The sequence below is a fragment of the Carcharodon carcharias genome, chromosome 21, assembly GCF_017639515.1.
Source record: "Carcharodon carcharias isolate sCarCar2 chromosome 21, sCarCar2.pri, whole genome shotgun sequence".
In the NCBI taxonomy this organism is placed as follows: Eukaryota; Metazoa; Chordata; class Chondrichthyes; order Lamniformes; family Lamnidae; genus Carcharodon; species Carcharodon carcharias.
The window spans coordinates 85173767-85317945 of record NC_054487.1 but is presented as its reverse complement, the minus strand read 5'-3'; the positions used below and the strand labels follow the sequence as shown (position 1 = coordinate 85317945).

General features: G+C 43.3%; 3 protein-coding genes across 5 annotated transcripts in view; 2 read left to right on the top strand and 1 right to left on the bottom strand.

The window, feature by feature from the left end:
- Window positions 1-45510, top strand: part of tm7sf3 (transmembrane 7 superfamily member 3) — a 58104-nt gene extending 12594 nt beyond the window's left edge. For 2 of the 3 annotated variants that reach the window (XM_041216055.1, XM_041216054.1), the window contains 11 exons: window positions 9988-10142; window positions 16841-16988; window positions 23551-23671; window positions 26946-27114; window positions 28518-28695; window positions 31957-32043; window positions 32826-32906; window positions 37644-37796; window positions 38025-38122; window positions 39246-39408; window positions 43953-45510. In XM_041216055.1, coding sequence (XP_041071989.1) covers window positions 9988-10142; window positions 16841-16988; window positions 23551-23671; window positions 26946-27114; window positions 28518-28695; window positions 31957-32043; window positions 32826-32906; window positions 37644-37796; window positions 38025-38122; window positions 39246-39408; window positions 43953-44215 — 1616 coding nt within the window. In that variant the 3' untranslated portion in view covers window positions 44216-45510. The remainder of the gene's footprint in view (window positions 1-9987; window positions 10143-16840; window positions 16989-23550; window positions 23672-26945; window positions 27115-28517; window positions 28696-31956; window positions 32044-32825; window positions 32907-37643; window positions 37797-38024; window positions 38123-39245; window positions 39409-43952) is intronic. The other variant, XM_041216056.1, reaches the window with a different exon arrangement.
- A 2052-nt stretch (window positions 45511-47562) lies between these two features.
- On the bottom strand, window positions 47563-62744 carry fgfr1op2 (FGFR1 oncogene partner 2). Its single transcript, XM_041215404.1, has 6 exons — window positions 62610-62744; window positions 58166-58302; window positions 53398-53515; window positions 50331-50473; window positions 48626-48739; window positions 47563-48042 (listed from the first exon to the last, which is right to left on the bottom strand). Exons 2-6 carry the CDS (start codon window positions 58298-58300, stop codon window positions 47908-47910), a joined length of 645 nt encoding a protein of 214 aa, XP_041071338.1. The 5' UTR covers window positions 58301-58302; window positions 62610-62744; the 3' UTR covers window positions 47563-47907.
- Window positions 62745-78066: 15322 nt separating this feature from the next.
- slc17a8 (solute carrier family 17 member 8) lies at window positions 78067-142770 on the top strand. The gene is made up of 12 exons (XM_041216133.1): window positions 78067-78167; window positions 88643-88898; window positions 91247-91365; window positions 103974-104088; window positions 108817-108904; window positions 119779-119865; window positions 120933-121075; window positions 122928-123077; window positions 129695-129827; window positions 135958-136068; window positions 140843-140970; window positions 142232-142770. The coding sequence occupies exons 1-12, from the start codon at window positions 78067-78069 to the stop codon at window positions 142583-142585; spliced, it is 1785 nt and encodes a 594-aa protein (XP_041072067.1). The 3' UTR covers window positions 142586-142770.
- The last annotated feature ends 1409 nt before the right edge of the window (window positions 142771-144179 follow it).

Here is a 144179-nt window from a genome sequence, read left to right as displayed (position 1 = left end):
AAAACGTCAGTCAGTTTTTCTGTGGTTTAGAAATGGCATAGAGCTAATTAACCAAATACTATGGCCTGGAAACTGGGCTAGCCATCAATCAACAGGATGTGCCACAGCAAGTTTATTGATGTGGGATAAAGAGATGGGAAAGTTTAACAACCTGGCAACATCTGCAAATGCTAGCTCACTTCCCCTATAGAAGAGTCAGAAATGCTCAAATTGGTGTTTGTAATTGCTAGCTGCATTATTTACTGACCCTCACCTCCTAGACTATTCAGAGGGGGGAAAAAAGTAGGTCTTGTATGCTAACTCTCAACAGGAGCCTTTTGAATATCTAGTTCACATTGGTGTATTCAACATTTTAGCTTTGCTTGTGTGTATGATGCATGGATAATACTCAGGCTACGAGCAACAAGATTTCTTTATGCTTTGAAAGATCAAACTAGCCGTTGGTTAAATAGATGGCCTTAACAGAGGTCTTAACACCTTCTCTTACAGAGGTGCCCGTGCAAGCTATAAAGCCATCTCCATGCCCTAATAAGAGGGTGATTTGCATTATTGCACAGGCTTCTCTCTCTCTCTCTCTCTCTCTCTCCCTCTCTCTGGGTGTTTTAGTATATTTACAGTAATTTTACTTTTTAAAGTCACTCAGCTTTGTAATAATCTGACTCCTGGGTTGAATGATTTCCTGAAGGAACCATTTGGGATTTGTTTACAAAATGTAACCAATTATGAAATAGATTTTGATTTTAAAGTTTTTAATGAACTTTTTATGTGCTTCCTCCTCCCTGTACTACTATCCTTGGGTAGCATATGGGAGTGTGGGCAGAGCCTCAAGGCAGATATGCATTTCTATAGCATCTTTCATGACCATTGAATTTCTCGAAGTGCTTTACAGCCACTGAAGTCCAGTAATGTTGACGAAAAAGCGTGTAAAGGTTTCTCCCACTTCCTTTATTTACATTGGGCAGAAGCTATTCCAGATCCTGCAATTCACACTGCCTCTGCTTGCACCTTTTTTCTGTCTTTTTCACTTGTCTCATTATCACTCCCTTTAGCACTGCAGTATGAAACCTATTGTTTTAATCTGTGCTGCCCTCCACACTTTCACAGATGCTTTCATACTCTCTCCACCTCCTCCTTTCACACAATGAAAACCTATTTCATTTCTAACATCTCCCACTTCTGATGAAAAGATCATCGACCGGAAATGTTGACTCTCTCCACAGTAACAGATGCTGTTGGATCCGATGTGTATTTCCTGTTTCTTATTTCAAAATTCCAGAATCAGGAGTGCATTCCTTTCTTTTGAACCTGTTTTGGGTGTTGGTGGATGGATTAATGCTGGCCACAATACTAGGGGAGACTTCCCCATCCTTCATAATTTTTAAAATTCATTCACGGGATGTGGGTGTCGCTGGCTGGGCCCAGCATTTAATGCCCATTCCTAGTTGCCCTTGAGAAGCTGGTGGTGAGCTGCCTTCTTGAGCCGCTGCAGCCCATGTGGTGTAGGTACACCCACAGTGTTGTTAGGGAGGGAGTTCCAGGGTTTTGACCCAGTGATGGTGAAGGAATGGGTGATATACTTCCAAGTCAGGATGGTGAGGAAATATATCACTGTCCCTTCACTGTCACGGTTACGCGATCAAAATGAGGGGACCAGCTGCAGAGGACGCTTTGTGACCTTAGTTTGAGATCCACCCTCTTTAATTGGACTGGCTTTCAATAGAATCTTTATCTTTGCTAAATTAGATCAGAAGCTGTATAATTTTGTCTGCAATTGGATTTGTTACGCTATGGATTTAATGAATATTTCGAACAACATTGCTTTTATTCAAGCTTGAGTAGAGTGTGTGGATGTTGGCGTGCTATCTCAATATTCTCTGCATTGGAAATTGAAACTCTGCATGAGAAAGTTAAAGCTTGTTTCAGCGGCTAGGAATTTTACACAAGCTAGTGCTCAAAGTCAAGTTAAGAGCCAGGTTTGAGATCTGTGCTTCACTTGTGATTGTTTCAAAAGTTGTTCCATATTATATCTGCAAGAACTTCGATTTATATAGAGCCTTTAACATAAAACTTCCCAAGATGCTTCACAGGAGCAAACCAAATATAATAATAAAGTATTGGGCCAGATGAACAAAAGCTTAGTCAGATATATTTTAAGTGTCTTAAAGGAGGAAAGTGAGGTGTAGGGATGGTATTTCAGAGCTTAGGGCTTGGCAACCGAAGGCATGGCTGTCAATGGTGGAGTGATTAAAATTGGGAATGCACAAGAGGTGCAATCAAGTTGTCTCTGTCTGTGAAAGTGTTCACTTTCTCGTGCTGGGTAGTGATTCATGCCGACTAATGTTGCACAGTTAACATGTTGGATCAATCATTTTGCAATTTGCCACGAGTTTGAAAAAGCTAGATAAGGTTGAACTTGTACCCCTTTTACAACAAGGGCTGAAGTTAGTTTGGACCACTTCAAGGAGATGGTTCTGACATAACCGAGTAATCCATAATCTGATTTGCTTCGGGGAGGTGAAAGGCTTAAGGTCCACCGTTCTGAAGGAGAAATTGTGCTGTCTTGCTCTGCCCTACACTTTAGAAGTGATTCGTGTGAGACTATTTTAAAAATCACTTCCATCTCCACTTCAGATACTCCTCCTCCTGTTTTACCACAGGTTCCAAAGCAAAAAGGAATGTCACCTTAAATATCTGCCCTCTAATTGACACCTCAGCTGGGGGAAACAGGTCTTTCCTATCTAGGCCCCTGATGGTTTTGTATACCTCAATTAGGTCGCCTCTTAGCCATCTCTGTTCTAAGGTAAACAACCACAGCCTATCCGGTCTCTCCTCAGCTGCAATTTTCAAGCCCTGGCAACATTCTTGTAAATCTCCTTTTTGTAATCTCTGATCGAGTGATTTCTCCGTTTCTCTACGTTGATGGTATCTAATATTTTCAGAAATTTTGAAATTTGCTCATGCATCTTTACTCTCTCTCTCTCCTCTCCTCCTAGTACCAGCCTGCTGAGGCTTTTTATAAAATTGATACAGTTCTAAAATTTCCAAGAATGAGATTAATCTCCTTGGTATTTTCATCCTTTCATGGGCATTGCTTGGCAAGGCCTGTTACCCATCCCTAATTGCCCTTGAGCTGAATGGCTTGCTGGGCCAGTTCAGAGGGTGGTTAAGAGTTAACCACATTGCTGTGGGCCTGGAGTCACATGTAGGCCAGACCAAAGAAAACTTATGATTTAGATGCCATTCAGCCCATCATGTCTCTGCTATTTTTAAAAAAAGTGGGGGGAAATCTAGCTGCTCGTTTTAATCCCACTGTCCTGCACCTGGTCTGTAGCCTTGCAGGTTACAGCGCTTCAGATGCAGATCCAGGTACCTCTTTTTGAATGAGTTGAGCGTTTCAGCCTCAACTACCAACTTAGGCAGTGAATTCCAGGTACCCATTAACCTCCGGGTGGTTTTTCCTCATGTCCCCTTTAATCCTTCTATCAACCACCTTAAACCTATACCCCCTGGAAATTGACCCCTCAGCTAGGGGAAAGAGATCTTCCCTGTCTACCCTAACTCAGCCCCTCATAATTTTGTACACCTCAATTGGGTTATCCCTCAGCCTCCTCTTCTGTTCTAAGGAAAGCAACCCTACCCTATCCAATATTTTGTCATAGCTACAATTTTCAAGCCCTGGCAGCATTCTTGTAAACCACCTCTGCACACACTGTAAAGCAATTATTCCCTTCTTGTAATGTGACCAGAACTGTGTACACAATTCCAGCTGTGGCCTAACCAGTGTTTTGTACAGTTTCAGAACTTCATTCCTGCTTTTTTATTTGATACTTCATCGTATGAAATGCTTGCTTTTATTACTTTACCACCTTGTCTACCTGCCTTGCCACCTTCAGGAACCTGTGGACATGCACTCCAAGGTCTCACTACTTGAATTACTCTCAATATCCTCCCATTTAATGAGTATTCCTTGCTTTGTTTGCCTGCCCCCCTCTTTTCTGGATTGAATTACATCAGTCAATTTCCCAGCCATTTGACTAATCCATTGATATCATTCTGGAGACAAATTCTCTTCACCAGCAGCTACGTGGTTAATTTTTGTCATCTGCAAATTTCCCATTCATGCCTCTCACATTTAAATCCAAATCATTAATATTTAAAACAAAAAGCAAGGGCCCTAACACTCAGCCCTGTGGAACACCACTGGAAACTGTTTTCCATTCGTAAAAACATCCATCGATCATTTCCCTTTCTTTCCTGTCACTGAGTCAATTTTGAATCCAACTTGCCACTTTCCCCTGTATCCCACTAGATCTCACTTTCCTGACCAGTCTGCCATGTGATATCTTGTCAAATGCCTTACTAAAATCCATGTAGACAAAATCCATTACACTACCCTCATCAATCCTCCTTGTTACTTCCTCAAAAAAATTCCATTAAGTTAGTTGGACACTATCTTCCCCTAATAAAACAATGCTGACTACACCCGATCAATCTGTGCCTTTCTAAGTGATGGTTTATCCAATCTCTCAGAATTGTTTACAATTACTTGCCCATCACTGAAGTCAGATTCACCTATCATTTTCTGGCCTAGCCCTTGTGTCCTTTTTTTTTCTTCAAATAATGGTACAACGTTCGCAGACCTCCCAACCTCTGGTCCCTTGCTTGAGGAAGGAACAAGGAGGATTGATGAGGGTAGTGCAGTGGATGTTGTCTACATGGATTTTGTAAGGCACTTGACAAGGTACCACATGGCAGACTGATCAGGAAAGTGAGATCTAGCAGGATACAGGGGAAGGTGGCGAGTTGGATTCAAAATTGCCTCAGCAACAGGAAAGAAGGGGAAATGGTCGATGGACTCACTGGGGATCATGTGCTGTAATATCAATCCCCACAGTTCCCTGAGCTGTGACAAAGGTGAAAAAGTTTGATCAAACCTCCAAATTGCCCCAATTCTACCTAACTGTTTAATTTAGTTAACAGAATATGAGCACCAGGTTTGTAAACATATATATAAGTAAAATAACTGTTTATTGAACAAACTGTAACCAGTGGCAAAAGAGAGAAATTTGAACTGCTAATTTCTAACTCTATAACCTAAACTCTACCCCCTTTATAAATCCCTATACACACATGACAAAAACATGGATTTTAAGGGTGGGATAAAACAGTTCAATAGCACCAATTCTGGAGTACATGATTCAATGGGTCGCTTTTGATTGTCTTCCAAATTCCTTTCAGTTTTTGTTGATGACACGTGGTGGTCTTCCAGCACTTTCAGTATTTAGTGCACTGGTTGAGCACTTGCCTTTCAATGTCTCTAACAGTGATTTTCCCCTTTTTCTCTTGACAGGGGTTTTCAGAGAGAGCAGGTTAACGAGGAGAAAAAGCCAACTGGCTGCTATTGTGGAATTATTGGAATCTTACAGGGGAGATTGGGTTTTTTTCCTTTTTGGGCTAGGAGCTATTCAGCTGCACTGCTCTTCACGTAAACCCTGGTCACCTGGAGCCAATTACAATGTTGTTGTCAGGCAGCTCCCTTGGTCCAGGACTCCTTTCTGGCAGCATCCTGGTTTTCATGGCACGCACTGTTCCAGGACTGCAACATTGTGTATGTCTCTCATCCTGTTCTAGTGGACATGTCTTTCAAACTGTAGCCATTGTAATTTTGAAATCCAGATTCCAACAGAAATAAATATGTTCCTTATTAGCGAGGATTGGAAAATGATAGTGCATCTGCTATTTCCTCCCTGGTTTCTTTTAACAGCCTGTGAGGTGAGAGTGACTGCCCTTGACATCAAGGCAGCATTAGACTGAGTGTGGCATCAAGGAGCCCTAGCAAAACTGGAGTCAGTGGGAATTGTGGTGGGTTTAGGCAGGGGGCATGGGGGGGCAGTGGAATTCTCCACTGGTTGGAGTTACATTTAGCACAAAGGAAGAAGGTTGTGGTTGTTGGAGGTCAATCATCTCAGCTCCAGGACATCACTGCAGGGGTTCCTCAGGGTAGTGTCCTTGGCCTCACCATCTTCAGCTGCTTCATCAATGGCCTTCCTTCCATCATAATGTCAGAAGTGGAGATGTTTGCTGATGATTGCAGTGTTCACGACTCCCCAGATATGGAAGCAGTCCATGTCCAAATACAGCAAGACCCCTAGACAATATCCAGGCTTGGGCTGACAAGTGGCAAGTAACATGCCTGGCACTTGTGTGGCATGAAATGACTACCTCCAACAAGAGAGAATCTAACCATTTCCCCCTTGATGTTCAATGGCATTACCATCACTGAATCCCCCACTATCAACATCCTGGGGGTTACCATTGACCAGAAACTAAACTGGACGAGCCATATAAATACTGTGGCTACAAGAGCAGGTCAGAGGCTGGTATCCTCTGGCAAGTAACTCACTTCCTGACTCCCCAAAGCCTATCCACCATCTACAAGGCACAAGTCAGGAGTGTGATGGAATACTCTCCACTTGCCTGGATGAGTGCAGCTCCAACAACACTAGAAGCTTGACACCATCCAGGACAAAGCAGCCTGCTTGATTAGCACCCCTCCCACAAACATTCAATCCCCCCACTACTGCCCAACAGTGGCAGCAGTGTGTACCATCTACAAAATGCACTGCAGCAACTCACCAAGGCTCCTTAGGGCAGTACCTTCCAAACCCATGAGTACTACCATCTAGAAGGACAAGGGCAGCAGATAGATGGGAGCACCATTGCTGGAAATTCCCCTCCAAGCCATGCACCATCGTGACTTGAAAATACATTGGCTGTTCCTTCACTGTTGCTGGGTCAAAATCCTGGAACTCTGTCCCTAACAGCACTGTGGGTGTACCTACACCATATGGATGGCAGCGGTTCAAGGAGGCAGCTCACCACCACCACCACCTCGATGGTAATTGGGATGAGCAATAAATTCTGGCCTAGCCAACACTGCTCACATCCTGTAAATAAATTTTAAAAATCCATCCAGTCCTAGTGACTTATCCACCTTCAAGGCTGCTAGTCCTCCCAGTACTTCCTCTCTCTCTCTCTCTGCTTATTGTACCTAATATTTCTCACTCCTCTTTACCTAGAATGTCTGCATCATCCCTCTCCTTAGTGAAGGCAGAGACAAAGTACTCATTGAGAACCCCGCCCACATCTTCTGCATCAGCCCACAAATTACCATGTACATCTCTGATAGGCCCTACCCTTTCCTTAGTTATTCTCTTGGCTCTCAATGTATTAGTAAAGCTTTGGGCTATTTGATTTTACTTGCCAATAGTGGTTTTTTTTTTTTTTTGTATCCTCTTTGCTTTCCCAATTTCCTTTTTTTTACTTCACCTCCTAGGCCTTCTGTAGTAACTTATGACTGTCATGCTGCTTTATCTTGGCCTGTATGCTTCTGGATAACCAGGGAGTTCTAGATTTGGCAGTACCACTCTTTTTTGCTTTGTGGGGACATGTCTACACTGTGCCTGTAGAATTTTGTCTTTGGCTCCCACTGATTTGACACTGTTTTGCCTTCTAATAGCGGTATCCAGTCCACTTTCGCCAGTTCACCTCTCAGCTTTGCAAAATTTGTCTTCCCCAACTTAGGACTTTCACTCCTGTTCTTTGTCCTTCTCCATAATGATGATAAACCTTATTATTATGGTCATTATCTCCAAAATGGTTCTCCCTCCTCTCTCTTCCCACCTCCCCCCCCCCCCCCCACCCCCAGCCAAACACCTGCTGCTGCTACTTCCACTTGTCCAGATTCATTTCCTAAGACTAAATCTAGAATTGCATCCCTGAATTCATGCTGGCTGAAAAAGGTCTCTTGAATGCAGTTCAAGAACTTTGCACCCTCTGTGCCCTTCACACTGTTCGTATCCCAATTGATATTCAGGTAGTTGAAGTCCCCAACTATTGTTGCTCTATTGTTTTCGCACTTAGAAATTTGCCTATATGTTTGGCCTTCCACTATTTTAAGATCTATAGTACATCCCTAGTAATGTGGCTGCCCCTTTTTTATTTCTAAGTTCAACCCATGTGGCCTAATTTGATGCTTGATTTAGGATATCACCCCCCCCCCCCCCCCCCCCCCACAGCTGTAACTGATTCTTTAACCAATAATGCTGTGCCCCCACCTTTTTTACCGTCTCCCTACCCTGCCTGAAAACTTTATCCAGGAATGTTGTGCTGCCATTTTTTTGTCCCTCAAACCATTATAGTGACAATATCATGCTGCCATGTATCTGTGTGCCCTCAGCTCATCGGCTTTATTTACTATTCTCCTTGCATTTACATATACACCTTTTTAACACTGCCAAATTCCTGTGCTGTACACCTTTTTTAACCCGTGCTGCTTTTGTCTTTCAGTCACTCTCTAATTCCCCATCTCTCGTTCCTTGCTCTGAATTTGCCCTCAGGTTCCCAGCCCCATGCCCATCTAGGTTAAAAACCCCCCGACAGCACCAGCAAATCTCCCTGTGAGGATATTCATCCCAGTCCTGTTCAGGTGTAGACTGCCTGTCTTTTACAGAACCCACCTTCCCAAGAACCCGTCCAATACCTCAGCAATCTCAGCTCTCGCTCCTACACTAGCTTTCCAGCCATGTGCTTATTTGCTCAGTTCTCCTATTTCTATACTTTCTAGCATGTGGGATTGGGAGTAATCCTGAGATTACTGCTTTAGAGGTCCTAAAGTTAATGGTAGTAGATTTCCTTCCTTTTAAAAAGATGTAAGTGAATCAGATGGGTCATGACAATTGATAATTTCATGGCAGCATTGCTGAGACAGCTTTCAATCCAAGACTTGAGTTTAAATTCCGCCAGTTGCCATGGTGGGATTTGAACCTGTATCCCAAGAGAATTAGCCTGGGTCCCCGGATTACCAGTCCAGTGACATTACCACTGCAAGGAGAAAAAGCAAGGATAACTTTTGGATATTTTGCTAATGGAAATAGTGGAGCTGGTGGAAAAGAGGTACTTGTCCTTTCTGAAATCATCCACTGAGTGTCTGCCTTTCTGATTGGCCAAGGGAAGGTAGTGCAGCACAACGATTGGAGTGTTGGGTGACCAATGAGATTGTGGAGGCAGAGCAATTAAAGGGAGGAGATTGTGATGAAGCATCAAGAATATGTCCAACCAGAGTTGGCGACCCTAACCCCTTCGCTCAAATTGAAGACTTTGACTTTCTTTTGCTTTTCACAAACGTCTTCAAGTAGGTATGTGGTTAGTTGAGGTCATTAAACAAATGACAAGGCATCCTTTTATAAATCTCCAGAAAAGGATAGTCACCATGCAGAAGGAAACTTGAGGGGCTTGGGGGTGGGCAGGAAAGAAATGGAGGCTGACATATCAATAAACAAGTGAGGCATTTTTGGGGGAGGAGAAAGATGCTTGCATTTATGCCCTGCCTTTTACACCCTCAGGCCATCCCAAAGTGCTTTGCAGTGAATGAAGTATTTTTGAAGTGCAGCCCATCTTGTAATGTCAGAAACATGGCAGCCAATTAATGCACAGCAAGCTCCCACAAACCACAATGTGATGACCAGATGATCTGATCTAATCTAATGTTGGTTAAGGGATAAATGTTGACTAGACTATAACTTATTGAGCTTGATCAGTTGAAGTACAGGATCACCATTTGAGACTCTGCTGCAGTACTGGGGTAGTGCTGCACTGTTGCTAATCTCATTTGTATAAAATGTTAAACATGGTTCTGTCTGCCCTCTCCGAATGGAGTTAAAATATCCAATAGCACTTTTGCAGGAGTTCTCCCTGGTCTCCCAGCCAATATTTATCCCTCCACCAACTGATAAAACAGATTCTGGTTAATTCCTGCTTGATTGTTTGTTATACTTATTACATTACTATGACTTCAGTTGAAAAGGATGTCACTGTTTGTAAAGCAATGACGTGTCATGAGGTGGTGTAAGATGCTATATGAACAGTTCCTGGGTTTCTGTCTGTAGTCCAAGTGGTGTAGTTACATGTAATTCTCCCCCTGTGCAGATCGAATTGAATTTAAACTTGGACAATTTCAAGAAATAGTATTAGTCAAGAACAAGACATTTGATGCCTTTTTATGGAACATTCCGGAGGACATAGCATTCATCATCATTCAAGTGCACACCAAATATGTTAATACACTTCTATTTTTTTATAAGGTATGTGATTTGGTTTTAAATGTGTACTGAATTCAACTTCCCATTGCTTTCAAACTTGTTCTGTATCTTGGTTAGGTAGTTCAATATGTTTTAATTGCCACCTCTTTCTATAACCAGCCCCCTGCCCCTCAACACTGCTGTGTTTATAATGCTGTTATAGTGTGTTGGTTGTGATTGGCTAAGGAATAGGTTCAGAGCATAGTCTCTACAATAACTAACTGTTTTATTGTTGAACATGACCTCCTTGTACATCTGTAAATTTTCAGTTTAAGCCATGTGTTCTCCATGCAGACAACTACTCCTAGTTATGTGACTCGTCTTTTCATCATGTGGGTGGTACTGTTTCTCCAGTCCCACATGAATCCTTTTCAGTCCTGAACACCCTAATAGTCTTTATCCAAATATATTGACATTTATATTTATACACTACCCCCTTCCCCTTCTCCCCACACCAGCCCCCTCAGTCTCTAACTTCTCAGTTTAAAATGGTCTGGAGGTTTTAATGACTTTCCCTGATTGTGTTCTTTTGAATCTTGGAGGATTGGTTGTCTCACCTGTTGATGTCCTTGTTTTGATTTACTGCAGCTTCGACTGAAGAACAGTTATCTGGTGTATTGTTGGCTTGAGTTCCAACAATTGGTTAACCCAAATGTATGATAGGTTTTCTTATTGGATCTAGACTTTCTCTTCATTTCCTTGCTGTTGTACTTTACTCCATCTATAGGTTCCCCCTCGTGGTACGATGTTGTGGCTTTATACCTGTTTTATGATGACTGTTCCCAGTCTTTTTCATTTGAGTTGACGCTGGTTCCCTTTAACTGTTTTGTCTGCTGACTTCTCTTTTCTACCCCCCCCCCCCCCCACCTTTTTTGGAATGAGGACTCCTTGTAACCACTGGTTCTTGAAGTTTTGGGAATCCTGGATTGTGGTCTCCTGAAGTAATTGTAGGCAAGACTGGAAACTGAGGGCCTTTTGATGTCTTGCTTTTTCTCCAATTGCAATAATCTTGATGTGGTAGGAAGATCACTATTTTCGTGGTGATTCATAACATGGAAAGGGTGGATATTACCTAATTTGGTTCTCCTTGTAGCTTGAAGCTCATTTTCTCTGCATCCTGGGCCACCAGTTCTAGTGGATGGGTAGATGTAGATGCACTTACTAAGAGGTCAACATTGACAGATGAGTGTGGCATTATACCCAGCATCTCCCATCATCTGGGTGTCTCCTTCAGTGAGTGGTTACTTTCTATCCCCTTGGAATGTTTTTGGAAAGGAGTTGGGTTATCTGCCTCAGCAAAAGCACTGCAATCCCAGTAAAGGTCATCCATTTGAGGATGTTGATTCTGTTCCTTGACACCTTCACCCTCTTGAGGTTGAGAGCAACACTGGCATCTCTGCCTGATTGCGAATCACATAGCGTCTCCTGTATATTTGCTCTCTCATTGGAGTGATTCTTGAAGCTTGCCTATAACTGGTGGTCTGATCTCTCCCGGGCTATATAATGTTTCAGTTGTCTGCAGCCAGATGTTTGCTAGCTGTGATTCTTTATTGGGCTATCACACTTGCTCCTGTGCCCAATTTAAAATTAAGTGATATGCCCATTGACACATGCCTGCATTTCAGGAGGTATATCTGGGATCTTTAACTTTTGCCTAGGAAGCATTGTTGCTCCTTGTGGTGAGACTCCTCTATGTCATTGAGGGTTTTGTGTACGGAGATTCACTTGTGATCCTCTGTCTAGAGGCTTTTGATCCAAGATGTCCAACCCTCTTACAATGGAAGCATTCTGCAGAATCTGCAGGACACTGTTTGTGCCTGAGGGGCTTTTTGGCGTCGCTGCGCTGTCATGGTTTACTGCGTCTTGAGTTTTGATTCCATATGGCCTTTTTGCCCTGGGATGTCTTTTGCATTTTGTTATTTAGGAGCTGTGCTGTCAGTGGAAGTGTTTTGTACTCTGGTTTGTCTGTACCTTTTTTTGATGTGGCTCTATAACACTGATGGACTTCATTGTATCAACAGAGTTAAATCTTTGGATTAAACCAGGTCAGAAAGGGTGTAGTCAGTTATCCCAACAATGATGCAATCCCACATCACCTCAGACTTGAGATCACCACATTGACAAACTTCAGCCAGTCAATGCAGGTCATTGATGAATGTATTGATTCACCAGGTTTCTGGGCCATTTTATTAAATGTTGCTTCTCTCAATATTTTTTTTACTCTGTAGGTTAAAATAATCAATTTTATGATGTCTTAAAATTTGTCTGATTTATTTAAAGCCTTGCTACCCCATCAGCAATTGCACCAACTGAGTGCAATAAAGTATTAATTTGCTCAGCTTCTATTTTATTGTTTTAAGCCTGATGCAATTCTGTATCTTAATCTCTCCCTCCATAGTGTCCAATTCTGTGCCTGGCCTGGCCCTTCCATATGCCCAAAGTCAGATTAAATTTAGAAGCTATTTTCTGTTTTCGGCTGAGGCTTGCTTTAATTGTATATAACTCCTGCAGCAGTGAGGTTTTCTAGTGCCGGTTGGAGTTTTACTGATGCATCATGTGGTTACTGAGCCATTTCTTTGAGAAGTTCAAAAATAGTTGATTTATTTAGGGCCGTTAACTACTTTTGCCTTTTGGGGAAATTGATTTTTTAGTGGCTGATTTTTAACTTTTTTCCTCTCGATTCAACCACATGTTACAGCACCAAATCCAGGCTTGGGCTGTGGTGTGTTTTTAAGTTTTAAAATTACCCCTTTTTTCCCCCCCCCCCCCTCCCCCCGAGTCTGAATTGAAAGTTTTTAAACATTATTTGAAGGATTAATCACCCTTCCTTGATCGTCCCCCAGGTTCTCTTGACTCTGCTGCTGGATTAGGTTTTTTTTTTTGATGGGCCTCCACGTGCTAAGGTGGAATTCTTGGGAAGCTGAATAGTTGATTTTCTTCTCTGCCTTTCAACTTCCACATCTGCAATGGAGTTCTTCTTCAACATCCCACCCAACCCTGCAACTGTGTTACTAGAGTCTTCAGTTTGGCTTTTTTTTTCCAAGTCGGACTATAAACCTACTTGACATTTTGACCTTCGGGAGATGTCGTGGGCCTTTGCTGCTGCCATGCTTGTGGTTGGTTAAGGAATAGGTTGAGACATACATGTTTGAACAATAACTGTGTATTGTAGAATATAACTATTTACAGATGTACAAGACCAGTATGTCATCTCTGATCCAAGCCACGAGCTTTCTCCATCCAGACTACCACCCATCTTGTGACTGCTGTTACGGACTGTGATGGGAGGAGTACGGAATTAATTCTAGCCCCACTTCTCTACAGGCTGTAGTAATAGGTTAAATGTTTAATTTTCCCCCCCCCCCCCAACACTGGCCAGTTGTTTACTTTTTTTATGCTGGGAATAACAGTATCAGCTGCCTTTCAGTAAACAAAAAAATTGATTTTATTGGAAAACAAGCTACTTATTAAAAACAAGTTAAACTGGTTAACATACAAGCTGTAGTTTAGAAGTGTAACGATTTGTGGAAGTTACACTTCTAAACTACAGTTTAAACTAGTTAACGTAGAACTTTTTTTAATAAGTAGTTTGTTTACTGAAAGAAAGCTGGTTAGCCTTTGATAGTCTTTGAACCAATATGCACTCTGAAACACAAACAGGACAAAACAAACACAGTCCCCTGCAGAGGCTGGAGTATGGGAATGCTTTTTAAAACGGATAAAGTTTGAAGAGCTCTCAGCTTTGTTGATCTAACAGAATTCTGATCTGTAAGTTCCTTCAGACAGATTTTTTTGGTGAAACTGACCTTGGTGACTCTCCCTTGCTCATCACAACCTTTGAACTCTCAACCTTTGAACTCTCAAAGTTATCCTGATGAGATGTTTCTGAGGAAAGTTTAACACAAATGTGGGGCAGGGAGAAGGAAGAAGTCTTTTCTTGCAGCCTGCTTCTGAGGCAGACCCATGCACAGAGTTTTAAAGACTAAAATGTTCAAAGAATACTTCTCTCAGTCCAGGTGTTTTTAACCAATCAAGTCTTTTTAGCCTGGCAATTATGGGTGGGCAATAAATGATGGCCTAGCCAGTGATGCCCACATCCCATAAACGGGGGGAGAGAGGGGATAAAAAAGCAGGTTTTTTTTTTAACTTAGATATACAAAGTATTTCTTCCCTCTCCGGGTGTTCCTCCCCTAATGTCTATCTTGACTCGTGGTTTCTTAAAGAATGGCATATTCACAGCCCAAATTAATATAAAACTTTCAAAAATAACTCGGGAGGAAGAATGTCAAATTCAATGTCCTTCAAATTTTCCCAAAAATAGGTTCTTCACGCCCTCCTTCACAAGATTTTTTTCAGTTCATTTTACAGGGTGTGGGCATTGCTGGCTATACCAGCATTTATTGCCCATCCCTAATTGCCCTTTAAGAAGGTGGTGATGAGCTGCCTTCTTGAACCGCTGCAGTCCATGTGGTGTAGGTACATCCACAGTGCTGTTAGGGAGAGAGTTCCAGGATTTGACCCAGTGACAGTGAAGGAATGGTGATATATATCCAAGTCAGGATGGTGTGTGACTTGGAGGGGAACTTCCAGATGGTGGTGTTCCCAGCTATCTGCTGCCCTTGTCCTTCTAGATGGTAGCAGTTGTGGGTTTGGAAGGTTCTGCCTGAGGAACCTTGATGAATTCCTGCAGTGCATCCTGTTGATGGTGCACACAGCAATGGTAATGCCCTTGAATGTCAAGGTATGATGGTTAGATTCTCTCTCGTTGGAGATGGTCATTACCTGGCACTTGTGGCGTGAATGTTAGTTGCCACTTGTCGGCCCAAACCAGGATATTGTCCAGGTCTTGCTGCATTTGGACATGGACTGCTTCAGTATCTGAGGAGTTGCGAATGGAGCTGAACATTTTGCAATCATAAGCAAACATCCCCACTTCTGACCTTTTATGATGGAGAGAAGGCCATTGAAGTAGTTGAAGATGGTTGGGCCGAGGACACTACCCTGAGGAACTCCTGCAGTGATGTCCTGGAGCTGAGATGACTGACCTCCAACAAACACAACCATCTTCCTTTGTGCTAGGAATGAGTCCAACCAGCGGAAAGTTTTCCTCCTGATTCCCATTGACTCCAGTTTTGCTCGGGCCCCTTGATGCCACACTCAAGCAATACTGTTTCTCCAGTTCTATATTAACCCTTTTAACCCTGAACACCTTCAATGTTACATATACAAAGCTCTGTCTGAATCCAGTCCCATTCATTTTTTTTTTTTTTCACCCCCTCCCTGTACTTGGTAAATCTACACTGGCTTCTGATCCAGCAACACTTAAATCTTTTTTTTTAAAAAAAAAGGTCTTGACCTTGTTTTCAAATTCCCATCAGCCCCGGAGAAGCACTGAATTGTCAGTTGGAACATGTTGCATCAGTTGGCAATTGTTTGAAACCTGTAAATGTCAGCTGGTGTTGAGATGTTCAATCTGCCAGCTCTGCTTCTGTATCTCTGACACTATCGGGTGTTGAGTCACACCATTTGTGTCAGCCATGTAGTAACTTTAAAAACCTGACTTTCCCACAAGCAGGAATAAAAACCACAAATGTGCATTTCTATCGTGCTTTTCATAACCCCTGACACCCCAAAGCTTTTTATAGCTAATGTAGTTTTATTTGAAGTATAGTCATTTGTAACGTGGGTAGTACGAATCACTAATTAGTTGTCTTGTGCAGAACATTTAACTTCGGTAAAGGCAAAAATATTTTGACTCCTCCACCTTCTTGATCAGTGACTGATTTGCTAATCTTGAACACGTTCATTCTGTATCTACTATTTTAAGACTTGCAAAGTTCTTTTTAACACCAGTTTGGTTCATGGCTGTTCTTGTGTCCAGCCAAGCCATGTTAATTTGATTGAAAGCTTAATTTTAAGGCAGAACAACTTTGCATGTGTGAAGCAGAAATTTTCTTGAATCAAATTGCACACTTTTTTTTTAAAAAAAAAAAAGCTTTTGGTATTGTTTAAGGAAATAAATGAAGTGTGGATTTGTGCTTGAAGCTCTTGAACTCCGTCAGATGTGTGTTGGCAGGACTAAAGTAGTTGACAAAAACAGAATTACCTGGAAAAACTCAGCAGGTCTATTTTTGTTTTGGATTTCCAGCATCTGCAGTTTTTTGTTTTTATATCTAAAGCAGTTGACTTTTGGCCTCCCTGAGATTGCTGTTCAATTAATTTTATCAACCAGGTTTTCTGATTGCTACTTTTTTTTAAAGTCAATTTAAATGGTATTAATTGTATTTAATGGTCTTTAACTAATTGGTCTTAAAAAGTTAAAATGCTGGAAATACTCAGGTTTGGCAGCATCTCGGGAAAGAGAAACCATTATTGTTTCGGGCTGGTGACCTTTCCTCGGTTCTGATGGAAGGTCATTGATTTGAAATGTTAACTGTTTCTCTCTCCTCAGATGCTGCCAAATCTGAATATTTCTGGCATTTTGTTTTTTTTCTGCATTATTTTGGTATTAACACACTGTTGGAAAATTGCTGTCAAACAATTTGGAGGAAGTATTTTCTTTACAATCTTAGGATAAAAGAATATGAACATTGGTCCTCCTCCTGTGGAGCCAGAAGTTTGGATAATTTCTTGTTCATCCGTTGAGGTTTTATGTTTTCCCTACTCCCAGTTATTGAAACTTTTAATTTCCATGTTTTCAGATTCCCACAGGAAGAACGTCAATGATTGGTCAAGATCCGGGCTTGTTGCTAAGTCTAAAGCCAGAGGAAAATGCATCGATATGGCACCTACGATCGCTGACTGAAAATGTCTCTGCAACATCTGTCATCCTCCCATACAAAGCGAGAGGTTGGGCTGCCCCATTCTTCTGTAGAATGGTTTTTATATTTTAAGTGAGCCATGGATCCCTCCCATCCCCATCCCTGTTACTTTTTATATTCTTGGCATATGTTGGCTAATGAATTTTAATTCCCACAAATCATTCAGATTTTTTTTTACCTCTTTGTAAAGTTTACATTTTCTATGGAATAGGCCATTCGGCCCTTCGAGTCTGCTCTGCCATTCATTATGATCATGGCTGATCATCCAACTCCTGCTTTCTCCCCATATCCTTTGATCCCTTTCGCCCCAAGAGCTATATTTAACTCCTTCTTGAAAACATACAATGTTTTGGCCTCAACTACATTTTTGTGGTTCCATAGGCTTGCCACTCTCTGGGGGGGTGAAATTTCTCCTCATCTCAGTCCTAAATGGTCTACCCCATATCCTCAGACTGTGACCCCTGGTTCTGGACTCCCCCACCATCGGGAACATCCTTCCTGCATCTACCCTGTCTAGTCCGTTAGAATTTTACAGGTTTGAGATTCCACCACCACCACCCCCCCCTCATTCTTCTGAACTCCAGCGAATATAATCTTGACCGACTCAATCTCTCCTCATATGTCAGTCCTGCCATCCCAGAAATCAGTCTGGTAAACCTTTGCTGCACTCTCTCAGATAAGGAGACTAAAACTGCACACACTATTCCAGGTGTGATCTCACCAAGGCCCTGTATAATTGCAGCAAGACATCCCTGCTCCTGTACCCGAATCCTCTCGCTATGAAGGCCCACATACCATTTGCCTTCTTTACCGCCTGCTGCACCTGCATGCTTACCTTCAGCAACTGGTGTATGAGGACACCCAGGTCTCGTTGCACATTCCCCACTCTCAATTTATAGCCATTCAGACAATCTGCCTTCCTGTTTTTGCTACCAAGGTGGATAACCTCACATTTATCCACATTATACTGCATCTATATTTGCTGATGTCTGTTTCTAAAGCTCTGAAATGGAGCTGTGATTGAGTCATTCTGAGCATTCAGATTTAAAATTTAAAAATGGCACAATAAGTTATTGAACAGTTCTGAGAATAAGTGCAATTCTCTACATGACAATCATGCAGATCTTTGAAATAACTTGGCTTGAAAGTTGGCTGGCTTTAAAGAGACCAAGAAATTGGCACAATTTATAACATGCTTCCTGAACACATTCCACAGTAGATGTTAGTTAATGTAGAAAAAGGTCCCAAAGTGCTCTAAGTGTAACCATCCAAATAATAGGTGCTAAATAAGGGTGATGTTAGTGATGCCAAAAAGCTTGGCTAAAGCATTAAGTTTTCAGAAGGATTTCAACAAAGGAGGTGTGAATTTTAGGGAGAAATTTCCAAACCTGAAACCAGAGTTTGGAGGCATGGCCACCAATGGAAACAATGGGAATTGGGGGATAAACAAATGACCAGAGTTGGAGGAATGCAGAGTTCTTAAAGTAAATTGTAGGGCTTGAAGAGAAATGAGGGTGGTGAGAAGCTGTTAATTTAAACAAAATTAGAACTTTAAAAATGCCATTGAGTGATTGGGACCTAATATAGACATTGACCCAGTTAACTGGACTAGCCATATACTGTGGCTACAAAAATAGGTCAGAGGCTGAAAATGCTGTGGTGTGTAACTCACCTCCTGACTCAAAGCCAGTTCACAACTCCAAGGCACACATCAGGGATGTGAGGCAATACTCTCCACTTGCCTGGATGAGTGCAGCTCCATGATACTCAAGAAGCTTGACACCATCCAGGACAAAGCAGCCCGCTTGGTTGGCATCCTATCCACCTCCTTCAACATGCACTCCCTCTGCTGATGCACAGTAGCAGCAGTGTGTACCACATTCACTCCCTCTGCTGATGCACAGTAGCAGCAGTGTGTACCACATTCACTCCCTCTGCTGATGCACAGTAGCAGCAGTGTGTACCGCATTCACTCCCTCTGCTGATGCACAGTAGCAGCAGTGTGTACCACATTCACTCCCTCTGCTGATGCACAGTAGCAGCAGTGTGTACCACATTCACTCCCTCTGCTGATGCACAGTAGCAGCAGTGTGTACCACATTCACTCCCTCTGCTGATGCACAGTAGCAGCAGTGTGTACCACATTCACTCCCTCTGCTGATGCACAGTAGCAGCAGTGTGTACCACATTCACTCCCTCTGCTGATGCACAGTAGCAGCAGTGTGTACCACATTCACTCCCTCTGCTGATGCACAGTAGCAGCAGTGTGTACCACCTACAAGATGCACTGCAGCAACTCATCAAGCCTCCTGCAACATCATCTTTCAAACTCATGACCTCTATTACCTAGAAGGACAATGGTAACAGATGCATAGGAACACCGCCACCTGCATGTTTCCCTCCAAGCCACACATCACCCTGACTTGGAACTGTATTGCCATTCCTTCACTGTCGATGGGTCACCATCTTGGAACCCCCTTTGTAACAGCACTTGAGTGTATCTATGCATGGACTGCAGCTCACCACCTGAAGGGCAATTGGGGACAGGCAATAAATGCTGCCTAGCCAGTGATACCCACATCCCATGAAAAAATAAAAGACAACTGACCTTTGATTGAGCTAGTGAAGGATAAGAGGCTCACTATTAGAAAACTATTAGTCTGGAGGTGACCCCAGGTGCAGTATAAGATGACTGAGGCTGCTGGGCTGGAGACGGATTGGAAGTAAATGATGTTGGTGGTTTAAGAGGATGAGGTCAAGCTGAGCGTGGGTCAAACAGGCCAATGAAGTTACAAGCAGTGTGGCTTCATCTGAGATTGTGGCTGGGGTTTGGAGTTTGCAGTGCAGTCTAAAAGCCATGTCTTTAGTCTTCCTAGCTGACATTAAGGAAATTGGTGCTTAGTCCAGGTTGAATGTTGGACAGATGATTGAGATGGTGTGATGGAACTGGCCCTAAGCATTCATGTGGGAGCTGAGTCTCAGCCTGTGGATAATGTTGCAAGGGCCAGTGGTTGGTTGAAGGAGGGAGGGATGGAAAACAGATTCTGGGGAGGGAGTTGATATCTGTGTATGGTGAAGAGAAACCATTACCTGAGATGCTGGAAAAACCTTGCATTTAATAAAGCACCTTCCAGAATGCCAATATGTAGGCAACACAGTTTGTTTTGTAAATGGCAAGATCCTACAAACAATGCGATCTTTTTACGTGTTGAGGGGTAAATGATGGCCAAGAAACCACCATGAGCTCCATGTGCCTCTTTCAAATAGTTGTGGGATCTTGCATTCAGTGGAGCCTACATTCAGCCAAGAGCAAACAGGGTCTTGGTTTAACATCTCATCTGAAAGACATCTTTCCAAAGGTGCAGCACTCTCTCTGAATCAGCCTGGATTTGCTCAAGTGTCAAATGGGGCTTGATCCCTGAACCTTTTGACTGAGGGGAAGAGTACTACAAACTCTGGCTAGGATTGTTATTGGTGAGAGTGCAACCAAGTGAGCTTGGTCCCACTGAGTTTGACAATATTGTTTGACCATGTCAGAAGCTGCAGACTGATCTAAGAGGATGAGGAAGTGACCTTCACCATGATGAGTCTCAATGTCACTGATTTTGGGCCATATCTGTTTAGGCAGGGCAGGATAGAAATGGTGAGAAGGAGGAGCACCGATATTAGGTGGTTTGTGCAGACCAGAGTTGGGCTGAATTTTTGAGGGGGTGGATGTTGGTTTTAGCAAGGGGTCAGTATTTGAGGGAAAGTGTAGTAATCTGATGTGTAATATATCTTTTTAAGACAAATGTTGTAATGTAAGATCTTGATACCCAATAGCAGAGTAACGTGGGCTACCTCGGGTTAGAGTCTGAAGAATGAAGACAGTTTTGAGTTGTGAGCACAAGTGTAGCTGCTAAGTTCGTTTTGTATATAAATAGTGCATTTCTTCTAAGAACAGTCTACTGACCTTCTCTGTCTTGGTACCAACTTGGTCACCTTGAAACAAGCGTACATCCAGGATTCTTTAACCCCCACAAACCAGGGCACTGGATCTGACAGAGAGAGTTTACATCAGCATGGGGCTTGAGGGAAATTGAATAATCAATCGTGTTTAAATGCTGTTAAGAGAGGTATTTCTCATGCTGAAGGAGATTGGAGGTAGGCTTGGGGCTGGAGCAGGTGGCAAATCTTGATGATTGGATTGATGGGGAAGGGGCAAGTGCAGCAGAGATACCCCAAGCTGCTTCCGAGCAAAACTTGGGTCAGCACTGTCCAAAGCTTGTACCAGTGATGTTGGGATGTATGTATACTGACACCCCACATGTTTCTTTACATCCTCCTTTGCATAGAGTTGTTATTACTTCCCCTCAAATGAGGGAAATATTTGGTCAATTCATCATACACCCAAAAATCTAGGTCTTTGACCAGTTTTAAACCGGATCAATAGCAACTATATCCCCTCAACAAAATTTGTAGTACTGCTTGTTTACTTTTACCTGTAGCTAGTCTATGTAGTAGATGTGCTGTTTTCCCAAGTGATTGCAGGAACAGGAGGAGGCCATTCAGCCCCATGAGCCTGTTCCACTCTCATTCAATGAGATAGTCTGATCTGACCTAACTCCATAAACTTGCCTTGTCCCATATTGCTAGATGCTTTTTGGCTAACAAAAATCTCTTGCTCTCTCACTTGCTCGCATTTCAATTGAACATGAAATTTGGCCCTTTCAGCCTACTCCACCATTCAATAACATTATGGCTGATCTGGTTGTGGTCTTGCTCCACTTTTCCTGTCTGTCTCCCCCACAACCCTTGACTCCCTTGCCGAACAAAAATCTGTCTAACACTGCCTTTAAATTCAAAGACCCAACCTCCACTACTTCCCGGGAAGACCATTCCACACAACAATGGCCCATTGGGAGGAAAGGTTTCTCCTCATCTCTGCCTCTGCGTCCCCTCGTTTTCAGTCTCGCCCATGAGGGGAAACATCCTTTCAGCATCCACCCTATCAAGACCCCTCAGGATCTTGTATGTTTCAATAAGATCACTTCCCATTCTTTAAACTCCAATGGGTATAGTCCTAACCTGTTTAGCATTTCTTCGTAAGATGACCCCTTCATCTGTGAACGTTCTCTGACCTTCTAAACTGATTGTATGGAGACCAAAACTCTGTACACTAATTCCAGATGTAATCTCAACAAGGCCCTGTACAGCTGTAGTAAAACTTCCCTACTTGTTTATGACATTCCTCTTACAATAAAAGAAATTTCTATTTGTCGTCTTAATCACTTGCTGTACCTGCTTACTAACTTTGTGATTCATGTACTAGGACACCCAGATCCCTCTACCACAGTTCTGCAATCTCTCTCCATTTTAAATAGTATGCTGCATTTTCTATTCATCCTACCAAAGTGGAATTCACATTTACCCATGTTATACTCCATCTGCCAAATGTTTTTCCACTCACTTAACCTGTCTAAATCCCTCTGCAGACTTTTTACCTCTTGATAACTCACTCCCTACCTATTTTGGTGTCATTGGCAAATTTGGCTACAATACATTCAGTCCCTTTTAAGTCATTGATATAGACTGTAAATAGCTGAGGGCCCAGCGCTGATTCCTGTGGCACTCCACTAGTTACAGCTTGCCAGTCTGAAAATGATTTGTTTATGCCAATGCTCTGCTTCCTGTTAGCCAGCCAATCCTTTATCCATGTTACTCCCTACACCATGTGCCCTTATTTTATGCAGTAAATGTGGAAGGGTGTTCCAAACTTTACTGCCAATTGGGTAAAAAGTGTTTCCTAATCTCATTCCTGTAAGGTCTGGCTTTAGACACCCTAGTTTGGAGAAATAGGGTCAATTATATTCCCCTGTTTGAATTGAGTTCTCATGCGTGTAGCTGCTGCAGAAATTTGACAGTTACAAAACCCAATCTACATTGTGTAAATTATTAAATTGCTTATTTGCTGATCTATTTAAACTGTTAAGTCTGACAAAATGTAACTGCTCCATGTCATGAATTGATGTAATCTTAATGCTAGATTTGCAATCTTATCAGGAGCCCTACATGTTTCAAGCCTCTGTTGGCAACCAGAATAGTCAATTTCAAACTGTAGATGCTGAAAATCTGAGGTAAAATGAACATGTCCAGGCTTTGCAACTTTTTTAAAAAAAAATTAACAGTATGGGGGACAATGTTCCCTGGTGCATTCGCCATGGCAATGCTTTGACCAATCGGCACCCTTTACTCATACAGTACAAATTGTTGCTCCCCCTCAAATTTGGCATTCTTGTCTGTCCTGATGATTGATTGTAAGACAAAGCTTCAACATGCCTCTTTCAGCAATACTCTAGTTCTGTGCTACCAAGCAACTATTTTTACCCTGGCTTCTGAGTCAAAATTGTGGATTCAAGTCTCACACGGCCGACTTGGGCCCACAATGCAGGCTCCTAAAACTTTACTAGGTTATTACTAACTGCCCCTACAATCTACTAGGTAAATCCAAGATTTCTCCCCACTGCCTGATGGTGCTATTGCGTATTTAAGACAGATATGTCAGGAAACAACTCTTCCTACACTAACTTTCTTACAACTCACTTTGGCAGATCCTGTACCAGGTGGATGCAGTCTGGAGTCTGACTTAAATGTTGATACGAACGTGTACTTGCAGTACAACCAGTATGAAGTCACAATAAGTTTTCATCCAGCTAATATTGGATATGCAAGGTACAGTTAGAGTAACTGCAGTGTTCTCCATTCTGTTTTGCTTATCTTTGATCTAATGTTGCGCTTTTGCAAATGAGGCTTGCAAGTACATATTGCCTTTCATGACTTTGACATCAAAAGCATTTCAATCAATCATGAACAGCAGCCAATTTGTGCACAGCAAGGCCCCACTATGGAAAAGTGATAATGACTAGTTACAAAAACAGAAAATGCTGGAAAAACTCAGCAGGTCTAACATCTGTGGAGAGAATAACAGTTAATGTTTCAAGTCCATATGACTTCTTCATAATGACTAGTTAATTTGGTGATGTTTGGTTACTATACTAATCATAATTCTTCAAAATTATGTGGCATCTTTTGCGTCCCACCTGAGAGCAAATGGGGTCTCTGTTTAACATCTCGTTTGAAAGATGGTACCTTTGACAGTATGGCACTTCCTGAGTACTGCACTGAAAGGTCACCCTAGTTTATATGTTGTACTCCAATCTCTGGGACTCGAAACCCACAATCTCCCTGTTAACCAGTGAGCTGTGGCTGACGCACTGTTTCTGGGTTCAAAATGTCTCTTTTATAATCTGATTAAAACAGAGCAAAATCTTTCCATTTGGTTTATAAAACTCCTCTCTGACCCCTTGAGCCTGCTAATGAAAAGGTTGTGATCTTGAATATTGCTGAAAAGGGAGACATGCTGTTGAATCTTTTCATCTTGGACTCACCAGGGCAAATGCGAAAATGCCAAATTTCAAACAATTTATTCTACAGGGGAAAACAGGTGCTGATTGGTTGTTAAGTCGACTCTGGCCAAGGTGTTGTTATGACAAAAGCAATGGGGGACTATAGGGACCCCAAGTTCCCGGGTAATTCAAAAAAAGGTGCAAGGCTTGAACATGTTCTTTTTGTTTGCAGAGAACAGGTCCCTGTGTATGAATTTGTCACTTCTAGCAAGTGTAAATGAGCCACATTACGAGCTCCGCTAATTATCTTAAATTGGCTGTTAGTGTACTCTGATTTGTTGAGCAAGTGCTGGCCAATCGCAAAATTGCATGTACCAGACATTTTGTTTTGGATTTTGCAAGCGCTGGCTGGTTTAGTTCGGTCTGTACTACGAACAGCCAAAGGAACATGCTGTTTGATTTGATCAGCCAATCATTGGGATATAACAGCCTATGTACCGGGCATCACACCGTCAACTGAAATTCATACACTCTGCTTCTCAGCTGTGTGGTAGGCAGGATGTCTTTTTGGACTGCTGACAAATACCACTCGTGCCGCCACTGTATAGCAGCAGCGTGAAACAACTTGCTTAACCTGTTCAGATTTGAGATACTTGCTATTCTAGGGTAATTTGATAGATTGGGCACTTTTCAGGTCTGAAAGTGGAGAGCTTTGGCCCATTTGCCATTTTGTTCGACGTGTCTCACACAATGATCGGGATAGCAGAATTTGAATAGTGGGTTAAGTGTTGTCCCTCCTGATGAGGGCAAGGTGTAAAGCTTCAGTGACATGTCTGTCTTTTTCATCAATTCTGTACTGCCAAGATACTCTGCTTCCAGAGTAGGAAACACCACCTGGACAGTGAGTGCAAATGAATACGTTGGTTTTTCTTTCTTCTGGAGGGATAGTCATCTTGATCTACAAACCAGGGGCTCCTAATTGTCAAGAATTTAAACTGATTTGAACACCAGGAAACAATTAGGGATTTTTAAAAAAAAATCTGAAACTTTCATAACTGACCTTAATTATCAGAGTAGATGTAGCATTTGTGTTTATATATTGATGGAAATTTAGGTGACAGCAGGATTGGATCTGGAATGATTCATCTCTTGGGAATGTGTTTTTTCACTTTATTTTTAATGCTCCAATAACCCTGAGGTGTGTCGTTTCTTTAAAAGTAAAAAGAAACGTAGCACTAATCTGTTTTTGTCTGTAGTCAGCACCCCTGGTGACTGTAGGTCAGTTTAAAGTCCTGCCTCTGATTTAAATTAGATTAGACTCTTGGCTTGTTTTAACTAAATCTTGGTGCTGGCTCCATTCCTCCTCCCTGCTACCCCCACCCCCCCAACCTGTGGTTATCGAGGGGTTAAGCTGGCTCTGATTTTAGCAGTGCTGGCTATCCTGGTCTGGAATTGCCGCTCACAAACTGCAAAGGGCTTGCTTGTGGTGATTTCTACAGTTGAATAGCCAGGTGAGGTTTGTACAAGGGGCAATGGATGTGTTGAGGTTGGTAGGGGTGGGCATGAGGCAGTGGAAGGTCTGTAATGAAAAGCAGCAGTGTTGAGAATTCACCCCATGAATCCCTTTTCTTTGTCTGCAGCAGTCATCTGTGGACCAGAAACTTGAGCACAAAATCCAAGCTGACAATGTGATACTTGGCATGGTTGTAGGTGCTGTTTTTTTGGTTGTTTTGGATTGGATGTTAAACCGAGGCTGAGTGCCCCCCCTGGGTGACACTGTTGAAGAGCAGGGTTCCCTAGGAAATATTTATTCCTCAACCAACTTTTTTTTTTTTTAAAAATAGTAATCTGGCCATTATCAAATGGCTAATGTGAGATCTTGCTGGATGCTATTGGCTGCTGTATTTCCCACCTTGACAATATCTTACACTTCGGCAGTTGACTACATTGCTTTGGGACTGAGGATGTGAAAAGTTCTATATAAATGCAAGCCTGTCTTAATCCAACCTTTTTTATTTGGGTTTACCCTTTGGCGAAATCCCATCTTGTGCTGACCCTGAACTTGAAGATGAAGGAAACTGCTTCATTCTCCTGATTTGAGGATGTCTTTGTTACTTGAACATAAACTGATCCTCTTCTACTGATTATTGGTGGAAACATACAAGCCAACTTGATGAATAACACACTGCCATGTAACTTTCACCACGGAATGTCACCAAAGTTACATACTGTCCGCAATAAACATTGTGTTAATTGCTATTGATTTTCACAAACTGGTTTCCCTCTTTTCAATTCCCAAATTGTTTATAGAGATGAAAGAAAGATATTGTGGTCAAATCCTGTTATTCCCAAATAACTGACTAATAGCTTAAATGAATACATTACCACATCAACAGACACCTGCTGTGAACTGTGTACAATCATATGCAATTTGTGGTAAAAATCTGGTAAATTATGGCTTGAATGTTGACTGGAATGTATCCTTATTTAGCCTGAAAGTGTGTTTCAGATTGGTGATCCCTTTTTAATGAGACAAAGTGGAAGCAGCTGTGTTTTTGTTTTCTTGTTCGAAGTAAAGGCAGGAAGTGTCTTTGTTATAGGGGAATGGTTCCACCATTGTGTGACTCTGCTGGTGAAGTGCCCAGATCACGACTTCAATACGATGTCTATCAGTATTTTCTACCAGAGACTGACATGACTGAAAAGATCCTCTTTGCCTCTCTTCAGAAGATGGCTGAGGTACAACATGTGGAAGCAAATGGAGTAAAGGTATGAAAGAGTAACATTTCCCGTCCCCTCCCTTTTTTTGTGGTGAATGAATTTTTTTATCATTCATGGCTGAAGATTGAGTGATTTCAAAAGAGTACTTGGATTATGACTGGCATAACATTTATCATTCTCTAGATGGAAAGTTCACAAATATTAAATATTGATTACTTATGAAGTTTGTGGTGCATGCTGTACAAGTTTCTCCCAGCAACTTTGTAACATACTGTAATTTAGTGTTGGATCACAATTTGGAATATTGCCAAAACTGCCAGTGTAGAATTTATAACAGGAACAACCCATTTAGCCCAACAGGTTCATACTGGTGCTGTGTGCTCCAAGGTTTTTTCCCCTAACCCTTGTTAAGATACCCTTCCATTCCTTTGCCATAATAACACCTCTGTTCCCCTAGCCCGCTCCTTATGGGTGAAGCTTCTCCTGAATTCCTGATTGGATTGATTATGGCCTCTAGTTTTTAGCCCTTAAGTGGGGAAAATCATCCGGATGTAGAGCAGCAATGATCCAACGTTTCTGAATTACAGCTAATATTGTGATGATCACCTGATTTGTCCGTGGACAGATTTGATTCTCCAGAGTTATTTGATATCAAACAAATATCTGTTCAATAAACATTACAAAGCTTGCCTCTGTCTACCTGAACGTTGTCTTCCAACCTCCAACCCAACACTCAACTTGGTGCCTATAATCTGATTAGTATGGAGCCACTCTTTCTCCAAATTAGAGGAATGGAGGCACCATTGTCAGGGCTGGCATCCTGTGTCCTGCTTGAATTCGGCAGTTCTTGGGGCTGGATGGGGGAAGAGGGAGGAAGATCAGTGTCATTTTGTTTCCTTTGGGCCTGGGGGAAGGGGTTGACAAGTCTATCCCAAGACACTTGATGCTCACATCACATTGGAGAAAGCTTTTCTCCAGGCTGCTTGCTCCTGCACAGGACATGAGAGAATGTCCAAATTTCTCCTACCCTGTCTCATGCCTCCTGACTCAAATCTGCCATCTTGCATCCACTTCATGACTTTTGAATGAAGATCTCTTGTAAAATTAACTCGTGACTTCCCTGGACCTAAAGTCAAACTGTCTGATTTGTTTTGATCCACAAGTATTCTGTTCCAGTGAAAATAATTAATTAGTTGTGGAATGGGAGTTAGACTCTCGACCTTGGGTGCTACCAGCCCAGTCAAGCTGGTTTGTGGACTTTAGAATAAATGAGTGACTCGGGTAGTTAAATTAAAACAAATGATAGAATATATATCACAAATTGAGCTAGAAGTCTGCTTTACTCAACAGTTGGAAGCTGTTGTATTATCTTCATGATAGGAAGTGAGCTTGCTTGTGGTTGAAACTGTGTACCATGACCTATTTTCACTGTTTATTTTCTGTTATTTCAGCTTTTTAGTCTGGGCGCACAAGATCAGGCTAGTGTAGCTGTATCCTCAATACCTGGCCAAGGGGTGATTTATAATATTATTGTTAAGGATCCAGAGATGAACACATCAGCAGCTTATACCCCTGCCCATACATATGGCTGCAGCTTCACAGACAAGCTGGACAATTGCTACACTCAGAGTAAGTATCAAATTGTTCACTTGGCCAATGGCTTGAAGAGCTTCCAACGTTTAATTGAATCTCTAGCTGGCTGTAACACCTATATTTTAGCTAAGAGAAGGAGATCTAGGTTCCTACTTTCCTGCCTTTCTTCACTTTTTCCCTTCTTGTCAGAGTCATTGGGGTGGGGTGGGGTGTGAACCTGCTTATATATAAGCTTTCAGGACCTTGATGACCCAATGCACTTTGCAGCCAATGACGTTCGTTCTTTTTTGAACTGTACGTGGCAGCCAATTATCTCTCTCAGCAGGTTCCAAAACTGCCTTCCTTTCCTCCTCTCTCCACCCTCCTCCCCCCGCCCTCCATTCTCCTCTCCCTTGCTGATACTGGTCTCCTTTGGAAGCTAGCTCCGCTTAGGGATCTCGACAGCTGTTTTGCCCCTACACTTCCTGTTAGGCAATTACTGGACATTTCAAATCTCCCAAACTTCAGGCAACATTTTCAGGCTAGCAAGTTCCCACATTTCAAGGCAAGCTCAGCTTCAATAAAACAAAGGATGAAGTTTACAAGATAATCTAAGTGGTGAATTTGATCATTGATGCTGGGAATTTGGTTTTGCACAATTTAATAACTGCATGAATTTTATTTACAAAATTAACACTTTTTTTATTCTCGTCCTAATTTCCAAAAGCATTCCATGTTCCGAAATCTTGAGTGCAGAAAGAGCCCCTATGGCCCTTTTTTTTGGTTCTGCCAGTGTCAATGCTTTATAGTAATTGACAATAGTGGCATGTTTGAGGAGCATGAGGCCATTCAGCCCTTTGAGCCTGTTCCGCCATTCAAACTCTGCACGTGCACAATGAAGGCAGTGATGCCATCAAAGCAGTGTTGGGGATTTTTGAAGTCATTTGTTCTCACTCTCCCTTCATCCCCGTTCCTCCCTTCTGCAGCTCTGGGGAAGGTTGGGAAGTCCATTCCAGGCCAGTTGCGTTAGTTGGCAGAAGAGCCCCTGGTGGAATAAGCGGGAAGATAATTGTTCTGTTATTTTTCTTTTGATAATGATGTGCAGGTTTAAGTGTTCAGCTTTGTTCTAACTGCCAGCACTGGTCTCTCTCGAGACCGAACCTGATTACGAAACTAAAGTAACTGTGCTGAATTGCACAGAAATGCTGTCCTTTTAAAGATTTGCCTGATGTGCTGTCCTGATGTGGTGTTATTTAGTGCTGAGATCTAGTGTTAGTTAAGTGAGCAGTATTCCAGAATCACAGAAGCTTAACAGCACAGAAGGAGGCCATTCAGCCCATCATGCCTGCACCAGCTCTCCAAATAAGCATTGACCTAGGGCCATTGCCCTGCCTTTTCCCCGTACCCTTGCACATTGGATGATTATTTGAATAGAAACAATGTCTCTTGAATGCTTCAATTGAACTTCCCTCCACCACACTTCCAGGCAGTGCATTCCAGACCCAGACCACTCACTATGATTTTTCTCACGTCACGCTGCTTTTGCAAATCACTTTAAACCTGTCCCCTCTTGTCCTTGATCCTTTTTATGAGTGGGAACAGCTCATAAGTCAGGAGTGTAATGGAATTTGTACCTTGTAGGTGGTGGACAGGCTTTGGGGAGTCAGGAGTCAAGTTAACACTCTGCAGAATTCCCAGCCTCTGGCTCTTGTAGCCGCAGTATTTATGACTGGTGAACACAATGTTGATGGTGGGGGGATTGTTCATGTTAATCTTTAGTAACTGAATACAAATTGCTTGGTGATATGAAGTCATTGGATACAAAATACCTTCTGGTGTGTGCCAACTGGGAGAAAGCATGGATGATCATCCTTGGAAATATTGACTCTCATTGATTGCAAATATATATTTGAGTTTAATTGCTATGTGCAGTTCTCTCTCGCTATGGCCTGTGGATAAGGATTTTGTTTGATTTTGGTTCAAATCAGTTGACTCATTTTCTAATACTCCTTGGTGCTGAATTCTTGTTTCAACTAGCAGAAAACTTGCCAAAAAATGTTGCTGCGTGTGGTAACAGTTCAAAGGTCCCTTCACCTTTGTAGCAGAGATCAGGTGACCAGATTATATTATTACACTTAAGACTAATGTTTTCCCGGCCCTGCTCCCTATTGTCCCACTGAGGGGCAGAACTTGTGCTGTAACTGATAAGGTTATGACATGGTTCCAATTGATTTTACACCTTATGTATGTGCAAATTTAAAATTTCTCTAATGCTAAAATGTGCCCAAGTTATAATTGAGAAATTACAGACCAAAAATGGCAAGGAGCTTGTGGGTATCTTATGTCACTTATTTTGTCATGGTCAGCATTGTGAAGTTGAAGATTCTCCTGGAAGTCCAGTATGAAATGAGCAGCCATTCAGTAGCAGCAACATGGCAGTGAGAGCTGTTAATTTAATTTAATTAGCACACATTTTCGCACCACATGTCAAACAATTGAGCTTGTAGCACAGAGAATGGTGTGGCAACTCCAAACTGGACAGTCTCTCATGAGACTGGGAGAAGCAGAAAGGGTTAGGGAGAAGCTCGACAAGAACAACTTGCATTTCGATAGTGCTTTTTAAACATACAATGTCCCCAGGCCCTTCACAATGTTATCAAACATTAGACAGTGAGCCACATGAGGATGTTGGGTCTTTTTTTTTTTTAAGGGTTGGGAGATTTGGGGAGGAACTTCCAGAACTTTGGCCCAGAGCAACTGAAGGCCCAGGTTCCAATGGTGGGACGAATTGGGGATGTATAAGAAGCTAGAATTGGAGATTGGATGAGTGTTGTAGGCTGTGGGGTGGGCAGGTGTTTAGGGTTGTGGGCTGGAGGGGGTTAAAGACTAAAGTTGAGAATTTTAAAATTGATATGCTGCCAGATCAGAAGCTTGGGTTGTGCAGCAAACATGAGGATGATGGGTAGACAAGACTTGGTGTGACTTGGGATGCAGGTAGCAGTTTTGGATGAGCTGCAATTTGTATAGGGTGGAAGATGGCAAATCAGCCAGCAGACCACCAGAATAGTCAGTCTAGAGATAAGGCATGAATGAGTTTTACCGTGAGATTGGCTCAACCTAATTCTGTTCACCATTGTTGATAACATCGTCCAGATTGGTTTGCTGATAGGTTTGTGACCAGGTGCCTCTAGATACGAGGCTGTAATGAATGGTTAGTGTTGAAATGTTGCTATGTGTAGTATTTAGCTTGTACTCGCTCACTGTGTGGGGAACTCTGCAATCATCCATCCTCATTGGCATTTTTCATTTTTTTTTTAGAACGAACTTCAACAAAAATATTTTTTGTTTCTGTCGGGCTCATTGGATTATTTGTTTGCTTCTTCGGGCATAGATACCTAAAAACAGGTAAGTTCTCGTTCTGTTGTGGAATGAGCTCCATCTTTTTACAGGAGTTGGGTTTTTCCCTGAAGGTTAACTTGTGCAGTACGGTTGCTTCAGGCAGTGATATGATGGTTAGAATAAACAATGCAAACATTTTCCTTTTCTGGAGGGAGTGGGTTAACTGGTCTAAACAGTGCCCTTCACTTCTGGTTTATTTTGTTCACAGTAACTGTTCAGTTTTGGACTCTGCACCTCAGGAAATATGTATTGGCTTTTGTGCAGATCCACCAGAATGGTACCAGGGTTAAGAGGGTTAAATTTTGAGAACAGTTGCACAGACTAGGCTGGTATTGTCTTGGGAGAAGACTTAATGCTAAATATTTGAAGGATTTGATAGGGTAGCTAAAGATAAACTACTTTCTCTGGTGGAAGGAGTCTAGAACAAGGGGCCAGAACCTTAAAGTTAGAAGCAGGCTGCTCGGGGGAATGTCAGGAAGTGTTTTGTAGAAAAGGGAGTGGAAATCCCCAAAAGTCTGTTCCTGGAGGGGAGGAACAGTTTATGGGGAGTCTAACCACCAGCCTAGCTTGGGCCAAATGGCTAGTTTCTCTCCAACAGATCGTCTATTTCTGTACCAAGTCTTAAGACACAGATTTGTAAACAGGTTAAATGCAGATTTATTTTTGGAGAATTTATAAGTCCCAGCTTTTCATCAGACGATATCGAGCAGAAAAGGCATTGCTTATAGCAAGTTGCAGTGGCTGTAGCCTTTAGGTCTCTGAGTGAAAACCTTTTTTGTATATTACAGAATTATTCTTCATGGGGTTCATTTTCCTGGGATTTCTGTCCTTCATTCTTCTTGTACGAATGCTTGTGCTGGATTATGATGGTAAGTGAATTAAGGAATGATATAAGCAGGCTCCTGTTTTGCCTGCAACACATGAAGTTTATACAAAAAACAGAATACATGGACAAAAGTGTTTTTGTAGATGGAAAGAGGGGAAATATGAACATGGTCCGTTTTTAAAGTGGGTTCAGGAACAGAAGTTTGTGTTTACACAAATCTTTGAAGGTGGTGGGGTAAGTTGAAAAGGGTGTTTTGTATTTTCTGGGGTGCATGAGATTCTTTGTTTTATTAATGGAGTTGAAAAGGAAGCTATGCTAAACCTTTTTCTCTTAGAAAAAGATTAGGGCTGGTTCTGCCTCAGCTGGGATATTGTGTTCAATTCTGGCCACTGCACTTTAGGAAGGATTTGGTAGGGTAGCTAAAGATAAACTACTTTCTCTGGTGGAAGAGTCTAGAACAAGGGGCCAGAACCTTAAAATTAGAAGCAGGCTGCTTGGGGGAAATCTGGAGAAGGATGTCAGGGCCTTGGAGAGGGTGCAGAGGAGATTTTCTAGAATGGTACCAGGGATGAGAGACTTCAGTTATGTGGGGAGACTGGAGAAGCTGGGATTGTTCCCCCTAGAAAAGAGAAGGTCAAGGAAAGGTTTAAGAGGTGCTCAAAATCATGAGGGCTTTTGATAAAATGAGAAAATGTTCCTGCTGGTAGCAGGGTTGGTAACCAGAGGTCAAGTGAAGAAATACTTGACAGATTACAATCTGCGTTTTTATATATATATAAAAAAAAGAGACAAGTCCAACCCGGCCAATTAACACCCCATCAATCTACTCTCGATCATCAGTAAAGCGATGGGAGGGGCTCATCAACAGTGCTATCAATCGGCACTTGCTTAGCAATAACCTGCTCACTGATGTCCAGTTTGGGTTCCACCAGGGCCACTCAGCTCCTGATCTCATTACAGCCTTGGTTCAAACATGGACAGAAGAGCTGAACTCCAGAGGTGAGGTGAGAGTGACTGCCCTTGATATCAAGGTTGCATTTGACAGAGTGTGACATCAAGGAGCCCTAGCAAAACCGGAGTCAGTGGGAATCGGGGGAAAATTGTACACTGGTTGGAGTCATACCTAACACAAAGGAAGATGGTGGTGGTTGTGTTTGGAGGTCAATCATCTCTGCTCCAGGACATCACTGCAGGAGTTCCTCAGGGTAATGTACTCGGCTCAATCATCTTCACTACTTTATCAATGATCTTCCTTCCACCATAAGGTCAGAAGTGGGGATGTTTGATTGCACAATGTTCATGACGACTCAGATACTGAAGCAGTCCATGTCCAAATGCAGCAAGACCTGGACATGCCACTTGTCACCCCAAGCCTGGATCAAGTAACATTCACGCCACACAAATGTCAGGTAATGACCATCTCCAATAAGAGAATCCAACCATTGTCTCTTGATGTTCAATGGCATTACCATCAGTGAATCTCCCACCGTCAACATCCAGGGGTGACCATTGACCAGAAACTGAACTGGACTAGCCATATATAAATACTGTGGCTACAAGAGCAGGTCAGAGGCTGGTATCCTCTGGCAAGTAACTCACTTCCTAACTCCCCAAAGCCTGTCCACCATCTACAAGGCACAAGTCAGGAGTGTGATGGAATACTCCCCACTTGCCCGGATGAGTGCAGCTCCTAAAACGCAAGAAGCTGGACACCATCCAGGACAAGGCAGTCCGCTTGATTGGCAGCACATCCACAAACATTCACTCCCTCCACCACTGACGCACAGTAGCAGCAGTGTGTACCATCTACAAGATGCACTGCAGGAATTCACCAAGGCTCCTTAGACAGCACCTTCCAAACCCACAACTACTACCATCTAGAAGGACAAGGGCAGCAGATAGATGGGAACACTACCACCTGGAAGATCCCTCCAAGTCAATCACCATTCTGATTTGGAAATATATCGCCGTTCCTTCACTGTGGCTGAGTCAAAAGCCTGGAACTCCCTCCCTAACAGCACTGTGGGTGTACCTACACCACATGGACTGCAACAGTTCAAGGAGGCAGCTCACCACCACCTTCTCATGGACAACTAGGGATGGGCAATAAATGCTGGCTCAGCCAGTGACACCCACATCCTGTGAATGAATAAAAAACTTGAAATGGTCATAAAAGGTGACTCAACAGTAATTTTCAAAGAGAATCTGATAAATGCTTGAAGGGGGGAAAAAATATAGGGCTATAGGAAAGAACAACAGAGTGGGATTAACAGATTGCTGTACCATTGAGCTAGCACAATAGGCTGAATGGCTGCTTCTGATCATTTCAATGGTCTGGAATCTAAAATGCACAAATTGGTTGAAAAGCATTTGACTTGAGAGGCATTAGTTCAGTTAATGTTGGTGCAAATCAAAATGAAACTTGGTGTCCTGTACTGTATACCAATTGTACACTTAAATAGGGAGCAGAACTTAGTGGTGTTAACCTGAGTTGGTCTGGGGTGAGTTGGTAGTTCTAGTTGAAGCTGATCTTAATTATTTCATGGCTGCTTTTTAATTTCTACACAGGATCTGACTACATTGCTGCCTTAGGCAGAATACCAACACTAATCAATAATCAAATATCTGAATAGTCTTTGTGGGGCACTAATTGCCTATCTGGATCCCTGTCTGAAGAATTATTATATTGCCAAATTGAAGGAACTTGTATTTATATTAAAACTTTTCCTCTTCCCTTCACATTGTAATTCAGTCAGAATGGTTACAGACAGGAGGAGGCTGTCTGGCCTGTCAGTGCCAACTTTCTGCAAGAGCAACTTGCCTTGTGCCTCCCCCTGTAGATAGGCTGAATTCTTGCAGCTGCTCAAGTCTGCTCGCCTATTTAATTGAATCATCACTGATCTTCATCTCGATCCCAAACAAAAACAGAAATACCTGGAAAAACTCAGCAGCAACCACACCTCCACTTCTCTCTCTCTCTCTCTCTCTCTCTCTCTCTCTCTCTCTCTGCGACCCCCCCCACCCCGCCCCAACACCTTAAACCAGCTTATATTTCAACTCTTTCTTGGACTCGAACTCAAGTTCTGTCGAAGGGTCATGAGGACTCGAAACGTCAACTCTTTTCTTCTCCGCCGATGCTGCCAGACCTGCTGAGTTTTTCCAGGTAATTCTGTTTTTATTTTGGATTTCCAGCATCCGCAGTTTTTTTGTTTTTATCAGGGGTGAAATATAAGCTGGTTTGAGAGGGGTGGGGGTGTTTTTGGGACAAAGCAGCCACTGATAGGAGATAACCAAAAGATGTCACAGACAAAAGAACAAAGACGTGTTGAAGGTGGTGATATTATCTAAAGGAATGTGCTAGTTAAGATTGGAGAGCAGGACAAGTAAGGTACAGATAGCTCTAGTTCTGCTGAAGGGTCATGAGGACTCGAAACGTCAACTGTGCTCTTCTCTGCTGATGCTGCCAGACCTGCTGAGTTTTTTTTCCAGGTATTTCTGTTTTTGTTTTGGATTTCTAGCATCCGCAGTGTTTTGTTTTTTTTTCATCTCTATCCCATTTACCTGCGTGTTTTTTTTAATATATAAAAGTACATTGGTGTGCAATAGAACACCTGTGATGTGTATTGCTTGGGTTGTCCTTTGATGCCTTGATCTGATCCACTTAAGTAAAGTGGAGCTCATCTGTTTCATTGTAGCCTTGCATGAAGTGAGAGAAAATTTGTGGAATTGTGCATCTCTTGCTGATAGAAGGGAAAGCCTTTCATTTAGTGCATCAGTCTGGAATTGATTTTGGATGAGTTCCTGAAGCTAAACTGAAGCCCTGCCAGGAAGATAGTCATGTTTATTAGAAATTATTTGTGCCTGTGTACCTACAAGCAGCAGATCTGAAGGCTCTGATGTATTAGGGTTGAAATGTTAAGCAGGTAAACAGGGGTAAAGGGAAAACTTCCATTTTTAAATAAACTGGACTAGATTTGCTTTCAAAGGAGGGGTGAAATGTGTCACCTAGCCAGGTAAAATTTAGAAAGTGTTTATTTTCCCACAGATTTTTATTAGAAAAAGTCCAAAGACATAGTGAAACAAAAAGAATTTACATTCAAAAGGGAAAATATGTATGAAGGAGGGTAAGTATGTGTGAAGGCTGTATGTAAGGGTAAGCATTTCTAGGACCTAACAAGTGTGAAAAGCCTTCACCTATGCCTCAAGCTGCTGACTACAAAGAACTGAAGTTAAGGAAACTCGCTTTGAATGGATTGTCAGGGCATCATTTCTTTGCCTGGGTTTTTAAAATCTGTTGTCTTGTTGCCTTAATGAAAGTCTACGGAGTTGGATTACGTATGGAATTTGGAAGTTTTACAGTAGTAATTCGTGGACATGCATGTGCTTAAAATCATTTCTTAATAAATGTTTCTTCTAGTTTTGTAAAAACCTATAAGACTTACTTCTGAATTCAAGGCACGCATCTCAATTTACACAAATTACAAAACAAGTTGCAGCAGTTGTTTTCAAGTTTCCCTTTTTGGGATTTGAACAAGTTGGCCTTTACCATCGGCTGTGCCATTATGAGCCCGACTTATTCCCTGCTCTCTTCGCCCCACCCCCACCCATTTCTCTTCATGTACACTCCCCTGCTCCCCTCTAATGCAACAAAGTCAATTGAATCTGATGCTATTCTAGAATTTAAATCCAAACGCTTTGTCTTGTTAACACTGCATAATTAAGTCTACATTTTAAGTTGATGCATAGTCTTCATTAAGAACCCTCTTTTTTGTTTCCTCAGTGGTTTTGTGTCTGGTAGCAGTCATGGGATGTGTCGGTGGGGGTTTACTGGTGCTCTGCTGGTGGCGATCTGGCTCTGTTGCATTCTGCATGATCATCGTTGGGTTGGTGCTGGGATTTTTGCTGTCATCTTTGATCTTCTTTACACCATTGGGTGAGTAACCAGTCTATGAAAGACTGATCTTTAAAATTAAAAAAAAACTTGATTGTAGGTAGTGTTGAGCCAGTTTGAAGAGTATTACTTAATTGGAAAAATCTTTTTTATTTCTACATTGAGGATTTCTTTATAAAAGTTTATCTTAATGCTGCAATTTCAGTTTTCATCTGTTAAAATAAATTCATGAATTTTGTGTTTATGGTTTGATAATTTTTTTTCTTTCAGGAAACATCAAAGCCTTCGATAATGATGCTGTCTTCTGGGTGTCCTTTACAAGTGTGATTTTACTTGTGTATTTGATATTCTTCAGCTGTCCAAGACCAGTGAGTTCCTCCAGTTATACTGGGCAGTGAATTTGATATCCTTGATGACTTAACATTGCCTAGGTTTTCTTTTGAAAGTAAACTTGCTAATTATAGCTAGAAAATCTAGGATGAAGAAACTTTCACCTTGAGTAGGACTAAAGTGGGAGAACCAAGAGAAGAAAGTGGTTTAAAATGTCTCCCCCCCCCACCCCCCACTCCTGATTACAGATCAAGTAAGATTAGTGTCCTCTCTGGTCTGCTGACCATGGGTGGTACCTTGATGAAGTAATTATTCTGAAATATTGAGTCTTAGCAATAGATATAGAACTTAAGAAATAGGAGTAGGCCATTCAGCCCCTCAAGTCTGTCCCGCCATTCAATAAGATCATGGCTGATCTGCCCCAGGCCTCGACTCCTCTTTTGTGCCAACTCCTCATAGCCCTCAACTCCCTGATATTTCAAAAATCTATCTACCTCATTAAATACTTTCAGTGATCCAGCTCCACAGCTCTGTGGTGTAGAGAATTCCAGATATTCACTATCCTCAGAATAAATTCCTTTGCATCTCCGTTTTAAGTGTCTCTATATTCAATGTCCCCTGTTTGAGATTCTCCTCCTAGTGGAAACATCTTCTCAACATCCACCCTGTCAAGCCCCCTCAGAATCTCTTACATTTCAGTAAGATCACCCCTCATTCTTCTTACCCTAATAGATAAAGGCCTAACCTGTTTAGCTGTTCTTGATAAGTCAACCCCTTCATCCCAGGAATCAGCCTAGTGAATCTCTTTTGAACTGCCTCCAATGCCAGTATATCCTTTCTTAAATATGGGGACCAAAACTGTACACAGTACTCCAGGTTGATTGCAATAGTTGACAAATCTATCCCTATCAACGTGTCTACAACAGACCTAGACATGAAGTGAGGGAAAAATCCCCAGTGGTGCAGAACTTTGGGAACCAAAGATCCAAAATCAACTGTTTCTCCTGAGCTACGTTACACTCACCAGCCAAGTCTCAAATTACTCTAGAATTCCATAAAGGAATCTCACTAGTACGCATTGCTACAGCACATTGGTGAAAATTGAGGTTTTAAATGCTTTGCATGTTTCGGTGTTTTATTTGTTTTTCTTTCCGTTTTTAGTTGAACATAACGACATGTGGATTTGTTGGTTCCTACGCAGTGATCCTAGCAGTTCATAACTTTGTGTACACCAGCCTTGCCTACATCACACTAAACATTGTCAAACGAGCAGTTAATGACCATTTCAACACTCTGTACACAAACGTACTTTTCCAGATGAATGGTAAGTGTGGAGATGCTGCTTTAAAGTCGTGTGTAACAAAACCTTTTTACCAGAAGGTCACATTCTGATGGAACATAAGAATTCCTAGCTTAAGAAATGAGGGTCCATATGGTGGGTCTACTGTCTTGGTAGTCTCATGATGACGGTTTGTCTGAATCCTGTAATTTCCTAAATTCAGTAAGTTCCATTTTACAAAATGTTTTAAACTTGGAGCAAAAAAAGTCACGAGGAGCGAGAGTGCGAGAAACTGTGGGTGCTGGGCCTCGAGTTGGGCCAGGTGGCAGAAGGCCTGGTTGAATCAATAAGCTTTGAGAAGGCTTTTAAAGGTGGGATAGGATAGTGGTAGTAGTGTTAAAGGGCTTCAAGAGTCGGGCTAAGGATGATCAAGGCTTGGCTATCAACAATAAAGGGGTGAGGGAAGGTAGTGCACAAGAGGTTCTTGGGCCAGCAATAGAATATGCTTCAGGTGTTAGTCTTGGTTCTGTGGGTAGCACTGAGTCAAATCACTTGTAGATTCAAGTCCCACTCTAGAGTCTTGAGCATATTGGTGCTTCAGCGCAGGACTGGGGGAGTGTGACGCTGCTGGGAGGTGCCATCTTTTAGATGAGGTATGAAATCGAGGCCCTGTCTGCTACATAGGTGGTCATGAGGCAGAGGGTTAAAAACTAGGCACATTCCCAGGAGCAGTTGAGTAGTAAAATCAAACCAAATTAGACTAATCATGAAAGGCAATTGAGTAAAGGGGAAGCAAGAAAGATCGGGGATGAAGACAAATAGGAAACATGAAGGCTGATAGTAAATTTGTTTAAAAATCCTGTTTTCAGTTGGGACAAACAGGTTGAGGTAGTGAATTAACTGAGTTAATGGGACTTGAGTAGGAGGAAGGTCCTGACAACATGCAGCCTTGGTTAGGGAGGAAATAGTTGCCAGGACAAGAGGCGGTTTGTGGCTCTGTCCATTGAACCCTTACCTCTGAGACAGAATGCTCCAGGTTGAAGTTCCACTCCAGGATGGCTTCTCAATGAAAGAACCCAGCCACTAGTGCAGGCGGGTCAGCATGTATCAGTGCCAGTCCCCAGCCTGGATAAATGAGGGTTGGCATTAGGAAGGGGCACCCATCTGTAAAAAAAAATCACCTGCCCAGCCCGAAAACATTGGTTGTTATGGACGAAGATGAGTGATCAGCCAGCATTATGGAGACCCCACGTAACACAAGAAAAGCCAAGAGGGGTGACAGGACTGTAACCTTACACACATCCTTGAAATTAGAAGGACTAGGAGGCTACCAATGGAATACCAACGTGCTCCATGGGCATTATTAAACAAAACGTGACACTGAGCCTCGGAGATATTAGAACAGGTGATGAATCTTGGTCAAAGTTGGGTTTTGAGTGTCTTGAAGGTGGTTAGGTGTAAAGGCTGGGAATGTAGGGGAGGAGTTCCAGAGCTTAGGAGTCCAGGCAGCTGAAGGCATAGACATCGATGGTGGAGTAATTAAAATCAGGGATGGTCAGAGGTCAGAATTAGGATATCTGAAGGCTGTAGGGCCTGGAGGAGATTAGACATAGGGGAGGGAATTGAAAACAGTTGAGAATTTAAAAATCCCACAAAGTATGTCTCCGAGCATTGGTGGGTGGGGTGGGTGATAGGAGAACAGGACTTGGTGTGAGTAAAGGCACGGGTAACAGTTTTGCATAGCCTCAAACTTCTGGAATAGTCAGATCTTAAAAGTAATGAAGGCATGGATAAGGGTTTAGTAGCAGATGGACTGATGTGGAAGTAATTTGGGTGACATTGTGGAGGTGGAAATGGGAGCTCTTGATGATGGCTCAGATATGTGGCTGGAAGTTCATCCCTGGGTCAAATAGCACACAGGTTGCAAACAGTCTGGTTCAGTCTCGGTTGACAAGGTGAGGGATGGAGTCAGTCAGTAGCTGGTGAGTGGGGTTTGAAAATGATGGCTTCAGTCTCCCAATGTTTAATTGAGGAAATTTCTGCTCACCTAGACTGACATCAGACGAGCAGTTTTGCTTGATTTAGAGACAGTGGAGGTGGTGGTGAGGTGGAGCTGGGTGTCGTTGGCATTCATATGAAGTGTGGCACTCTTCAGATGTTGCTAAAGGGAAGCATGTAGATGAGAAATAGAAGTGGGGGATGGGGAGCAAGGATAGATCCTTGGGATACTGGAAGTAACTGGGAGCAGGAAGCGAAGCCATTGTAAATGATATTCTAGCTATGATTTAGATGGATAAGAATGGAACTAGATGAGAGCAGCCCCAGCCAGCTGGACAGTGGTGGTGATGTGTTGGAGGATGGCATGGCCAACAATGTCAAAAGCTCCAAGTAGGTAGAGGAGGATTAGAAAGGAAAGTTAGGGGGAGGTGGTGGCGTAGTGGTATTGTCGCTGGACTAGTAATCCAGAGAGCCAGGGTAGTGCTCTGGGGACCCGGGTTTGAATCCCACCACGGCAGATGGTTGAATTTGAATTTAATAAAACTAAATGAAACCATTGCCAATTGTCATAAAAACCCATCTGATTCACTAATGGGAAGGAAATCTACTGTCCTTACCTGGTCTGCAATATGGCTGACTCTTGACTGCCCTCTGAAATGGCCTAATAAGCCACTCAGTTACATTAATCCACTTAAGTCTAAAAGCAATGGAACTGGATGGACAACCTGGCATTGAGCTTAGGCAGAGGCACCAGAAACAACAATGGCCTTCGCTGTCACTGGGTGAAAATCCTGGAACTCCCTCCCTAACAGCACTGTGGGTGTACCTGCACCACATGGACTGCAGCGGTTCAAGAAGGCAGCTCATCACCACCTTCTCAAGGGCAATTAGGGATGGGCAATAAATGCTGGCCCAGCCACCGACTATCCCCTGCCCCCCACATTCCATCGATGAATTTTTAAAAAAGTCATTTGTGACTTTTAAGAGCTGTTGTGGTACAGTGCAGGTGCTGAGACTTGGAAGGATTCAAAGGTGGGGTTCAATTTGAGAGGTGACAGAGGAGGAAAAAAAATTCTGTAATCATAGGCAACCTTTTATAAGGGGAGCCAGCTTAGTTTGCAAAACGTGAACCAGGTTTGAAGGCTTGATGTATAGCTTGTTTGACAAAGGATGTTTTACAGGAGACTTGCTGATGTGAAATTAGTATTGGTGTGGCATGAACAAAAAGATGGACATACAGCCCTTAATGTTTTTTTCAGGCTTAAAGGACAATGATTGTGGTACAGCATGATTGCAGTACAGTTATGGGACACTATCAACTTGCAGCTGATTTTAATTAAAGAAACTTAAGAACATTAATAGGAGCAGCAGGAGTAGACAACATGGCTCTTCAAACCAATTCTGCTTCCCTGCCCATTCTCCATATCCATTGAATCCCTGAGAGCTCATCAAAGTCTGTCCCAGCCTTGAATATACTCAACAGTGGAGCATCCACACACCCTGGAGTAGAGAATTCAAAAGATTCCCAATCCAATTGGATGAAGAAATTTCTCCTTATTCCAGTCCTAAAATGATTGGTCCCTTCTGAGACTGTGCCCCTGTCAGAATTTTATTTCAATGTGATCAACTCTCGTTCCTCTAAACTCCAGAGAATATAGGCCCAATTTACTCAGCATCTCACAATAATAGGTCAACCAACTCACCCCAGGAATCAATCTAGAGAACCTTCACTGTACCACCTCCAATGTAAGGATATCCCTAAATGTGGAGATTGAAACTGCACACTGTATTCCCAGATGTCATCTCGCCAAAGCCCTGTACAATTGCAGCAAAATGTCTTTAGAAAGATACAAGTGATGAGACTAGGTAGACAGATGAGATGAACATTAGAATGTTTTATTGGTACATAACTCTGTCCATCAAGTGTACCAGTAAAGTGTTAAAGTATTGAATATTTTTATTAAGAGGGAAGGAAGATGGGAAGAGACAAGTATCTTTAGATTTTTATAATGGGAGTAATCTATATAAAAGCAGGGGGTTAGTAAATTAAATTGGTTGGGTGGTCCAGTTTTGAGATCTGACTTCAGGAAGGATGTTAGAGCCAGGCAGAGAGAGCAGGAGAAATTAGATTTAATTAGCCTGTTTATTTTTTTTTGGCCGTCTAATATCCAGATCCTCTTGAGATATTAGATCATCCCACTGCAGTCGAACTGATTTCTAATTTCACTGAGCAGAGTGCCATCACTGGCTTTGAGTGCAGAATCATATCATGGATATACAGATTTAATGATTTACAGAATCATAGGTGAGATGAGAATTTATGTAGAGTTATGATCTGGTATGTGCTGTCTGAAAAGGTGGTGGTGGCAGATTCAATCCCTTTTTTTAAAGGGAATTGGATTTCTACTTGGAGATAAAAATTTGTAGGGCTATGAAGAAAGCAGAGGAGTGGAACTAATTGTTTAGCTCTTTCAAAGTGAGCACAGGCAGAATGGGCTGAGTGGCCTCTTTGCTGTAGATTGTGTACATTTTCATCATGACTTGCATGTTTCTCCTTGGTTTGTGTTGTAAATATCTCTTTTCTAATTCAGACTATATTTTAATATCTGTGTGGGTGGTCTTGCTGGTGAGTGGAATCGTGTTCCAGTTTCACCGTGAAAAGGACCAGCCCAGCTTTCCATCTAATCCATACCAAACCTGGAAACGCGAGAGGCAGCGTCGTCAAACTAACATCTTGGATCCCAGTCACCACATTCCTCCAATCAAGGATCGGATGAAGAGTGCGCTGACTGATGTCAAACAGCTCTTTGTGAAACAGCAGCCAGCAGGTGAACAGACCCCATTGCTCCTATAGACTGCAAACCAAAGCCACTGAGAGCATGGCTGTCTTTCCCCTTTTCTTAATATAGCCATAAATGAAGATTTTGTACTGATCTGCCAATTCACTTTTTGAATCGGGAATCCAAATGGTAGGCTTTCTTACAGTACTTTTGTTATAAGAAGTTTATTTTCAATCTTTAGTGCTGAAATCCATTGGATTGCTTCAAAGGATTAATTGGTCGTATCTTGTAACCTGATATTAGGCTGAACTGAGACTGGCTGTTTAATGGTCATGAAAACTGCACTGAATCTTATTGAGAACATTTTGAATTTCAGGTTCACGTTTGGAAACCAGTTATAATGGTGGTGTTATGAAACTTGTACTAGATGGTGTTCTCTTTTTTGGTTATTTGCACATTGGTGTGGTTTTTTTTAGTAGAGAAGTGTCTAGTATATCCTGGGGGAAAGTGAGGAAGTCAGTCCTTCTAAGGATTCACATTTGTCACTGTTCTAAGAACTAGTGATATCCAAACACTGAGCTGTTGGGTTTTTATGTAGTCAAATTCAAGACTTGCACAGTGCAATGCACATTTAAATACCTCATTGAATTCTCAAGCAAAATTTCTGATCTAGAAATTGAATATTGTTTACAACAAAACTGGTTTTCTGGAAAGCTTTGTTCCACTGTATTCACTTTGTCCTCGTAATAATTTCTGGGAGGCTATTACCATGTGACGTGTATTAAAAATTTGGTACTAGAGGCTTCATAAATGAGCTAATTTTGGCTAAATCAAAAATAATCATGCAATAGATTTCTTCAACTAAAGATTCTGGTGCCCACAGACCTGATGAGTGATCCACTGTAGCCTGTTATTTACTGTTATGAGGTGCTTGGATAAGTCAGAAACTAAATGGTTTCCCTTTCCTTCCCTCCAGTAGCTTGGCTTAACTTAACATGACCAAAGATTAATTGGATGGGGAAAGGGAAATAATTTTACAAATGATGCATTGTATTGTTGGATTTTATCTCCACTGAAATAATTTGAGAAGGTTTCTGTACTGAAAATGATTTGAATCCCAGCTCACAGCTGAAGATGTTAAAATAAAAGACATTCATTACATGCCCTCCTTGCAGTGAATCTGGGTTACAACTGAGCGTGACTGTGATACTGATCAGGGTGTATTCTAGAATTGGGAATGCACACATTGGTGTAGTGTGAATAACGCAAATAAAAATTATTTACAGACTGGAAAAAGTAACACTTGCAGCAATGGCTTGTATTTTGTACACATTTTATACTGTGGATATGATTAAAATATTTAATACAATTGTGGCTGAGTTTTAATGGTCTTGTCTTGTCTCCTTCACAAACAAGTAATTTACACTTAGCAACTTTCATAACTTCCTGACTGTAAAGCACTTTGGGACAATGGCTGCCAATTTGTGCATAGCAAGGTTCCAGACAGCTCCTTGAACCAACAGCTACTGTCTCCTAGATCCCTCCTGCCCACCTGAGGGCAGATAAGGTCCCTGCTTAAAGTCGTCCCCAAAGAATAAAACTTTACTGGGGTATTGTGTTGCTACTGTGGGGCTTTGCAGTCCTCTGCTTGTTTTTTGGATCAGGCTCATTAGCTGCCAAGTCTTTTTATGCAGGAGTTTGTGTTAAAGTATGGTCCAGGTGGTTCTTGTGCATCAAGCAGTTAATTTTTGAACAATTTTGGAATTCTTGGAAATGGTGCCTGGATCTTCATGGAGTGGAAAAGCTTTTGCTCTTTTTATTTTACTGTTCTCAGCACCAGTTTTTTGGGATTTTAATGTTTAATGGAGCCAAATACCTCTATGGTCTCTCCTCGTCTCAAACTTCCTAAAATTTCAGATGTCTGCACAACAGAGGTAAAGTTTTACGATGACTTGCACTTAAACAGCACTTGCCCCAAAGCACTTCATGGACAAGTGCTTTTGAAATGTAGTTACTTATGTGGGAAATGCAGCAACCAATTTGTGTAAAGTCCCCAAAAATGCTGGGTCAGAACATGAACTACCTTGATACTCAAAAAGGATCTTTAAGTCTGGGTGATGGGATCCTAGTTTAATACCTGAAAATTGATGATGCATGCCCTTAGTGAGACTTGAACCCACAACCTTCTGACTCCGCTCTGAGCTAGCACAGAGTTTGTGTAGAAGTGAATTCATGGACCATCACTAAATAGATTGGTATTCTTGGAGCACAATTGAGACCATGGTGTTCTGATCACTCTGCAACAGTGAGGACTCTTGACACAGCTGGAATTAAACCAAATCCAATTTGAATCTGGGGTAGAAGAATTAACTCTTTCATGGCTGTTTTCACTCTGCTTTCTCAGGCAGTTTCAAAACTTTAATACATCAAATCCTATAAGTAGTTAAAACATTTTTGGTCTTAAATCTAATTAAATTTAGAATTGCTTTAATTTCCTGTATTTTAAATTTTGAGATTATGAATATTGATTTGAGGGGCAGGGGTAAACAAAGGAAAATGAAGTTTCAGATACCATTCCACAGCTGCCAAAGAACTTGCATTTAAACATTTTGAACACCTAATCCCCACCTGTACGATGCTTATACTTTCTCCACTCAGTCTTCAATTCTCATAGTCTCCCCTGTGGAGGCCAAATATAGATTAGTCTGTTCCACTTGGGTAAAGATGATCACAGCCAGGGATGAAGGGTTCTGTCACAGTCTGCAAATCCTTCCATAATGTTTCCCAAGGGGTGTGTATATGAAGATACAAAATATTAGACTTCAACACCCCATGAATCTTTCTAACCCACTCTCTGGTCCAAAGGATGAGAAGCAAATGGTATAACACTTCAAGTTAGCCCTGTAGATTCTCAGCCTCCACTGATTGTGGTTCAGTTTTAGTACAGAGTGATACATTGACCAGGTGAAAGACAGATTTTAATATCTCTTTATTAAAACAAAAATATACACATCCACAGACATAGGGTTAACAACCCAATCCGAGTTACTGATCTCACATTGTGAATCAACATGGTTAAAAAATAGAACATGTTCCTAGTCAATGCTATAGAATATGTACTTCACTCTCCCACCCTGTGCTAAATGCTGGTTCACACATGCCCTGGTCATCTAAATTTCTAAAGAATAAATATTTATCCAATTCCAACTTTGATAGCTATATTTAATAGTTTGGCGCAATGTGTTCCTCCTCTCTTCTTTCTCTCTCTCTCTCTCTCTCTTCTCCCCCCCCCCCCCCCCCCCCCCGCCCCGATCAACATAAATTACACTTTATTTTTCTTTATATACACACACACGGGTTCATAGTTAAATAATTGCAAAGGGTAATCATGAACTAGTGATTGCTCTATTTTCCCTGAGGCCTGTTCTGGTGGCAGCAGCAATGGAGGTTGATTTTTTTTTTTTTTAAAAATCATACGCCAGCAGACAACCAGATAGGAATAAGGCCGGACCCTAAACTGAACATAGCACCGGCCGCATTAAACAAAAACATGTACAAACAGATTTTAAAAAATTAAAGTCAATCATGCAATGAAAAATAGTAAGCTACTCCTGTCAGTTTAATTAGCTTGTGTGAAACTCCTATTTAGCTGCAAAAATTGACATTAATTTGTACCCATTTGATGCACTGGCTCAGTCAGTTTGGACAGAACATTAACACGTGCTGACAGATTAATATGTGGAAGCTCAAGGATTTGAGCAGTCTTTCAGCTCTTTCGCATGCTGAGGTTGGCATTTGTCACTAAGCTGGATAATGATGTATTTTCTGCTAGGTCTTCCTTCAGATAGAGAAAAGATTCTTTGTTTATCTGCAGCACTTCTCTCAAGCCTTTATTTTCAAACTGCAAAGAAACAATTACAACTTTTATGTAACTGAGCAACCTTGGTAATGCCATCCAAACCAAGGGATGAATGAAAACAGGTCAACTGAAACTATAGCAGAGAATCTTTGTATGTTCCATAAGCTCCCTTGTACTTCGTGTCAAACATACATAGCAGAATGCTGATCTCCTTAGTTGGTCATATTAGCCTGAAAGACTGCACAAGAATTATTTAATTTCTGAAAACAGGCTGAATAAAAATTGGAAACCAGACTAGCAGAAATGAATCTCTGCAGCTGTAAGGATGCTGGCTGAGCCTGTTATTATTATGCATCCATTTGTAGAGAATAATCATGTCAATCTTTCAAATAGCTTAAACTACAAAAAGCACTAAATGCACAAGCTACAAAACCGCAAACAAACATGTCAAGTCTCTGATATAGTCTCCTAATGATTGGATAATTCATTTTTAATGTAGAGAATGACATTTAATTCAAATAAATGTAATAAGGGTAAAGCAGGATTTTGGTGAGGAAAAATGAGTTTTAAGCAACTTTCAATAACAAGGTGACCAATTATATTTTCATAATTGTATTCTACTCACTTCTAATTGGACAATTCTCTCTTGCTCCTTGAACAGGCGTTGCTCATCTATCTCAATCGCCTTTCTCATCACTGTGGCCATTTCATTGATTTTATCCACATGGACCTGGAGTTCCTGTAGGGAACATTACCAACAAAAATTCTGCATCTTCATTTACTTTGGATGATCAATTCACTCCTAACCAAGCACAGAATTCCAATGTAGTCCACCACGTCTTCTGCATGTTTACTATTCAGTGACACAGGATTTTGCAGTCAGTGAATGACATCAGCTGTTAGATTTTGATGAGCAACTGGAGGCTGTTGTCAGCCAAAAAAAGCAGAATGTTGCCCTGCAGAGGGGATGATGTATGAATAGGGCAACAACTGCATTCCCTTAGCCAAAGTGAAGAATTGTTAAATGAGCAGCATAGACTCTGATCCAAGAATTGTCAGTTACAATATTTCAATCAATGCCAGATCAGGTACAGAAAGCAAAATAACATATGGGAAGAAAGATGGGACAGAGATAAGAGACAAAAAGAAAAACATTTTTTTGTTCATCTCAAACAATTAATTGTTAAGTTAATTTTCACTGCCAGGGAGCTTGTTTGGCAGTTGTTGTTATTTCATGTCATTAAAGAAGCCCTAACCTTTTCTGGAGAGTTTAGCGGTTATCGACATGCAAGTACCGAATCTTAATATGTTTCATTGCCAAATCCCTCAGTTCAAAAGCAGTTATAATTTTCTGGATCTGCTTGTTTAAACCAGTACTTTTAAAGATCCATAATAGTGCAAATGTGCTCCAGACCCAAGGTAACCTGTGAGATTTCCTTTAATGAAGACCTCTAGCACAACAACAGGCTGCATCCTCTAACAAGCACCCAGAGTGCACCAGTGTGAATTTTCTATAACGTAAAAAAGGCAGCCCTGCTAAAATTAATTTATTATGGAACCTTTACAGTCACGAGCCCATCAGGCTGCAGTCAATGCCAAACTGCGAGAAGTATAAGTTATGCACTGGTCCTTTGCTAGGCTCAACAATGCCAACTTGCCTGTTTTGATGTGTATTTATTACTATCCTGTTTTTGCCAGTGGGCTGAATCAAATGGCACTGCAGTACATTAACAGAATCGAGTATTCAGTTGTAAAACAAATCTGACATATGACAAATAACAATTCCCCCAATAGCACTGCATTTTTAAAATGAGCATTTAAATGCCTCTTTTAAGGACCTAGCTGGCACCACATTATATCTCACACCTGAAATGATAGAATCTTATATCACAGGTGGTGGCCATTCGACCCATTGTGCCCATGCCAGATCTTTGACAGAGCGATCCAAATTAGTCTCGCTCCCTCTGCCCTTTTCCCAAAGCCCTGCAAATTTTTCCTTTCCAAATATTTTTCCAATTCCTTTTGTAAGTTATAATTGAATCTGCTTCAACTGTCCTTTCAGGCAGCACATTCCAGATATTCATAACTCCCTAAACAAAAAAGTGGTTGTCTAATTTATTAATTTATTTTCAAAATTGTAAAAAATTTAATCCTTGAATTGGATTAGAAGCTTTTTAGTACAAGATGTGATTATTCTATTTTGGTGTAATCCAAGAGTAGATTCCTCCTAGGTGAATTATGTTCATTATGCACGACAGCCGTGACACACAAAACTATAAAGCGTACTTGATACACAATAGATGAAAAAAAAGAGACATCCTACCACTAACCTTGGAATGCTGTTCCTTTAATTTTGTAATCATCAGAGGGTCATCTTTTTTGCTGGCCATCAGCAGACGGAACATCTGCTCCCTGTACTTACTCATGATGAGCTCCAACGCAGACTGATGCTCTTCTAGTGATGTCCGTAGTTCTAGGGATATGAAGAGATTCCAATGACAACACCCTGCCAATGTTTCCAGAAAATGCTTTGCACTATCCTATCAAAAGCATCTTGCTTTTACCAAGATTCTTGTAATACTAACACCAAGAGCAATGTTTACAAAGCAAATCCAAAGCCTGAACCAAACTGGACATGCAAGCATAAAGTGTGATGGCAGAGGTAGGCTTCTGAACGTGTAGCCACAAAGGACTTGCAGCAGTCTTAGTCCAGTGTTTTTCAACCAGGGATCCAGAGAACCCCTAAAAAGTTCCGTGCAATTTTTAGGTCATTTGAAAATTTTTCAAGATATATTGTTCTAACATTTCATGAAAAATAATCATTCATTCAATATTTTTGTTTAATAATTTATATGGTGGGAGGGGAGGAAGGAGACAGAGTTGGGGTTCCATAGAATTTCACAATATAGTATAGGATTCCATAAAAACTTTTGGCTTGGGCTATGTTATGAAAAAAGTACAGATTACAATTTTTATGCATTGTTTTATCCCCACCTTTTATCCTATTTGCGATTTTTTTCCCTCACCACCGTCCCACCCCCTCCCCACCTCACCCCCACAAGGGCCATCTGTCACTTGTTCATGTTGTTCTTTTCAGAGTGCTTACCCTTGTCCTGCTATTATCACATTCTGCTTTCTTACCTTAATGCCACTATCAGCACCTCCTTTGGCCCTTACCACTACCATTAACACCCCTAATCCTTTTGTTCATGACATCTTTGTCAATCTCTCCTCTGCCCTGCCTATCACTGGCCTTCTATCCAGCTTCACCTGCCCCACCCCCCCTTAAACAGTATAAATTTCATCACATTTTTATTTCTCTTCAGCTCTGAAGAAGTCATACGAACTCAAAACATTAACTGTGTTTTTCTTTCCACAGATGCTGTTAGGCCTGCTGAGTTTTTCCAGCAATTTCTGGTTTTGTTTCATATTTCAAGCATCTGCAGTATTTTGCTTTTATCTACAAATTATAAGGTTTATTTAAGGCAAGGGTTTCTAAGTGATTGAACATGAAGAGACTTGTATTTAGTAACTGCCTCATGAGGGCCCTCTGAAATGTTCCGGTGTTTCACAATGGATTGCTTCTGAAGTGCAAGGGCTATTGCGCCATGGCAAACGTGGTTGCCACTTTGTGCATAGCAGGATTCCAAAAAACTTATTGGCTGAGAGAGGAAACATTGGCTGCAACGGCAGGAGAACTCCCCACTCTCCTTCAAATAGATATGGGACCTTAAATGTCCAACTGAACCAGCAACATGGGATCTCAGTTTAACAACTTATTTGAAGGACAATACTTCCAGCAATACAGTATTCCATCAGTACTGCTCTAGGGTGCCAACCTATGTTACTAAGCTAGATTATTGGAATACACTGAAACATGTTATCGAATGACGAGAATAGAGTGTTCTAATGCACTACATTGATAAATTCTAACACTGTTCAGGTAAAATACTGTAAAGTAATTCGGCACCAACTGACTGGATTATCAGAATTGACAAATTGAAGGGAGGCTGACGTGAGTTACCAGCTGTCTGCTTTATGAATGATGAGCAAAAATCCAATAAAGCATTTCTGTGTAATTAATTTGCTATGGTTAGGAGTGTAAAGATTTCAACAGGAAAAAAAACAGAAAATTCTCTAAGAAGCGTACAATTCATCAATAGATAAACAGTCAAAAAATTAATTTAGTAAGCATGTACGGGTTTAGTGTCAGCCAAAGGTGGCTTTGGCTTCACATCACCTAAACCTGGATAGTATAAATTGACCATTAAGGCCCAAATAATTCCTTTACACTGTTACAACAGCCCTGGGCTCAAAGGGAAATCATTTCCAACAGACAATACAGTTGGAGTATAAACACTCCTCATTGATCCTTCATGTTCAATTATTTTTTGGCTATTGAATTCCCATTTTGGGGCAGCTCATTAATGATAAAATTCAGATAAAGAAATTTCAAACAGATCCTGTACAATGCAGATTACTCCAATCGTATTCGGAAATGGGTAGCAACCCACAATCCATAGGATTGGGAAATTTCTGCGAAGTCTGATTTCAGTTTAGTATTGCTATCAGCGAAACAATTAACAGGCTATCTGAATATCTGGGTGTACTAGCTTCAGTTATGAGGTTTTTCACATTAAGACTAAAGGAGGGATATCTTCAGGAGATGGCCATTCAACCTGTTCTATAACTTAATTTGATGCTGGCTTATCTCTACTTGAACTCTATTTATCTCTTTGATCCATATCTCTTCATGCGCTTACCCAACAAAAATCTCTCAATCACAGCCTGGAAAATTTCACTCGTTCCCCCAGCATCATGCCTTTCTTGAGAGGTTGAGGTGAGGGAAAGGGGAAGTGAGTCAGGGACAGGTGGGGAGAAAGAGTTCCAAATTTCCACTACCATTTGTCTAAAAAAAATGCTTCCTCATTTCACTCCTGAATGTTAATTGCATAAATTGAGGTTAAGTGTCTACAGGTGGGGGAAGCACTCATTAGATAATGATGTTTGCACATATAAAGAGACGCTTATTCACACTGGTGATGCGTTGTAGAGTTAGGAGCTATACAATTGTGATGTCTCACTTTGTGAATAAATCTAAAACTGAGTAAAGATTAACTTCTGGTCTCTGCCTTCACCAACTGGCTGTAAGAATTTTAACACTAAATAGTCTAGCTTTAATTTTAAGATTGCACCCCCTTGTTCTCCACTGATGAAATAAATTTCTTTCTGACTACAATAACAAACTGTTTCATCATTTTCAATACCTTGATTGTCAAGAGTTCTGATGCACAGAACTGAAATATATTCTATTAAATTGCCTCATAATGATGAATGGTTGGCACACTGAGTGGTGCCTCTCTATTAATTCTATTAATAGTCACAATGAAGATTCACCTTTATTTTCCTGTTGTAGGTCTCGGATTTGTCTGTTCTCCTGCTGGATTCCCATCACAAGGGTGGAGCGGGGTCGGTGCCTGGCCACTTCATTTAATTCCTGAATATCTTCCTGGTACTGATTAACAGAAGAGGAATAACAGTTCTCCTCAGACACAATAACAAAAAATATGCAAGAAACCCACAGTATTTTGTTCTGATTACTCTCCCCACTGACAAAAGAGCTGAGCTCCCGAGGTGAGGTGAGAGTGACTGCCCTTCACATCAAGGCAGCATTTGACCTAGTGTGGCATCAAGGAGCCCTAGCAAAACTGGAGTCAATGGGAATCAGGGGGAAAACTCTCTGGAGTCATACCTAGCACAAAGAAAGATGGTTGTGGTTGTTGGAGGTCAATCATCTCAGCTGCAGGACATCACTGCAGGAGTTCCTCAGGGTAGCATCCTAGGCCCAAACACCTTCAGCTGCTTCATCAATGACCTTCCTTCCATCTTAAGGTCAGAAGTGGGGATGTTCGCTGTTGATTGCATAATGTTCAGCACCACTCACGACTCCTCAGATACTGAAGCAGTCCATGTCCAAATGCAGCAAGACCTGGACAATATCCAGGCTTGGGCTGACAAGTGACAAGCAACGTTCAGGCCACACAAGTGTCAGGCAATGACCATCTTCAACAAGAGAGAATCCAACCATCACCCCATGATGTTCAATGGCACTACCATCACTGAATCCCCCACTATCAACATCCTGGGGAGTTACTATTGACCAGAAACTGAACTGGACTAGCCATATAAATACTGTGGCTACAAGAGCAGGTCAGAGGCTGGGAATCGTGTGATGAGTAACTCACCTCCTGACTCCCCAAGGCCTGTCTACCATCTACAAGGCACAAGTCAGGAGTGTGTTGGATAAGTGCAGCTCCCACAACACTCAAGAAGCTTGACACTGTCCAGAACAAAGCAGCCCGCTTGATTGGCACCATATCCACAAACATTCACTCCCTCCACCATCGATGCACAGTAGCAGCAGTGTGTACCATCTACAAGATGCATTGCAGCAATTCACCAAGGTTCCTTCAACAGCACCTTCCAAACCCACGACCACTACCAACTAGAAGGACATGGGCAGCAGATAGATGGGAACACCACCACCTGGAAGTTCCCCTCCAAGTCACTCACCACCCGGACTTGGAAATATATCGCCGTTCCTTTAATGTCGCTGGGTCCAATTCCTGGGACTCCCTCCCTAACAGCACTGTGGCTGTACCTACACCACATGGACTGCAGCGGTTCAAGGCGGCAGCTCACCACCACCTTCTCAAGGGCAATTAGGATGGGTAATAAATGCTGGCCCAGCCAGTGAAGCCCACATGCTGTGAATGAATGAAAAAACATTTCAGTAAATAAAAGTGTACGAAGTAATGACTCTAGCTCTATTCTGTACCATCCGGCTAGCTGAGTTCGAACAAATTGAAGGGATGATTTATTCCTGTCTATTCCAGGGAGACCAAGGTCATTTAGATTTTGGGAACGAACGGATATAGCGATAGTGCAGGTGAAATTCAAGGTAGACGACGTGCCATTATCTTACTGAATGGTGGAGCAGGCTCAATGGGCCGTATAGGCTACTCCTGCCCTTACTTCTTAAGTCCTTATTTCTTGCGGCAAGTTTTCGTAAACAGCAACATGCATTTATATTGAGCCTTTAACGTAATGAAACATCGCAAGGTGTTTCACAGGAGCTTTATAAAACACCGAGCCGAACAGAGATATTAGGTCAGAAGGCCAAAAACTTATCAACAAGTAGGTTTTGAGGAGTGTCTTAAAGGGGGAAAGTGAGGTAGAGAGGCAGATAGGTTTAGTGAGGGAATTCCAGAGCTTGTGGGGCCTAGGCCAGGCACAGCCGCCAATGGTGGAGCAATTATATTTGAGAATACGCAAGAGCCCGGAATTAGAGGAGCGCAGATATCTCAAAGCTGGAGAAGATCAGAGATAGGAAGCAGCAATTCCCTAGAGAAATTTGAAAACAAGAATTTTAAAAATCAAGATATTGCTCGATCTGGAGCCAAAGTAAGTCAGTGAATACAGGGGTGATAGGGGAATGGGACTTGCTGCAAGTCAAGGCTTTTTGGATGACCAGAGGGTAGAATGTGGGAGACCAGGCAAGAGTGTGACAGAATAGTCGAGTCTGGAGTTAATGAAGGCTGAATGAGGATTTCAGCAGCAGATGAGCTGAGACAGGAATGAAGTTTTGGCAAGTTCTGGAGGTGGAAATAAGCAGTCTTAGTGATGGCACGAATGAGGTCGGAAGCTCACCTCAGGATCAAATGTGACATCAAGCTTGCGAACAGATTGGTTTCATCTCAGATTTTTGCCAAATAGAGGGAGGAAGTTGCTTACGAGAAAATTGAGTTTGGAGCAGGAACAAAAAAAGAGCTTCAGTCTTCCCAATATTTAAATAAAGATCAACTTATGATAACCACGTGCAAAATTGACATTGAGCTTACAGTATTGGTCCTAATACAAGTTAACAAGTCAGTCAACTCCTTTATTGACTTTGGGATCTTGCTATGTACAAAATGGCTGCAGCTTTTGCCAGCATAATAAAAGGGATTGGAATTGAAAATAAATCACAGGTTGGAAGTGCTCTGTTTATTTCTGAGAGACTAGATAACACTATGCAAGTTATTCATTCTCTTTTAACCTATTATCTCAATGCTCCCACGATCAGCATGTTAGAGACTTCTAGCCATGAGTATTTTATCTTGGTGTTGTGCTGCTCAAAATGCACTCTTGCTCAGAGTTTAACGTTTATACAGACTGAGTGTTTTTAAATGAGTGGGAACAGTTTGAACATCTGAAATGTTCACCACTGCTCTTTTCTAATATCCTAGCAACAACTTCCTAACTCGATCTGTCACTCTGAATGCAGTAATGACAGCAAATGGAGGCAGATTTGTAGAAGCAATTCCACGTTAAAAAACTGTTTTATATAACAAGACTCTATTCTAGGATTCCATAATAGGTCTCATCCAACTCACCAAATGCACTGAAGCAGTCAAGCAATTTCTAAAATGTTTATTATTTTAAAGGTGCAGCACACTCATACTGAATCAGAATAAACTCTTACAATTATTTGCAGAAAAGCATCGGTCAAGGAATACTCTTAAAAAGGTTACATTTCTCTGAGGTCCTTACGTTAAGTTGCTTGTGCTACTTATCCCTTCACTAACTTCCTTCATGAATAAATATTTATCAAACCAGGCGTGGTAAGTAAATTAGGAAAGTGAGGTTTTTTTTAAAGAAAGCTGACTCCAAATTAGCTTCATGAAACACAGAGACTAACAGTGCCAGTTTAGAACTAAAATACCTAAGCCTTAAAACTTCCATCAACTCACACTCTGTCACCCACAAGACATGGGAGCAGAAGTAGACCATTTGGCCCATCGAGTCTGCTCCGCCATTCAATGAGATCACGGTTGATCTGATAATCTTCAATTCCACTTCCCTACCTTTCCCCATAGCCCTTGATTCCCTTACTGATTAAAAATCTGTCCATCTCAGCCTTGAACGTACTTAACCTAGCCTTTATAGCCCTTTGCAGTAAAGAATTCCACAGATTCACTATCCTCAGAGAAGAAATTCCTCCTCGTCTGTCTTAAATGGGTGACTCCTTACTCTGAGATTATGCCCTCTGGTCCTAGATTCTCCCACAAGGGGAAACCACCTCTCGGCATCTACCTTGTCAAGCCCCCTAAGAATCTTGTATGTTTCAAAAAGGTCACCTCTCATTCTTCTAAACTCCAATGACTACAGGCCCAACCTACTCAACCTCTCCTCATAAGAAAATCCCTCCATAACCTGGATCAGCCTAGTGAACCTTCTCTGGACTGCCTCCAATGCTGGTACACCTTTCATAGATAAGGAGCATTCCTAAAGCATATCATTGACAATGTACCAGACATAAGGTCATATTTTAATTAGAAGCCAAAGAGAGCAGGACACCACCAGATTGAGAAGAGCTAGAGTGTGGACAAGGTAAAGAATAAATGGGCTCTGATCAGCATGAGCTTTATAAGCGAGTTAAGTTGTAATTATAAATATTTTATCACATACAGAGTAAGAATGTAGTCACAGGCTAAGAATGAGTGCCAGAATTAGCAGACACAATCTCCATCCTCCTCACCACCAATAGGCTGTGGCTGCAGTACGTTATCTACAGGATGTACTACACAAATTCATCAAACTTACAGCAACAGCACCTCCTAGCCCTCATAAGCTCCAACAGAGACATACAGTAGCTGCAGTAATCAAGGGAGTATTAAGTTCCCCCAATCCACCCCCCCATCTCCACAAAGTTGTAGACCACTCCGACATAACATCGCCATTCCTTGATGACATTTGCAACAAAATTCTGGGGTTGTCCCTCCTAATCCCGGGGCACCATCATACAGGCTGCAGCGATTTCAGGCGGCCCAGTGCCACCACCTCAGTGTGACGGAGACGGCCAATAAATGGGGCCTCAGCCCATTTAGTAATTCAGAAACCAGAATTTGTGATCTACAAATCTGAACAATTTTCTAATCTGGATCAGCACGGTGAACAAATAACTTTAATAACAAGTTACTATTTTTACGTTATTAAGGTTTTGAAGGTGACACTTTTAATTTTGCCTTTTCAATTTAAAAAAAGTTAATTTCTTTTTAAAGGAAAAAAAGCTAAATTGGGAACTGAATCTGATTGCAGAGTGTAACTGCTGTACATCACGCACCTGCTTCATGGCCTCCACCCTTTTGTTAAGGGCAGTGGTCTGTTCAATGAGAGCCTCTGCTGCACTGTCATGTTCTTTCAGCCGTTCCACCAGCGCTTTTGCATCAGCCAGAACCTTTTCTATGGTACAACTCATTTCTGCAAAAAGAAAGATGGCTTTAATGGGTACACGGCTCAGTAAACGTGGCCAAAACACTGCAAGAACAACAAATTGCTTTGGAGTGCACAATTATAGAGTACAGAGAATCACAGAATCCTAACATCACAGAAGGAACCCACTCGGCCCATCGTGTCTGCACCGGCTCTCCAAATGAGCATGATGACCGAGTGCCATCGCCCTGCCTTTTCCCCCCTAACCCCTGCACATTGTTCCTATTCAAATAATCACCTAACGCCCTATTGAATGCCTCGATTGAACCTGCCTCCACCACACTACCAGGCAGCGCATTCCAGACCTGTGAAAAAGATTTTTCTCACATCACATTTGTTTCTTTTGCATATCACTAAATCTGTGCCCTTTCGTTCTTGATCCTTTTACAAGCAGGAACAGCTTCTCCTTACCTACTCTGTCCAGCCCCCTCGTGATTTTGAACATCTCTATCAAATCTCTTCTTAGCCTTCTTCTCTCCAAGGAGAACAGTTCCAACCTCTTCAATTTATCCTCATAGCTGAAGTTTCTCATCCTTGGAACCATTATTGTAAACCTTCTCTGCACTCTCTCCAATGTGTTCACATCCTTCCTATAATGTGGCGCCCAGAACTATACACGATATTCCAGCTGAGGTCTAAGAGTGTCATATAAATTCAGCATAATCTCCCTGCTCTACACCCCTGTTAATAAAGCCCAGGATACTATATGCTTTATCAGCTGCTCTCGCTACCTGTCCTGTCCCCTTCAATGATCTATGCATACATACATGCAAGTCTTTCTACTTGTGCACCCCCTTCAAAATTTCACCCTTTATTTTATATTGTCTGTCCATGTTCTTCCTACCAAAATGCCTCACCTCACACTTCTCCACATTGAACCTCATCTGCCACCTATCTGCCCACTCCATCAACTTGTCTATGTCCTCTTGAAGTTCCACATCATCCTCCTTGGAGTTCACAACACTCCCAAGCTTCATAATATCCACAAACTTTGAAATTGTCCCCTGCACACCAAGATCTAGATCATTAATACTTATCAGGAAAAGCAAGGGTCCCAATACTGACCCCATGGGGAACTCCACTACAAACCTTCTTCCAGCCCAAAAAATACCCATTGACCATTACTCTCTGCTTCCTATTTTTCAGCCCATTTTATATCCATGTTGCTACTGTCCTTTTATTCCATGAACAAAAACTTTTTCTCACAAGTCTGTTGTGTAGCACTATGTCAAATGCCTTTCAAAGGTCCATGTACACCACATCAACAGCATTACCCTCATCGACCTCTTGTGATACCTCTTCAAAAATCTCCAGCAAGTTAGTTAAACATGATTTTCCCTTCAGAAATCTATGCTGGCTCTTCCTTATTAACCTATATCTTTCCATATGACTACTAATTCTATCCTGAATAATTGTTTCTAGAATCTTGCCCGCCACTGACATTAAACTGACTGATCTGTAATTGCTGGGCACATCCTTACTACCTTTTTTGAAGAAAGGCATGATGTTTGCAATTCTCCAGTCCTCTGACACTTCCTGTGTCTAGGGAAGACTGAAAAATTATGGCCAGTGCCCCTGCAATTTCTCTCACTTCCTTCAATATTCTTGGATGGATCTCATCTGGTCCCAGTGCCTTGTCAACTTTATGTACCAGCAGTCTATTCAACACTGCATCCTTGTCAATTTTGAACCCTTCTAGTCAGAGTTTCCTCGTCTGTCACCATGGCCTGGGTAACATCTACCTCCTTGGTAAAAGAGTTAATTAAGCACACTTGCCTGTTGAACCTCTCTGAAAAAGCTCTCTAATTAGTCCCATTCTCTCCCCATGCCCCTGCAAGCGTTCCTTTCCAAGTATAAAGGCCACATTGGGATAAGTGTTGTGTAGGAAAACATGGGAATCAGCCTCATGCATGGCAAGATCCCAGAAACAGCAAATGGGTGAACTAGTCTGTTTTCAGTAGAAGTGGTTGAGTGTGAAATGTCAGTCAGAAAACAGGATCTTTAAAGACCACCATAATCATAAACAGGCAGGTGGGATCTTTGCTTATTTCAATGGAGAGTATCTCTGACGAAGCAGCACTCTCTCAGTACTGCACTGGAGCAGTAGGCTAAGTGTTTGAGTCTTGCAGTGGCACTTGAACCCACCTCAATTGTAGCAAGGGTCCCAAGAATTAGGCCCTGATAGCAGCAAAAACAGACAAGAACGTGATGAAAGAAAACCCCTCAACTGCTTCAGAGAATGATTTAACCAAAAGAAGTTTGAAAAAACTCAGGAAATTGCAAAAATCCTTGTGTTTTAATCACCGCAGCAATGACCCAATTAAACAGGGTTTTCATTTAGATGTTAAGGCAGCTGCGGTGTTGTCTCAGATCTGCACCAACAGTGGCCTACAGTCCACATCTAGTCACAAACCTGAAACATTAGCTGTTTCTCTCTCTACAGATGCTGCCTGACTCACTGAGGTTTTCCAGCATTTTCTGTTTTCTGGTGGTTGGGGGGGGGGGGGGGGGGGGAGGAGGAAAGAGAGAGTGGGAGTGGGGGTGGTGGTGGTGGGGAAGGAGAGAGTGGGGGTGGTAGAGGGGGGGGAGAGGAGAGAGTGGGGGTGGTAGAGGGGGGGGAGAGGAGAGAGTGGGGGTGGTGGTAGAGAGTGGGGGTGGTGGTGGTGGGGGGGGGGAGAGAGTAGGGGGGGGAGAGAGAGTGGGGGTTTTTGGGGGGGGGGGGAGTGGGAGAGAGGGGGTTTTTGGGGGGGTGGGGGAGTGGGAGAGAGGGGGTTTTTGGGGGGGTGGGGGAGTGGGAGAGAGGGGTGGTGGGGGGGGGGGAGTGGGAGAGGGGGGTGGTGGGTGGGGGAGTGGGAGAGAGGGGTGGTGGGTGGGGGAGTGGGAGAGAGGGGTGGTGGGGGTGGGGGAGTGGGAGAGAGGGGGTTTTGGGGGGGGGTGGGAGAGAGGGGGTTTTGGGGGGTGGGGGAGTGGGAGAGAGGGGTGGTGGGGGGGGGAGTGGGAGATGGGGGTGGTGGGGGGGGGGGGAGTGGGAGAGGGGGGGTTTTGGGGGGGGGGAGTGGGAGAGAGGGGGTTTTTGGGGGGGGGAGTGGGAGAGGGGGGTGGTGGGGGTGGGGGAGTGGGAGATGGGGGTGGTGGGGGGGGGAGTGGGAGATGGGGGTGGTGGGGGGGGGAGTGGGAGATGGGGGTGGTGGGGGGGGGAGTGGGAGATGGGGGTGGTGGGGGGGGGAGTGGGAGATGGGGGTTTTTTGGGGTGGGGGAGTGGGAGAGAGGGGTGGTGGGGGTGGGGGAGTGGGAGATGGGGGTTTTTTGGGGTGGGGGAGTGGGAGAGAGGGGGTTTTGGGGGGGTGGGGGAGTGGGAGATGGGGGTGGTGGTGGGGGGGGAGTGGGAGAGGGGAGGTTTTGGGGGGGTGGGGGAGTGGGAGAGGGGGGGTTTTGGGGGGGTGGGGGAGTGGGAGAGGGGGGGTTTTGGGGGGGTGGGGGAGTGGGAGAGAGGGGGTTTTGGGGGGGGTGGGGGAGTGGGAGAGGGGGGTGGTGGGGGGGGGAGTGGGAGAGAGGGGGTTTTGGGGGGGGGTGGGAGAGAGGGGGTTTTGGGGGGTGGGGGAGTGGGAGAGAGGGGTGGTGGGGGGGTGGGGGAGTGGGAGAGAGGGGTGGTGGGGGGGGGGGGAGTGGGAGAGGGGGGGTTTTGGGGGGTGGGGGAGTGGGAGATGGGGGTGGTGGGGGGGGGGAGTGGGAGAGAGGGGTGGTGGGTGGGGGAGTGGGAGAGAGGGGGTGGTGGGTGGGGGAGTGGGAGAGGGGGGTTTTTTGGGGTGGGGGTGGGAGAGAGGGGGGTTTTGGGGGGGTGGGGGAGTGGGAGAGGGGGGTGGTGGGGGGGGGGAGTGGGAGAGAGGGGTTTTGGGGGGTGGGAGAGAGGGGGGTTTTGGGGGGGTGGGGGAGTGGGAGAGGGGGTTTTGGGGGGTGGGAGAGAGGGGTGGTGGGGGGGGGGAGTGGGAGAGAGGGGGTTTTGGGGGGGGTGGGAGAGAGGGGGTTTTTTGGGGTGGGGGTGGGAGAGAGGGGGTTTTGGGGGGGTGGGGGAGTGGGAGATGGGGGTGGTGGGGGGGTGGTGGGGGGGGTGGATTTGGCCCCGCTCTGATTCCCTGCGCCACAGCCCTGGAGACCCCGTGTGGCGCCATCTACAGACGCAGCGCCATTTCCTTCCGGCTCCTCCCTCCCCCTGCACCCGGCGAGAGGTGTCCTGAGCCGGCCTCGCTCCCCCTCTCTGACCCGACCCCTGGAGCCCGCTCCGCTGCCGGCCTCACCTCATTTGGCAGCCGCTTCCATGAAGCTCCCGACAGTCGGCGCCCGGAACCGGAAACCCCGCCAGCCGCCTCTCCGGCTGGAGACGGCAATACGCCTGCGCAGGCCAGCCGCGCCGCGATCGCTGGGAACTGCAGTTCCTCACGCTGCGCGTGCGCGGGACTCAGGAGGCTTTGGCCTCCAGGTCACAGGTGGCGCTGTGGCCTGCTGAGTACGGGCAGTAACTTCAATAGGAGAAACAGAAACAGAATTACCTGGAAAAACTCAGCAGGTCCGGCAGCATCGGCGGAGAGAGAAAAGAGTTGACGTTTCGAGTCCTCATGACCCTTCAACAGAACTAGGTGAATCCAAGGAGCGGGGTGAAACATAAGCTGGTTTAAGGTGGTGGGGGGGGGGGGGGGGGGGGGTTGGGTGGGGGTGAGAAGTGGAGGGGGGGGGTTGTTAGAATAGGAGCAGATCATCAAAAGATGTCACAGACAACAGAACAAAAGAACACAGAGGTGTTGAAGGTGGTGATATTATCTAAACGAATGTGCTAATTAAGAATGGATGGCAGGGCACTCAAGGTATAGCTCTAGTGGGGGTGGGGAGAGCATAAAAGATTTAAAAATAATGGAAATAGGTGGGAAAAGAACAATCTATATAAGTTATTGGAAAAAAACAAAAGGATGGTGGGGAAGAAACAGAAAGGGGGGTGGGGATGGAGGAGGGAGCTCAAGATCTAAAGTTGTTGAATTCAATATTCAGGCCGGAAGGCTGTAAAGTCCCTAGTCGGAAGATGAGGTGCTGTTCCTCCAGTTTGCGTTGGGCTTCACTGGAACAATGCAGCAAGCCAAGGACAGACATGTGGGCAAGAGAGCAGGGTGGAGTGTTAAAATGGCAAGCGACAGGGAGGTTTGGGTCATTCTTGCGGACAGACCGCAGGTGTTCTGCAAAGCGGTCGCCCAGTTTACGTTTGGTCTCTCCAATGTAGAGGAGACCGCATTGGGAGCAACGAATGCAGTAGACTAAGTTGGGGGAAATGCAAGTGAAATGCTGCTTCACTTGAAAGGAGTGTTTGGGCCCTTGGATGGTGAGGAGAGAGGAAGTGAAGGGGCAGATGTTACATCTTTTGCGTGGGCATGGGGAGGTGCCATAGGTGGGGGTTGAGGAGTAGGGGGTGATGGAGGAATGGACCACTAGAGCTATACCTTGAGTGCCCTACCATCCATTCTTAATTAGCACATTTGTTTAGATAATATCACCAACTTCAACACCTCTGTGTTCTTTTGTCTGTGACATCTTTTGATTATCTGCTCCTATCACTGCTTGCTTGTCCCTACAACCATACCCCCCCTCCACTTCTCTCCCCCCCCACCCAACCTCCCCTCCTCGACCTTAAACCAGCTTATGTTTCACCCCGCTCCTTGGATTCACCTAGTTCTGTTGAAGGGTCATGAGGATTCGAAACGTCAACTCTTTTCTTCTCCGCTGATGCTGCCAGACCTGCTGAGTTTTTCCAGGTAATTCTGTTTTTGTTTTGGTTTTCCGGCATCCGCAGTTTTTTGTTTTTACTTCAATAGGAGCCCTCGAACCTGGGCATTATGGAGCAATGATGGTTAAAGGGAGATTTGCATTGAATTTATGGAGCTGGGTTGCAGATCAGTTTCAGTGATGATCTCATTGAATGGCAGAAGAGGCTCAAGGGGCTAAATGGCGTCCTGTTCCTACATTCCCAGTTTTCCAGACAGAAGCAGTTCAACTCAACTGTCTAGATGGGTCTTCATGCATGACATGAGCCTCTTCCCAATCTTCTTTATCCAACATCACCGTATCCTTACATTCCTTTCTCCCCCACGAGCTTACCTACCTTCGTCTTAACTGCATCTATAATTATGAAGACAAAAAGAAATAGGAGCAGGAGTAGACCATATGACCCCTTGAGTCTGCTGCACCATTGAAAATGACCATGGCTGATTTTCTGTCTCAACTCCACTTTTCCGCTTGCTCCCTAAATTGCTTGATTCTCTGAGAGACCAAAAATCTTCCTGAGCCTTACATTTTATGTTCAACAATGAGAAAGACCCTCTGGGAAAGACAGTTCCAAAGATTCACAACTCTCTGAGTGAAGAAACCTTTCCTCATTTCAGTCCCAAATGACTGGTCCGTTATTCTGACACTGTGCCCCTGTGTTCTAGATTCCCCAGCCTGGGAAACAACCTCTCAGGGCTGAATTTTATTGGGCGTGCAGGAGCAGGAAAGTAGGTGGTGGTGGTGGTGGGGTTTGGGAGGGGGTGTGTAGTAAAGCAGTAGGGATGTAGAGTGCTGGTTACTTACCCACCACCTTGGCATTTTTCTAGTGGCAGGGAAGGTGGAGGATATCTCTTCCGCTCAAAGGCCAATTGTGCCACTTAAGTGGCCAGTTAAAGGCCTTTTCCCATCACCGCTGGAATTTTACCAGGGATCGTGTGGTGGGCTTCTGTTGCATGGGGAGAATGCCTGATGAACCTGGCAGTTTTCCTGCAGGCATGGGATGCCGGGGTGCCCTCCTGATCAGGCACTCGGTGCGTCTGCTTCTGCATTATAGACTAATATCCATATTCTACCAGCATTTATATGGGCAGCGCTAACTAAACCAGGCATCTCCTGCTGAGGAGGTAGTCCTAGTAATGAAAACTTTTAAATCGAAATAACCTAAAGATAGGCCTTGAAGATTTCCAGTGATGGGGCTGTGACTATTCCCTTTGGCAGCTTGTTACTCTGTAGTATTGTCCTTGGGAAGAAAGATTGCTGATACACTGTCTTGGAAACAAATGGTCTTTATGTTTGGGTGGATGGTTCCCTTGTGTTTTGTCATTGCCGGAGGGCACCAGGTACTTGTTTCTGACAATTCCCACCGGTCCGTTCCATATTTTACAGAACACGGTCACTGTATTTTTCTCCCTCTGTTACTGCAGTGATTCCAAATCTTTGATCGAGGATGTGACATTGAGTATATTACCCATACAGACTCATACAGAATCGTGAAGCACAGTTTTGGATCACTTCAATCTTATTTACATCTCTCACCATATAGAGATCCCACACACAACTTGTATACTCCAGGATTGGATGAACAAATGTTTTGTAGTTATAGCTCTGATATTTTTGTTGCAGTACCAAAGGTTCCTCAGAAACCCAAGAACCTGGTTTGCAGCAGATGTTGTCTGCTTCACGTGGAATCCCTGTTGAAGATTGTCCCATAAAGGTGTCCCCCAGTGACATGGCCGCCCCCAAGGCAACAATCCTCCCTTCCTCTGCCACCCTCACCAACCACTGCCGTCTCTTCCCACCTCACCAGGGCCTGCCTGACTGGCTCTGGTGACCTCAGACACCCCATACCTTTGCTGCAAGTCTGATGCCAATCGATGTACCTCTGAGTTGGATGCAATCCCCACTGCTCCCACTGACACTGCTGGCACTGAAGACGACAATCAGCCATCTGATTGGCTCATTAGCTGCAACGCGAGCAGAAAATCTGTCCGGGACTCCCCCAAACAGCTAAGGTGGGGTTGCTGCTGGCTTTTCAGTCCATCGTCGGGACAGCTTCAACAAAACCCAGGCCTCGGTGTCAACCCTGTCAAGCCCCATCAGAATCCTGTACATTTCAATGAGATCATCTCTTATTCTTCTAAATTCAAGAGAGTCTAGGCCCAATTTACACAGACTCTCATCCCAGGAACCAATCTAGTGAACCTTTGATGTACCAGCTCCAGTGCAAGTACAGTATATCCTTCCTTAGATATGGAGACCAAAATTGCTCACAGTATTCCAGCTGTGATCTCACCAAAGCCCTGTACAATTGCAGCAAGACTTCTTTATTCTTGTACTCCAGTCCCTTTGGACTAGAGCTTGCTGGTTCCTAATTTGACACTATTCCTTGTGGTAGTGAGTTCCACATTTTCACCATTCTCCAGGTAAAGAGTGTTTTAATAGAGCTGTTCAAAACTATCAAGTGTTTTGTTACAATAAATAAGGAGAAACGTTCTACTGGCTGGTAATCAGAGCCAAGACATTTAAGGTAATTGGCAAAACAAAAGCTCAAGGGGACAAATGAGAATTGTTATATGCAGTGTTCTGTTCTGACCTGCAGCACACTGCCTAAATGAGCAGTGGAAACCGATTCAATGATCGCTTGCAGAATGCAATAGGATGTATCCTTGAAAAGGAAAGCACTGCAGGATGATGTGGTAAGAAAGGGCGAGTGGGGCTAATTGGATATCTCTTTCAAAGAGCCAGCACAAGCACGATAGGCTGAATGGTCTCCTGTGACGTATGATTCTATGTTCAAGAAAGTATACAGAAAATATAGAATTGCAAACACTAAATACAAGCCCAAAAAAAGCTGCAGGGTAACCTAATAGATGTCTTACATATGAGCTGGGAGCAGGAGTAGGCCTTTCAGCCCCTTGAACCTGCTCCGCCATTTAATAAGGTCATGGCTGATCTGATAGTAACCTGAAATCTGCATCCCCAATAACCTATCACCCCCTCGCTTACTAAGAATCTATCCACCTCTGCCTTAAAAATATTTGAAGACTCTGCTTCCACCACCTTTTCAGGAAGAGAGTTCCAAAGACTCACGACCCTCTGAGTGAAAAATTTCACCTCATCTCTGTCCGAAATGAGCGATCCCTTATTTTTAAACCGTAGTTCTAGATTTTCCCACAAGAGGAAACAGCCTCTCCACATCCACCCTCAGGATCTTAAAGGTTTCAATCAAGTCACCTCTTACTCTTCTAAACTCTAGCGGATACAAGCCTAATCTGACAAACCTTTCCTCATAAGACAACCCGCCCATTCCTGGTATTAGTCTGGTAAACCTTCTCTGAACTGCTTCTAACACATTTACACCCTTCCTTAAATAAGGTGACCAATTACTGTACACAGTACTTCAGATGTGGTCTCACTAGTGCCCTGTATAACTGAAGCATAACCTCCCCACTTTTGTATTCAATTCCCCTCACAATAAATGATAATATTTTATTCGCTTTCCTAATTGCTTGCTGTACCCACATACTAGCCTTTGTCCTTATGATTATCAAAGAGCTTGATCAGGTAGACATGGAGAAGATGTTTCCACTTGCAGGCTAGAACAGAACCAGGGGCCATAAATATAGGATAGTTACTAGTAAATTCAACCTGGGAGAAATCCCAAGGTCCTGGACCTTTCATTGATTTATACAATGATATAAATCAATGACTTAAACTTAAACGTTAGGGGTAGGGTTGAGAAATTTGTAGATGGTACAAAAATGATCAGGTGGCCGATAGTGAGGAAGAAAGCTATAGGCTGCAGGAAAATATCAATGGACTGGTCAAGTGGGCAGAAAGGTGGCAAATGGAATTTAGTCTGGAGAAGTGTGAGGTATTCCATTTGGGGAGGGCAAACAGGGCAAGGGAATACACAAAAAATGGTAGGATACTAAGAAATTTAGAGGAACACTTGAAGTGAATGCCCACAGATCCCTGAAGATAGCCGGGCAGGTAGCTAAAGGTGGTTAAGAAGGCACACTGGCTATTTTCCTTTATTAGTCAAGGCCTATGGTATAACAGCAAGGAAGTTATATTAGAGCTGTATAAAACCTTAGTTAGGCCACAACTAGAGTTGTAAGTACAGCTCTGATCACCACACATAGGAAAGGTGTGATTTATAAGGTTGTTGTCTGGAGTGGAGAATTTCAGCTATAAGGAAAGATGGATAGGCTGGGGTTGTTTTCCCTGGAACTGAGGAGGTTGGGGGGAGATTTAATTGAGGTGAATAAAATTATGAAGGGCCTGGATAAAGTGGATAGGGAGGACCTATCTCCCTTAGCAGAGAGGTCAATAACCACTGGGGGAATATAGACTTAAATAATTGTTAGAAGGATTAGAGGGGAGTTGAGTAGTTTTTTCACCCAGAGATTTGTGGGGGTCTGGAACTCACTTTCTAAAAGGGTGATAGAGGCAGAAACCCTCATCGCATTTAAAAACACTTGGATATGCACTTGAAGTGCCATGACTTACAGAGTCATGGGCTGAGAGCTGTTTGTTGGCTGACACAGGCACGATGGGCTGAAGGGCCTCCTTGTGCTGTGAGTTTTCCTGTGTTTCTTTGCCAAGCGGGTGGATAGAATATGGGACTTGCTATCACCAGGCATGGTTGAGGCAAGTAGCAATGAAGGGAAAGTTATAATCACATGAGAGAGGAAGGATGGAAGGGTATGTTGATAGGTTAGATAAAGAAGGCTGGATGGAGGCTCATGTGAAGCATAAATACCAGCATTAACCAACTGAGTCAAATGTGCTGTTTTGTGCTAGAAACATTCATTAATACTAACTCTTTAATACTAATGCTACCAAAGCTGAATCAATAGATTCCTGGAGGGTTATTGACAGGACACTTGATCATGTGATGTTTGGGATGATGAGGTAGGAGATGGAGAGGTCAAACCCTCTGAATCTAGAGATATGGAGAAGAAAGCAATGAAAACTGGAACAAGAACAGGAACCTCAAATCACGGATCTGCAAAAGGTTTAGAACTTGAGTCTATGCTGGCTCTCTATAGAGCAGTCCAGTCAGTCCCACTCTCCTGTTCTATCCTGTTAGCCTTGCAAGCTTATCTTCCTCAAATACTCATGTAATTGCCCTTTGAAATCATTGATCATCTGCAGTGGAGGCTGGGTCATTGAATATATTCAAGGCTGAGCTAGACAGATTTTTGATTGACAAGGGAGCCAAAGGTTGCCAGTGGTGGGCTGGTGCGAGAGGCAGGCAGGAGGCCACAATCAGATTGGCTATGATCTCATTGAATGGCAAAGCAGGCTCGGGGTTGGGGGTGAGGGGTCATGTAGCAAATGGCCTACTCCTGCTCCTATTTCTTATGATCCTATGTTCTGCTTCCACCACCCTCGTTGGCGTCAGTTCCAGGTCATTACCACTTGCTTTGAAAGAAAAATTCTCCCTCACATCCCCCTGCATCACTTGCCCAGAACCTTAAATCCGTGGCCCCTACTCCTTGGACCATCGGCTAATGGAATCAGCTTTTCTTTGTCTACCTTATCACTGACAGACATAGAATCATATTAGACACAGAAGGAGGCCACTCAGCCCATTGAGTCTGTGCTGGCTCTTTCGAAGAGCAACCCAATTAGTCTCAGTCCCCTATTCTTTTTCCATATCCCTGCACTTTTTTTCTCTTTCAAGTATTTATCCAATTCCCTTTTGTACGTTGCTATTGAGTCTGCATCCATCAGCCTGTCAGGTAGAACATTTCAAACTGTGAGGACACGTCATGTAATGAAGCTTCTTCTTGTTCCACCTCTGGTTCTTCTAACAGCCTCTTTAAGTCTGAACCCTCTGGTTATCAACCCTTCAGTCATTGGAACCATTTCTTTTTATTTATACTATCTAAATGTTTCATCATTTTAAAAGTCACTATCAAATCTTAACCTTCTCTGTTCTAAGGAGAACAATCCCAGCTTCTTCAGTCTCTCCATGTCCATCCCTCATCCCTGGAACCAATCTCGTAAATCAGTTCTGTACCTTCTCCAAAGCCTTCATTTCTTTCCTAATCTATGGTGCTCAGAAAGGGACACAATACTGGGGTCAAACTCATGTTTTTATTTGTTCAGCATAAGACCATAAGAATATAAGAAATAGGAACAGGAGTAGACCATTCGGCCCCTCGAGCCTGTTCCGCCATTCAATAAGGTCATGGCTGATCTTCTTGTGTTTCGATTTCCACATTCCCATCTATCCCCAATAACCTTTAATTCCCTTGCCTAACAAGAATCTACCTCCGCTATAAAAATATTCAATGACCCCCACTTCCACCACCTTCTGAGGCAGAGAATTCCAAAGTAGCACAACTCTCCGAGAGAAAAAATTTCTCCTCCTCTCTGTCCTAAAAGGGCAACCCCTGATTTTAAAACAGTGCCCCCTAGTTCTGGACTCACCCACAAGAGGAAACATCCTTTCCTTGTCCACCTTGTGAAGACAGTTCAGGATCTTATTTACTTCAATCAAGTCACCCCTCACTCTTCTAAACTCCAGTGGAAACAAGCCCAGTCTGTCCAACCTTTCCTCATAAGACAACCCACTCATTCCAGGTCTCAATCTAGTAAATCTCCTTTGAACCACCTCCAAAGCATTTACATCTTCCTTAAATAAGGAGATCAAAACTGCACACAGTATCCGAGATGTGGTCTCACCAATGCCCTGTATAACTGAAGCAAAACATCCTTACATTTATGTTCAATCCTTCTCATAATAACTTCTTGGCTTTTGTATTTTATTCCACTATTTATAAAACCCTGGATCCCATATACTTTACGAACTACTTTGTTAACCTGTCCTGTCACTTTTGAAGATTGTACATAACCTCCTCCAGGTCTCTTTGGCCTTGCACTTTTTAATATTAACATAGGGCCAATTTTCACTTGTACACTGACTCCTGGCTTCACCTCTCCACCACCTCTCTCGACCCCCTACACAACAAGAACAGAAATACCTGGAGAAACTCAGCAGGTCTGGCAGCTGAGTTTTTCCAGGTATTTCTGTTTTTGTTTGGATTTCCAGTATCCGCAGTTTTTTGTTTTTATCTCTCGACTCCCTACCCTGCCTCTTTTTTGCTAAACTGTTTGCCCGACATCCAGTCTCGCAACTACCATTGGGAACAGGGTTGAGGAAACTGGAGGTATCCGCTTTAGACCCTGCCAAATTTAATTCATTGCAAGGGTCAGAAAAGTTTGAAAGCCTCTGGTGTAGGATGCCTCACTTACCACAAGTGGGCAGTAAAGAGGAGCAGGAGACAGACTGGTCCAAACCTGCACTGAAGGACAAAATGACCATCAGAGGCTCAGGGGCTGAATTTTTCACGCTGTGGGTGGGCATGTGCCTGGCTTGAGCCGGCATAAAATTATGCAAGAAGGCATCGGGCGAGCGTCCCGACATCATCGTGCACTCGTGCGATATTTCGCACGGCAGGCATGCGTAAAAGTCAGAAGTGTGCCTGCCGACAGTTCAGAGGGCAATTAAACACATTAAAGGCGCAATTGCCTCCGATTTTTCGTGACTCATCCCACAATACGGTTGGCGGACGGGCGATTCAGCAGGCGGCCCTTACATGTTTCATCAAACCTCACCCAAGGGTGGGATGAGATTTCCATTGTGAATTTAAAAAAATAGAAACGTGCGGAGAGCATTTTGATCAGGTATATTTTCAGGTGCCTAATTGTGACGCCTGGACATTTTTTCCCCATTGTTTAAAACTTGATTTGGAGATTTGTCAAACCTGCAGATCCCTGAGGCAGCTGTCCACTCGCAGAGAGTTTTCTCGCAGCGCTCACCCTTGCCCATGGAAACATCGCCGTCCACCCTCTTCCCACCCCAGCAGCTTTTCATCCCCATTTCATTCTGGCTGCCCATTCATTGACCAGCCAGCGTGAAATGGCGAGCGGGGGGGGGGGTGGGGGGCGATCGCAGTCGGGAGGTCTGTATCCCGAGCACTCCCGGGCCAACCGATCACACACACCTGTCAAGGGTAAAATTCAAGCCCGAGGGTGTGGAAATCACAAATGAACAATTTAATCACTGTGTCAATCTTTTACGCCACCTTTTACCAACATGTGGCACTATTTCATGACTGCCGGTTTGCTGTTAGCTATATTGTACTGGAAAAACTGACAAGTGTTGTTCACTAATTTGTAAGGCCTCGCCCCCCACCCCTCCATATCTCTGTGATCACCTCCAGCCCTACAACCTACCGGGATAGAGTCATAGAGTCATAAAGCGCAGAAAAAGGCCCTTCGGCCCATCGAGTCTGCACAGGTCAAGCAAGTACCTAACTATTCTAATCCCATTTTCCAGCATTAGGCTTGTATGCCATGGCATCGCAAGTGCACATCCAAATACTTCTTAAAAGTTATGAGGGTTTCTGTCTCTATCACGCTTTCAGGCAGTGAGTTCCAGATTCCCACCACCCTCTGGGTGAAAAAATTCTTCCTCACCTCCCCTCTAAACCTCCTGCCCTTTACCTTAAATCTATGCCCCCTGGTTAATGATCCCTCCACCAAGGGGAAAAGTTCCTTCCTGTCTACCCTATCTATGCCCCTCATAATTTTATACACCTCAATCATGTTCCCCCTCAATCTCCTCTGCTCCAAGGAAAATAACCCCAGCCCCTATCCAATCTCTCCTCATAACTAAAACTCTCCAGCCCAGGCAACATCCTGGTAAATCTCCTCTGCACTCTCTCTAGTGCAATCACATCCTTCCTAAAATGCGAATTCCAGAACTGCACACAGTGCATTACCTGTGGCCTAACCAACGTTTTATATAGTTCCAGCATAACCTCCCTGCTCTTATATTCAATGCCTCGGCAATTATCCCATATGCCTTCTTAACCACCTGTCCCACTACCTTAAGGGACCGGTGGACATGCACACCAAGGTCCCTCTGATCCTTGGTACTTCCCAAGATCCTACCATTCATCGTGTATTCCCGTGCATTGTTTGTCCTGCCCAAGTGCATCACCTCACACCTATCCAGATTAAATTCCATTTGCCACTGATCAGTCCATCTGACCAGCCTGTCTATATCCTCCTGTAATCTAAAGCTATCCTCCTCACTATTTACCACCCCACCAATTTTCATGTCATCTGCGAACTTACTGATCTACCCTCCTACATTCAAGTCTAAATCATTTATATATACCACAATCAGCAAGGGACCCAACACCGATCTCTGTGGAACCCCACTGGACACAGGCATCCAATCACAAAAACACCCTTTGACCATCACCCTCTGCTTCCTGTCACTTAGCCAATTCTGGATCCAATTTGCCAAATTGCCTTGGATCCCAGGGCTCTTACCTTCGTTATCAATCTCCCATGTGAGACCTTATCAAAAGCCTTGCTGAAGTCCAAGTAGTCTATGCCAAATGCATTGCCCTCATCTACACAACTGGTCATTTCTTCAAAAAATTCAATCAAGTTGGTCAGACATGACCTCCCCTTAAAAAAACTATGCTGCCTCTCCAAGTGTAGATTAATTCTGTCCCTCAGAATTACTTCCAATCGTTTCCCCACCACTGAGGTTAAACTGACTGGCCTGTAGTTCCCTGGTTTATCGCTTCCTCCTTCTTGAATAATGGTACCACATTGGCTGTCCTCCAGTCCTCTGGCACCTATCCTGTGGCTAGAGAGGTATTGAAAATTATTGCCCTGCTATCTCCCCCTTTGCCTCAGTCAACAGCCTGGGATACATTTCATTCGGGCCTGGAGATTTATCTACTTTTAAGCCTGCCAAACCACTTAGAACTTCCTCCCTTTCTATGCTAATTTCTTTAATCATATCACAGTCCTTCTGCCTGATTTCCATACCCATGTCATCTCTCTCACTTGTGAACATCAATACAAAGTATTCATTTAGAACCCTACTTATGTCTTCCGGCTCCACACACAAATTACCACTATGGTCCTTAATGGGCCTTACTCTTTCCCTAGTTATCCTCTTACTCTTAATGTACTTGTAAAATAACTCTGGATTTTCTTTTATTTTACCTGCCAATGTTTTTTCATGCCCCCCTTTTGCTCTCCTAATTTCCTTTCTAAGTTCCCCTCTACACATTCTATATTCCTCTAGGGCTTCTGCTGTTTTGAGCCCTCAGTATCTGCCATAAGCCTCCCTTTTTCTCTTTATCCAATCCTGTATTTCCCTCAACATCCAGGATTCCCTGGATTTGTTGGTCCCACCCTTTGTCTTTACTGGAATATGTTGGCCCTGTACTCTCCCTATTTCCTTCTTGAATGAGTCCCACTGCTCTGATGCAGATTTACCTAAAAGTAGCTGCTCCCAGTCCACTCTGACCAAATCATATCTGATCTTATTAAAATTGGCCTTCCCCCAATTTAGAACTCTGATTTCTGGCCCATCCTTGTCCTTTTCCAAAATAACCTTGAATATAACTGAGTTATGATCACTATCTGAAAAATGCTCCCCCTCTAATACCTCTACCACTTGCCTGGTTTCATTCCCTAAAATTAAGTCCAGGACCACCCCTTTCTTGTAGGACCTTTTACATACTGGCTTAAAAAGCTCTCCTGGATGCATTTTAAGAATTCTGCTCCCCCTAAACCTATCACACTATGACTAACCCAGTTAACTTTGGGGAAATCTCCCACTATTACTACCCTATTATTTCTACACTTCTCTGAAATTTGCCTACATATCTGCTCTTCTATTTCTCTCTGACTGTTTGGGGGTCTATAGTACACTCCCAGCAATCTGATTGCTCCTTTTTTGTTTATCAGTTCTACCCATATTGCTTCATTTGAGGAGCCTTCTAAGATGTTATTCCTCCTTACTGCTGTAATTGATTCCTTGATCAATATTGCAATACCCCCTCCTCTTTTATCTCCTTCCCTGTCTCGCCTGAAGACCCTATACCCTGGAACATTGAGCTGCCAATCCTGCCCCTCTCTCAACTATATCTCTGTGACAGCAATGACATCATACTTCCATGTGTTAATTTGTACCCTCAACTCATCTGCCTTATTTATCAGACTCCTTGCATTAAAATAAATGCCATCCAACTTTGCCAAACTCCCTTGTGGCTTAACTGGCCTATAATTTCTATGCCTTCTAGACTCACATGCTCTCTCTTCTAATTTTGGCTGTGCATCTCCCCCTGCTGAACCTCCTGTCTGGATCCCATCCCCCTGGCAAGTTAGTTTAAACCCTTCCCAACAGCACTAGCAAACCTCCCCACAAGGATGTTGGTCCCATCCTGGTTCAGGTGCAACCCGTCTGCCTTGTACAGGTCCCACCGCCCCCAGAAACAGTCCCAGTGTCCCAGAAATCTAAAGCCCACCCTCTTGCACCATCTCTCTACCATGCATTCATCTGGACTAACCTTCTATTTCTGTACTCAATAGCATGTGGCACCGGAAGTAATCCAGAGATTACTACCTTTGAGGTCCTGTTTTTTAATCTGTTTCCTAGCTCCCTAAATTCTGCTTGCAGGACCACATCCCTCTTTCTACCTATGTCATTGATACCAGTATGTACCATGATCTCAGTCTGTTTACCCTCCCCCTTTGGAATACCCTGTAGCCATTCAGTGACATCCTTGACCCTGGCACCAGGGAGGCAACATATCATCCTGGAGTCACGACTACAGCTGCAGAAACGCCTGTCTGTTCCCCTTACTATTGAGTCTCCTACCACTATTGCTCTTCCCCTCTTTTTCCTCCCCCACCTTTACAGCTGAGCCACTCACAGTGCCATGAGCGTGGCTGCACACCCCAGAGGAACTGTTACTCTCACCATTTTCCAACACAGAAAAACGGTTCTCCAGTGAGATGCACCCTGGGGATTTCCTGACTACCTGCCTGACCCCTTTCTTCTGACTGATGATCATCTATTCCATCTCTGTTTTCACTTCCATAAGCTGTGGGGTGACCACATCTAAAAACGTGCTATCCACGAAACTCTCAGTCTCACGGATGCACCTCAGCACTTCCAGCTGCTGCTCAAGCTCTGAAACTCGGAGCTCAAGTAGCTGCAGCTGGTGGCACTTCCTGCACACATGGTTGGTCAGAGCGCAAGGAGCATCTAGGACTGCCCACATGTTGCAGGTGGTACATAACACAGGACAGAGCTGCCCTGCCATGCCTCTAGTTGAAAAAAGCCCTTACTTTAAGTTGAATGCAGTAAAAAAAAGTTAAATTATTTATGAATTTTAAATAAAAACTAAAACCCTTACCTTTCTTTTGCTTAATCTATTATAAACTGGGGGAAAAATTGGAGAAAAACACTTACCCATTACTCACCAATCAGCTGATCTCTGAGCTCAACTAATTCTGGCCTCTTGCTCCTACCCGAATTTAATCAGGCCACCACTGGTGGCTGTGCCTTTAACTGTCCAGGCCCTAGACACTAGAATTAACTCTGTAAGCCTCTCCACTTCTCTCTCCTCCTTTAAAATACACCTTAAAACCCATCCCTTTGACCAAGAGTGTGTTCAACTGTCCTAATAACTCCTGATGTGGCTTCATGTCAAATTATCCTCCTGAGAAGGAGTTTGGCATGTTTCATAATGTTAAAAGTGCTTCATAATGTTAAAAGTGCTATATAAATGTAAGTTGTATTTTGAATTTTTTTTGTATACATATATATATATTCTGTAAAAACATAGTAAGGTTAGATCTCGGGAAAAGAGACAAACTGAAAACCCTCGATCTATTTTGTATTCTCCTTCCCTAACTTCAGAGAATCTTGGAACAATCATTCAGAAATATAAAATAATCAAATTCACCAGCAATGTTTCAATTCTAGCGAATTGCAGCCTGGCTTAAATGTCAAAAGAGGTTCGGAAAAATGAACTAACTTCGGTTAGTTTCCCACACGTTGAGAAACGTTTTGTTTCCTACTTTTTTAATGGAGTGTGTAAATATGCAATTTTTATGTCACCTTATCACAGGCTGAGTTCATTCTTAAGATAAATGGTGCACAAATAAAAGGGGGTGGGGGGGGGGTGGTGGGGGGTGGGGGTGTGAATGGTTCTGAACCATCACCATGAAGTAACTAATTATTGGGGGGCGGGGGGGGGGGATTGCTATGGGATGTGGCCGAGAGATTGATGAGGTGTCCTGAGTTCCATAAGATTCATGCATCCTCTGATGAAAGGAAATTCATACATCATCTGTTGAAAGGGGTGTGGGGCTTTAATAATGAGCTTCTATCCTCACTATCAGTTACAGTCACAATAAGGCAAGGTGACTAGCATTGGGCTACAACCTGCGTCATTTAGACCGACTACAAAGCTGTCAATTTTTGATAAAGTCATTCCCCCCTCCTCTCAGTCTCTCTCTCTCTCTCCATGCACTGCCTCTTGCGTTGTGAGCCATCTGAAAGCAGGCGAGCAGGTAGCAAGAGCTCTCGATCGCAGCTGAGTGGATGCCGGATTGTGTGATGGTTGAAATATCAGCGATTCTTTGACATTTCTGGGGGCAGGTGGGAACCTATTGACCCCCCCCCCCCATGTTCGAGAACAGGGGCACATCTCCAAGGAGCTCCAGGGATTGTGCCATGTTTGGTGAAACCCGCACTTGCTGCCTTCTCTAGATCACCAAGACAAGTCTCTCGCTGCAAACTTCCCGCAGGAACTAGTTGGAAGCGGAGGGACAAGTGGAGGAGGAGGAGGAGGGGAGTGTGCGGGGGGGGGGGGGGGGTGTGGTGGGGGGGGAGTTGAAAGAAACATGGACAAACTATCTGAATAAAGACGGCAACTGGCAGCCTTCTCTCAGAAGGACCATGGAACACAATGCGAGGATTGCGGTGACCCTGCTGCAGTAGATCCTGGTAGAGTCTAACTAAGTAGTTGGAAAGCAGACAGACAGAGGCGGACACTGTCCCCCCCCCACCCCCCCGCCCCCCGCCTCCTCAGGCCGGCAAAGATGCCCTTCAAAGGATTTGCCACTCTGAAGGAATCATTCTTCAAACCGGTCAAAGAGGAAGCCAAGTACGCGGTGGGAGACTCACTGGGTGATATGCGCAGGTACAGGGAGAGAATGATCGCTTTTCATTTCCACAAATATCCTAATGTTGGAAGTTTCTGGATAGGAGCTGTAATACAAAGTTAGCCCCCTCTCCACAGCGTCTAATCCACGCAGAGAGCTGGGGAATAAGGACTGTGGACGGAGTATCTATTGTGGTGGTTGCAGTGCCGGTGGAAGTTCGCATTGATAGAACAAGACTTGGTTGGGTCACAATCTGACTGCCAGTATTTATCATAAAATTTTAAAACAACATTTTTAAAACTATAATATTGAGACAAAAAGGTAGGAATGCCTACAGGTTAACTCTTAGCTGCCTGACACTCGCTTTGTGGGGTTTTAAAGATTTATGTACAAGATCATGTTATTCAGCAATTTCTACCCAAAAAGCGAATAGGACCTTCCCATAAATGTTACTCCACTGTATGTTTTTATTTTATAAAGTAACCTAATCTGTGTAGACCCCACCGCGAGCATTTGTACAATTTCAAGCAAGAGCTACACTATTTGATGTCGCTCGATTTAATTTGGATTAGATTTCTCTTAACTAAAAGAAATAGTTAAAAAGGGAACTATTTGGTTGGACAGTGAGAGATCTCTTCAATGAGATATAACGGCTGAATTATATTCCGCTAATACGTTTACAGATAATTATAGAATTGATGGGTTTGTAAGATTTCTGGAGTTGTGACAATTACATAGACATCAACCATTCTCACATTATAAACTAGGGCAATTTACGATATTTTATATGTTTTTCTACCAACACAGACAGGCATCTCCCTTATATAATTAATTAATTAAAATGCCTGTAAAAGACTCCTAAGTAATATTACAAGAGAAAAAAACTATTATTAAGATCCTACTAAGAATACTTACCAGCCCATTATGACTGCGTGTGTGTTCATTATTATGCAGCAGTGTTCATAATATCATCAGAATTACCTGGAAAAACTCAGCAGGTCTGGCAGCATCGGCGGAGAAGAAACGAGTTGACGTTTCGAGTCCTCATGACCCTTCCACAGAACTGACAGTCAACTCTTTTCTTCTCCGCCGATGCTGCCAGACCTGTTGAGTTTTTCCAGGTAATTCTGTTTTTGTTTTGGATTTCCAGCATTCGCAGTTTTTTGTTTTTATTTCATAATATCATGTTTAACTGAAATATTTCACTTGCAGCAATTCTCCTGACTTTAATGTTATTAGTTTGAAAGACACAAAGAGACTCCATCGCAATCCCATTCAGAAACCATACATTAGAATAATCAACTCAATTTAATACTCCCTTTCGCTGTCAGTGGCTGTAAATCAATTACTATCTCTTTGTTAATTGATACATATGAAAAAACAGATGGAACTCCGGTGCAGTTCGTAATGAAACAGCATCTCAAGCTTTTAAATAGAAACGTAATTTGCAATGATTTACCAGGGATGTCTCCTGACAATAACATTAAACTGTGGTTTTGTTAGTCATTATTGTCCACTATCAGTCTCTTCCGAGGGTTTATTAGAGAACCCGCCACATTTTATGTTCCCTTTACAAATTTATTTATCTTAACAGCTGATGTCATGGGAACTGAACTGTGTGCAGCGTAAGGCGACCCCTTTACATAGACTGCAGGGGTTCAAGAAGGCAGCCCACCACTACCTTCTCAAGGGCAATTAGGGATGGGCAATAAATGCTGGCTTGGCCAGCGAAGCTCACCTCCCATGAAAGAATTAAAACAAGTATGATTTATGAATTAATGGCAAATGCATTGGTAAAGTTGAGGTGATTGCTTCTTTCTAAATGTGTTCTGTTATTTAAATATTTTTGACTTGTTAGGATCGCTCTGTTGATTGTATTATCCTCCAGCCCAGCCCATGAGTTCTGCCCATGTCCTAGCTCCCACCAAATCCTATTCACCCTTCACTTCTTGTGTTCACTGGCCAACGTGGATTTAAAAAAACATTCAAATAGTTCCAAGGCCTGTAATCTCCTCCAGCCTCACAGCCCAGATGCCTGCGTTCCCCCAAATCTGGCTTCTTAAGCACCACTGATTTCAATCGCTCCACGATTGCTGGCAGTGCCTTCAGCTGCCTGGGTCCCAAGCTCTGGAATTCCCTCCCAACCCTCTCTGATTCTCTACCTCTCTCTCTGCCTTTAAGAGGCTCCTTAAAGCCTATTTCTTTGACTGAGCTTTCCCCTTGTCGCATAGTGTCTATGGCCACACTAGTCTGAAAATGTCTGATCTTGCCTGATCTCAGAAGCTGGTACTTGGATGGGCAACCATCTGGAAATGCTGGGTGAAGTAGGTTTTTTCTTATCAAATGGTGGAGGAGCCTTGAAGGGCTGAATGGCTTTCTCCTGCTCCTAACTCGTATGTTTGTTTGTGTCAAATTTGTGTTGACAACACTCCTTTGAAACACCTTGGGACAATTTTACTAAATTAAGGGCACTATATAAATTCAAATGGTTGTTAATAACATATATGTTTTATGAAAAGCTGATATGTTAAGTGACTGTATTGTGTTGGGATAAAACTGGGGCAATTGTATCAATGCTATCCAAACCTGAGGATATGTTGCATTCTTGAAACCTGCTTCAAGCCATATTATTCATAGTTCATAGCTAGATCAGCTGTCAGCAGGGGCTCAGTGTGTACCTCTCTGCTTCCCGAGTCAAAAGCCCCACTCCAGCAACCTGAACTAACAATCCAGGTTTAGGCTCCCAGTGGCACTACTGAGGGAGTGCTACATTGTTAGAGGTCCTCTTTCAGGATAAGACATTAAATGGAGGCCCCATCTGTCCTGTCAGGTGGGTGTAAAAGCAGGAGAGCAGATAAGTTCTCCCCAGAGTTCCGGCCATTATTGGCCCCTCAGTCAACATCAATTTTAAAGAAAAAGCAGTTTTATCTGGTCATTATTGTGTTGCTGTTTTATGGGAGCTTCCTGTGCGCAACATGCATCCAACATAATAGCAGTGATTACATTATAAAAGCACTTAGTTGGCTGTAAAGTGCTTTGGAACATCCTGGCGTTATGAACAGTGCTATAGAAATGCCAATTCTTTTGTTCATGGCGTTGTAACTCATTTTTTGGAAACTTAAAAAAAATGTTAACAGTGAGTACAAAGACGCACTGCAACAGATCGCAGGCCCCATCATTAAGTCAAGGGATTTAAACTGCAGTGCTTTAGACATAGAAGGACACTGCCCTTTCACCTCCAGGTTCTGAGTTTTAACACAACATAACTCACTGCAGCCAGGGATCCCCCTTTCTTCCGGTTAAGTGGCTCCTGCACATCTCAAAATGGGCCCTGGTGTTTAGAGAGCAAGGTGTACCCTGAAACAGTGATCATTCGCCACAAACACCAAACGATTAGGAGCAGTGACTGGAGGACAGGGATTTAAGGTAATGCAAACAGAAAATGCTGGAAATATTCAGTCAGGTGTGACAGCAACTGTGCAGAGAGGAGCAGAGTTAATGTTTCAAGTCGATGACCTTTCATCAGAACTGAAAGGTCACAGACCTGAAAAGTTAACCCTGTTCCTCTCTCCACAGATGCTGCCCGTTCTGCTGAGAATTTGCAGCATTTTTTGTTTTTATTTCAGATTTCCAACATCCACCCGCTGTTTGCCCTAATTTTTGAGTCAGTCCTTCAGAATTGAAAGCTCCTATTTCGGGTGTAACTCTGGTGAATCTGTCTGCTTTCTGCATCTTGACTATCTCTTCTACATTGAGAGCACAGAGAACTTTACAATATCTTGTGCAAATTCAGCATCACTTCTTTGCTCCCCTGTTCAGTGCTCCTATATCTAAAACCTGGAATCTCATCTGTTATTCTGCACCTCAAACCTAACCTGGGATTTGTACACAAACCTTTGGAGGTGGCAGGACAGGTTAACAAAGCAGTTAATAACGTGTTCTGAGATCCTAGGCTTTATAAATAGAGGCATAGAGTACAAAAGTAAGGAAGTTTTAATGAACTAACATAAAATGCTAATTTGGCCCCAAACACTAAAACACTAGATTGTGTCCCATTGTGGATACCACCTATTAGGAAGGATTGGAGGCTTTGGTGAGAGTTTCAAAGCAATTCACTGGAATTATTCCTGGGATGAGGGATTACAGTTATGTGGATAGACTGGGGAAATTAGGGCCATTCTCCTTAGAGCACAGGAGTTATGATAGAGGTGTTTCAATTGTGAAGGGCTTTGACAGAGTAAATAAGGAGAAATTGTTTGCAATGGCTGATGGGTCGATAACCAGGTGACACAGATTTATGGTGATTGACACAAGAACCACAGGTAACATGAATGGAAAAACCATTTTATGATTTGCATGTGGTTAGGATCTGGAATGCGCTGCCTGATAGGGTGGTGGATACAGATTCAATAGTACCTTTCAGAAGGAAATTGTAAAAATATTTGCTGGAGAAGCAAAAATACAGGACTATAGGGAAATGGATGGGTTGGGGGGGGGGTGTATGAGTGGCTCTAATTTGGTTGCTCTTATGCAAACTCAATGGGCCGAATGGCATCCTTCACATAACACAAGACCACACAAGAGATAGGAGCAGGAGTGGACCATTCTGTGCAATACCTTTCCATGATTCTATGATTCACTCTGTTCCTCTACTCAGTCCCCCCACCCTGCTGTCCTCAGGAGGTTTGCTATGATAACAGAGCTGTAATTATGGGGAACTCTATCTACCCTATCATAGACTGGGATAAGACCACAGTTTGGGCTGAAAATAGGGATAGCGTCAATAATTCAGTTTTCTTAATCAGTATGTTTTTTTTTTATCTGGGCAGATTTATTAAGTACAAGTTGTTGAGTTATTTAAGAAACAATTCAGATTGCATAGGAACTTTTGAAATGAAGTATACTTGAAGATGGCTAATTTGTGAGGTAATGGAGACAAAACTTGGGTATGAGGCAAAATTGGACAGCTCTTTCAAGGAGCAAGGATAGGCATGGAGGGATGAATGGCCTTCTGTGCCATAAGGTTTCATTGAATACCGCAACGTCTGAACTGTAGCGTCCTTTTGCATGGCCCTAAGAAAGTCTGAATGTCCTCCCTTATCCGCAATTGTCTTGCAATCTGACCTAGAAATACATGGTGAGGGTTATATGAGGGATAGGGCTAGATTTCAGCTTGGGACTATGTATCACAAAAGAAACAGGTTCACAACCACATTACACAAGGCGCACAGATGAAATTATTCCCCAGCATGGACACAATGGAATGCAGTGGTATCAATGGTGGCGAAAAATCTACTAAAATTAATTGAAAAACGTCAATTTACACAGGAACTTTAATGGGCTCAGGAAGTCCCAAAGTGCTTCACAACCAGCAAATTAAGTTTTTCTTTAAAATGTAGTCACTGTTGTAATGTACTGTCACAAGGCTCCACAAACATCAATGAGATAAATAGACAGATAGTTTGTTTTTGATGAAGGGATAAATGTTGGCCAACACTTTGGGAGAACTCCCATGCTCATCTTCAAAGTAGCAGCCTGGGATCTTGTACAGAATGGGCAGACAGGATCTCAGTTTAGCATCTCAACTGAAAGCTGGCACCTTCGACAGTGCAGCACTCCCTCAGTACTAGATTCAAGTGTCAGCCTAAATAATGTGCCCAAGTCTCTGCTGCAGTAGATATAGCATATTAAGAGATATGGAAACAAGGAAACATTTGAAAAATTTGGCCCAACTAGTCCATCTTGGTCAAAACAAAAACAAAAACAGAAATACCTGGAAAAACTCAGCAGGTCTGGCAGCATCGGCAGAGAACACAGTTGATGTTTCGAGTCCTCATGACCCTTCAACAGAACTAAGTAAAAATAGGAAAGGGGTGAAATATAAGCTGGTTTAGTGGGGGGAGCGGGGGGTGGAGATAACCAAAAGATGTCACAGACAAAAAGAACAAAGAGGTGTTGAAGGTGGTGATATTATCTAAAGGGATTTGCTAATTAAGGATAGAAAGCAGGACAAGCAAGGTACAGATAGCTCCAGTGGGGATGGGGTGGGGCGAAGGAATACTAAAAAGGCTAAAAGGTAGAGATAAAACAATGGATGGAAATACATTTAAAAATAATGGAAGTAGGTGGGAAAAGAAAAATCTACACAAATTATTGGAAAAAACAAAAAGGAGGGGGAAGAAACGGAAAGAGGGTGGGGATGGAGGAGGGAGTTTATGATCTAAAATTGTTGAACTCAATATTCAGTCCGGAAGGCTGTAAAGTGTCTAGTCGGAAGATGAGGTGCTGTTCCTCCAGTTTGCATTGAGCTTCACTGGAACAATGGAGCAAGCCAAGGACAGACATGTGGGCATGAGAGCAGGGTGGAGTGTTGAACTGGCAAGTGACAGGAAGGTCTGGGTAATGCTTGCGGACAGACCGAAGGTGTTCTGCAAAGCGGTCACCCATTCTGCGTTTGGTCTCTCCAATGTAGAGGAAACTGCATCGGGAGCAACGAGTGCAGTAGACTAAGTTGAGGGAAGTGCAAGTGAAATTCTGCTTCACTTGAAAGGAGTGTTTGGGCCCTTGGACAGTGAGGAGAGGGGAAGTGAAGGGGCAGGTGTTGCATCTTCTGCAGTTGCATGGGAAGGTGCCGTGGGAGGGGATTGAGGAGTAGGGGGTGATGGAGGAGTAGACCAGGGTATCACGGAGAGAACAATCCCTACGGAATGCCGCTGGTGGGGGTGAAGGGAAGATATGTTTGGTGGTGGCATCATGCTGGAGTTGGCAGAAATGTTGGAGGATGATCCTTTGAATGCAGAGGCTGGTGGGGTGATAAGTGAGGACAAGGGGAACCCTATCATGTTTCTGGGAGGGAGGAGAAGGCATGAGGGTGGATGCGCAGGAGATGGGCCAGACACGGTTGAGGGCCCTGTTAACCACCGTGGTTGGAAAACCTCGGTTAAGGAAGAAAGAGGACATGTCAGAGGAACTGTTTTTGAAAGTGGCATCATCAGAACAGATGCGACGGAGGCGAAGGAACTTGGAGAATGGGTTGGAGTCCTTACAGGAAGCGGGGTGTGAGGAGCTGTAGTCGAGGTATCTTGGTGTTTATCCTTCACATGAGCAGTATCCCAATCCCATACCACTTTATTCCTCTTGCATTAAATCACCTATTCTTAAATGTTGACATGAACTTTGCTTCAATCACTAATTCCACTCATGAATTCTACAGTCTCAGAACCTGGGGTGAAAAAGTTTCTTCTGCTCTCTGTCCTACACCTTTTCCTTTTAATCTGATACTTTTGCCTCTTAATGGGGAATGGTCTACAGGCCGCCTAACAGTAATCACAATGTAGGACAAAGTATACAAGAAAAAATATAGGGTATGGCAATAGTCATGGGTGACTTCAATCTACATATAGACTGGAAAAATCAGATTGGCAGTAGTAGCCTGGATGAGGAGTTCATAGAATGTTTTCAAGATAGTTTCTTGGAGCAGCACGTTCAGGAACCAACCAGAGATTAGGTTATATTAAACCTGGTATTGTGTAATGTGACAGGATTAATTAATGCCCTCAGAGTAAAGGCACCCCTAATAGCAATGACTACAATATGATTGAATTTTACATTCAATTTGAAAGGGAGAGGACTGGGTCTAAGGCTAGTATTGTAAACTTAAATAACGGCAACTACATGGGCATGAAAGCTGAACTAGCTGAAGTGAACTGGGATACGAGGGATATTAATAGAGAGACAGTGGCAGAAACATTTAAGGGGATTTTTCAGAACACTCAGAGTAAGTATATTCCGAATAAATCTAAAGAAAAATTCTAAGGTGAGGACCCATCATTTGTGGTTAACTAAAGAAGCTAAGGGAAACATCAAACTTAAGGAAAAAGCATATAACTCTACAAAGGTGAGTGGCAGGTCAAAAGATTGATCAGAATATAAAGAACAACAGAGAATGACTAAACTGTTAATCGGGAGAAAGAAATTAGAGTATGAGAGGAAGCTAGCTAGAAATGTAAAAACTGACAACAAAAGTTTCTACAGGCATTTAAAAAGGAAAACAGTAAGTAAAGTGAGTGTTGGTCCCTTAGAGAGTGAGAATGGGGAGTTAATCATAGATAATAAGGAAATGGCGGACGAAATGAACAAATATTTTGCTTCTGTCTTCACTATAGAAGATACAGGACACATTACAGCATCTGCATGTGGGTACAGCAGGTAATTAAGAAGTAATTATGAGAGGAATTGAACATGTAAAGAGGTTATTCTTCAAGTATACAGGGCAATGGTGAATCTACCGGTGGGATTTTCCACACTCGCCCATTGCTGCGACCTCCTACTCCCTGCCGCAGGATAATGGACTCCTGGCTGGGGCACCGCCTCGCCCACTGAGGGTCCTGCCCGGGACAGGGCTGGAAAATCCCGGCCTACATCTCGGATACTGTGTGCAGTTTTAGTCTCCTTATTTAAGAAAGGATGTAAATGCATTGGAGACGGTTCAGAGGAGGTTTACTAGATTGATACCTGGAATAAGTGGGTTGTCTTATGAGGATAGGACTCTGATCTGATTGTGGTCTCAACTCCAGTTTCCTGTCTGCCCCCCCCGTAATCTTCGACTCCCTTGTCGTACAAAATCCTAACTCAGCCTTGAATAAATTCAATGGCCTAACCTCCACTGCTCTCTGGGGAAGAGAATTCCACAGACTAACAGCCCTTTGAGAGAAAAAAATTCTCCTGATTGCCATTTTAAAAGGGACAGCTCTTATTCTTAAACTCTGCCCCCTAGTTCAAGTCTCCCCCACAAGAGAAAACATCCTCCCAGTATCCACCCTATCAAGCCCCCTCAGTATCTTCTGGGCAGGACATTGCGCTAGTCTGAACGAGCGTAATATGACGCGCGATGATGTCAGGCGAGCGTCCCGACATTATCGCGCACTCGCACGATATTTCGTTCGGCGGGTGTGCGTGGGAGTCAGCAGCGCACACGCCGACAATTAAAAAGCCTATTAAGGCCATTAAAGCACCAATAGAATTAAATTTTTCACAGCCTGTCCAAGCTTATGGTTGGCAGGGGGCAGGCAAAAAGGCCCAATGATCTTTGGATTTTTTTAGGAAACCTCATCCACGGGCGGGATGAGGTTTCTAACAGCAATTAAAAATCAAATACAAATTTTAGCATTTCATTCATAACATGTCCCTGCTCATGTGACAGAGGCACATGAGGGAACATGTTTTTTTAACGTTTTAAAATTCTTCATTTTTCATTTTTTAAATCTTTAGCTCCCTGAGGCAGCTGTGTGTCTCGGGGAGCTTTCATTACACACACTCATGCGCATGTGCGAACTTGCGCGCTTGCTCTCCTCCCACCGCTACCCAGGCAGTGCTGAACGCTGCAGCATGCGTTTCACCATTAAGGCCTGCCAGTGTGAAATCACAGTCGGGGCCTGATCATGGGTGGTGGTCACTCTTGTGGCCGTTCCCGCTAGCCCAATGAGGGCAAAATATTGGCCTATATGTTTCAATAAGATCACCTCTCATTCTCCTAAACTCCAATGGATATAGGCCCAACCTAGTCAACCTTTCTTCATAAGATAAGCCCTTCATCCCAGGAATGAGTAGAGTGAACCTTCTCTGAACTGTTTCTAATACAATTATATTCTTTTTCAAATAAGGAGACGGAAACTGTACACAGTATTCCAAATGCAGTCCCACCAAGGCCCTGTACAGCTGCAGTAAAACTTCCCTACTTTTATATTCCATTCCCCTTGTAATAAACACCAACATTCTATTTGCCTTCCTAATCACTTGCTGCACCTGCTTACTAACTTTATGTGATTCATGTACCAGGACACCCAGATCCCTCTGTACCAGAATTCTACAACCTCTCTCCGGCTAACTGGTATACTGTTTTCTATTTTTCTATTCTTCCTGCCGAAGTGGTCAAGATCACAGTTGCAGGAGATGGCAAGAATGTTAAAAACGGAGATGTACATGGACAGCGATGGAGATGGTGATACAGATGTGTAATTTCCAACTATCACCGTTTGCCCATGACCACTTTAAAGATTTCTTTCAAAATCCCACTTTGAGCTTTTGCAATGCAGGAATTAACCTGGTTATATTGAAAAGCTTGCAGCGGGATTTAGTGTAAATGAAGTATTTGTCAAGGAACAGCGGTGACCGATAGATCTCCCTTACATCTTGGAAACTCTGCAGCTGATGTTACAAACCTGCTTTTAGTTCTTGTGTCTAAAGTCACGTCCACATATCTCCTTGAACAGTTAAATGATTAAATGAATTAGAATTAAAGGAAAGATGAGCGTAAGCAATCTGTGGGAACAAGTGTAGATATTCCATTGCAAATCATATCTCAGTGCTTCATACAAAGGATGATTTTGATTTTATGCCTAGTTCCATTGTGGCAAATGTGAAACTTTCCATGATTTGTTGCCTCCTTTGATCCTTTGTAATTGCTGTCATACCACCCCACCCTCCCCCCCCCATCCCCCAAAACCTCCCACAGAGCTGTGGATGGCACGAACGTGGAAGAGGAGGAAGAAATTGAGTTGAATGAAGATGGTCAGCCAGTGAAGACTGCGGTACTGAAGCAGCCATTATGTGACTGTCACTGCTTTGGAATGCCCAAGCGTTACATCATTGCCATTATGAGTGGACTTGGATTCTGCATCTCGTTTGGCATCAGATGCAACTTGGGTGTGGCAATAGTTGAAATGGTCAACAACAACACCATCTATGTGAATGGGAAGGCAGAGATTGAGGTAGGTGCCATGCACACTTACAGATCGGAATCCAACAAAGAGAGAAGGGCGGAAAAATATGGAACGCATGACACGTTGTCTTCTGGGTGTAACTTTTGGGCACATTCTCGTGTAAAAGAGCTTTGAAATTCAGTTGGCACCAATGTGACCCCTGAAGGGTGTCATGTGGGAGTTCTAGGTGTCATTGAACCAGCTGCTATGCTGCCAGTTCCATATCCCACTGATCAACAGCTCCCAGGGAAGGATGCTGCCCTGAGTGAGGAGCAAGAGGACACACGAGTAACAGAGGTCAAAGAGTCGTTCAACATTAAAACCCAATCTGGGCCCACAATAGAACCGGCTCCTCCTCTCAGCAAGCCTGAGATTCCATTGGCTTGCGCCATCTTGGATACATTGAAGAGGAAGCTAGATAAGTACATGAGGGAGAAAAGAGTGAGAGTGAGATGATGTAATGTTGGAGGTGACTTGTATGAAGCATAAATGTTGGCTTAGACCAGTTGGGCCAAGAAGCTTCGTTCCGTGGAGTCAATGCTACGTAATCTGTGTAATGCCTCTGTCGAAGTTCTTGGGGTAGTGCAGGAACCACCCACAAACTTGCACCAAAAGTGCTGCCACAAAATAAGATGGAGTGAGTTGGTTGACTAGAATTAGCTCCCAGCCTCAGAGTGGAAAGTTGGGTAGACATAAAGTGGCGGGACACCCTGGGTGGGTTTCCACCCCTTACCCCATTTCCCCACCCCCCATTTCCACATAACCCCTTCTGTCTCTAGGCACACTCCCTTCATCAATTCCACAAGATGGGCTCCAGTGGTTGGGTTGGGATTTGGCCAATTCGGATCCCAGTTTTTCCTGTCAGTTTCCATGGAAATTCATTGGGAATGGGTGGAGCATCCACCTGCCCCAATCACGGTTGCTGTTGTAAGAGGAACTGTAGACAGCAATTTGGAAATGATGGCTTGCACCAGGCAGTCATCCTAAAATAAATCTTAAACCAATTAAGAGCTGAGATTCATGACAAAGAACAATTTCTATTAAATATCGCTGCTGTATGCTTAAGAGACAGGTTTCCATTTCATTTGAGCACTCATGAAGCGGTAAAATCAAACCATCCATTATTAACCAGGAACTGCTATTTTCTGATAATCTAGAAGTGAAGCAGACCTTAAGCTTTTTGCCTGGATGGCCCACTGATAAAGTTTAAATGTCAGCATCTATCTCAGTTTTTTTAATATTCATTCTGGACATTTGGGTATAGCTGTCAGGGACATTTATTGCCCAGCCCTAACTTCCCTTGAGAATGTGAGGGTGAGCTGTTTTCTCAAATATAACTGAGCGGCTTGCTCAGCTACTTCGGGAGGGCAGTTAAGAGTGAATCATATTATTGTGGATCTGGAGTCACATGTAGGCCAGACTGCGTAAGGATGGTAGATTTCCTTAGTGATCCAGATGAGTTTTAATGACAATTGTTTCATGGTTACCATTACTGAGACTAGTTTTTCAATCCCAGGTTATTAATTGAAATTTAAATTCCACCAGCTGCCATGGTGGGATTATGAACTGTTATCTCCAGGGCATTATCCTGGGCCATTGGATTATTAGTCCAGTGACATTACCACTACCCCCACCATCTCCCCTTCCTAACTCCCTCCCTAACATGGACTGCAGCAGTTCAAGAAGTGGGTCATCACCACCTTCTCAAGGGCAACTAGGGATGGGTGCTAAATGTTATCCTTGCCAGCGATGCCCACATCCCCAGAATGGATAAAAAAACATATTACGTATCTTTGACAGATTGTGCCTGGAGGATATCTGAACTCATTTCGAATGCAACGTGTGTAGGAAGTGATTCACACAATCTAATTAGTGCAATGTAATAGAGATTTCAAAAAGTTGACTCTGTCACCTGCTAAATATGAAAAGCAGCAATAATCTGACTTTGAGTTAGCAGCCCATTGGTGGAGTTAATGAAAAACCCCAAGTATCCCAATCATTTGTGTAAGTAAGTACGCAGGTGTGTGTTTGTAAAAACTATGAAAGAGCAGGGACTGGGCAGTGACTCTTCATTTCACTGAATCTTTAATTCATTTACTTTAGCTTTAATGAGATTTGCTGAAATGTTAGCGGAATTAAAGGATGCCTGTTGGGAGTTGCTATGTTTTAACTGGAGGAGCTGTGGGTGAGCAGCTGTTTGATGGGTAGATGAAGCTCTTTGGTAATGCTTCACTTTTTATCAATAACAGTCCGCTACAAACAACGGTCTAACTAAACAGAATAACATTATGAGCAGATATGACAAGGGCCACAGCAGTACTGTCCCTTTCTCTCGCTCTTTCTCTCTCTCTTTCCAGAAACCTCAATTCAACTGGAATCCGGAGACTGTAGGGCTGATTCACGGGTCCTTTTTCTGGGGTTATATCGTAACTCAAATCCCAGGGGGATTTATCTCCAACAAGTTTGCTGCAAACAGGTAAGAACTTTAAGAACATTAGAACATGAGAAATAGGAGCTGGAGGAGGCCATTCAGCCCCTCAAACCTGTTCTGCCATTCAATAAGATCATGACTGATCTTCTACCGCAACTCCACTTTCCTGTCTTGTGTCCATATCCCTTTATTTTCTTGGTGTCCAAATATCCATTGATCTCAGGCTTGAATATACTCAACAACTGAGCATCCATGACCCTCTGGGGTAGAGAATTCCAATGATTCACAACCCTTTGAGTGAAGAAATTTCTCCTCATCTCAGTCCTAAACAGCCAGTTCCTCATCTTGTGATGTACTTTGCGAAATTCAATGAGTGGGACTAATCACTCTTTGAAAAAGCTGGCAGAGCCATAAAGGGCCGAATGGCCTCCTTCTGTGCTGCAAGGTTCTTTAATTCTATCCCAGTGGGTGGTTGAAACTGGGCTGATAGCACAACATTATCCATGTTTCAGTGTACTCTATCATGTGAAAAACTAAAGTAGAAAGAAAGACTTACATTTATTCAATGCCTCATGACCTCAGGGTGACCCAAAGCACTTTACAGCCAAGAATGTGCTTTTGAAGTGCCAAAACTGTTGTAATATAGGAAACACAGCAAGATCCCACAATCAGCATTGTGACAATGACCAGAGAATCTGTTTTAGCGATGTTGGATGAGGGATAAACATTGGACAGGACACCAGGGTGAACACCCCTGCTCTCCTTTAAAACAATGCCACGGGACCTTTTACATCCACCTGAAAGGACAGATGAGGCCTTGTTCTAATGTCCGATCTGTACGACAGTATCTCCGACAGCGCAGGGCTCCCTCAGTATTGTACTGGAGTGCCAGCCTCAATCATGTGCTCTTTGGACAAGGGAAATGGTGGACTGGGAGTGTGTGAGTTTGCAGTGTGTGCGGCTCTACAGGCAATGCTCCTTCATGCGAGTTCTTACAATAATTTTACTCAAAGAAATTATATCTCATTGCTCAGAAACATCTTGAAGCATTTTATATGCAATGAATTAAAGTACCATGGTTGTTATGCAGGTTAATGCACCAGCACAACCCACCATTGTTTTTTGACAGTATTTTATGGCAGGAATGTTGGCCAGGTCACTGGGAAAGCCTGTGCAAAATAGTGGTTAGGATTGAGGGACAGTCCTACTGAATAATCCATTATGAATGAGAATTAAGTAGAGCGTATAACATAACACACTGGAACTTTTTGAAGTAATTAGAAGAATGAAACAGCAAAATGAGCTTCTATATCTAATTGTGGGAGCAGTCATATTCAAAGGTGGGAGCTTTGCATTTTGACATTTAGCTACTATAATATTATATTCCTTTTTCTATTGACACCTTATACTGTATTCTAGTCTTGCTTTGATTCGAGGTTCAAGCTCACAGGAGAAGGGACATGCTTCCCAGTATCCTGACCAACACTAACCCTATCAACAAATCAGACTATCCAGCGATCTATCTCATTGTAGCTGTGGAATCTTGGTGTGCACAAACTGGCTCATGCATTTGCCTAGGTAACAAGGGCTACACTTCAAATGTACCCCAGTGCTCTGGGGCCTCCTGAGGATGTTGCAAGGTGCTACAATTTTCTAGAACTAGGGGTCAATGTTTAAAAATAAGAGGTCACCCATTTAGGACAGTGATGAGGAGAAATTTTTCTCCCAGTGGGTGGTGAGTCTTTGGAACTCTCTTCCTCAAAAAGCAGTGGAAGCAGAGTCTTAGAACTTTTTTAAGGCAGAGCTGGATAGGTTCTTGCTAAGCAAGGGGGTGAAAGGTTATCATGGTTAGGCAGGAATGTGGAGTTGAGGTTACATTCAGATCAGCCATGATCTTATTGAATGGCGGAGCAGGCTCGAGGGGCTGAGTGGCCTACTCCTGCTCTTAATTTGTATGTTTGCATGCACATAAATGCAAGCTCTCTCTTTCCGATAATGATACATGATCAATCTAATCATTACTATAAAGATGTTTCAGCACATGCATTTGTAGCTCCATTTGACTGTAGCCTTTTGACTTGCCAGACCATTGAATATATTTGATAGTGGAAGTTGGTGGATGTTTTTGAACGAATGGGTATAGATTACATCTTAAAGTATCGGAACAGATAACAAGAAGTATGTGATCTTCTGATTGCTTTTAATCACCCTATAGGATCTGAGTAGAATTTTCCAGAGTTTTTCTTGAGATTTTGCCCCTGAAGTGGATTACATGGTTGCTGGAGTAGGATAGGGAGTGTCTAGACAGTACTATCCAGCCATCACCCTGTTCTTTCCCTATTCTGTCATTTTTGTATGAATTCAGTTATTTTGCACTCATTGCTAGGCATCAATAGACAGGCAAAATGCCTGATCTAGGACTAAGGGTTCAGCTCTGGCACTCCAGGTGCACAAAGCTTAAATTTATCAAACTGAGCTCAGAATAGAAATTCACTGTCAAAGGGATAACCTTGGCATGGTTCAAACATGGTAACCAATTGAATGTTCAGCAAAATGGAATCAAAGATCAGATTTGGGGAGCTCTGCAATGACAGATTACTGTGATTTGGACCCTACTGAAAGTACTCGTGTTAGAGAGAGAGAGATAGAGAGATGGGATTTAATTCAACATCATATTGTGCCTCTCAGAACCATTTCAAAGCATTTCACATGCAATGAATTGTTTTGAAATGCTGTGCCACTTGTTACACAGGCCAACACACCCGTAATTATGTGCACAGCACAATCCCACAAATCCCATAAATGAGTAATTCATCTGTCTTTTGGTAGTGTTGGCTGAGGGATAAATATTAGCCAGGACACCGGGAAGACTGTTCCTGCTCTTCCTCAAAATAGGGATCTTGTAAATCCACGTGAGAGGGCATACAGGGCCTAGTTTTAATGATAAGGCAGCAGCTCCGACAGTGCAGCATTCCCTCAGTGGTGTGCTGAAGCGTTGCCTATATTGTTCTCTGGAGTGGAGCTTTCGGATTGGAAATGTCACCTATTTTGACACGTCAGTTTTATAAAAATGTAATAACTGCAAGCTTTGCGAATTTAAACGAGCTTGCGCTCAAATGTTATTAGCTCTCAAAGTTTTCACCGAGCAAGCTATTGTTGGTAAATTGATTAAATTTTAAAGGCACATTTTTCTGCCTACACAGGAAGAGGACAGGAAATATCTGCCCATGTGCACAGAGATAATTTATTAGCAATGGCTTTTTTTGTCAAATGATATATCTATTGTAACAGGATCTCAAGGAAAGCAAGAGATGCAGTCAGTACAGTTAATTATTAACGCTGCTTCATTTGTACTTACAATATCAGATGGTACAGTGAATATTCAGCCACTATGCAAGGTCGTTTTCTAAAAGAGCGAACTTGCAGATAAATTTCACACTTTATTACGACAACTCCCAGGATTTCCCAAAGGTTTATTTGTACCGAGGTTGATGATCTGATTTAAAAGCAAAATACTGCGGATCCCGAAAATCTGAAATAAATACGGAAAAAGCTGGAAATGCTCAGCAAGTCAGCCAGCATCTGTGAAGAGGAAAACAGGATTAATGCAGACTGGGTGACCACTTTGCAGAACCCCTCTGTTCAGTCCACAAGCATGGCCCTGAGTTTCCTGCTGCCTGTCATTTCAATTCCCTACCTTGCTCAGACTCTGACCTTCCTGTCCTTTGCCTGCTACAGTGTTCCGATAAAGCTCAACACAGGCTCGAGGAACAGTACCTCATCTTTCGACTTGGTACTTGACAGCTTTCTGGACCCAACATTGAGTTCAAGCATTTTCGATCATATCCTCTGCCTCCATTATGTTTTGTGTGTATTTTTTTTTTGCTGGATCATTTTTTTTCTCATTTCTTTCTTTATTCCTTTACTTAGCATTTGGACACCTGTTCTCCAGCCATTCACACCTCATCTGCCCACAACTTTTGTGTCTTTACTTTATCCATTACCTTTCCCATTGGCTTTTGTACCATGAAACATTGTCATTTAGTTTCTCCTGCCTTCAACCAATCACAGGCCTTCCCTTTGTTCTCCTCCCCCTCTTTCGCTTGCTCAAAACCTATTACATCTCTAACATTCCTCAGTTCTGATGAAAAGTCACAGACCTGAAATGCTAACTCTGTTTCCCTCCACAGATGCTGCCTGGCCTGTTGAGTATTCCCAAATATTCCGACTTTTGCTGTTAAGGGTTAATATCCCTAAATTTAAAAAAGAGCAGAGAGAAATTTGATAGGAGCACATTACACTTTGGTAAGGTAGAGATATCTGTCAGAAAATCTATCTCTGACTAATTAACAACCATTGGAAGGGAGAAATGTGATAAATGATAAGGATATTTTTGAGAATTAGTTGCAAATACTTTTGAGACTTGTGCAGCTCATAATGTTTACACTTATTTAATTTCTCAGCAAGTCCGGATTTGCAGACAGTCAGATCACAGCTGTCCTTAATAGGAAACCTTAGAACAAGAGGAGACCATTCAGCCCCTCCAGCCTGTTCTATTATTCAGTAGAGAATGTCTGACCAATATTTTGACTCCCTTCGGCTCCATCCGCCTTGGCTTCATATCCCTTGATAACCTTTCCCAACAAAAATCTATCAATGTCAGCCTTGAAAATTCCAATTAACCCTCAGTATCCAGAGCCTTTTGGGAGAGAGATTTCCATTGTCCGTTCTGTGAAGCAGTGCTTTCTGTTTTCACTTCTGAATGACCTAGCTAATTTTTTTCCCTTTATTCTTTCATGGGATGTGGGTGTTGCTGGCAAGGCCAGCATTTGTTGTCCATCCCTAACTATCCTTGAACAGAATGGCTTGTTCAGCCATTTCAGAGGGCAGTTAAGAGTCAACCACATTGCTGTGGATCTGGAGTCACACATAAGCCAGACCAGGTAAGGATGGCAGATTTCCTTTCTAAGGGGCATTAGTGAACCAGATGGGTTTTTGTGACAATCGATGATAGTTTCATGGTCACCATTACTGAGACCAGCTTTCAATTCCAGGTTTATTAATTGAATTTAAATTCCACCAACTGCTGTGATGGGATTTGAACCCATGTCCCCAGAGCATTAACCTAGGCTTTTGGATTACTAGATTATAATAGCCCTTGTTCTGGGTTCACCCACCAGAGGAAACAGTTTCTCCGTGTCTACTCTATCGAACCCATTTAACATTTTAAAGACCGAGAATAAATCACCGTTTGATCTTTGATGTTCCCTGGGTTGTTCCCTGCACTCTTTCATGGATGGAGGTGCCTCAGGGAGATTTGTTTCAGTGTTAAGCTTTTAAATAAAGGGTTTTTAAGCTTTTGAAACATGTCCCCTCATGTCACATGAACTGGGACATGATAATGAAATTTTGGAAAAACTTTTACTTCATGAAACCTCCTCCAGCCCGTGGATGAGGTTCCATGAAAAATGTGAAGGCCGCCTGGGCTCTTCACCTGCCCCCCCGCCAACCTTAAGGTTGGACGAGCAGCTCATTTAATTGTTTTAATTCATTTTTAACAGGCCTTAATAGACCTTTGACAGTTCAGCGGGCGTGCAGCTGACTCGGCTGTGCGCCCGCCGAACTGAAAACCTAAATGGCGCGCGGTGATGTCAGGACTCCCGCCCGGCATCACCGTCCGACATTTTACGTGTTGGCAAGCGGGCCCCACTTCCACACTTGCTGACGGAAAAATGCTGCCCCTAGAATTGAAGCTCTATCCACCATCCTATCAGGCAGTGCTTTCCAAATCCTAACCCTGCATTGTGTAAAAAAGCTTTTCCTCACGCCGCCTCTGGTACTTTTGGTATTCACCTTTGACCTCTGCCCTCTGGTTATCAATCCTTCCACCATTGTAAACAGTTTCTGCTAACTTACTCCAGTTAAAACCCTTCAAGCTTTTGAACACGTCTATCAAATCTCATCTTAGACCTCTCTGCTGTAAGGAGAACAGCCTCAGTTTCTATCCATGTAACTGTAATCCCTCTTCTCCCGAACCATTCCGGCAAATCTCTCCCATACCGTCTTCAAAGCCTTCATATCCATCCTAAAGTACGGGTGCCCAGGATTGGACACAATACTCCAGCTTGGGCTGAACTAGTGTTTTTTATATGTTCAGCTTAACTTTCTGATTTCGTACTCCAAGCACCTATTTATAAGGCCCAGGATCCCAGATGCATTATTGTTAATCTGACCTCCACCTTCAAAGGCATCTGAGGTTTATCTTAGTGACATTGTTTAAGTGCCATCTAGTTTCTTTCCCAGTTTCTTGGTGAATGATCATGTAGCAGGACAACATACCGACATTGACTACACTATGCTACTGAAGAATGAGATGTCCTTATCCAAATCTCAGTCCCCCATTACCCCTGTGCTAAGTGACCTACATTGGCTCCTATTAAACGACAGTTCGATTTTAAAACTCTGATCCTTGTTTTCAAATCCCTCATTGGCTCCTCCCTTACTCTTTAATCTCTTCCAGCCCCACATCCCTCCAAGATACCTGCGCCCCTCCAATTCTGGCCTCTTTAGCAGCTCCGATTTTAATGGCTCCCCCAATGGTATCAATGCTGTCAGCTGCCAAGGTCCTAAAATCTGCAATTCCCTCCCCACAACTTCCCCACCCCAGCCTTTCCTCCTTTAAGGAACTCCTTAAATCTTATCTCTGACCAAGAATTTGTTCATCTATCCAAATATCTCTTTATGTGGCTCAGTGTCAAATATTGTTTGATGATGCTCCTGTGAAGCACCTTAGGATGTTATATTGTGTCAAAGGTGTTATATAAATGCAAATAGTTGTTGTTATTCCATTATTACTGAACGTACAGAATTCAGCAATAGCATCCTTGCACACTGACTATTTCAACTTTTTGAGGCCATTCGTTTTTGCTTGCAATACACCCTGTAACATAGTGAAGCATATCTTATTACACCCACTAGATGGTACTGTTAACAGAGAAAGTCTAGAGAATGCACAGCAAGTAGGCTACATGGAGTCATTGAAGTCGTACTTATTAAGAAGAGTGTTAAACAGCCAACACCCTGGGAGAAACAGTAAATGGACTCACTAAGTGACCACAGGGATATTTTTTGATCAGTTAGATTTTTGTTTATGTTGCTGGATTGCTTTGATATATTAGCTATGAGAGCTGGTCTGGAGTGAGACCAGAACAGGTTGGGCTGATTCACTAAATGCACCATTTCCATCCAATTGCAGAGCAGTAATGAAAGAGCGTTGCACTGTCAGATGAGATGTTAAACCAAGGTGCCGATTGCGTGTTTAGGTGGACATAAAATGTTTCATGGTACTAGATGGAGACCAGGAAAGTTCTCTCATGTTTCCCAACCAGTCCAGACTGGTCTTTATGCTCCACACCAGATCTTAATCACATTCCCTCTAAACCTCCTGCCCCTTACCTTAAAACTATGGCCCCTGGTTACTGAAGCCTCTACCAAGGGGAAAAGTTCCTTCCTATCTACCCTATCTATACCCCTCATAATTTTATACACCTCAATCATGTCCCCCCTCAATCTCCTCTGCTCCATGGAAAATAACCCCAGTCTATCCAATCTCTCCTCATAACTAAAACTCTCCAGCCCAGGCAATATCTTGGTCAATTTCTCCCTCTTGTGATTATTCGGTTTCTCTTTAAATGCCTCTATGCCATTCTCCTCAACTACTCCAGGCGGGAAAGTGTTCTAGTTCTGAGTAAATAAATTTCTCTTGAATTCCCTACTGGATTCATTAATGTTTAAAGCACCTTAGCTTTTGACTCCCCCAACAAGTGGAAATATCTTCTCTGCATCTAGCCTATCAAACCCTCTCATTATTTTTAAGATCTCCCTTTCCTAGAGAATAGAGACCCAGCCTGTTCAATCTTTCCTGGTCAATATAATCTCTCAATTCTGGTGATATGTCTAATGCCATGTCTATGACTGGCAATCAATTGTATCATTTAATGATCTCCCCCGGCAGGTACTTTTGAATTTGTATCACTTCTGAGGTCCAGTTGTCAGCAGGATTATTTATTGACTGAGTAACTGTTCTGTTTATATACAAAGAGGGAATATGTTCAGAACAATGTACGAGTCCCTTCTGCATTGAGTAAGCTAAGAAGGGGACATAAACATGTTAGCGTTTCAGGAGATGGGAGATAAACAGACACACTGGGCTTGACTGTAATTTACTCAAAACCCATTCGCTTAGATTTAAAATTGGTCCCATATTTTCTATGAGGATGTTTCAACAATGTAGCAAATGGCCCAGTGCCAGAGTGTGCTGGCTGGTCGAACTGAGGTTCTGAACGTTGTAGTGTTTGATGTAGGCTCGAGGGTTGGGAAGTATTGCTTTCGTTTCTTTTACCTCACCCAAAGGCAACATTTGAAAACTGCCGAAAATGAAATGTGTAATTCGTTCATTTCAAATATAATTTCAAAATGTTGTTAAGAGGCTTGTTCCACTCTCCACCAGATACTTAAGATGCATGTACTGAATTCCTCTCTGGTATTTACCGCTGGTGTTTAAAAACAGGTTAACCCTGTGATAGTTTAGCTTTGATGGTAATTAGGTGTGAGTTTATTCAACAGCTATAAAAGAACAACATTGAGCTGAGAGTTAACCACGTAATTATCCTTGAATTAACTTCACCACAAACTCTGTTCCCTATTGCTGACACATTTCTCTCCCTGGCAACTGGCTGAGGTTGAACCATACAGCTCACAACATTGGTTTCAGAACTGACCCTGAGATTAACTTCTGACCACATATCTGCACCATGAATGAGACAGCCTATTTTCACTTCTGTAACATTGCCTGACTCTTCCTCATTTCAACCCATCTGCTGCTGTCACCATCATTTATGCCTTTGTTACCACTAGACTCAACTGTTCTAACACAGTTTGTTTGCCTTACTTGCTTTTCTTAAACCTGTGGTAGAAAATAACTCCGGAAACTTACCGGGCCCAGTGTGTGAAGCAAAGAACTTGCACCTATGAACATAGGAACAGGACAAGGTCATTTAACCCTTTGACTCTGGTTCTGCCATTCATAGCTGATGTGACCTAACCCACATAGCCACCTCTATTGCCTTTCAGTAACAGAGATCCAGCAATCTCAGATTTAAAATTAGCAACTGATTTAACATCAACTGCCATCTGCAGAAGAGAGTTCCAAACTTCTATCACACTTTGTGTGTAGAAGTGTTTCCTAATTTCACTCCTGAAAAGCCTGGCTATAATGTTTAGACTATGCCCTATGATCCATGACTCCCCAACCAGCAGAAATAGCTCCGTTCTATCCATCCTATTCCTCTTAATATCTTGAATACAATCCTTGTTTCTTTAAACTCTTCTTATAATTTAAGCCATTTGAATCCAAGTATCATTTTTGTAAATCTATGCTGCACTCTCTCCAGGGTCAGTATATCCTAGATGTCGTGTGGCACCCAGAGCTTCTGACAGTAACTCCAGGTGAGGTCAAACCAGGGCTTTGTGTAGCTGAAGCATGACTCCTCCCCCATTTTATTCTCGTCCTCCAGATATAAAGACCAGCATTCCATTAGTCTTTTTAATTCTGTTCTGTCCCCATTCATGATACTTTAATCACCTCTCTGCCCGGACCCCAAGTCTCTTTGGAACTCTACTATTTCTAGCTCTTACCATTTAGAAAATCACCTGTCCTGTCCCTTTTAGGTCCAAAGTAGGTGGCCACACGTTTGCCTATATTGAAATCAATTTGCCACAGTTTTCCAATTCACTTAGTCTATCAATATCTCTTAGTAATATTATGCTTCCATCTGCTCTGTTTACAATGCCACTATTCTTTGTGTCATTAGTAAACTTGGATACATGGTTTTCTATTCCATTATCTAAGTCATCAATAAAGGTAGTGAATAGTTGAGGCCCCAATATAGATTCTTGCAGGACACAACTAGTCACATCCTGCCAATTAAATACCTGTCCATTCCCCTACCACCATGTCCTGTGGCTCAACAAATTGCCTTCAATTCCATGAGCTTCAACTTCAGCAAGCACTCCCATTTGAGAGACTTTATCTGATGCCTTCTGGAAGTCTAAGTAAATTACATCCAAAGACATTCACCTCTACTGTCCATTATTTCAGTCAACTCTTCAAAACGTTCAATCAGATTTGTCAGACACCTTTACAAATACATGCTAATTCTCTCCAATCAGCTGAAAATTGCCAATATGTTCACTCTTTCCTTAATTATAGACTCCAGTAATTTCCTGACAACAGACATTAGCCCAATATCATTTCCAGGTTTGCTCTCTTACCTTTCTTAAACAGCAGACTGACATGTGCAATTTTCCTATCCAGAGGAATGGCTCCAAAATGGAGAGAACTCTGGAAGATTATTGTAAGAGCATCACCTGCTTCGTTTATATATCTATGCATCTTTATGCATTTGTTTTGGCATGGCTGATGGTAAATGCTGAGCTGCCAAAATCCCAATGGGAAACTTGAAACAGCTGCCAAAGCAGTTTTTGCAATTTGTATAGTATGAGAAGGGGCTCTGAAATCAGGAAATGATGTCTCCAACTACTTGTGATAATTTTATAGCAAAGTAAACATTTATTAAAAGAATAAAGGAAAAAAAATACAATTGACATTTAAACACAAGAATGGCTTCACACAGTAAACAGTCCTTTAAAACAGTTCCACAAATATTAACTTAACTACCATTAGAGCTAACCTTTTCCTTTTCTGTTTAGCAAACATCCTTACAGATTTTAAAATCTGTAGAATTCCAGTAATTTTTACCACACAGTGCTTTTTCCTTGGGTTCTCCTCTGAGGCTGGCAGCAACTGGGTCTTCAGGTCTGGCCTTGTACACACTGTCTTCTTGGAGTTCTGACCAGATACCCTGCTGCCTCCGGCAGATCTGACCAGCTACCCCCCCGCCGGCATCAGTATTTCCTTAAATGCGATCCTTCCCTTTGATCTCTCTATTGTCTCAACCAAGACTCTTCAGAAATGCTTTCTTCCCAGAATTGATTAAACTTGGTTCATTAGCCTAGCTCTTAGACTTGTAAAAACAAACTTATCCTATCTTTACCTTACACCTTTTACATCCTGCATATATCCATCCCCCTTTGAACTACAACAACTCAATTCAAAAATACTCCTGTTATTGCTTTATGTAAAACTCTGATTGTAGTTCCTCTTGGTTCATTAACATATCAAAACCGCTCCTTACTGTTGACTTTAGACCCTTGCCGTCACTCTAGCTCTTAATCTAATTGCAGCCTGACCTCCAGTACATAAGAAAATATGCCAGGGTTATTACCAGAAGAAAAATATTACCATTTCTTGATTTCTTGACAACCTATGCAATACCTCATCATGGCCTCACATCCATACATTACTTTCTTGTATGAGGATGCTCCCAGTTAATTGGAAGTTTTAAGACTGCACTCAGTAGCCATTTGGTGCGTATCAAGGTATATGGAGCAAAGACAGGTAAATGGAGTTGAGGTAAAGATCAGCCATTATCTGATTGAATGGGCTCAAGGGGCTGAATGGCCTTCTCTTGTTCCAATTGGCAGCATGTTGGGACTGAGAGCTGGAGCACTAGAATGCTTACTTCCTGAAATCCTGCCCCATTGTCATGCATTGAGTCTCAAGCCTGCCTCCAACCTACCCATTTCTAGTTTTAGTGGAGGGGATATGGGGGAGGGGCAGGCGGCAAACCCTCTCACAGGTGACAGGTTGGCAATTTGAACATTTTAATGATACTACATGCAACAAATTTAACCTACCTTCCAGCTTCAGCTCTGGCCAGTGCTTCTCCCAAGCATTGAGAAACCCAGCAGCTAAAGGGAGGCAATGTCTGCTGCATGATTAAGGGAAGCAGTGCACTTACAGCCCTGGTTGTGGTCTGAGAGGAGCAGGATTGCTGTCCACTGCAACCCCCCACACCTCACTCCCATCTTCTTCTCTGTCTCCCACTAGACACTGTCCCCACCCTGGGATCCAAAGACGTCCTTCACACGATTGGAGCCCCATCCTCGACATTGCAGATCAGGCCTTCACTGGAATTGGTGGCCACCTCCCCAGTATTTGGACCCACCCCCATACCCCACAATACCACTCATCTGGCCGCAGCCTCTCTACTTGCTTCTGGACTCTAGCCTCTTTGAAGCATTCCCTCACCCACTGCATGTGGGAGGAAATGGACACACGCTGTGAAGCTAAGTCAGTCAGTAGGGTGACCAGGTCTCCTTCTTTCTGTTCACCAAACCCGCCCCTGTAAAAATCAGGGCCTTCGATCATTCTGGTTTACACCATCAGGACACCAGTTTGTGAAGAATTATTGAACATAAGCATAAGGAAGTTGAATTAACATAAAAAGAAAAAGTGAGAAGGTAATTCAACTCTCTCAACCTGATCTAAAGGTGCTGATATTGTCATCAACTTTCAACTGTTTAAACAACAGTCCAAGCAATAAAGTGAAAAACTCAATGAACAAGGCAATATTAAAATGATCCTTTATATGTGACACAGTTGTTGGTGAAGCTCATTCTCATCATGAATGAAGTTAATGACAGTCTAACTACTGTTACTTTGCGAGTTTCTTTGTACTTTTTAACCCTAGAGTTTTCGGAGCAGCTATATTTTTGACCTCAACACTGAACATGCTCATCCCATCAGCAGCGAGAATACATTTTGGCTGCGTTTTGTTTGTAAGGATACTTCAAGGTCTTGTGGAGGTACGTTTTTAAATCTACTTAAAAGTGCAGGGGACTGGAATAGCACTGGGGTAATAGGCCGAATGAGAAAAGAACAGGGAAATTGGAATCTATCTGTCTGTCAGTGAACTAGTACAGTGCAATGGGCTGAATGGCCTCCTAGTGTGCTGTAACCTTGACGACAGAGTTCCGGATAAACAACAAAGTGGACCTGGTTTCCACTTCCTTTCAGGTGAAGTGGTCGAGTGAGAGAATTATACAGACACCTTTGTATTCAAACACTGAGGGTTTGGGAAATATAACCGGATTTCACAGAATGGACACAGAAGTTGTTGTGTTTTTTCCTTGCAGTGTAAGCAACTTAATGCTTCCAGGAGTCAGGAGTGTGATGGAATACTCTCCACTTGCCAGGAAGAGTGTATTTCCAACAATGCTCAAGAAGCTCGACACTATCCAGAGCAAAGCAGCCTGTCTGATTGGCACCCCATCCACCAACTTCAACATTCACTCCCTCCACCACCGATGCACAGTAGCAGCAGTGTGTGTACCATCTACAAACACACCGCAGCAACTCACCAAGGCTCTTTTGGCAGCACCTTCCAAACCTGCGACCTCTACCACCTAGAAGGCCAAGGGCAGCAGGTGCACGGGAACACCACCATCTGGAAGTTCCCCATCAAGTCACCACCAATCTGACTTGGAACTACATCATCGTTCCTTCACTATTGCTGGGCCAAAATGAATGAATTTTAAAAAATTAAACAACACACACACTGCCAGTGGAAATGAACTAAACACTTTTTTTAATAGGAAAAAACTTGTATTTGGATAGCATGTTCCTGACCTCAGGACAGCCAAAGTGCTGTACAGACAGTCAAATACTTTTGAAGTCTGGTCACTGTTATAATATAGGAAACATGCCAGCCAATTTGCACACAACAAGATCCCACAAATAGCAAATTGACAGTGCCTAATTTTCTACAGAATAATGTGCCACCTGAAATACAATGTGGTTAGGTGTTGTTTTATACAACACCAGACACTTCCTTTCTGCTCTGTTTTGACTGCATTGTTAAACTATGTAAAATTTAGGGACTGTTTAAACACAATTTGAAATGGCTGCAGCAACAAGAAATGAAAAGTGAAATGTTATTCTTGCCAAATCCTAATGTTTGATTTGGTAACATTCACTATCTTCTCAGTCTTGTTATCAATTGTTGCTGTAAATTCTGGTGCAATCTGATTCAGGTAATTGTATGTAATAATTCTTTAATGGCTGGATTTTATTTTATTTGTTCATGAGTTGTGGGCATTGCTGGCAAAGCCAATGTTTATTGCCCATCCCCAATTGCCCTTGAGAAGGTGGTGGTGAGTTGCCTTCTTGAACCGCTAAAGTCCATGTGGTGTAGGTACACCCACACTGCTGTTAGGGAGGGAGTTCCAGGATTTTGGCCCAGCGATAGTGAAGGAACGGCAATATATTTCCAAGTCAGGATGGTGAGTGACTTGGAGGGGATCTTCTAGGTGGTGGTGTTGCCATGTATCTGCTGCCCTTGGCTTTCTAGGGGGCAGAGGTCATTTGGAAGGTGCTGTTGTAAGAAATTGGAGTCTTTAATAAGCAGGTATTTCCTGCATTTTATGAGATTAGCTGAGCAACATTGACTTTCTTTCTCGAGAAAGTATTCCTAAATATTTTGACCTCTAAACAGTCTTATTTTAGGTTGTCACGTTGACACTCCTGAGTTCTTAGGTGGCATCCTGTGCACCCCCTTATCTCCAAAGTGTTTAGAAAAGACCAGGATATGGCCCTCAGTGTGATGTAAACTAAAACTGACTTCGAGCGGGGTGATGCACGGTGGGTAGGGTGGGGGAGGGGTGGTGGGGGGAGGGTGGGGGGATGGGGGGGTGGGGGTTAGCGCCAACAGCCCTGATGTTTTGAGTACCTGTCCTGTGTCAATTGGTCAGAATAGTTAGATAGATGATTGACACTGGGTAAGCTACCAGCCCCCAAAGAAGGGTATATAGATGGGTGTCATAGTGGTGGTAGTGGGCTGACGGGCTGTTGAGATGCTGCTGAGGTGGCAGTGCTCGTTGGGCAGCTGTCTTCTTCAGACGGAAGATGGACCAGGGGAGGAGGAGGAAGATTGGGAGATCGAGGGACGAATTTCCTAACTGGAGAGCAGAATACTGCTATCACAAGTTGTTATGAGTTGTACACTTTTTTCCCTTTCTAATTAGTTGGTGTATCATATCTAAACTGTTGTTTCTTAATGAACTCAATAAACTATCTTAAAATTACTTATGACTAGTCGACTGCCTATTTAGGTATCTGTGGTCCCAAACCCCGAAATCTTACACAGTCGAAGGTGAGTTGCTGCTGTGCATCTTGTCAATGGTACACACTGCTGCTACTGTGCATCAGTGGTGGAGAAAGTGGATGTTGAAGGTGGTGGAGGAGGTGCCAATCAAGTGGGCTGCTTTGTCCTGGATGCTATTGAGCTTCTCGATTGTTGTTAGAGCTGCACTCATCCAGGCAAGTGGAGAGTATGCCATCACACTCCTACTTGTGTCTTGTAGATGGTGGATAGGCTTTGAGGAGTCAGGAGGTGAGTTACTCGCCGAGGGATTCCTAGCCTCTGACCTGCTCTTGTAGCCACTGTATCTAAATGGCTAGTCAGTTTCTGGTCAACGGCAACCCCCAGGTGTTGATAGCGGGGGATAAAGTGATGGTAATGCCATTGAACGTCAAGGGGCAATGGTTAGATTCTCTCTTGTTGAGAATAGACATTGCCTGGCACTTGTGTGTTGCAAATATTATTTTCCACTTATCAGCCCAAACTTGAATGTTGTCTATGTCCTGCTGCATATGGACATGGACCGCTTCAGTATCTGAGGAGTTACGAATGGTGCTGAACTTTGCACAACCATCAGCAAACATCCATCCCCACTTCTGACCTTATGTTTGAGGGAAGGTCATTGATGAAGCAACTGAAGATGGTTGGGCCGAGGACACTACCCTGAGGAACTCCTGCAGTGATGTCCTGGAGCTGAGATGATTGACCTCCAACAACCACAACCATCTTCCTTTGTGCGTCTTCAGCCTAGCTCTGAGGAGGGGGAGGGAGGAAGTAGGATGTTACTATAAGTTCATTATCAGTGATGGTGGGGGGGGGGGGGTGGGGGAGCACGGAGGGAGTGAGGGATTCTAGTGGGATTTAGGATCTGAGGGTCAATCCTCCTGGGGGTGCTGTCTCTGGAGGCTCCACAGAGGCTGATGGCTTGTCTGGAGTATTTAAATGAGGCCCTGCAATTTTGTGTGGTTTGGGCCTTTCTGGTCTAATGTGTTGAGACATGGCCTTTGGGCTTCCCAGTTTGAGAGATAATCTTATCTAGGTAAACATGTTAAAGGCAGGAGGAAAGATCAATCTGGAATATTATTTTAAATTAGATTGTGAGAGTATGACTGGGAAAATCAGTGGATCAGACTATTAAAAGGCAAACTTAGAACTAATATCAGCAAATTCTTCTTCAGATATCCTTGAAGAGGAAATATTTGCAGGGCTATGGGGAGGGTGCAGGGGCGTGGAACTATCTGGATAGCTCTTAAGAGCTAGCACATGCACAAAGGGATGAGTGGTGTCCTACTGGTCTTTAAGATTCTCATACACACATAGTGAGTAACATGTGGAATAACCCTTCAGATCGGGTAGTAGAGGTGAAATCCCTGGAATCATTTGAGAAACAATTTAATGTGGCAATGGGTACAGGTGGGGAGAACAGCAGAGTGTTTTTGGAAGCATCGATGGACTGAACAGCCCTTCTTAGCTGTGATTATTTAGAGTTGTCTTTAGAAAGGATCTGTTCAGTAAGAGTTTATAAATTAATGCTCCGTTGAATCGACAGAAAGAAAACCCTCGTTAACTCATACACTACTCATTCAATGATTTAATTCATTGATGTTCCCATGCTAGAGGGAAACATGCATAAACTGACAAGGCTGAGATTTCTCAACACCAGTTCTCTGGATCTCGCATTCCTTTGTGTATGGCTCCCTGAAGCGAACATTTTATCAATGAAAATTTAACCTGGGCAGTTCAAGCCTCCCTGAGGGATCTTGCTATGCACAAATTGTGGGACTATGGGGTAAAAGCAGGGGTGTCAGAATAGCTGGAATGCTCTTTCGAAGAGCATAGACTTGATGGGCCTAATGGCCTCCTCTTGTGTTGTACTAATCTATGATTCTATGAAATTGGTTGCCTACACCAGAACAGTGACCACATTTGAGACTATTTCTTCGACTGTAAACCACTTTGGGATGTCTTAAGTACAACATAAATGTCTTCTCTGTGACTAACTCCTCTCATTACCTTAAGTGTCAATTGTGTTAAAAGCTACAAATTTTGCATTTTACATTAGTCCTTTTAACAAATGACCATTAGTCTTAAAGAAAATATTCATTCTTGGGATGTGGACATTGCTGGCAGGATCAGCATTTGTTGCCAATCCTTAGTTGTCCTCGAGAAGGTGGTGGAGAGTTGTTTTTGTGAACTACTGAAGTTCACATGGTGCAGGTACACCCACAGTGTCGTTAGAGAGGGATTTCCAGGATTGTGAGCCAGCGACGATGAAGAAATGGCCAATTTGTGTCCAGGTCTGAATGCTGTATGACTTCCCTATGCTTTTGTGAATTCTAATTGTTATTGTGCTCAATTTCCAAAATGATTAAAAACGGCCATTGCTTTCCTGCAGGGAGTCACCTACCCAGCATGCCATGGGCTCTGGAGCATGTGGGCCCCACCGCTTGAAAGGAGTCGATTGGCTACTACGTCTTTCTGTGGTTAGTGTCTGCATCCTTGCCATCTTTTTGTAGGAAGCCTAGCCCTTAACTTCTCGTCAACAATGATGTACTGAATGTAGTATGTTGTAACCAATGGTAGAAGAGTGGAATAGGTAGGTTGCTAGAAGGATTTTGGCCTTTGAAGGGCTTCCATTAGTTATGGACTGTAATATATTGGCTCTTAATGGGGAAAAGAGTCAATTCTTATTGAAGAATGCAAACCATGAGATTCTGAGGTTTTATCATGGGTGTGGAGAACTGGTAGGGATTGGTAAATGGAGTACAGCCATTCGAGCTTGCTCCATCATTGATAAAAGGTCATAGCTGATCATCTCACACAACTCCAGTTTCCTACCCTCTTCCCATTACCCTTGATTCCTCTAGTGACCAAAAATCCATCACTCTTTGTTACGAATACACTCAATGACTGGGTGACCACAACTCTCTGGGATAGAGAATTCCAAAGTTTCGCAAACCTCTGAGTGAAGCGGTTTCACCTTGTAGGGAGGTGGTGATATAATGGTATTGTCACTGGACTGGTAATCCAGACTGGGGACCTGGGTCCCAGTCCCACCACAGCAGATGGTGGAATTTGAATTCAATAAAATATGTGTAATTAAAAGTCTAATGATGACCATGAAACAATTGCCAAAAAACCCCTTTGGTTCACTAATGTCCTTGCCCATGTGACTCCAGATCTACAGTAATGTGGTTGACTCTTAAATGCCTCTGAAATGGCCTAACAAGCCACTCAGTATCAAACCACTAAAAAGTCAATAAACAGGAATGCGCTGTGGGTGTACCTACATCAGAGGGACTGCAGTGGTTTAAGAAGGCAGCTCACCACCACCTTCACAAGGGCAATTAGGGATGGAGAATAAATGCTGGCTCAGCCAGCGATGCTCACATCCTTTAAATGAATTAAAAAAAAATCTCTGATCTAAATGGCCTATTCCTTAATCTGAAACTACATCCCTCTAATTCTAAATCCTCCATCCTAGGGAAACAGCATCTACCCTATCAAGCCCTCTCAGAGTTTTAAGCATTTCACTGACAGCACAACTCATTCTTCTAAAATACTGAGAATAAAGGTCTACGCTGCTCAATTCACATCTCCAGGTACTACTTCAATCAAAATCCAGGGACATAAAAATAAAGTTTCATTTCATTTTCTTGCAACTTTTCTGTTTGTTAGTTGTAAAAATATTGGAAATGGAAAAATAGGCTGATTGACTGAGTTGAAAATCATCTGATGGGATAATGAAGAGATTTTTCCCATTAGACTAGGTGCAGGGAAACCGCAAGAACCAACAGGGGAAGCCTGGGGCTGGGGGAGTTGGAGGCCGGAGGGAGCTTCCTGTGGTGAACCCTTGAGGAACACTCAGAGTTAGTGACCCTAAGTCGTGGGTATGAACGCCTACAGATCACAACATTTCTGGATTTCTCAGTTGTGAAACTTAATGTCGGGCATAATTTCCCACTGGGAACGGAAACATTTTAATTGCGATTGGGGGATAAAGAGTGACAAAAACAATAAATTTTAATGAGGTTCGTACGATGTCAAGAAATTGTTGCGTTTGCACTTTAATTACCACAGTGCCTTAGTCTAACTGCACTTGAAAAAGAATTCAGTGCTTGTGAAGCGCTTCCGATCTTCTTGGGGAATTGGAAGGTGCTGTATAACTTTATTTCTTGCACTTTGTACTTGTCGTTTTGAATATTGAGCAGGCCCTGGGGGTTTGCTGTTGACAATGTCACCTCGTTGCTGGATAAATCCTCAGATTGAAGAAAAGCATCTACATAACACTTCTCATAACCTCAGTATGTTCCAAAATGTGGTCAATGTTGCCAGTTAGAAAACATGGCAGTCAATTTGTGCACAGCAAGCTCCCACAAACAACAGTGGGATAATTTGGGGAGAACTCCCCTGCTGTTCTTCAAAATGGTGCTGTGGGGTCTTTTGCACCCACCTGAGAAGGGTTTAACAATTTGAACATCTCATCCAAGAGACATGCGAACAAACAAGGAGCAAGAGTAGGCCATTTGGCCCCTCAAGCTTGCTCTGCCATTTAGTGAGATCATGGCTGATCTGATAGTTACCTGAAATCTGCATCTCATCTACCCCCAATAACCTATTACCCCTTGCTTAGCAAGAATCCATCCACCTCTGCCTTAAAAATATTCAAAGACTCTGCTTCCACTCCCTTTTCAGGAAGAGAGTTCCAAAGACTCATGACCCTATGAGAGAAAAAAATTCCACCTCATCTCCATTTAAAATGGGTGACCGCTTATTTTTAAACAGTGACCCCTAGTTCTGGATTCTTCCATAAGAGGAAACACCCTCTCCACATCCACCCTGTCAAGACCCCTCAGGATTTTATGTGTTTCAGTCAAGTTGCCTCTTACTCTTCTAAACTCCAGCGGATACAAGCCTAATCTGTCCAACCTTTCCTCATAAGACAACCCACCCATTCCAGGCATTAGTCTGGTAAACCCTCTCTGAACTGCTTCCAACTCATTTACATCCTTCCTTAAATAAGGTGGACCAATACTGTACACAGTACTGCAGGTATGGTCTCACTCGTGCCCTGTATAACTGAAGCATAACCTCCCCACTTTTGACTTCAACTCTCCTTGCAATAAATGACAATATTCTATTAGCTTTCCTAATTACTTGCTGAACGCGCATGTTAGCCTTTTGTGATTCATACACTAGGACAGCCAGATCCCCCTGCATTTCAGAGCTCTGCAATCTCTCACCATTTAGATAAAACCATCGAACCATAGAAACTTAGAAAGGTTACAGTGCAGAAAGAGGCCATTCAGCCCATCCTGTCTGTGCTGGATAAAAAGAGAAAAAAAAATAAACTAGCAGCTCATTTTAATCCCACTTTCCAGCACCTGATCCATAGCCTCGCAGGTTACAGCGCTTCAGATGCAGATCCAGGTACCTTTTAAATGAGTTGAGCGTTTCAGCCTCAACCACCAATTTAGGCAGCAAATTCCAGACGCTCACCACCCTCTGGGAGACAAAGTTTTTCCACATGTCCCCTCTGGATGACCAGAGATATTCAGGTTACAATGAGAAGGAAAAGAAAGGCTTTTAGCAGGTACAAGGGAGCATATCTGCAGAGGCATTAGTGGAGTACAGAAAGTGCTGGATGGAGCTTAAGAAAGCAATTAGGAGAGCAAAGAGGGGATATGAGAAAGCTCTGGCTGGTAAAAGCAGGGAAAATCCCAAGATATTCTATAAGTATATCAATGGGAAGAGGATAACCAAGGAAAGAGTAGGGCCCATAAGGGACCAAGGGGGCAATCTATGGGTGGAGCCAGAGGACATCGCTAGAGTGTTGAATGAATACTTCACATCCGTCTTCACCCATGAGAATGAGGATGAAGGTATCGAACTCGGGGAGAGAGACTGCGAGGTTCTAAAGCAAATTAATATAGGGAGTGACAAGGTATTGGAGGTGTTGGCAGGCTTAAAAGTGGACAAATCTCCAGGTCTGACTGATTTGTGTCCCAGACTGCTGAGGGAGGCAAGGGAGGAGATCGCAGGGGCTCTGACCCAAACTTTTAATTCCTCTCTGGCCATGGGGGAAGTGCCAGAGGACTGGAGAACAGCTAATGTGGTTCCTCTATTTAAGATGGGTTGTAGAGATAAGCCAGGGAACTACAGGCCAGTGAATCTCACGTCAGTGGTAGGGAAACTATTGGAGAAAATTCTGAAGGAGAGTATCTATCTCCACTTGGAGAGGCAAGGTTTGATCAGGGATAGTCAGCATGGCTTTGTCAGAGGGAGGTCATGCCTAACAAATGTGATTGAATGTTTTGAGGAGGTGACCAGGTGTGTGGATGAGGGTAGTGCAGTTGATGTAGTCTATATGGATTTCAGCAAAGCCTTTGACAAGGTCCCACATGGGAGACTTATAAAGAAGGCAAATGCACATGGGATACAGGGTAATTTGATAAGGTGGATTCAAAATTGGCTTAGTTGTAGGAGACAGAGGGTGATGACAGAAGGATGCTTTAGTGACTGGAAGCCAGTGTCCAGCGGCGTACCACAGGGATCTGTGCTGGGTCCCCTATTATTTGTCATTTGTATAAACAACATAGATGACTATGTGGGGGGTAGGATTAGTAAGTTTGTGGATGACACAAAGATTGGCCGGGTGGTTAACAGTGAGGCTGAGTGTCTTGGGCTACAGGAAGATATAGACGGGATGGTCAAATGGGCAGAAAAGTGGCAGATGGAATTTAACTCTAAAAATTGTGAGGTGATACACTTTGGACGGAGTAATTTGACAAGGAAGTATTCAATGAACGGCAGGACACTAGGATGTCCTGAGGAACAAAGGGACCTTGGTGTGTGTGTCCATAGATCTCTGAAGGCAGAGGGGCATGTTAGTGGGGTGGTGAAAAAGGCATATGAGACACTTCCCTTTATCAATCGAGGCATAGATTACAAAAGTTGGGAGGTCATGTATAGAACCTTGGTGAGGCCACAGCTGGAGTACTGTGTGCAATAGGAAGGATGTGATTGCACTGGAGGGGATGCAGAGGAGATTCACCAGGATATTGCCTGGGATGAAACATTTAAGTTATGAAGAGAGATTGGATAGATTTGGGTTGTTTTCTTTGGTGCAGAGAAAACTGAGGGGTGACCTGATTGAGGTGTACAAGGTTATGAGGGGCATGGACAGGGTGGATAGGGAGCAGCTGTTCCCCTTAGTTGAAGGGTCAGTCACAAGGGGGCATAAATTCAAAGTGAGGGGCAGGAGGTTTAGGGGGGATGTGAGGAAAAACTTTTTTACCCAGAGGGTGGTGACGGTTTGGAATGCGTTGCCTGGGAGGGTGGTGGAGGGGGGTTGCCTCACATCCTTTAAAAAGTACCTGGATGAGCACTTGGCACATCATAACATTCAAGGCTATGGGCCAAGTGCTGTTAAATGGGATTAGGTAGGTAGGTCAGGTGTTTCTCACGTGTTGGTGTAGATTCGATGGGCTGAAGGGCCTCTTCTGCACTGTGTGAGTCTGTGATTCTATGATTCTAATCCCTCTACCAATCACCTTAAATCCATACCCCCTGATAATTGACACCTCAGCTAGGGGAAACAAGTCTTTCCTGTCTACCCTATCTATGGCCCCCATAATTTTGTACGCCTCAATCAGGTCACCCCTCAGCCTCCTCTGTTCCAAGGAAAGCAACCCCAGCCTATCCAATCTCTCCTCATAGCTGCAACTTTCAAGCCCTGGCAACATTCTTGTAAATCTCCTCTGCACCTTCTCCAGAGCAATTATGTCCTTCCTGTAATGTGGGGACCAGAACTGTACACAAAATTCCAGCTGTGGCCTAACCAGTGTTTTATACAATTCCATCATTACATCCCTGCTTTTGTATTCAATACCTCACCCAATAAAGGAAAGCTTTCCAATTGCTTTCTTTACCACCTTATCCACCTGTCCTGCCACCTTCAAGGACCTGTGGACATGCACTCTAAGATCTCTCACTTCCTCTACCCCTCTCAATAAATTCCTTTTTATTGAGTATTCCCTTGCTTTGTTTGACCTCCCCAAATGCATTTCCTCACACTTTTTTGGATTGAAGTCCATTGGCCATTTCTCCGCCCACTTAACAAAACCATTGGTATCATTCTGGAGTTGACAGCTATCCTCTTCACTATCCTCTTTACTATCAACTACATGGCCAATTTTTGTGTCATCTGCAAATTTCCCAATCATGCCTCCCACATTTAAGTCATTGATATATACAACAAACAGCTAGGGCCCCAACACTGAGCCCTGTTGAACACCATTGGAAAATGTTTTTCATTCGCAAAAACATCCATTGACCATTCCTTTGTTTCCTGTCACTGAGCCAATTTTGGATACAACCTGCCATCTTCTCCTGTATCCCGCGAGATCTCACTTTCCTGACTAGTTTGCCATGTGGGACCTTGTCAAATGCCTTGCTGAATCCATGTAGACAACATCCACTGCACTACCCTCATCAATCCTCCTTGTTACTTCCTCAAAAAATTCCATTAAATTAGTAAGACATGATCTTCTCCTAATAAAACCATGTTGACTATCCCTGATCAATCTGTGCCTTTCTAATTGACAGTTTATCCTGTCTCTCAGAACTGTTTCCAATAATTTCCCCACCACTGAAGTCAAGCTGACCAGCCTATAATTTTCTGGCCTATCCCTCGCACCCTTTTTAAAATGATTCTTTTTTATTCTTCCTGAAAAAATAGACAATTTCACATTTTCCCACATTATACTCCATTTGTCAGATTTTTGCCAATTCACTTAACCTATCAATATCTTGTTGTAGCTTCATTTTGTTCTCTTCACAACTTACTTTCCTACCTATCTTTGTGTCATCAGCAAATTTGGCAACCATCCCTTCCATCCCTTCATCCAAGTCATTTATATAAATTGTAAACAGTTGTGGTCCCAGCACTGATTCCTGTGGCGCTTGTTACATCTTGCCAACCTGAAAAAACCCACTTATGCCTACTTTCTGTTTCCTGTTAGCCAGCCAATCTTCTATCCATGTCAATATGTTACCCCCTATACAATGAGCTTTTTTTTTGCAATAACCTTTGATGTGGCACTCTATCAAATGCCTTCTGAAAATTTAAGTACAGTACATCTACCAGTTCCCCTTTATCTACAGCACATGTTACTTCCTCAAAGAACTCCAATAAGCTGATTAAACATGATTTCCCTTTCACAAAACCATGTTGACTCTGCCTGATTACTTTGAACTTATCCAAGTGCCCTGCTATAGCTTCTTTAATAATAGTTTCTAACATTTTCCCTTTGACAGATGTTAAGCTAACTGGCCTGCAGTTTCCCTCCTTTTTTAAATAATGGAGTTACATTTGCTATCTTCCAATCTAATGGGACCTTCCGTGAATCTAGGGAGTTTTGGAAAATTAAAATCAATGCATAAACTATCTCACTAGCCACTTCTTTTAAGACCCCAAGATGAAGTCCATCAGGATCCGGGCATTTGTCAGCCCACAGCTCCAACAATTTACTCAATACTACTTCTCTGGTGATTGTAGTTTTCCTGAGTTTCTCCCTCCCTTTCATCTTCTGATTTATAGCTACTTCTAGGATGATGATGCAAAATACAGCACCTTTGACAGTGCAGCACTCCCTCAGTACTGCACTCGGGGTGTCAGCCTAGATTTTGTGCTCGAGTCTCTGGAGTGTGGCTCAAACCCACGACCTCCTGACTCAGAGGTGAGTGAGAGTGCTATACCCACTGAGTCATGGCTGACAACTGAATGATGAATCAGAGCATCTGCTTGTATTAACAGTTTGAGATAACTATGAGAATTAATTAGTTTACATAAGACTCCACTTATGAACCCAAGTGATCCATGGAGAGAAAAATTCGGCTTCTGAACTGTAAGGCAAATAAACCAGCAAACTGATTATGTTATCGGTTCTATCATTTCATAGCAGCAAGTTCTGACAGCAGGCTAAGGCTGTACAATTAATTTCCAGCCCTGCACTGAGTAGATGATGCAGAGACACGTGGTAAATGTTCATTAAGTAACTGATATCTGATGGGAAAGAACACCTGTTGCTATGGTGACTTATTAATGTTGCCTCATAATGGAAGTTTTTAATACAGGCCTTGCACATTCAACAGGGAACAACTTCCAATCCAATCAACTTGGTCAGATTAGCCAACAATGGAAGTATTCTGATATTATGAGCTACCATATTTAAACATTTAATATTTTCCAGTGCAATTTTGAAAGTACTCTTGATGGATATACAGAGTGCACAAAGTTTGGCTACCATCAGAGGCAAAGATACACATTTTCACCAGCAACATGGAGGTACCTGGGGATGATACCCTTCAGTTATTTGGGGGAGACTGGAGAAGCTGGGATTTTTCTCCTTGGGCCAGAGGAGGTTACGAGGAGATTAGAGAGAGGTGTTAAAAATTCTGAATGGTTTTAACAAAATAAATATGGAGAAACAGTTTCCTGTAGCAGAAGGGTCAGTACCTAGGGGACAGAGATTTAAGATGGGGATTGGCAAAAGAGCCACATGAGGAAGGTTTTTTTAACACAGCGAGTTGTTGTGATCTGGAACACGCTGCCTGAAAGGGCAACCGAAGCCCTTTCAATAGTAACTTTCAAAAGGGAATTGGATAAATACTTGAAGGGAAATGATCACAGGGCTATGGGGAAAGAGCAGGATGAGTGGGACTAATTGGGAAACACTATCAAGGAGGTGCCACAGACACAATGGGCTGAATGGCCTCCTTCTATGTTCTTTCATTCTATAATTCTACAAGTAAAACAGTGCATTTTATGTTGAATAGAGTGGAATAATAATGAATAATGGTAGTAATTTATGCTGACAGATTGGAGATTTATTCAGTTATTCCATTCAATACGAAAAACATATTGTGCTGGACCGGTGACCTAGAGAATGTGAGTCCATTTGCCTCCACAGGAGGTTGATAATTTGAATTCAGTTTTAAAAATCTGTGAATAAAAAGCTGATCTGATTAAAAGTGACTATAAATCCGTCAGATTGTCTAAAAGCCCGATTAGATCACTAGTGCCCTTTCAGGGGAAAAAAAACTTGCCATCCTTCTCCAGACTCCAGTCTCAAACCACCATAGTTGACTCTCAGTTATTGTTCTCTAAAATAGTCACTCTGTTCTATTAAAACCAGCACCAGCACTCAAGAAGAAGGCCAACCAACATCACCTCCTCAAGGACAGTTAGGCATGGCCATTAATGTCAGTCTTGTCATTGATGCTCACATCCTGAGAATGAATAATAAAGATAAAATTCTGTGAGACCCTCTGCACACCAGAGCCTACAGAGCTTGGTGATACTTCCATTGTGCAGTTACCCTGTGAAGCTCGCAAGTCAGTGAACATGCCCCAGGTACTGGGTATAAGGCTGAAAAGTAGAGTTGGCACATAAGAAATAGAAGCAGAAGTAGACCCTATGATCTCTCCATATCCCTTATTTGGCCTCTAACTCCCTTCGATGCTATGAATCTATCGACTGAGCATCCACATCCCTCTGGGGTAGAGAATTCTAAAGATTCACAAACCCATTGAGTGAAGAAATTTCTCCTGATCTCAGTCCTGAATGAGCATCCGCTTATTTTAGACTGTGACCCTCTAGTTTCAGACTCTCCAGCCAGGGGAAGCAGCCTCTCAGTAATGACCCTGTCGAGCCCTCTCAGAATCTTGAGGTTACCTCTCACTCTTCTAAACTGCGGAAAGTATTGAGCTATCCTACTGAATTGCTCATCATAGGATAACCCTCTCACCCCAGGAATCAATCGTACAAACGTATGAATTAGGAGCAGGAGTAGATCATCTAGTCCCTCGTGATAGCTCCACCATTTGATAAGATCATAGCAGATCTGACTGTCACCTCAACACCACTTTCCCACCTACCCCTGATAACCTTAGATTCTTGACTAACAAAGGGGTCAATCTACCTCTGCCTTAAAAGTATTTAATGACCGTGCCTCTACCACTCCCTGGGACTCAGGACCCTCTGGGTAAAAAACTTTCTCTAATGAGAAAAATCGAGTGAGCCTTTGTATACACCCACCAAGGCAAATCCTTAGATGTGGAGATTAATACTGTACGCAGTACTCTGTGTACTCACCAAAGCCATGTATAATTGCAGCAAGACTGCCTTACTTTTGTATTCCAACCCTCTTGCAATAAAGGCCAGCATACAATAAATTTCCAATTTCTTGCTGTGCCTACACATTAACGTTTTGTGTTTCTTGTACATGAGCACCCATCTCCCTCTGAATAACAACACTTAATAATAGTTTATCACAATTTAAAAAATACTTTGTCTTTCTATTCTTATTACCAAAGTGAATAACTTCACACTTCCCCACATTATACTCCATCTGCCATCTTGTTGCCCACTCACTTAACTTGTCTCTATCTTGTTGAAGCCTCCCTGTGTCTTCCTCGTAGCTTACCTTACTGCCCAGCTTGGTACCATCAGCAAACTTAGATCTTTACTCTCTGTCTCTTCATCTAAGTCATTAATATAGATTGTAAATAGCTGAGGCCCCAGCACTGACCCTTGAGGGACTCCACTAGCCACAGCCTCCCAGCTGAAAGTGTCCCATTCATTCCTACTCTCCGGTTTCTGTTCTTCAACCAATCCTCAATCTATGCTAATTAATTACCCCGATCCAACGAATCTTAGGCAACAATCTTTTGTGTGGCACCTTACAGAATGCTGTTTGAAAATCATTCACTACATCCACTGGTACTCCTTTTATCTACCCTGCTTGTTACTCCCTTAAAAATCTCTAAGAGATTTGTCAAAACATTTTCCTTTCATAAAACCATGTTGACTTTGTCTACTCATATTTGAATTTTTCGGTGCCCTTCTACCATTTCCTCAATAATGAATTCCAGGTGGGGCTGGTGTCAGGATAACTGACCTGAACCTCCTTGTTTTCTCTATCCCCTCATTTCTTGAATGGCACTGTTATATTTCCTATGTTGAATATTTCATACATTCAAACAAGGTTCCTCCATACCTGCTGTCTAACACTGAGACTTGGTCAGACTCCTTCTGGCGTGACTGTTTAATCCTGCCACATCTCTGGAAGAATATATGCACAGATCCACCTCACTGCATCTAGAAAGAAGAACTCTGTTCACCCCCCTCCACCCAGGTTCTTTTATCCATTATCTCAAACCTGTGTTCTCTGACTATTGACCCATCCATCAGTGGAAACAGTTTCCGCTCTGGTAACCGGTCACATTGTGCGAAGCTTGTGCCTGTGAGTTCCGGGTTACTGGCTTTCATCATCCAGTTGCATGTTCTCCTCAGGTTCCTACGCAGGGGCTGTTGTGGCGATGCCACTCGCAGGATTGTTGGTCCAGTACAAAGGCTGGTCTTCGGTTTTCTATGTTTATGGTGAGTGCTCGTCAAAGAACCCAGGTAAATCAAACATTACAAGTTTATCCATGGCACCATAGTTGATGAGCTTAGCCTCAATGAGACAGGGTATAAAAAGTGGCTCGGTATTAACTATATTATGGGCAAGGTGACGATGCTACCTTTGGGTTCAAAGGGAAGGCAGTGGCGGAGTGGTTAATGTCACTGGACAGTAATCCAGAGTCCCAGGCCTAATGCTCTGGGGACATGGGTTCAAATCCCACCATGCTGGTGGAATTTAAATTCAATTAAAATCTGGAATTGAAAGCTAGTCTCAGTAACAGCGACCACGAAACTATCAACAATTGTCGTGAAAACCCATCTGGTTCATTAATGCCCTTTAGGGAAGGAAACCTGCCGTCCTTACCTGGTCTGGCCTACATGCAATGTGGTTGACTCTTAACTGCCCTCTGAAATGGTCTAGCAAGCTACATTCAAGGGCAATTAGGGATGGGCAACAAAGGCTGGCCTTGGCAGTGATGTCCACATCCCATGAAAGAATAAATCAAAAGGGAGTAACTGACTGGCCCTCTGGTGTTGAGATTCACTAGACAAGAGCTAATGTTATAATTGGTAATGATACAATTGGGCCCATTCTGTGATCCGCACTGGGATTAAGGAGAGGATGAACTGCAGCAACTCAGCAAGTCTTCTTCAGCAACACCGCCACCTAGACCCATCATTGGACTGGAGATATCGGTAGGGCAGGAATGGCAGGTTTCCTACTTGGAGACCTTTAGGATCCTATAACAATCTGTCAGCTGACACCAGTAATCCAGAGGTGACCTCGGACAGGACCTTGGTTCATCTGATACAGGGCAGTGCAACTTTCCCTCAGTCGATGGATCAGCCTGGATTTAGTGCTCAAGTCATTGCAGTGAGACTCAAAGTCACAACCTCCTGACTGAGAGGCCAATGTGCTGTTAACTGAGCCATGACTCTCACATGAATGTATGGGATATCTGGGCTCAGTTTTGAATATTAAACCGTGAAGCAGAAATATTGGTTGACTGCAATGCAGTAACTTCTCCTTTCCAATTTTGCAGGTATGTTTGGAATGATATGGTACATATTTTGGATGCTCTTTGCCTATGAGAGTCCAGCAAAGCACCCAACAATAACAAGTGAAGAGAAAACATATATTGAGACCAGTATTGGGGAAAGGGCCACCCTAATAAATGCAAACCAGGTGAGCTGGCACATCCAACATTGACTCAATAATGACCATCCGAGGATGAACAACAACAACAACTTGCATTTATATAGCACCTTTGATGTAGTAAAACATCCCAGGTCATTTCACAGGAGTGTAAATCAGACAAAAATTGACATACAGCTGCATATCGAGATATTTGGGCACATGATCACATTCTCAGTCAAAGAAGTATGTCTTGAGGAGTGTCCTAAAAGCAGAGAGAGAGAAAGAGAGAGAGTGGAGAAGTGGAGAGATTTCGAATGGGAATTCTCGAGTTTAGGGCCTAGGCAACTAAAGGCACGGCCGCCAATGATGGAGCGATGGAAAGCAGAGCTGCTCAAGAGGCCAGAATTGGAGGAGTGGAGATATCATGGAGGGTTGTAGAAGTTTCTAGAGGAGGTTGCAGATATAGAGATGAATAATGGGGGGCCTGAGTGACAGCTTTGCTCAGTTTTAACACTCTGACCTCTGGGCCAGAAGCTTCTGAGGGTGATTTTAACTTTGGACAATGGTGTCAAATGGCATGTCAATGAAAGGGGGAATTGCGCAAGGTGTAAGAGGTATGGCCAATTCATTATCTACCATTGGGACTATTGCCAGTGGTTAGACAACCCTCTGCATGTTTAAGCTGCAATTGAGTAAGTTAGAATTGACCCCTCAGTGTGGCGAGCTTTGAGTTCTGTTATTCAAGTGCGAAGGCCTGTGGGCCTCACGTGAATTTCCATAATTTTATGGTAAAGGGTTGATAATTTATAATGTGGATAATAACAGTCCAAAACTAGGTGTCGTGGAGACAAGAAGATCACTGATCTTCACATACACTTTTCTTCCCATTTTGGGGAACAGTGCAGACGTGTTGGAAGGATTAGCAGGCTGATTATCAATCTGTTTGAACCACATCATGAATGCTACTTCCGTGACTGAGAAGCTGTTGAGTGGGACTTGAACCCAGAACTTCTTACTCAGAGTCAGGGGGTGCTACCTACTGAGCCATAAGGCCTCCTGCAGTACCACAAAAGCTTGTTGTGTTTTGTGCCTTGCTAATAATGCTGACCCCCTGACATGTGCGTCTTGTGTAGCTAGTGTTACCCTTCAAAAAAATAATGTAACTACTTAACAATCCTGTGTGCCCTACTAGCTACACTAACAACCAAGTTAAGACAATCAGTCCAGCTTATACATTCACCCACAGGGATCCATTCTCTGCAAATGGAAGGAATATGGTCAAGCCTTTTAACTTTCTTGAGTTACCCGGGCGCTTGGGGAGTCTATAGTTCCCCATTGTTTTCTTCATGGCAACACCTAAGCCAATCAGAGTCGACTGCCCGACCAATTGGCACCTTTTCTCCTGTAGTATAAATTGTTGTAATCATTTGAAATCTGGCATTCTTGCATTTGTCCTGATAAGTGCAAGACAAAGAAAAGACGTTTTTCTTTCTGGCAATACTGAAGCTCTTTCCTACTAAGCGACTGTGAATAACCAAGTGGTCCACAGTGCTTTTTGTGATTGGAACGTAGAGTGGGGGAGTCAGGTGCGGATGGTGGACACCTCTGTCTAGTAAAATGAATTGTGTTGGGAAGAGTGACCTCGAGCTTCAATCCTTGATGCAAATTCCAACAGGGTGGAACTCAAGTTAGGAGGGTTCCTTTGTAAAATTCATGCATTATGTCTCTAGTTTCTAGCCATTAGCTATCTTTGTTTTCCAGTGTTATTCCCATTAAATCCTTTCCCACCTGGAAACCATTCCCGTTACGCTGAATCCCTGGTGCGAGAGTGCCAACGGTAGTTCCTTACATTTCCTGATATGTTAAGGCTGACTGCACCCACTCTCTGATTCTCTCCCAGAAATTCAGGACCCCATGGTTGAAGTTCTTTACCTCCATGCCTGTTTATGCCATCATCGTGGCCAATTTTTGCAGAAGTTGGACCTTCTACTTATTGCTCATCAGCCAGCCTGCCTACTTTGAAGAGGTCTTTGGTTTTCCAATCAGCAAGGTGAGTGAGAGCAAGTTGCAAGAAACATTTCTCACTTCCTGTTCCATTTATAATTCATGTACTAGTTTCAGCCTGGGAGCTGTTGTTCCCAACCAGGCGCTACTTCATTCAAGTTGCCTGATGGATATTTGCCCCTCCTGCCCAGGAGACGTGGTAGATGCAGAGCAACACTTAAAATGTCAGGGTGTGAAATGTCATTAGGTCCCAGGGCAATAAATGGAGAGCATGCTGTAGTGTGATGAGGATTCTTCTTGGCCCCTCTCCCTCTTTGTGATGGGGATTGGCCAGGAGACCCGGTGACAATCTCAGCAATTGGCTAAGGTCATGCCGGGGTCACAGTAGGGAATTCTGTCGCTCCCCTGTCCAATCTTGCCATCGCCCTAGTGTTGCCAACTCTGGTTGGACATATTCCAGGAGATTTCATCCCATGATTCCCTCAGCCTTCCAACAACTTGGTCCCACCATGGGGATGTCTATCCTCATAATGCTCCTGCCTTCCCATTGGCCAATTGGAAAATGAATAATCTCTTTATTACCAAATTGGATGCGCGCTGACTGTCAGTCAAACTGAATCCTTTCCCCAATTTCCAGTACTTTATAAATGAGGAATTAAACTGTGCAGAGGAGTTTTTTTTAATACTGTGTGATTCTTCAATTTGCTTCCCAGAGTCACAAATCTGGGAAATTAATAATAAAACCAGAAAATACTGGGAATACTGAGCAAGTCAGGCAGCATCTGTGGAGAAAAAAAAAAGGGTTAACGTTTCAGGGCGATAACCTTTCATCCGAACTGAGGAAAATTAGAAATGCGATCGGGTTTGGCAAGTAAAGGGTGTGGGGAAGGGGGTGGTAATAAAAGGGAGGGTTTGGAGGCAGATTGTGCAAGTTGAATGCCTCCATTTTATTTTGTGTTTTTTTTTTCTGGTTCAGTTTTTTTCTCATTTCTTTCTTTATTTCTTCACTTTTTTTCTACTCGTCATAGGATGTGGGCGTCACTGGCTGGGCCAGCATTTATTGCCCATCCCTAATTGCCCTTGAGAAGGTGGTGGTGAGCTGCCTTCTTGAACCGCTGCAGTCCATGTGGTCTAGGTACACCCACAGTGCTGTTAGGAAGGGAGTTCCAGGATTTTGACCCAGCCACAGTGAAGGAATGCCGATATATTTCCAAGTCAGGATGGTGAGTGACTTGGAGGGGAACTTCCAGATGGTGGTGTTCCCATGTGTCTGCGCCCTTGTCCTTATAGATGGTAGCAGTCGTGGGTTTGGAAGGTGCTGCTTAATGAGCCTTCAGTGCATCTTGTAGATGGTATACACTGCATCGGTGGTAGAGGGAGTGAATGTTTGTGGATGTGGTGCCAATGAAGCGGGCTGCTTTGCCCTGAATGATGTCAAGTTTCTTGAGTGTTGGAGCTGCCCTCATCCAGACAAGTGGGGAGTATTCCATCACACTCCTGACTTGTGCCTTGTAGATGGTGGACAGGCTTTGGGGAGTCAGGAGTTGAGTTACTCGCCGCAGGATTCCTAGCCTCTGACCTGCTCTTGTAGCCACAGTATTTATATAGCTAGCCCAGTTCAGTTTCTGGTTAATGGTAAGTTTGCATTTGTATGGCAGCTATCCAGCCATTCACACCTCATCTAGACTCACCTTTTCTTTATATTGTACCCATTACAACTCCCTTTGGGCTTGCACCATGAAGCCTTTTGACATTTAATCTCTCCTACTCTTCACCCTATCACGGACCTTCCCTTTGCTCTTCTCCCCCCCTCCACTCTTTCCCATGCTTCTAACCTATCATATTTCTAACTTTCCTCAATCCTGGTGAAAGGTTGTCGACCTGAAACGTTATCTCTGGTTTTGTCTCCACAGACACTGATTGTTTCCAACACTTTGTTTTATTTCAGACTTCCAGCATCTGCAGTGTTTTGCTTTTGTGTCTGGCAGGGGAAACTCCAGACCAATCCTGGAGTGTTGGCAACTCTATACTATCCCCCCAAGAAGAGGGTGGCCCGACCCTTAGAGTCCAACCCAAGATAATTTTGTGCTGTGGATCCCGAGTGAATAAAGGGTCAGAGGGAAAAGAAAATCCTTCTGCCAGTGATGATTTAGAAGAGGTGAAAACCAAGAGCTCTGAGCTCTTGAGGAAGCGATTCACCCATTCTTAAAACCACGGTGGAGCAGGTTTAAGAATTGATGTAGCTTCCGTGTTACTGATTGGAGAAGTTGGGACTGTTCTCCTTAGTGAAGAGGAGGTTGAGAGGAGATTTGATAGAGGTGTTCTAAAGCATAAGGGGCCTGGACTGAGTGGATAGGGAAGAACTGTTCCCGTTGGGGGAAGGATCGAGAACCAGAGGGCGCAGGTTTAAGGCAATTGGCAAAAGAAGCAAAGGCAACATGAGGAAAAACTCTTTCACAAAGCGAGTGGTTAGGATCTGGAATGCACTGCCCGAGAGCGTGATGGAGGCAGGGTCAACTGAGGCTTTCAGAGGGAATTGGATTATTATCTGAAAATGAAGAATGTGCAGGGTTATGGGTAGAAGGTGGGGGAATGGCACTGGGTGAAGTGCTCCTTTGGAGAGCCAGCACACACATGATAGGCTGAATGGCCTCCTTCCATGGTGTAACTGTTTTGTGATTCATTCTTTGTGACTCTGTTACTGAATTTCAGCCCAGCGCTTGCTGTGAGCATTGGGTGTCCCACTACCAGACCCCACAATGATAAATTCAGGAGTGAGTTGCTGTCAACTGCAAAAAAACAGAGGTAATATTCAGGTCCTGTACTTCATCCTTGAGTATTCTGGTCAGGTTAAGTAAGTAACTGAAATTAAAGTAATGAAAGTATTGAACTCTTATCTGATTGAAGCATGATCCAAGTGAACTATTTCATGAAAGCGCTGTCAATAATTAGAACACCACCTCACGCTTCTCTGATGGTGATATGGAGATGATGTTATCATGGGCAGGGTGACTAGATATCTGCTACAAATGTAATTAGTCAGGATGCCATTGAATATATAATGAAGGCCCAAAAGGTGCTGTCTTAGCAAATAATTTATGGATAGTGAAAAATCGAAGATAAAAAGTAATGAGACCCTAACTCAAGGCCCATTATAACAGGTAAGTTAATTAATGCAGGGAAAAAGTAAAAAAATGAAGGAAAAATTTCTTAAAGTGAAGAGTAAGGAGTGTATCCCCTGAAATTAAAATGGGGAATGTTGGAAATACTCAGCAAATCAGGCAGCATCTGTGGAGAGAGAAACAGTTAACGTTTCAGGTCAATGGCCTTTCCTCAGAACTGGGAAAAGGTTAGTAATGTCGTAGAGTTATAGAGTCATAGAGTTATACAGCACAGAAACAGGCCCTTCGGCCCATCGTATCCATGCCGGTCATCAAGCACCTATCTATTCTAATCCCATTTTCCAGCACTTGGCCTGTATGCTATGGTGTTTCAAGTGCTTACTTAAATACTTCTTAAATGTTGTGAGGGTTCCTGCCTCTCCCACCCCCTCAGGCAGTATGTTCCAGATTCCAATCATCCTCTGGCTGAAAAAAATTTTCCTCAAGTCCCCTCTAAACATCCTGCCACTTACTTTAAATCTATGCCCCCTGGTTACTGATACCTCCACTTAGGGGAAAAATTTCTTCCTATCCACTATATCTATGCCCTTCATAATTTTGTACACCTCAATCAGGTCCTCTCTCAGCCTTCTCTGCTCTAAGGTACAGAGTCAGGGAGAGGGGGAGAGGGAAGGAAAGAGCAAAAGAGAAAGCTTGTGATTGGGTGGAAGACAGGCAAGACTAAATGATAAGGAAACCTGATGATTACCATGTACCGCCTTCCCTCAGCTGATGAATGAGTGCTCCTCCATGTTGAAAACCACTTGGAGGAAGCATTGTGGGTGGCAAGGGCACAGAATGTATTCTGGATGGGAGACTTCAACGTAGCACCACTACAGGTCAAGCTGGCCGAGCCCCAAAGGACATAGCTGCAAGGCTGGGTCTGCGGTAGGTGGTGAGGGAATCAACAAGAGAGAAAAACATACTTGACCTCATCCTCACCAACCTGCCTACCGCAGATGCATCTGTCCATGACAGTATCGGTAGCAGTGACCACCACACAGACCTTGTCTTCACATTGAGGCTACCCTCCATCATGTTGTGTGGCACTACAACCATACTAAATGGAATTGATTTCGAATAGCTCTAGCAACTCAAGGCTGGGCATCCATGAGGCACTGTGGGCCATCAGCAGCAGTAGAATTGTATTCAAACACAGTCAGTAACCTCAAGGCCCAGCATATCCCCCACTCTACCATTACTATTAAGCTAGGGAGTCAACACTGGTTCAGTGAAGAGTGCAAAAGGGCATACCAGGAGCAGCACCAGGCATACCTAAAAATGAGGTGTCAACCTGATGAAGCTATAACACAGGACTACTTGCATGCCAAACAGCATAACCAGCAAGTGATAGACAGGGCTAAGCGATCCCATAACCAACAGATCAGATCTAAGCTCTGCAGTCCTGCCACATCCAATTGTGAATAGTGGGGGACAATTAAACAGCTCACTGAAGGAGGATGGTCCACAAATATCCCCATCCTCAATGATGGAGGAACCCAGCACATCAGTGCAAAAGATAAGGCTGAAGCATTCGCAACAATCTTCAGCCAGAAGTGCCGAGTGGATGATCCATCTTGGCTTCCTCTGGAGGTCCCCAACATCACAGATGTCAGTTTTCAGCCAATTCGATTCACTCAACTTGATAACAAGAAACGGCTGAAGGCACTGGATGCGGCAAAGGCTATGGGCGCTGACAGTGTTCTGGCAATAGTACTGGAGACTTGTGCTCCAGAATTTGCCGCGCTCCTAGCCAAGATGTTTCAGTACAGCTACAACACTGGCATCTACCTGGCAATTTGAAAAAATTGCCCAGGTATGTCCTGTACAGAAAAAGCAGGACAAATCCAACCCGGCTAATTACTGCCCCATCAGTCTATTCTTATTCATCAATAAAGTGATAGAAGGGATCATCAACAGTGCTATCAAGCAACACTTGCTAAGCAATAATCTGCTCACTGTCGCCTAGTTTGGGTTCCGCCAGAGCCACTCAGCTCCTGACCTTGGTTCAAACATGGACAAAAGAGCTGAACCTCCGAGGTGAGGTGACAGTGACTGCCCTTGACATCAAGGCAGCATTTGACTGAGTGTGGCATCAAAGAGCCCTAGCAAAACTGGAGTCAAAGGGAATCAGGGGGAAAACTCTCTGCTGGTTGGAGTCATACCTGGTACAAAGGAAGATGGTTGTGGTTGCTGGAGGTCAGTCATCTCAGTTCCAGGACATCACTGCAAGAGTTCCTCAGGGTACTGTGCTAGGTGCAACCATCTTCAGCTTCATCAATGACCTTCCTTCCATCATAAGGTCAGAAGTGGAGATGTTCGCTGATGATTGCACAATGTTCAACACCATTCATGACTCCTCAGATACTGAAGCAGTCCATGTCAAAATGCAGCAAGACCTGGACAATATCCAGGCTTGGGTAGAAAATGGAAACTAACATTCATGCCACACAATACCAAGCAATGACCATCTCCAGCCAGATAGAATCTAACCATTGCCCCTTTACATTCAATGCCATTACCATTGCTGAATCACCGACTATCAACACCCTGGAGTTACCATTCACCAGAAACTGAACTGGACTAGCCATGTAAATACAGTGGCTTCAACAGCAGGTCAGGGGCTAGGGATCCTGTGGCGAGTAACTCACCTCCTGTCTCCCCAATGCCTGTCCACCATCGACAAGGCACAAGTCAGGAGTGTGATGGAATACTCCCCACTTGCCTGGATGAGTGCAGCTCCCACAACACTCAAGAAGCTTGGCACCATCCAGGACAAAGCAGCTCGCTTGATTGGAACCACATCCACAAACATTCACTCTCTCCACCACTGACGCACAGTAGCCGCAGTGTGTACCATCTACAAGATGCACTGCAGGAATTCACCAAGGCTCCTCATGCAGCACCTTCCAAACCCACAACCACTACCATCTAGAAGGACAAGGGCAGCAGATAGATGGGAACACCATCACCTGGAAGGTCTCCTCTAAGTCACTCACCGTCCTGACTTGGAAATATATCGCCGTTCCTTCACTGTCGCTGGGTCAAAATCTTGGAACTCCCTCCCTAACAGCACTGTGGATGTACCTACACCACATGGACTGCAGCGGTTCAAGAAGGCAGCTCACCACCACCTTCTCAAGAGCAATTAGGGCTGGGCAATAAATGCTGGCCTAATCAGCGAAGTCAACATGCCGTAAATAATAAAAATAAAGAGCATGATGGGCTGAATGGCCTCCTTCTGAGCCGTGTGATTCTAAGTTAGATATAACGGAGCTCTTTCCACTTGTGGGTGCGCCTAGAATAAGGGGTGTGGGGTCATAACTATAATTAACAGATGAAAAAAAGGTTTAAGAGAATTAATGGAGGGTTAAAAATTACGACTATTAGGTTTTAGATGTAACAGTGTCATCCATGCACAATAAGTAACAAGAGCTGGTGTTACAGTTACTCTTACTAATGTTACCAGTTTCATTCAATATCTATGTTCTCTTCCTGGCAGGTGGGTATACTGTCGGCTGTGCCTCACATGGTGATGACCATTGTTGTGCCAATTGGTGGACAGATAGCCGATTTCCTGAGGAGCAGGAATATTCTATCCACAACAGCTGTCCGGAAAATCATGAATTGCGGAGGTAACTCGAGTTTCAAATTCACAGTCTGTGCTTTTACAGGCTGCCAGCCAATTACTTGCTCAAGTTGTGTTTGTTCAGTGTGTGTTTTCAATGATGAGGCTGTAACAGCTGCTTAAAAAATATGGAACTAACAGCATTTTAGACCTCTCATAACAGGTATATAGAATATCACATTCAGAAACATTCATAGGCCTCAGTTCGGGGTATGTGTGCACCTCGAGAAAGGGTATTGAGGCTGTAGGGTGTAAAAGGCTAACACCAAGCGCACCTGAGACTGATGTAACTATGATGCAATGTCACATGGCTAATAGACTGATTTGGTGGGAAGCAGATGTATAGAAGAAGCTGGTGTGGAGTACTGAGATGTATATAGATCTGTAAATAAACAAGAATGTTTTTTACAAATACCGTCTATGGTAGCATTCTTAGGGTAACCGGCAAACCCTGAAGAAACCCCATCCTGACCCCAAACGCAAGGCGAAACAGGAATGGCACAGATTCACTAGGATGCTGTTCTGATGGAAGACCAAAGACCTGAAACATTAACTCTGTTTCTCTCTTCACTGATGCTGCTAGACCTGCTGAGTATTCCCAGCGTTTTCTGTATTTATTTCACTCGGATACTGGCTGGTTGGAATGAAGACCAGCGAGAAGGAGAGCCTTGAAAAATTGAAGGCTTGTTTTTGTTAGATGAGAAGAGATTATTGAGTCATTTGGTAGAAGTGCTTAAGGTTATCAAAGGATATTTTCAGTAGGCGAGGGATCAAGAACAAGGGGTTGGAGATACAAGGTTAAATGCCAGAGATGTGGAACAGAGAGCAGGAGAAATTTTTCACACAGTGAGTTGTGAAGGCTGTGGGATTCAATCCCAAGGTTAGTGGTTAAGGTAGAAATGATTAGCATCCAAGATTAGAATGGATTGGATTTGCTAATTCTCCAGGATTGAAAGGGAATGGAGATGGGAAAAATTGTTGGAGAAACAACCTGCGGGGGTGGGGGCAGGTGGGAGGGGGTTCATGGGGGTGGGTTGGGTGGATTTAGTGTCGGAGGTGGAAGGAGAAGGATTGAATATTTAAATCACAAGTTTGTGTAATGAGCTTCCCATTGATGTCAGTGAAGCACAGAAGTCTATATTCATTTGGGGACAGGATTAGTTTGTGTTTAGGTGGGGGTGGGGATCGGGGGTGGGGGAAGGGGAGAGGTGAGAGTGATTTGAAGAAGGGTAACACACACACAAGTTATGAAGGAAGCATAGCCCAGTGATTATGACACTATATGGGCCTTGCTTAAATGTGTTCAGCTCTGATTCCACCCAAAACCAATTCCAGCATTGGCAATAATAATAATAATAGATAAAAACAAAAAACTGCAGATGCTGGAAATCCAAAACAAAAACAGAATTACCTGGAAAAACTCAGCAGGTCTGGCAGCATCGGCGGAGAAGAAAAGAGTTGACGTTTTGAGTCCTCATGACCCTGAAGGTCAACTATTTTCTTCTCCGCCGATGCTGCCAGACCTGCTGAGTTTTTCCAGGTAATTCTGTTTTTGTCCAGGATTGGCAAGTGGGGTGGGGGCAGGAACAGAAAATGGCACAGGAGGTTGGGGACTGTGTGGTGGGAGGAGGAGGTATTGGTGGTGGGGGAATTGGGATGATAATGGGAATATACGCAGAAAGGAGGGGATTGAGAGTGAGAGTGGGAATTGGGACAGAAGTGGAGAAATGGGGTGCGAGTAGGAATTGCATCAAAAACTGGAGCCAGCTCTGCTTGGTCTATAGTTAGTGCTGGTGGAGAGGGTTCATAAACAGATACCAGGGCTGGGCAAGGGGTCATTGGGGAAGTAGGGACAGGGGAGGCTCCCAGGATTTCTTCTGCAGTCCTAAGCAGGAGGCTGCTTGATCCTCCTGTGCATCAGCAACAATGTAGATTAGCCAGGCTTTTGGTTACACTGGTGCTTCCCCCAACCCATGTTTCTTTGGTGGGTTTGATGCCAGCTGGTCCCCAACCAACCTCCACCACCACCCCACCACCCCCCACTCCAGCACAGCACCCCCCCTCCCCTGCCTCCAGCCAGGGTTTACATCCATTGGCCTGCAGTGGAACATTGAAAAGGCAGCAAAGATAAACTGGTGAACTGCTGCCAAGGTAGAGGGAGCAGAGCGACCATGAGTCAGTGAGTGGGTTTTCACCCCTCTGTTCCCAACCAGCGAGTTGGCGAAGGGGACGGAATTAGATTCGAATTACTTTGTACTTACAGCACAGAACCAGGCTATTCAGCCCATTAGCCAATGCTGGTATCTATGCTCCACACAAACCTCCTCCCACCCTTCTTCATCTTGCCCTAGCAACGCATCTTTCTGTTCCTTCCTCCCTGGGCTGTTTATCCAACTTCCCCCGAAAAGCATACTATTTGCCTCAATCACTCCTTATAGGAACATAAGACTTAGGAGCAGGAGTGGGCCATTCAGCCCTTTGAGCCTGCTCTGTCACTTGAATGGCTGTTCTGATTGTGGTCTTAATGCCACTTTCCTGTCTGCTCCCCATAACCCTTGACTCCCTTGTCGATCAAAAATCTATTCAACTCAGCCTTAAATTAATTCGATGACCCAGCCTCTACTACTTTCTGGGGAAGAGAACTCCACATACTAACGACCCTCTGAGGGAAAAATAAATCTCTTCATCTCTATCTTTAAAGAGGGACCTCTTATTTTTAACCTGCGTCCCCTAGTTTTAGTCATCGATTAGAAACATCCTCCCAGTATCCACCCTATCAAGTCCCCTCAAGATCTTATATGTTTCAATAGTATCATCTCTCATTTTTCTAAACTCCAATGGGTATAGGCCCAACCTGTCTAACCTTACTTCATCAGATAAGCCCTTATGGTAGTGAGTGCCACATTCTCACCACTCTTTGGGTAAAGGCATTTCTCCTGAATTCCCTATTGCATTTATTAGTGACTATCTTGTATTTTTGGCCCTGAGTTTGGGACACCAGCGGTGGAAACATTTTCTCTACCTGTCTATTCTACTGAGTCCGCAGAATCATATGACAGGTATTTGGCCAGGAGGAAGCTTTCTTCCTCTCCAACCTGTAAGCTTGATTGACCTGCCCCAAATTCTCCAAACCACGCTCCTCCTCAGTCAGCCTCTGCACTGGGAGTCAAGCTTTGTAAAATCCTGCCTCTGACATTCAGGTCTCTGAGCTGCCCTCAGCAAGGGCCTTCTAAGTATTTCTGAGCAACAATGAAATGTCTAGAGGCTTTTGACAAGACAATGAGTGTGCCGGTGTTCTCCATGACAACCACTGACAATTTGATGCTGAGAGAACTGACCTTTACAACTTTGTGCATTCAACATCATCCTACTTTCACCTTTGTCAAATAATGCAGGATCATAGAATCTTACAGAACAGGAGGAAGCCATTCAGCCCATCCAGCCCTGTACCAGCTCTTTGAAAAAGTGATCCAATTAGCCCCATTCCCTTGCTTTTTCCTCTGCAAATATTTATCCAATTCCTTTCTGAAATGTATTGAATCTGCTCCCATTCCAGATCAAAACAATTCGCTGTGTAAAAAAAATTCTTCTCACCTTGTCTCTGGTTCCTTTTCCAATTATCTTAAAATTGTGTCTGTTGGTTACTGATGGCTCTGTTGATGGAAAATGTTTCTCCAGACTTGTTCTATCAAAACTCTTCATAATGTTTAAAACCTTTATTAAATCTCTTATTAACCGCTGCTCTAAGGAGAATAATTTCAGCTTCTCCAGTCTCCACATAACCGAAGTCCCGCAACCCTAGTGCCATTCTTTTCTGATTGGCAGGATGTGCCGAGAGGAGTTCTACAGGGGTCTGTGCTGGAGTCTCAATTTTTTACTATTTATATCGATGATTTAGATGAGGGGAGCGAAGGAATGGTAGCTAGATTTGAAGATGTCACAAAAATAGGTAGGAAAGTATGTTGTGAAGTGGACCTAAGGAGGTTACAAAACAAAAACAGAATTACCTGGAAAAACTCAGCAGGTCTGGCAGCATCGGCGGAGAAGAAAAGATTTGACGTTTCGAGCCCTAGGACTCGAAACGTCAACTATTTTCTTCTCCGCCGATGCTGCCAGACCTGCTGAGTTTTTCCAGGTAATTCTGTTTTTGTTTTGGATTTCCAGCATCCGCAGTTTGTTTCTTTTTATCTAAGGAGGTTACAGATGGATCTAAATAGGCTGAGTGAGGGGGAAAAATCTGGCAGATGGAGTTTAATGTGGGAAAATGTGAAGTTGTTCACTTTGGCAGGGAGAATAAAAAAGTAGGTTATTACTTAAATGGAGAACAACTGCAGAATTCGGAGGTGCAGAGGGATCTAGGTATTCTCGTGCTAGTATGCAGGTACAGCAAGTAATTAAGGCTAATGGAATGCTATCCTTTACTATGAGAGGAACTGAACGTAAAAGTAAGGATGTTATGCTTCAGTTATACAGGGCATTGGTGAGACCACATCCCGAATACTTTGTGTAGTTTTAGTCTCCTTATTTAAGGAAGGATGTAAATGTGTTGGAGGTGGTTCAGAGGAGGTTTACTAGATTAACACCTGGAATGAGTGGGTTGTCTTATGAGGAAAGGTTAGACAGACTAGGTTTGTTTTCACTGGAGTTTAGAAGAGTGAGGGGTGATTTGATTGAAGTATACAAGATCCTGAATGGCCTTGACAAGGTGGAGTTGGAAAGGATGTTTCCTCTTGTGGGTGAGTCCAGAACTAGGGGGGCACAGTTTTAAAATTAGGGGTCACCCTTTTAGGACAGAGATGAGGAGAATTTTTTTCTCTCAGAGGGTTGTGTGACTTTGGAACTCTGCCTCAAAAAGTGGTGGAGGTGGAGTCATTGAATATTCTTAAAGCAGAGGTGGATTCTTGTTAGGTAAGGGAATCAAAGGTTATCAGGGGTAGATGAGAATGTGCAAGTTGAAACACAAACAGATCAGCCATGTCTTATTGAATGGTGATGCAGGCTCGAGGGGCCGAATGGTCTACTCCTGTTCCTATTTCATATGTTCTTATGTTTGTATTCTAATTAAGTTCCGTTGCACTCTTCCTTCCTCTGCCTAAAGTGTATGGTGCCCAGAGAAAATGTTGGACAAAGTTAACATCATGCTGTGCCATGACGCTTTTTCTGATCAGTCAATCAGCCTAATTTGATACCTCCCAATGGTGCCAGGTATCACTTCCCCATCTTTACCTTCAAGTCTCTCCTGCAAAGATTAGCAGGATGGGACCCGGAGAGGAGATGAACGGTGAACACTTCCAGGGAAAGCTACGTCCATCAGCTCTCTGGCCCAGCGATATGGGCACGCACACTTTATGCCAGAACCCACTCAAAGCGCAACACCAGGGTTCATAACCTTCACCCATTGTTACATGTGAGGAGAGGCAATAATCTCACGACTGTTGGCAAAAGGGGATTAATGTTACTGTAATTATTCGTTTGACACTAATGATGTTTACAAAAGAAGTTTACAATAACAACTTACATTTATCATTTAACATAGTAAAGTCTGTTTCACAGGAGCGTAGGTCAGGGGCTGGGTTACAAGGAGGTGTCCCCCCCACCCACCAGAAGGACAGTCAATCTCAAATGGACCAATTATTAAAAAGCCTGTCCTGCAGCAAAATAACACACTGGGGATGGGCTAAACAGGCTCAGGTTAGACTTCTGCCCCTCGGTGGGAGCGAGTCCCACCCTCAAAAACCTAGCCAGGCAATCTGTTGTTTTATTATTCATTGGATGTGGGCATCACTGGCCAGGCCAGCATTTATTGCCCTTGAGAAGGTGGTGGGGAAACTGAAGGCACGACCACCAATGGTGGACCAATTAAAATTGAAGTGTGCAAGAGACCAGAGTTTGAGGAGTGCGGAGATCCTGGAGGGTTGTACAGCTGGAAGAGATCACAAAGATGGGGAGGGGAAAGACCATGAAGGGATTTGAAAACAAGGATGAGAGTTTTTAAACTGAGGCAGTGCTGAACAGAGAGCCAAAGATCACAAGCTCAGGAGTGATTGGTGAATGGGTCTTGGATATGCAAAGCCAAGTTTTGGATATAGGTTGAAATGATGATTCCAGCCACTAATATAAAGCTTTATTTTCCAAAGGCTTTGGCATGGAGGCTACCCTGTTGCTGATTGTTGGCTACTCCCACACCAGAGGTGTTGCAATCTCTTTTTTGGTCCTTGCTGTTGGATTTAGTGGATTTGCGATTTCTGGTAGGTCATCTTCTATTTTAATCATCTGCATCCAATTGAGTTATTTGTTTCTTATTGTTCATGAATACTTCTCCATTATATTCTCTTTATGGACCAGTTGCTTTGGCATCGAATGATGCTTGGAAAGTAAGGTTAGTTTAGGAACTTTGGAACAGGAGGAGGCCATTCAGCCCTTTGAACATATTTCTACATTCAGTTAAATCATGATCTGTATCTTAATTCGACTCACGCACCTTGGTTCTGTAAGATAAAGAGCAAGGTTTTATTTTATTCTTATCATAGGATGTGGGCACCAATGGCAAGGCCATCATTTACTGCCCATCCCTAATTGCCCTTGAACTGAGCAAAGAGGGGATATGAGAAAGCTCTGGCTGGTAAAAGTAGGGAAAATCCAAAGATATTCCCATTGATATATCAATGGGAAGAGGATAACCAGGGAAAGAGTAGGGCCCATAAGGGACAAAGGGGGCAATCTATGGGTGGAGCCAGAGGACATTGCTAGAGTGTTGAATGAATACTTCACACCCGTCTTTACCCAAGAGAATGAGAATGAAGGTATCGAACTCAGGGAGAGAGACTGCGAGGTTTTTAAGCAAATTGATATAGGGAGTGACAAGGTATTGGACGTGTTGGCAGGCTTAAAAGTGGACAAATCTCCAGGTCCAGATGATTTGTGTCCCAGACTGCTGAGGGAGGCAAGGGAGGAGATCGCAAGGGCTCTGACCCGAATTTTTAATTCCTCTCTGGCCACGGGGGAGTTGCAGAGGACTGGAGAACAGCTAATGTGGTTCCGCTACTTAAGAAGGGCTGTAGAGATAAGCCAGGGAACTACAGGCCAGTGAGTCTTACATCAGTGGTTGGGAAATTTCTGAAGGAGTGTATCTATCTCCACTTGGAGAGGCAAGGTTTGATCAGGGATAGTTAGCATGGCTTTGTCAGAGGGAGGTCATAAATAACAAATTTGATTGAATGTTTTGAGGGGGTGACCAGGTGTGTAGATGAGGGTAGTGTAGTTGATGTAGTTTATATGGATTTCAGCAAAGCCTTTGACAAGGTCCCACATGGGAGACTTATAAAGAAGGCAAAGGCACATGGGATACAGGGTAATTTGATTAGGTGGATTCAAAATTGGCTTAGTTGCAGGGTGATGACAGAAGGATGCTTTAGTGACTGGAAGCCAGTGTCCAGCGGCGTACCACGTGGATCTGTGCTCGGTCCCCTATTATTTGTCATTTATATAAACGACATAGATGACTATATGGGGAGTAGGATTAGTAAATTTGTGGATGACATAAAGATTAGCCGGATGGTTACCAGTGAGGTTGAGTATCTTGGGCTACAGGAAGATATAGACGGGGTGGTCAAATGGGCAGATAAGTGGCAGATGGAATTTAACCCTGAAAAGTGTGAGGTGATACACTTTGGAAGGAATAATTTGACAAGGAAGTATTCAATGAATGGCATGGCACTAGGAAGTTCTGAGGAACAAAGGGACCTTGGTGTGTGTGTCCATAGATCTCTGAAGGCAGAGGGGCATGTTAGTGGGGTGGTGGTGAAAAAGGCAGATGGGACACTTGCCTTTATCAATCGAGGCATAGATTACAAAAGGAGGGAGGTCATGTTGGAGTTGTATAGAACCTTGATGAGGCCACAGCTGGAGTACTGTGTGCAGTTCTGGTCACCACATTATAGGAAGGATGTGATTGTACTGGAGGGGGTGCAGAGGAGATTCACCAGGATGTTGCCTGGGATGAAACATTTAAGTTATGAAGAGATGTTGGATAGACTTGGGTTGTTTTCGCTGGAGCAAAGAAGACTGAGGGGCGACCTGATCGAGGTGTACAAGATTATGAGGGGCATGGACAGGGTGGATAGGGAGCAGCTGTTCCCCTTAGTTGAAGGGTCAGTCACAAGGGGGTATAAGTTCAAGTGAGGGGCAGGAGATTTAGGGGGGATGTGAGGAAAAACTTTTTTACCCAGAGGGTAGTGATGGTCTGGAATGCGCTGCCTGGGAGGGTGGTGGAGGCGAGTTGCCTCACATCCTTTAAAAAGTACCTGGATGAGCACTTGGCGCGTCATAACATTCAAGGCTGTGGGCCAAGTGCTGGTAAATGGGGTTAGGTAGATAGGTCAGGTGTTTCTCACGTGTCGGTGCAGACTCGATGGGCCGAAGGGCGTCTTCTGCACTGTGATTCTGAATGGATTGCTGGGCCATTTCAGAGGGCAGTTAAGAGTCAAACATATTGCTGTGGGTCTGGCATCACATTGGCCAGATTTGGCAGACATCCTTCCTAAGGGCGTTTGTGAACCAGATGGATTTTTACAACAATTGATGATAGGGTCATAGTCACCATTACTGAGACTAGCTTTAAATTCCTCATTCTTTATTAATTAATCAAATTTAAATTCCACCAGCTGCTACATGTTGGGATTTGAACCCATGTCTCCAGAATATTAGCTTGAGCATCTTGATTACCAAGTGACATTCCCACTATGCCGCTATCTCCCCTTTATGGAAGTAGCTCCACAAATACTGTGACAACCTACTCCACTCCTTACCCTTGGAACGGACACACGAGACTCCTGCAGTGACACCGCTTTTCTTTTACTGCCTCCGCTGGTTGCTGCTTTGCTGAGCTCTCAAACGTAATGTAATTTCTAGAAATCAGCGCAGTATGGTTCAGGGTCTTTTCCCTGCAATGTGCTGCCTGAAAGGCTGGATGAAGCAGGTTCAGTCATGACTTTTAAAGGTGAAAGGGTCGTAGATTTGAAAAGGAAAAGAGACAGCAAGGCCAAGGGGCCAAAGTGGAGCAGGGAATGGAACTAATTGGATTTATCTCTGAAAGAGCCGACGCATGCATGACTTGTTTGTTTTTGCGCTGGGTGATTCATGAAGCAAGTGGTTTCTCTTGTCATACTGTTGGGACAGTAGCAGAAGCTAACACATGTGCATAATAACTGAGGCCGTGACACCCCCTCAATTGTACATGAACCAAAGCAATTTTAAGGCTCCCAGCAGGAAAGCCCATTCTCGAATGAAAGATGAGTATGAGTCGGTGATGGAGATAAGTCAGGCACTGCAGCCAGATTGCTCCTGCCTGTATTCTGCACGATTGCAACTCTCTACCAGAGAGCCATGCAGGGTTGAAGAACTAGTCTTAACATTGAGATTTTTTCTAAGCAACAAGTTGTTGTGATCTAGAACGTGCTGCCTGAAAGGGCAGTGGAAGCTGAGTCAATAGTAATTTTCAAAAAGGAATTGGATAAATACTTGAAAGGATTCAGTTTTCAGGGCTATGGGGAAAGGGTACGGGCAGTGGGACTAATTAGATAGCTCTTTCAAAGAGCCAGCACAGGCACGACCGGCTGAATGGCCTCCTTCTGGGCTGTATCATTTTCTGATTTTAGGCACCAAATGAGGTGCAGGAAATAACAGGCATGAGGGGTGGGGGGGGGTGGGGGTGGCGGCAGTGGGGGTGGGGGGTGGGGGGTGGTGGTGCGGTGAATAAGAATAGTACGGATTGCATTTTGTAGCATCCTTGCTGGGCATGTGGAATTGAGGACATCCTGCTCACCAGAACACAGGACGTGCTTTGCAATGCAAGTGAGAGGAATCTGGGACCAAGATGTTGGCCAAGAACGGCACAGGTCATTCTGCGGCCATAGCCTCCCAGGGGGAGCTGCACCCCCTCTGCCGCCCCCACCTCCCATCCATGACTGATAGAAAGTTATGGGTTGCACAGCTGAGAGCTCCTTAAAAGTTCCACACTTGGCTGGGAGTGCTGAATCTCTCCATTTTGTTCCCAAAGGGCAGGCAGATATTGGCAACACTGGCAACTCAGCCCAGAAATCAGCCTAACAAGGTGACAGCATCTCATCCAAGCTGCCTAGGTCCTAAGCTCTGGAATTCCTTCCCTAAACTTTTCCATCTCCCTCTCTCTCCTACTTTAAGACACTCCTTAAAAACCCACCTCTTAGCCCAAAGCTTTTTGGTCTTCTGTCTGAATCACACCTTGACATGGATCAATGTCAAATTTCATTTGGTCACACACCGGTGAAGCATCTTGGGATATTTTACTACATTGACGATGCTAAATGGATGTGAGTTATTGTTATTGCAGGCTCGGTGCCAGGGCGAAATTTCTACTAGTCACCACCAAAAAGGCTCATAAGTGATGGATCTTCAGAGCCTTAAACTATTGTCACGTGTTTTCAAGTATCCTTAGAAGCAAAGGGAAGCCCTTTCTTCTTCAGTTCCCTGCCCAGAGCCAGGTCCCGACACACAGCGCCATGACCTCCACCACGGGTAAGCAAGGAGGCAGGTCCCGAATCACCCCCCAGCCTGAAAGGGTTTTAAAATCGTTGCTGTTGGCACCAATCTGATTACTCATCAGCTATCCAGCAAACTGGCCCTCTAAGGAATCTGAGCTTCTGTGGCAACATGCACTTTTACATACAGCTTGTAGTCTGGAGCTCTGGATAGAGGTTCCAATGTTCTTTCCATCACATGGCTGACCAGGACCCTTTTCCACCATTGGCATGTGTTGGAGGGATCTATAAGTTGATAATCAACTGGCTTGGCCATATTATGAACACACTTTCCTTGGCCATCAAATTCGTGGACAGGGACTCGAACCCAGAGCTACTAGCTCAGAGGCAGGGACACTATTCGCTGCACTACAAAGTACGCCTGCTGCATTATCTATGACAACGAAATGTCTCTACAGTCCATTCACATCTGATTAAGATTATGTCCTACTGTTGTTCAATCCAGGGTTCAATGTAAATCACTTGGACATCGCCCCTCGCTATGCCAGCATTCTGATGGGGATATCCAATGGCGTGGGAACGCTGTCGGGAATGATTTGTCCATTAATTGTTGGAGCAATGACGATACACAAGGTATAACCAAGCACTCTGTCTGTTTTTAGATGACAATGTTCTGCAGTTTCTCAGCTGGAGTGTCGTGTCACAGTCTAAGCACCAAACTTTAGGGAAAATAGCAGAGGCCTTGGAGAGAGTCTGGAGGAGATTTCTAAGAGTGGTAGCAGGAATGAGAGAGTGGAGAAACTGGGGTTGTTCTCCTTCATATTGAAATGGTTAAGGGGAGATTTAATACAGGTGTTCAACATTATAAGAGATTTTGATAGAGTAGATAGGGAGAAACTATTCCCACTGGTTAGTAACCAGAAGGGAAATGAGAAAAAACTGTTTTTCTCTGTGAGTTACACTCTGGAACGCACTGTCTGAAAGGGCGGTGGAAGCAGATTCAATAGTAACTTTCAAAAGGGAATTGGATACATGCCTGAAAAGGTAAAATCTGTTGGGCTTTGGGGGAAGAGGGGGGGAGTGCTCTTAGATAGCTCTTTCAAAGAGCTAGCCCAGACATGATGGCCTGAATGGCCTCCTATGATTCTATGAACTCAATCGGCCAGTGTGTGGTGCAGAAAGCTGCTGCCTAAACTGTTATTGCTTGGTTAAAGGGGCTGAAGTGTCGGACATCTCAAAGTTTATATATAGTGGAGGTTGCAGGTGACAACATGGCAGCTACATATTGGTTTCATTGCATTTTATGTTATTGATGTGTTATCTTCATCTTGATTTAAAAATATGAAATGAACAGTTGATCCAAATTGGCGTGGGCCATAGTATCCTTTTCTGTTTCATGATCCACATGGCCTTAATGTGTCAGCCTTGGCTCAATTAGTAGCACTCTCACCTCTTTGTCAGAAGTTTATGGGCTCAAGAACCACTCTAGAGTTTTGAGCCAAAATCTAGGTTGATACTCCCAATGCGGCGCAGAAGGAGTGCTGCACTGTTGGTGGAGCTGAGTCTCTCAATGAAATAATAATTGAGGCCCCCATCTTCACTCTCTGCTGGATGTAAAGATCAAAGAAGATTGAGGATGTTCTTCTTGGTGCCCTGGCCAATTATTAACCCTCAAATAACAACTGTAAACAGATGATTTATTTTATTGTTGTTTGTAGGAGCTTGCTGTGTTCAAATTAGCTGCTTCTTTCCCTGCATTACAATAGTGACTACACTTTGAAAAAATATTTATTGGCTATAAACATTTGGGAGATTGAGAAAGCTTCTTCTTTCTTTGACAATTCATTGAAAACCATCATGTTTTTCTGACGTGTTTTTAATTAATCGCTTTCAGACACGTGAAGAGTGGCAGAATGTGTTTGTGATCGCCTCAGTGGTCCATTACAGCGGAGTCATATTCTACGGAATCTTTGCTTCAGGTGAGAAGCAGGACTGGGCTGACCCCGAGAACACAAGTGAAGATAAGTGTGGCATCATTAGCCAGGATGAACTGGCTGAGGAGACAGAACTTAACGATGAGAGCTACATCAGTCCAAAGAAAAAGATGTCCTATGGTGCTACAGGCGAAATCAATGGAGCCCGGAAAGACAGCTGGAGGAAGAAAAGGGGAATAGCACGTGAAGAATTGGGAGAAGATCAGAATACTTATCATTGTGAAAATGGAAACTATCGAGATATGTCACAATGAGATCATGTGATCTGGACTACCTGCTGTGACTAAGTATCAAGGTTCAAGGCAGAATCTGTTTTATTGGCTTATAAATGGTATATTTAACAACTTCATAAAAATTGTTGGCCTTTTTTTAAAGATTGCAGTGGTAGAAATGGCCTTCCCTCAAATTGTACAATTGGTTACTGGTGACTATAAATATTCTAAAAGAAACTGGTCCTGGATGAAAGGTATATTACATAAAATTTCCAGCACAGAAACAGGCCAACTGGTCTGTCCTGATATTTATGCTCCACAGGAACCTCCTCCCACCTACTGCATCTGACACAATCAACAGATCTTTCTAATTCATCCTCCCTCATGTGCGTATCCAACTTCCCTTGAAATGCCTCTATGCTATTAGCTTCAACCATCCCTTGCAGCCACATTCTCACTACTCTCTGGATAAAAAGGTTTCTCCTGAATTTCCTACTGGATTTATGAGCGTTTACATTATATTTATGGCCCCTAGTTTTGGTTTTACCCACAAAGTGGGGAACATATCCTCTATATCTAACTTATCAAACCATTTCATGACTTTAAAGACCTCGATGATGTCACCCCTCAGTCTTGAGTGCAGAAGATCATGCAAGTGTCAGTAAAAATATTGTGCTAAAAAGTTTGTCAGATATGACACAGAGAGGTGAATAAAACAGCTGAACATTGCCCATACCAAAAATTCTTCCCAAAACTGACTGTTCTTGAACCAACAGTTAAGAATGTGGGGCAATTAAGTGGGGTTCTCCGGAATGGTGACAGGTTACGACTTCAATTCAGGAATGAATTCTGTAATGTTAAACTTGGTAGCACATTAAATCATGTCACAGTTTGTGTTCTGATTGTCTTACAGTACCCTTGTGTCTGTGAAGCCCATGCATTCCATTATTGATGTTAAACTGATTGAACTTTGATGTGAACAAATATGGATTTATTGATCTTGGTGTGATTATAACAATAAACGAGCAATGTGTCATAGACTGGGACAATTCTGAAATTACATGAGGCAGAGAAGGAGGGAATATTAGTAATTTAGTTCTATTTCTTTTTATTCTGGCTCAGCCAGCATTTATTACCCATCTCTAATTGCCCTTGAGAAGGTGGTGGTGAGCTGCCTTCTTGAACCGCTGCAGTCCATATTGTGTAGGTACATCCACAGTGCTGTTAGGGAGGGAGTTCCAGGATTTTGACCCAGTGACAATGAATATATGCAAGCAAATTATGGGCGGGGGGGGGGGGGGGGGGTGTTGTGCGGGGGCGGGGGCGGGGGGTGGGGGGTAGTGGGGGCGGTGGTGGGGGTGGTTGGAGGCATTGTGGTAAGGTCACTGGACTAGTAATCCAGAGGTAAAAACAAAAAACTGCGGATGTTGGAAATCCAAAACGAAAACAGAATTACCTGGAAAAACTCAGCAGGTCTGGCAGCATCGGCGGAGAATAAAAGAGTTGACGTTTCGAGTCCTCATGACCTGTTGAAGGGTCATGAGGACTCGAAACGTCAACTCTTTTCTTCTCCGCCGATGCTGCCAGACCTGCTGAGTTTTTCCAGGTCATTCTGTTTTTGTTTTAGTAATCCAGA

Coding starts and splice junctions, on each gene's coding strand:
- slc17a8 (XM_041216133.1), top strand. CDS start 78,067: ATGCCCTTCAAAGGATTTGCCACTCTGAAGGAATCATTCTTCAAACCG. Junction 91,366..103,973: donor AACAAGTTTGCTGCAAACAG/GTAAGAACTTTA, acceptor TTTTAACCCTAG/AGTTTTCGGAGCAGCTATAT. Junction 123,078..129,694: donor TTGGTTTTCCAATCAGCAAG/GTGAGTGAGAGC, acceptor TCTTCCTGGCAG/GTGGGTATACTGTCGGCTGT.
- fgfr1op2 (XM_041215404.1), bottom strand. CDS start 58,300: ATGAGTTGTACCATAGAAAAGGTTCTGGCTGATGCAAAAGCGCTGGTG. Junction 53,516..58,165: donor GGGTGGAGGCCATGAAGCAG/GTGCGTGATGTA, acceptor TCTGTTAATCAG/TACCAGGAAGATATTCAGGA. Junction 48,740..50,330: donor TAAAGGAACAGCATTCCAAG/GTTAGTGGTAGG, acceptor TGTTCCCTACAG/GAACTCCAGGTCCATGTGGA.